The sequence below is a fragment of the Wyeomyia smithii genome, chromosome 1, assembly GCF_029784165.1.
Source record: "Wyeomyia smithii strain HCP4-BCI-WySm-NY-G18 chromosome 1, ASM2978416v1, whole genome shotgun sequence".
Taxonomy (NCBI): domain Eukaryota; kingdom Metazoa; phylum Arthropoda; class Insecta; order Diptera; family Culicidae; genus Wyeomyia; species Wyeomyia smithii.
Genome location: NC_073694.1, coordinates 16,383,580 through 16,511,405, shown reverse-complemented (window position 1 = coordinate 16,511,405; position 127,826 = coordinate 16,383,580). Strand labels below are relative to the sequence as shown.

Below are 127,826 nucleotides of genomic sequence, written 5' to 3'. Positions count from 1 at the left end.
TTTCTGAGATTCTCAGGAAATTTTACACAAATTGTCAAATTTTCACAGAGGTATATCTATTTTGGAGATAGAATTTGGTTAATCTTCAATGTCCACCATAACCACCATGCGTCTCCATTGGAGAAAGCTCCTGCAACGTAAAATATCAAACGATGAGGCTCCTAAGGTCTTGAACATTACAAAATGGCAAAAAAGGTTCAAAAGCCTTTTTCTAAGACGGCAAACTACGGTTTGTAGCATGACATTGCAAATCAGTAGTTTTTTTCAATGGAGACGCAAGGTGGTTATGGTGGACATCTAAGAATCAAAAAATTCTATTGTGAACATAAAAAAACCTGTGATTTTCGATTTAAATCGTCTTCTTAGCACAATGAAAATTTATTCAAGTGATCCCGAACATCGAAAAACCTGGAAAGACCATCAGGAGTATCGAAAAATGTTTCAAAATCCAACTAAGCTCATCGTTTGAAAAAGAATGTTGAAAAACACCACTTAAAGGGGAACAGGCAAAACCTTTAATAATTTCTCGATGATCCTGAGCTGAATTTGAGTTTTTTTTTCTTGTTCTGACTTGTAGGAGCGGTTTTGGCGCTTTGAATCTTATGCGAAAAAGACTAAATAAAAAAGATCCTAAGTTTAGCTCAGAAACGCGGAAAATGCTTCTAAAGGCCAAAATAAAACGAAATTCGAGCTGATATTGGTACGATACTCGGTATTCGATACTGATATTGGTACAAAAAATTAATTTGGTTCTTCTATTTCGCTCAAATTTTGATTTGATTTCGCTCAATGCGTTGTGCCCAAGATATAACATAGAGGCCATTAAGCGTATATATTCAACAGACATGAAGCAGATTTAGCAGACCTAAGCATCGATACAAACATAATTATACGCTTGATAAAGGTCATCCAAAAAATTGCATTACTTAAGGGTAAATGTTTCCGATCACAACCGTAACTTTCATCACCTAATTCCAGGCGAAAACATAAAAAGTTGCTGACCAACTAACGTTAGCTAATAATATTGCAAACAAAACCACACAGCCTCAATTGATTTCACGGTGTCAAGTTGTCAATTTGCTTACCGGTTATTGTTACGAACCAAAACATAATCAATAGGATGATCAACCGGTTTTAACCGAAAGAAGATGACACCCGCCCGCTAGAGTGAAAATTAAGCTGCAGGAAAGGTGCCGAATTTCTCAAAGGCCTGGCAGTGGAGGAGATTGAGACAGAGAGCCATCAGTGAAGCATAATGATACTGTAGCCGGGGGACAGAGCTTCGTTGTGAAATACTCATCTTTTAAGTAGTTGATTTTTTGGTGTCACCACATCCACCGCCCCATTCCGAAAAAGAAACCTGCTCAAAAGTTGTGAGAGAGAGACACACAGCGACAGGTTGCATAATCCGATTACATGGGCACCCCAGCCCATGATGGTATCTTATGCTGCTGCCGGTTTTTAATTGGTGTTCGCGAAATTTTGATGAATTCATAAATGGCCAAATTACTTGCGGTGACTGAGAAATCAGAAAGAAAAAAAAAAACAAAACTTCATTTACCCACTCTGAGATGCATCCCGAAACGAGTTCCGCTCCACTGCAATGCGAAGGCTACCAAAACGGGAGATTCTGTGCTGGCTGTTGTGGGCCCAACCCGTCGAACTACTTTCTCTTTCTTAGCAATTTCCCGACGCCGCCGTTCCTCCTCCAAGTCGGTTTAGCAGTGCAACGCAAAGTTCAACTGGCTGCAGGACCTTCCGTGAGCAAAGGGGAGAATGCGAGGCACCTGGAGCGTTCATGATACGTATTATTCAATCATTCAATTCTGCTATGACTCGAACGACTGTTGGTCACATGTTGAATAAGGGCTCAGTATTCGATTCGTGAGTCCATATTGCTCTCAGGTTGAAAAAATATCTTTCGATTTCGTTCGCAGACTTTACAGTCGGCTTGATTAGATTACTTGGCTGTTTTTGTTACCGGAACATAATCTGGACGAGTAAAATGACCACAAACGGCATATCACTTAAAGGTAGAAAGCTAGCTAAGCTGTATAACCGCAGCTCCGTGAGTGATTAATTATCACTAATAAACATCACCTCGCGGGAGACCCCTCTAGGATGTTATCGATCGTCCCTCTAAAGAAGCGACATAATCCCACATCTAACATTTTACCCCCGGTATGTTATAATCAATTTATTCCACCATCCGATCTCTTGAATAACGTATCCGCATTGTTAACGAGATACACCCCTGACTGAAACTGTCCTGCAGGTTTCCTACGACCAAGACCATCATCATCCGCGGATGACCGTGGCTGGCAATGCAAATCATTCCTGCCTCTCTTTCTTTCGCACTCTCGCTCGCTCTCTCACACAATAATAATCAACTTAAATTTGAAACTTCCGAAACTGCCATCAGTCAGCTTGACCTCAAATCCGTACTTGGTTACGTAAAGGCCGTCTCCTCCGTCGTTGGCTGAACAACGTTAACCTAAGAAGGGTAGGGGGAGTGTGCACAGCTGGGAAAAGTTCGCGGCACTTGGTTGCCGTGCACGTTTCGGATTTGCATTTATTGGAAGCTAGTTTCAGCAGTGTTTGGGTGAAAACCTGGGCTAATGTTTACCCATTTAATACCGAATTCAAATTTGAATCCTCCTACGGAGATTTACATACCATGAAAAAGCTCGCTTGTATTATTTAACTGTTTTTTCGATGTTGATTTTATGTTACAAAATGTTATGTTGGTGAGAGAATATTTTAGTTTCCTATAGAAAAAAAAAAGAAAATTCGAAGCGGGTGAGGTTATAAAGTATTACACGAGTTTGAACGAATTTTCAAAATCCAGTCGTAATATATCCAATAACTTGAAAACAACTACACCTAAAACTACTATTTTGTTTTGAAATTCCGAACTTCTATTTAGAAATTGAACTGATTTTCTTATGTCAGGAATTTAAAATGAAACGGGATAGTGTTTGAGTAAATTTACATTCTATGATTTTTGATAGAAAATTCCACGATTGTTCCTTCTAGCGTACTTTTCGTAGAAGTTTCAATTTATCTGTCATTGTTTTAAAGTTACCTATACTAATCGATGACTTTTTTTTTGATATTTTTTATGGTTTATGGTTATGGTTAGATGACTTTTTTTTGATATTTTTATGGTTTTGGCAATTTGGAGCCCAATTTAGGATCATTTTTAGAAAGCCAATTCGAGCCTTCAAATTTGATGTCATCTTTCGGTCTTTGGTGGTATTTTTGACAAGTATCAGCTTAGTTTGGCTATTTCTGATTTGGAGAACCGTTTTTCGGTGATTCTACACACATTTTCATTTTTGTTCTCCTAAACGTATTATCAGTTGGTCTGGTTTAAGTTGATATAATTAATTTTTAAACCTTAAAAATGTTTTCTAACGCTTTTGAGCTTATTTGGTGACCGTGTTTTGCCTTTTTCGGCATTGTGAATCATTTTTCGATTATTCTCAGCTCAATTTGGAATCATTTGTAGCTCTGGCATTTTGAAGTATTTGTCGGTTATTCTCAGCTAAATGAGAGATCATTTTTTGTCTTTTTCTTAGAAACTGAGTTTCTTAGTGCCATTTAATTTGTGTTTTTTGGAAGCGAAGAATTCGAACTAAATTGGGAACTATTTTATTTTTAATTTCTATAGTCCTAAGAAACATTTTTTGCTGGGCTTGGGCTTAATTTAGGATAATCTTCTTTGGGGTTTTCAAAGCCTTTAATTGACAAGTCAATTCAAAGCCTTTAATTGACAAGTCTATTTCGGTATCTTTTTATTGCCTTTTCCAGCTTTTAGAAGCGGTTTCCGCAGATTCTGCGCTTAATCTGGGATCATTTTTTACCCATTTCTGGCCTTTATTAATGATTTTGAGTAATTCTAAATTTATTTTGAGATTATTTTTACCATTTTCTGGTGTTCAAAACGATTTTCCGGTTATTCTGAGCTTTTTTAAAATTCATGTTTGGGTTTTTTTTGACCTTTAGAGGGGTTCTGGGTTTTTTGTTAGCTAAATTTGGGGTCATTTTTCTAGAAGCGCTTCAATGTCAATTTGAATCATCCAAAAATCCTTGCTTAATTTGATTAAATTCTTTGGTCTTTTCTCATCCGTAGAATTGTGTTTCGATGAACCTGGGTTTGATTTAAAACTATTACTCCTGTTGACTTTTTCTAGTTTCTAGCTACGTTTTCCAGTGATTTCGAGTTGAGTATTTTCAGGCCATTAGAAGCGGTTTTCGGCTCTCATAGGCTCGCTTAGCTTAAGATCTTTGTGTTCAGTTCTCTCTTTAACTTTTAACCCTGAAAAAATAGTCTGCGACAATTTGACTCCTCGCTTTCAGAAAAATTTCGCAAATATGGTTGCGAGAATGCCTCTAAGACCTTAGCTTGTGGCATATCGAAGAACTTGGCCAGGAGTGGCCATAAGCTAATATTATCAAGTTGTATTTTATTCCGAAAGTTGAAGTGTTCGTGTAAATCTATTTAAACAAGTAATAAGTTCCAAAGAGAAAGGCTAAGTCTCGTCGCTAGGTGGATTAATTTGGGTTATGCTTTTACTATTGCCATGTGGATTATATTTTGGAGTGTCACCGATGATTTTTAGCATGATTTGTATTCTTTTGTACTTTGACCAAATATGGCTTAACAGTTTTTTCTCAGTTTTGAACTTAATTGAAAATCATTATTTGTCACTGCAGCATCTATAAAACTTGAAAGCTCAATTTGGAATAATTTTTTTCCCTATTTCTTGCTATCGAAATGGTTTTTCGGTTTAATTTTTTATCATTTTTTTATTTGTTTTTTTGTTTTGGTTCTTAGAAGCGTTTTTCAGTTATTCTCAGCCTAATTTTGTGTTTGTTCTTAGCCTAATTGAAACATTTTTCGGCCATTTCTAGCAATTGGAAACATTTTTCGACGATTTTAAGTTCAATTTGTTTTTTTTTGTCCTTCATCAGCCTTTGGAAACAAATTACTATGATTCTGAGCTAAATTTGGAAACATTTTGAGCGTTTTCCAGCCAGCTAGTCGAATCTAGCTTTGTGCCACTAATCAAATTATGTCCTGGAGTGATACGAAACCAACGGGGTTTACTTTCGTACCCAAGGCCATGAACCCCCCCCCCCCCCCCAACGCACCGGAACTAAGGCCTATCGAAAAATACTGGGCTGTTATGAAGCAGGCACTAGGAAAGCATTCCAGGGAAGTCAAATTTGAGGAGGACATGAAAAAAAGTGGTTTCCGTACAGAATAGCTATAGCAAGCGAATGCTTATGACATTGATCTTGAATGAAGTAAATATGCCAAAAGCTTACTAATGCGTTATATTTTATTGTCTGAAAGTTTCAAAAGGATCGATAATTTTTGACAGCGTTGTTTTCGCAATACAATTTGATGTGGGACATCCTTTACACTGTTCGCTTTGAAAAAGTTGAATGTTTGTTGATGGGTAAAAAGTTCAAAAAAAATCTGAGAAATATTAGAAATTATTTTCTTTGTTGACCTTTCTGGTCTTCAGAAACGTTTTCCGGTAATTTAGAACCTCATTTTAATTTTTAACCTTTTTGCAGTGTTTCATACAGATTTTAAGTTTATTTTAGGCTAAATTTTTAAGCTATATTCATTAATTTTCGAATCGTTTTTATGTTCAATTTCTGATAATGTTCTCTTTTGGTTTTTCTTGGTTCTTAGAAGCGTTTTTACAGCTATTTTCAGCTCGATTTGGATTGTTTTCTTGTATTTTTTAAACCTTATCTAGCAATTTGAAGCATTTATCACCAGTTGTAAGTTCAATTCGGATATTTTTGTCCAACTCTGACCATTAGAAAAAATTTACGGTGATTCTGAACTGAATTTGAAAACTTTTGTGGGTGCCTTCCAACTTTCAAAAACATTTTTTCTTTGATTTATGACGTTTCTATCCTGGCCATCTGGGTTCATTTTTTTATTAATTTAGAAAGCAATTTTTCGCAGTTCTGGGCCCAATCTTTTTTGTTTTTTTTTCTGGCCTTTAAAGTGTTTATGATGTTTTTAAATTTATTTAGGTATCATTTTTTGTCTTTTCTGGCATTCAGAATCGGTTTTCGGAGATTCTGCGCTTAATTTGGAATCATTTTGAGATTTTTGAAGACCTTTGTCAGAGTTTTTTTTTGACTATCCTGAGATGAATTTGGAGTCTCTATTTGGACTTTTCTTTAAAGTGTTTTCCTTTAGTTAGTTAGAAATTTCAAGCCTCGATATTTCTGCATTTAGAAGTTTCGCAATGTTGAACCTAATTTTTAACAATTGTTCGGTCCTTTTTGATTTATAGAATTGTTTTTCAACGATTTTTAGTCTGGTCCAAAGTCATTTTCTCCGTTGGCCCTTTTTGGTTTCCAAATATGCCTTCTGCTGATTCTGACTTTGGTATTTCATCTCTTATGAGCTTATTGTGAGATTATTTATTTTGGTCTTTCCTGACCTTTAGAAGCGGATACCCCTGATAGCCTTGTTTGGGATTATTTTCTTCCTTTGTCTTTCCTAACCTCTAGAAAAGTTGTTTCGGCGATTTTGAGCCCAATTAAGGATTTTTTATTGAGTCTGATCAATTTTCCGGCTTCCTCTGGTTAGAATATATGGTCTTGGTTTTCGGTGATTTTGTGTTAATTTCCGGGCCGAATCTGACCTTGATTAGAAGCTTTTATCTGAAGTTAATTTGGTGATTTTTTAACAATTTTTCACCAAGAATTATTTTAATTTTAGTAAAGTGGGCGATATATGTAATTTTACAAGGATGCGGAAAATGAAAATGGACAGAAGGTGGCTTCGAATTTTTTCTTTCATCCAGACGAAAAAATTGTTTTACTAAGTGCTGTCCTTGTTCATTTTCGTATCCTCGTAAAATTACATGCATTGCCCACTTTACTAAACTCAAAATGTTGTCATGAGATAAATAATGTAATTAGTTCGTAGTTTTTTTGTTTATTCTGAGAATTCTGAGAATTTTGGGCGGTTTTTAGCTCTTGAAACCATTTTTTTGAATCCTGAGTTATTTAGGGTTTTTTTCAGAAACGTTTTCCGAAGACTCTACGTCTAATTTGTGATTATTTTCTGCAGGTGCTGTCGCTCTGATGGCGGATTTTTAGTTTAGGCACCGTGTTTCAAAATGTGAATATCACGAAACTTCATTATCTCAGAAACTACACAATCGATTTGAACAAAAATGGTGTCAAATGAACGAAAATGAAAATCCTAAACTAATGATTAAACATGTGGCTCAAAAGTTTTTAAAAGAAACTTGTTCCGGAGGTTTTGAAACTCACTCACTTTTCATAGATTAAGCTTAATTTTTTTTTTTTTCAAAATTAGTGTCGTATTGAAGGTCTAGTTACCCCATAAGACCCTATTGAATTTTGATGTAATTGGACTATAACTTTGTCCGTTATGCATGAAAGAAGTAAATCACCTTTTGAAAAAAAAAGCATATTCCAAAAACTGCTTAAGCTCACTAAATTTTACAATATCAGGATGTTTTCCAGAAACCGGAAGCTGCAAAATTGGGTTTCAAAGTGAAGTATAGAGTTTGGCTTCAAGCATTATCTCGGTTCCTGAAAAACATTGGGTAGTGTTTGTCCTTTTTAGGTTGTTTTCCATAAATCGGAACTACTATCTAGAAATTTCAAGTGGCGTCCGAAGTTGATTTCTGGCCTCTGGGTATAACGCTTCCGCACTACTCATAATGGATGATATTTGGTCACTTCAAGCTGTTTTCCAGAAACTGAAAGTCGGCATCTTCACTATTGAAATACTCATATTAGGCAGAATTTGGCCATTTTATGATGTATTCCGGTAACCAGGAGTAGTTATCTGGATTTTTCGCGTGATGGATTTGAAATATATTTATTCCATGGTATTTCCATGTGTATGTGTTAATGGGAGCTGGCATCGCTGGCGACGTGTGTAGACGCTTTATTTATTGTGTCCGTGGTAATCGCGTTTTATTGTGGTATATAGCACGATAAATTGTGAATTTCGTGTGGTAATTGTGGGTAAAAGTGTTTCGAGTGTTATAACAGTGTTTCAAAAGTGATTTGGAAGTAAAACGATCTGGAAATTTAAAGTTTTATTGCCGTTTCTTTCACAATTTGTCGCCTAGCAAATGGCTGCTTTTAAAGCGCAGTGTTGTGGTGCTTTGAAGGCGGACATAAGTCCTGGACCTGCAAGGGGCCCGATAGGAGCCAGCTGTGCAGGCGATGTGGAGGTGCAGGCCATAAAGCAAAGGACTGTGTGGAGTCTCCCAAGTGCATGGTATGTTCCGGGAAACGGGACGCCAAACACTTTATGGGAGGCCCCAGGTGCCCAGCCGGTAAGCCGGCTGCGAAACCACGGGCGTAAGGGTGACGCAACTGAACCTGAACCATTGCTTCGCGGCTCAGCAGCTGCTACACCAAGCAGCCACTGAGTCGTTGTCGGACATCGCCGTCATATCGGATCCCTACCGCATCCCTCCCGGAAACGGTAACTGGGTTGCGGATAAGTCCAGTTTGGCGGCCATATGTACGACGAGCAAGTTCCCGGTTCAGGAGGTTGTCTCAACCTCAGAAGAAGGGTACGTAGTTGCTAAGGTAAACGGAGTGTTCTACTGCAGTTGCTATGCTCCGCCACGTTGGTCTACCGAAAGGTTCACCCAGATGGTCGACCTCCTATCCATGGAGCTAACGGGCCTAACGCCGTTGGTGGTGGCGGGCGACTTCAACGCTTGGGCTGTTGAGTGGGGAAGTCGCTTCACGAACCAGAGGGGCCAGATCCTGTTGGGGGCTTTTGCAAAGCTCAACCTAGATCTGGCCAACGTTGGGAACAAAAGTACATTTAGCAGAAATGGTGCGGAGTCGATCATCGACGTGACGTTCTCCAGCCCAGGACTGATCAAGAACTGGAGGGTAGACGATGGCTACACTAATAGCGACCACCAGGCGGTCTGTTATAGTGTAGACAACAACGAGAGGCGGCAAGCGACGGGTAGAGCCAACACTCCGACCGTTCGCGGGTGGAAGACATCGCACTTTGATGCCGAGGTATTCGAAGAGGCAATGAGAAGGGAGCGCGAGGGGGGCAGTTGGCTCCGCCCGACTGCTGACCAACTAGTTGCTATGCTATCGCGGGCGTGCGACGCCACCATGCCTAGGACTCGCCAACCTAGGAATGGAAAGCCACCGGTTTACTGGTGGACGGACGCGATAGCCGACCTTCGCAGTGCGTGCCTCCGTGCAAGACGGAGGATGCAGCGTGCGCGAAACGAAGAAGAGAGGGCAGAGCGCCGCGCAGCATTCAGTTCGGCAAGATCGATGCTAAAGAGTGCGATAAAGGCCAGCAAGAGGGCCTGCTTCGATAGGCTATGTGCGAGTGCCAATACAAATCCGTGGGGTGACGCCTACAGGATCGTAATGGCCAAGACTAAAGGCGCGCTGGCGCCTGCAGAGCGATCACCAGCGATGCTGGAGCGTATCATCGAGGGACTCTTTCCACGCCACGAGCCAAGTCCTTGGCCTCCGGCAGTCGAGTCTCACGTCCGACGTTCCAGTATCTCAGACATAGACCAGAGATGGTCGGCCAACCTGCCGGTGTTGTGGAATGTCATGTATGACGGAGTGTTGAAACTCAAGTTCCCTGTAGGGGTTGTGATCGTCGGCTTTGCAGACGACATAACGCTGGAGGTTTACGGCGAGTCTATCGAGGAGGTCGAGTTGACGGCCGCGCACTGTATACGCAAGGTCGAGGACTGGATGCGCTCCAGGAAACTGGAGCTCGCGCATCATAAGACGGAGGTCACGGTTGTGAACAACCGTAAATCGGAGCAACAGGCGGTGGTCAGAGTCGGAGACTGCACCATCACCTCGAAGCGATCCCTGAAGCTCTTGGGGGTTATGGTGGACGACAAGCTCACGTTCGGGAGTCACGTCGACTATGCCTGTAAGAGGGCCTCATCGGCTATTGCAGCACTATCTCGTATGATGTCCAATAGCTCAGCGGTTTATGGCAGCAAGCGAAGACTTCTTGCCAGCGTGGTTTCGTCCATACTTAGGTATGGTGGGCCAGTGTGGTCCAGAGCGCTAGGTACTAACAGTTACCGTGGTAAACTGGAAAGTACCTACAGGCTCATGTGCCTGAGAGTTGCGAGTGCGTATCGTACGGTGTCATACGATGCAATCTGTGTCTTGTCCGGCATGATGCCCATCAGCATCGCCATCAAGGAGGACAGAGAGTGTTTCGACCAACGTGACACAAGGGGCATACGAGGTTCCAGAAGGTCATTCTCGATGCTCCGCTGGCAGCGGGAATGGTCCAACTCCACAAAGGGCAGATGGACGCACCGACTCATACCGGAGATGTCCGGCTGGGTCGGGAGACGACATGGTGAAGTGAACTTTCACCTGACACAAATCCTGTCAGGCCATGGTTGTTTCAGGCAATATCTGCACAGGTTCGGACACGCGGTGTCCCCCATGTGTCCCAAGTGCGTGGAGGAGGAGGAGACTGCTGAGCATGTCTTCTTCGTATGCCCCCGTTTCGCAAGAGCGAGGAGCAACATGATGGCTGTGAGTGGGCCTGGCACTACTCCGGACAATCTAGTCCGGAGGATGTGCGACGACCCGGACATCTGGAACGCGGTCTGTGCGGCCGCCTGTCAGATTGTTCTGGATTTGCAACGTGTGTGGCGGGTCAACCACCAACACGCCAGTGGCAGCTAATTACCAGTCTCCAGGTAGTTAGCTAGGAGGTTATAAGAGTAAAGAGGGTGCATCACGCACAAAAGCCACTCCCCGACGTAATAATCCAGTACGTCATTCCAGGAAGACCAGGGCTGGAGACTGGAGGGGTTTTAGTGGGTCGGGACAGGGATCAGTAGGTGTCTGGGCGAGTGTAACTACCCCAGCATCTCTCCCCTAGTCTCATCCCCACACCCTGAGTTCTCTTCTCAGGTGTCTGTTTGCAGATTTCCCCGCCACCTTTAAAAAAAAAAAAAAGCGCAGTGTTGTGTTGGTGACTTTCCTTTGATACGGTAGTGTGCAAGCTTATTCTCCGCCGACGGCACGATCTGCTGAGAGGCAGAAACTGAGAGAGCGGCAGTTGTAACCATAGAAACAAGTTGCCTATACTTGTTTGCGTGCGAGCGGAGGCATGTTTGGTTTGCTGAAAGCTGATTCAATGGCTAAGATAAGTGCATACATTTACAGACATGTTTGTTTATTTATAAATGACTCGAAGGTAGTAGTTTTCACCGACAAGAATCAAATTGTTTTTTTTTTTATATATATATTTCGTGTTGTAGTGTGTGCAGTACAGTAGGATTTTTTAGCGATGAATTTGTGCGTCATTTAATGGCGAATTCATCTTTCATGTGTAGCTACCACAGCGTAGCATTTTCGTACTGTTCTGTCATTCATTTATGCACCGCATGAAAAGGTGTACCAGACGATTGCTGTTTATCTATTTTGCGATATTTCATAATGTTAAAATTGTCTTGAATTTCCGAGCTGAAATATATCTGATGACTATGTTTTAATATCCATTGTCATTCCATTTCTATTTATGACTTCACTAGCTTTTGAATTATTATTTTTACGCCATAGCTAAGTTTTGTTAAAGATGCTAAATTTTTATAGGCGCAGATCCAAAACGGTGAAATGAATAATAATTGTTCTGGCATTTTGTAAAGGGTTCAGGAATACTGTAATGGTGTGTCAAGCTCGTTTCCGCAGCTGTGCTACACCGTTCTGAACTACACTTTACAGCACGAGAACGAACACGCAAGCGACGCTACACTCAGTTGTCATATTTTTCGTACGGCATTTGAGAGCATTTGTTTTTGTTATTAGTGTTTTGAGACTGCACCCTGGTTCTTTCGGGTGTAGTCCAGGATAAAGTGTGTAGTCGGATACAGAAAAAGTATAGTCCGGAAAGTCAAAAAAAAAGTACAGGACAAAACTGTAGTCCGGGTGTTAACGTGCCGCGGAGACGAGTTCGACATTACTTATGCTTTTACGCATGTCGTTTGACAAAAAGGTCCCTATTGCTCAGCTTAATAATGAGCCAACATAACGCGTAACAATACTTGAACTCGTCACCCAGAGAGTACTGGTGTGGTTTGTGGAATTCAGAGTATGGTGCATTTTTGCTAGTCGAAGTCGAAATCTTATAATTCAATTTTTTCGATTTGTCTAGTTTTTGAGCAGAGGTTTTTGTATACTATGTCCCAATAATGACTAGTTCGGCATTTTGTCAACAAACTTAAGATATATATTTTGGTCAATCTGCGTATCTGCATTTTTCAAATTATTGGGGCTTTGGATGCATGAAACTTTGCCAATTTTTCTATTTGATAGGCAACACTCGCATCGACAGCTAATAGAGAATCGGCGTGAAATATCGTGCTCCCGAGCGTCTCCGTCGGTAGTCGGGGATTGAGCGGTCGTGCATAATGCTTTGGTAAAACGCGTCTCCGGCCCGGGAGAGTTTTATGATATCTTAGTTCGAATCGTCCACTTAGTGTGGTATACCATTTTGCGTTTCACTAGGATGTACCACACTTACCTGTGCGTGACCCTACAACACTCTTTAGTTTATTACTGCTTTAAATCGGTCTCAAATCAAAAAATCGCTTTTATAGAACAGACGAACAGTATAAAAGAAACGTCGTTAGTCGACCTGTTAGGCTCAAAGCCAGATGCCCGGGTGACCGAATATCTAGAGACTTCGCGTTGATACCTTTCATGAGGTCGTATTTTCTACAGATTGGTTATAACCGTGTTATAATTTTCGATATAAATAGGGTCACTTCACGAAGAAGTGATAGGAGTCGCGAGGCGTTAACGTGGACTCAACTCTTGTAGCTTTCGTAACATTGTGTAGTCAGCTGAGATCAATCAATGGGAGATACGTTTCGGTAGTTGCATAATAACTACATAAACAGATGTTCTAATATTTGAGTCGGTCTTGATTGAGTCATAGGTCCGGTATCCTCGCGTGCGCTTTATTTTTGCGGTGTTACTTCATCTAACATATTGATCGCGTTATGACTTCCGTAGAAGGTATAATGAACTCGTACGTGCGATATTTATTATTATGAACCCGGTACTCGAACTCAGCGCATCGTTTACCAAAACGAAACCTTCTGCAAACCTTAACCTTTTCTCCAACATCCCAGTGATTTCTCGTGGAAGTGCAGAGGTGTTCTCGGCTTCCAATAAAGCGAGTATCACGTCAACATATTCCTATACACACTCCTTCTTTGACCTGCATTCGGATGCGGCCGGCGCTGGTATTGCCTAATATAAAGATTAAGGTCACCAGTTTTTACACATTGAAGATGAATGTTAGTCCCAAGCATCATCTGTTGGTTCTCTGTGTAATTACAGCTGATTTGGCAATAACGGAGTAGCAACCGCGGGCGGTCAATCATGCTCATGCTCATGCTCATGCTGGTATTTCCATGTGTATGTGTTAATGTACGTCTGTAAATGTTATGTTATAAATATTCGATAAAGTTGTGCTGTTGGCTACCAGAAATTCGTTATTTAATGTGGAGAATGAATCAAGCAGAAATTTTCAAGGTGTATTTTTTCCAAAAATTTAAATGTTCGTGTAAATCTATTTTAACAAATAATAAGTTCGAATGAGAAAGGCTGGGTCTCACCTGTTTTTTTTTAAAAGCTTTTCTCTAGCATTTCTATCTATGTTATGGGAGATTCTGCGTTTTATCTGGAATCATTTTTTTGCCTTCTCCGGCCTAAAGATGAGGTTTTCAGCTATTCTGAGACGATTTTGGCTCTTGCTGGCATTTTGAACTATTTTCAGTAATTCTGAGTATAATTTAAAATCGTTTTTACACTTCTGAATCAGCGTCGCCGAACTATTTCGATAAAATCCGTAGATTCTACGGATTTCCCCTGATTTCCCCTCTTTTCTACGGATTTCCCATATAAATGTTTTTCCGTAGAAGTGAACAAATCCGTAGATCTGGCAAGCCTGCTTCTGATGGCCTTTAAAAACGTTTTTTGGGTAATCTGAACTATAATGGTGTTTTTTTGTGGACTTTCGTTTGTGAAGTTTTCCTGTGATCAATTTGGCTATTTTTGAGACTTTTCTGGCATGAACACGGAGGGACTACCAAACCCAGCACGTGGGGGCATCCAGCGATCTCCGCAGAAGAAAACGGAGTCGGATGCAATGAAATCCGGGAGTGGCAAGGCCCGCCGCTACGCGTCTATGTCCACACCGGATATATCCCTAGACGATTCCTTGCTAGTCAAGGTTGTCGACAAGGCGATAGTGGTCACGGCGGCCAAATAGCTTGAGTTCATGCCGAACATACGAAACAACACCAGAATCATAGCTTCCTCCAGCTTCGGGACACCATACATGAGGCCAAAACAGAGCATGCGGAACTCGTAGTTCTAGCGGATGTAGCCTAGAAGGAGGCTAGAATCAGGAACAGACCGATGGGTTACCGTAGCAGGAAAAGGGCGCCAAGAAGTCAGGAAGCGCCAAGACGGGGTGGCAACTAAACGACCACCAAGGGTTAAGAAGGCGCGGAGTGGTTGGGACGCCCTCATACTCAAGTCGGATAATTTTAAGTACTCTGAAGTTTTGAAGAAAATGAGGAGCTCAAGGATCTGGGAGCGCATGTGCGCAGCATCCGTCAATCTCGCACTGACGAGATGATTCTTGAGCTTCACAGGGATGCAGAAAATAATGGCGCTACTTACAAGACAGTAACCGAGCGGGGAACATTCCAGCTTAAAAACCTGGACTAAATCACCGAGGGGTGCGACAAGTCAATACACCTTCTAGAGGGCCCAGCGGGGACCCAGGCAGCCACTTTCTGACTAGCATCGGCAGATGTGAACCTGAAGACAGCCACGAATAAAGTTGGTTGGTCAGTATGCCTCTAGGCATACTCAACCAATCGAAGGATTGCTTAGGTGCTCTGAGGAAGGGAATGAGTCCTGGCCATCAAGACGGTCATAAAAGTGGTTCGCGGGCTATTCCAGGTAGTTATGCAGAAGTGCCTGGATAACTACTTCTTCTCGGACCCATCAGCATATAGACTCATCTGTATGCTGGACACTGCCGGGAAGGTGCTTGAGAGGATTATCCTCAACAGACTGGTGAAGTACACAGAGGGTGTAAACGGTCTAGCAAGTAACCAGTTCTGCTTTCGGATGGTCCACGCCTAATGCTTTTTTCTCCGTCCAAGACGCCCGCCGTAAGGTGGCAGCCCAGTCCAAACGAAGGGACAATTGCTGTTTCGCAATCAACACGCTTGACGCGAAGAATGTGTTCAATAGCGTTAGTTGGAACTTCATAGCGCTGATGATTAGGGGCGTCCATGTGTTGTACAAGATTTTGGAAAATTACTTTCGGAATCGAATAATAGTTTACAACACGCAGGAGGGTCAGTAGTGCGTCCCAATTACCACAGGAGTACTGCAAGGTTCCATCTTGGGCATGGTGTTGTCGAATGTCATGTAACACGGTTTGTTGAAGTTAAAGTTCCCTGTTGTGTTCGTCGGCTTTGCAGACGACATAGCGCTGGAGGTCTAAGGCGAGTTGATCGGAAAGGTCGAGTTGACGGCCGCGCACTTACACGCAAGGTCGAGGACTGGATGCACTTCAGGACACTGGAATTAGCGCACCGTAAGCGTTAACTACAGTCAATTACTTTAGCAGCAGTTTTTGGATATTTGTAGCATTAATTGGACCTTAATTTGTAGCTTTCGAAAATTTTGCACTTTGTTGGAGATAATTTCATTTTGGCCTTTTCTAGACTCTAGCATCAATGTTCGGCTTTTCTCAGTATGTTTTGGGAGTATTTACGGACATTTTCTGATGTTCTGGTTTGTCGGTGACTCGGTTATTCTGAGCTAAATTTGGGATTATTTATATTGCTCTTTTCTTTAAAGTGATTATCTGACCCTGACGTCTGGAACAGATAAATTTTTGACATAGGACTACGTCTTTGTTTACTATACTGGAATGCATTCTGTGAAATTGGAAATTTAACTGGCAAATGTTGCGTCAGATTTCAAACGTTCATAACAGCATAACCACATGATGGATAACAATAACCGGCATATTGTTGGATAGATAAAATGTTGAACAATTTTATAATATCCTATCACTCTAATTTTATTGTTAAGCAGTAACATTGATAATAAGTTTCAATGACAAATTTACGTGAACAATGAACCAATTACATGGGAGCATTCCTAACACAGACGACGTGAATGTACACCAACCATTCCCTATCAAAAAACATATTGACAGAGTCTTCCCGTCCCAATAATTCAATTTTCGCTTCCATGAGCTTAGACTAATATGATGTCTCGAAGGGGAAAGTTTTCCGAACAGTTTGAAACAATCCCTATTCTTGTACAATTCCTTAGAACTTGAAAATTGATGTCTTGGAAGAAAATATTATTTGGAAAGTAATATCCACATTATAAATTGGATTTAATCAGAGATAAATAAGACAAAACCATCCATTATGGTAACGTAAGTATCATTGGATTTGGTTTTGAGGATATAGAGTTAATTTTGATTCAGACGCATTACGAAAAATGTTTGGTGCTCCTTCAACAATAACGATACGCTTGTGCCTTGACAAATAGATGTTGTTTGCACAAAAAAAATACTACAAGCATAATTTATTATTATAACAAGTTTGAGATGCTGACAAATATATAAAAGGATGGATTTATTAGTAGCTTAAGTATTTTTGATAAATATTAGTAAATAATGAGTATGTGTGTCCAAACACAAATGGTGACTTCTCAACATTGTTAGAAAAATTGTAATTTTAATTGTTAGGATTTGTTTGCTTTCGCAATTACGACTTATCAATCGTAGGAATTTAAACCTACTTGTCAAAAAAGGGGAAGTAAACTTACAACTAACTTAAATGCTAACTTATTGGCTATAAAGAGAGCTTATCGTAGCAATTGAGGATTTCAACGATTTTTGTCGAAAATTTTTAATAATTTTATTTGATATAGCTTCTAATGTTTCAACACCAGTAAGTCTATGTAATTCGTGTACCAAACCAAGGAGGACGCTTCAAAATCATTTTTAGAATTTTATTCTGAATTCTTTGGAGCGTTTTCTTCCTTGTTGAACAGCAACTTGACCAGATCGGCACAGCATAAAGCATTGCTGGTCTAAAAATTAGTTTGTAAATTAAAAGTTTGTTCTTTAAAAATAGTTTATTTGATGCACTTGGCTTGTATATTCTCAATGTGCTCTTTGAAAATAAGTTTTTTATCGTAAATTAGTCCCTAGTACTTAACCTTGTCAGACCAACTTAAAATAACCCCATTCATCTTGACAACGTGATTATTGTTTGGCTTGAGGAAAGAAGCCCTAGTCTTAAGCGGAAAAATTATCATTTGAGTTTTAGAAGCATTGGGAGAGATTTTCCACTTTTGTGAGTAGGAATACAAAATATCTAAACTTTTCTGCAATCGACTGCATATGACACGAAGACTTTTTCCTTTTACGGAAATGCTTGTGTCATCGCAGAACAATGACTTTGTGCATCCTGTAGGCAAATCAGGAAGATCTGATACAAGCATAATATTGTCAACTATAAACCATATTGTTTCGAGTGTTGTTAAATATATTTTCCTGAAAAGAAATTTTAAGGGAAGGCTGAAAATAAAAATACTTAAGTCACTGAGCAAACAATTTGATCTGTCTGCGGACTCTGTATATTTTGTAACAAAAAAAATTCTTAATAACAGGTTTTATTCATACGTCACCATTTCATACAATCCTAGGGCTGTATACCTTATAGTATTTCTAAGTCTAAATCACACCCTCAGCCAGTGTTCATTTTTCGAATTCTCGAAAAAATTTCATACATTGCCTACTTTACAACTTAAAAAGATTATCTGAAGTCAATTTGGACCTTCCTATTTTTTCGGTGTTTTCATGTTTTAGAACCGTTTTCGACGATTCTGAATTTAATGGGACATATTTTTTCTTGACGTTTTCGGGCGATTTTTGGCTTGATTTAAGATGATTCTCTCATTTGGCCTTTCCTGGCATTGAGAGCGTTTTTTTGAGATTTCGAGACTTTGTTAATATTATTTTTGAACTTTACTAGCCTTTAAAACGGATTTTTGATTTATTTTGAGCAAATTTCCTCTGTTCGAACTCTTTGGTTTTAAGATTCGTGTTCTGAGTTGTCTTATTTTAACTGTAGAAGCGGTTCTAGCGAATATGATTTTCAATTGGGTTTTTTAGTCTTTCCTAATCTCTAGAATCTGGGTTTTGACGGTTTTTAACAAAATTCGGGGTTATGTACCTTGTTCTTTCCTGGCCTTTAGAAGCATTTTATATGTTTCTAAGTATAGTTTGGGATAATTTTTTTGCCTTTCCTGGCTTGAACATGAGCTCGTTATTTCGTCATTTCAGAGCAAATTCATTGTCGTCTTCGTCTTTTTTCTGTTTTGATCATTCGAATCTAATTTTTTATTTAAAGGTTTTTGGACTTTCAGAAATGATTTATTTTTTTGCGATTTCCGGTGAATTTTGAGATTACTTTTGGCCTTCTCTTGCATTTGGAAACGTTTATCTGCAATTTTAAGCTTAATATAGAATTATTATCTGACTTTATTCATCCTTTTCAACAATTCTAAGCTCAGTTTGAGATTGTTTTTTTTTTACTCCAGATTAAATTGAGCGGCACAAAAATTTGTAACCAACGTAACCAGCTGCTGTGTTGGCATTCCAATTGATCATACTGTAGAAATTTCACAAAAATAACTAGTGATCAGGCGCATAAGTAAGCGGCAACCTGTTCGGTTATTTAATTCTCAACCCACCAAAACTTGTGGATGGATGGAGTCCGTCAAAATTCTCACATTTTTGCCGGTCAATTTTCACGCGCGCGCGTTCCGCCCTTAGCGCTCAGCTCAGCATGGCTGAGATTATGATCGTAAAGTTATAGTCTTTTTCAACGCCAACTTCATGAGCTTCGGCTGATTCGAATTCTCTCCTTAATTCGGCGAGTTCTCCTGCTCTCACTCTCAGTTGCTCGATCGGTGGTTGCAGCCGCCAGCTTAAGCTAAGACGAAAGTGAAAAACAAGAAAAATGTATCGTTGTGGCCGTTTTTTTTTTCTGTGGCATGCTCGCGCGGGGGTCTCTGAAAGAAGTTGCTCGTGTCGGTAGGTTGCTGCCGTTCGCTAGTGACCGCGGCTGTTCAGTAAATCGACGACTTTTATTGGATAAGCAGTGTTTTCCAGCGAGCTCCCGACGAAGAAGAGAAGAAAAGAAAAAAACCAAACCCGGTTGCATAGTGCACAGTGTTTGTGTGTCGGACGCCAAGTGTGTGTCAGAGTGTGGAGAAACACTTCTAGCGCGAACGGACGGACGGACGGACCCAGTTTCCGTGTGGGTGGTTTGTTAACTCGTCCCGGAACACGTAACGGGCAGTATGTAACGAAAGATAAAATCTAGTGGTCCTTTCTGGTTCAGTGTTGATCGGTGGGGTTCCTTTGTTCTGTTCCAGTTCCAGTACCCTACGGAATACTAGTGAAGGGTAGAGAAATTGTGCAAAAGTGAATGTAAAAATCCTAGAGTCTATGTTTTATTTGCTGATAACTTGCGCAGAGTGCTACAGTTTCGTAATACTGAAGTGAATGGAACAGTGACCAGTGGTGCTTGAGGAAAGGATATCGACTCCGCGTTAGTCTGAAAGTCAAGGATCGATTCGACGTGACCAGAGGACAACAAGTCGTGAGCTGCTTGCCTGCTTTGGTGGAGAGAATCGTTTGAATGAATCGATGTGAAGTAAGTCAAACAGCGTAACAGAGGTCTACCTCAAGCGGAAAATTGATAATCGTTTATTGACGTTACCACCGAATTTCCGGAAAATGAGTGCTCAAAGCGTAATCGCAAAAACGCACTGCCATTGAACGCGCGTTACACGCATGGTTACAAAATAGAAAAAAAAAACCAAAAATTAAATCAATCAACTTTGTATTTCTTGTCCAATCGGATGGATGGACACAAATTGCTCGTACGGACGACAGGAAGAGAGCCGCAAAGTCTCTAGTTTATTAATAACCCAGGCATATCTCGGTGAACATCTTGCTAAGCAAAAACAGCAAAAAAAGTGTTGCAGTTCTCTCGTTCCAAACGGGTGCCACAGCAGCGCCGGAGGTAGCAAAATAAAAGCACAAAATTGCTCTCATGAAACCGAGAGTGATCACTTAGGCCATGACTTCAATCTAGTGTTACCCCTGGTTACCAGCCAGCCAGCCCAGTCAGCCCAGTACGGCTGACGGTGGCCAGTTTGTTGGTGTGCCTTAGGCTACTCTACTAGCCAGCAGCCGGAGTACCGGCTTCGGATCTATGCAAAAGGAGGTCTCTCTAGGTATTGCGCAACTTGGCTGCTGGGCTTGGATTAAATCTTGCACTGAAACCGGCCCCAGGTCTCTGGTCTTTTTTTTTCGTGTGTGTCTCGTTGGGTGTCGTTGATGCATGTACCCTCGTATGTACTGGAAGCAAAAGGGCGCCACGGTGGCGAAGACGGCAGCGGCGGTGCTGGAAATTTGCTGCTTTGTCGATTGCACTTGTAGGCGACTATCGTTCTCAGTCAATGGAATGATAGATATTTACCTGTTTGGGTTTATTAAATGAAATGGCTTTGTTGTCTCGGAATATATTATTGATTCTAAACTAACATACATGATTTGAGTTTTGAATAATTTTCTGATTCCTCATAAGGTTCGTCGCCTACTTTTGTTGGTTAGGCATTTAAGTCTTTTGTGAATATGATTTGGAATTTCTCCAGTATTTTTTCGTTAATCCATTCAAATTTTTAAGAAGAATTGTGGCTTTGATACAGCCGTGCGACTTTTGAGAGTTTCAATTTTACCAAGCGATTTTGGTTATATTTCTGAGATTATAAAAACTACTACGCAGGTTGAAAAACAATGAGAGCTCTGTTGAAATAATGATGGTGTCATAAAATCTTTCATTGCTGGTATTGGAGAGCACTCACATCCATAAATTTGAGAAACCCAGTAGATTTTTTTCCTATATTGACTTCTTCACTGCAACCAGAATTGTTGATCTTTTGTGAGATATGCCCGGGTGTCTGCTGTATCCGGCACTTCTATTATTAGCAATACCGGTATCGAGAAGTGGCATGTATGTTATTATATTTTTATCAGTGCTTGGGTATAATGTGCTACCCTTCCTTTTACACGCTTACTGTTTTTCTATACCGAGCCTCGTTCCTCCTGCCAAATATCACCAATTATGATTGCCTGGAGAAGTTTCGTCATGCGTCCTTCTGGCCAGTTTTATCGATAAGAGGGACTTATTTTTTGTTAAGAGGAAGTCACCCAAAGGTATTGTAGGTTTCAGCGTAAAGGAAGGGTAACTGGTGGGCCTGAGAATAAGCCCTGGTTAAAGTCCTTTTTGACATCGAATGCCCTGATTCTACTAAGATTCGAACCCACGACCATCCGCTTAACAAAGTGGACTCTGTAACCTTGCGACAGCTTCCCAATCCAGCAGATAAATGCTCTGCTGAATTTCCCGAATTTAGAAATGAGAAAAAAATCAGGTTTCGATGGAGACGAGAATTAAGTTTTCAGAGATAGAAAACAACAACTGTTTATGGCAAAAATTATCAACGTTACTAGAAAATATTATAAAAAAAGTCCCAGCTTTACTGCCCCTGTTTACATAGTTGACGTAACAACCAACACCATCATTTCGAGTAAAACGCGTTTCTGTTTTTTCAACCCAAAAAATTATATTGAGATACAATTTCAACAAAATAGTCTGTCAATTTTATAAAGATTGATATTTGAATAGAGGCCCCATGGATTATACGAGTCTGCCCATGGTTATTAATCCAGAAAAACCGCTACGCCTGTTTATACGAATAAACATGCATTTTTCTCGCAGATTGTTCGCATAGCTTGGCGTAAAAACTCGACTATTTCCTATTCTGCCTCGCAGTTGAATAAGTTTTATCAATCGTGTTTCGGTCAAACGTCAGTTATTGTCCATCGGCAGTTTCAATTAGACAAATACGCAAAAACACACATACAAACCCACACACATACACACACAAACACATGCACAAAAACTTACATTTACGCTAAGGTGGGTAATCGTCACATGGAAAAATGCAAACTTGACAGCACAGAGCCAGAACAAACTTTTTTTTTTGTTCAATTTAGGATCCCAGACAATGCTAAACCTGCCGAATATGGATTACTCGTGCCTCTGATTGATGCATTACATATGCATGTACATGAATTTATATGAAAATTAGTACAGGAAAACTTTTTCGCATGTTTCTCCCTAGAGAGCTATCGATCAATCCACTTTCGGTACACAAGAATTTAATCCCCCTTTCCCCTTTTCCCCTTTCCATGGAATATTTGTCGAATGAAACTACTTAACTAAGTCAAACAGACAGTTGTTAGACAGTCGAATAAAACGACCTAACATAAACAATTGCACATTGTATGGAGTGACGCCAGTTTTTGCAACCAATTGGCAGTTACGCCAAAACGTTTTTCCAATATTTCTCAAAAGTTTTAGAACAAAATAGTTTTCTTTTCATTTGTAGTGTATGTATCTTAGGGAAAGGAAGCTGAATCAACGAAAAAGTGCAGTTTGGTCATTTTGGCTCTTACGTCAACTATGTAAACAGGGGCAGTTTGGGGGCAGCAAAGATAGTGTTTAACGGTGGTGAATTTATAAAGAAATGACAAAACGTATAAAAAAAGTTCATAAAAAAATGACAAATAGTAACGTGAGGGTGTTGAAACCAATAAGGCTGTTACAAATTTTATTTTCATTTTATGTCACCCCTCCCCCCCTTCAAACATCTTGAATATTGGAAGGGGAAGAAAAAAGAAGCTCAAACCGTTTTGTTCATTCTATTGGTTTTCCAACAGCATAAATGCTTTATTTAGCAACTAACAAGTCCAGTGACAGCAAGAGTGTCGTCAAAAGGCAAGCAAAATAAATAATAATAATAATAAAGTGTTATTTTTCAACATTTATTTGAGTGCAAGTTACAAACGTCATAACTTGCACACAAACTTTGATCAAAGATATTTCTTTTTTTTCGTCTCGGTGTTATTTATTTTTTGCCACCCCCTTTGCTAACTTTGATAACCTTGGACATAAAAAGAATTCGAAATTTGTATCAGCCTAACTTGAGCTCGAACTAATCGAGGCACTGTATAATAATTCAGAAACTAGTTTCGAGAATATATTGAAAATCTTACAACAAATCAGTGTTGGGGTTAAATTTCTAGAATACATTGAATGGTTGATAATCAACAATTTAAAACAGGGCGTCCTAACTATAAATATTTTTTTGAAAACAGCTACAAATATCGAACCGTAATGAGCAATAAGAATGCTTTGAAATTCAATTATTGGAGCCCCAAAAGTCGAGCAATGTTTATTCTTTTGTCCTCCAAAAACTGTGATTTTTTTCACTTTTGTCACTTTAAAACAAAGGTTATAAAACCGGTTTTATTTTTCAATAACTCTATATGTTTTAAAAAATTCAAATCGGTGACATTCATCAGGATAGCGCTAGAAAAAAATCATATCTTCTTGGAGTCCCACAGTGCTAACAGCAACAGATATACGAGAAAATTATGGATGTTAAAAAAGCTATAAGTTTGATCAGCAAGATGCAATGCAAATCAATCAAGTTTGCAAATGCAAATCAATCAAGTTTGCAATCAAGTGTTTAAAATCGATTCAGAAATTTACAAAAGCGCATTGGCATCAGTGGATTCATATATGTTATAAATTGTTAATGCCCTGATGAATTTGATTAAAATGGTTTAGGCAGGCTGTTTCTTGTCAACAAATAGACGTTTTTAAATGGTTTTATCATTAGCACCTTAAAGAGTTTTACTAGTTTTTCACACTAAACGTGTTAAGAGAACAATTTTAAACATAGTTTATGCTTACCATGTCCGCTCATAATTTTTAGTACATACAAAAGGTTGATTCTAGAAGTTTTAACATTCATAATGTTTTCTTAGCACCATGATTTTGTTCTGGATTTGGACTATTAGCAGCCTGGTTTTGTAAGTGAAGGATTCAAACTTGCTAAGGCATCTTTTCTTTTCCCTTAAAATTTCTTGTAAGCTTTTTTTCAAGAAAAAATTCAAATTTAAGAACATGTTCAGTTTAAAAAAAATTGTTTTAGTTAACACATTTTCAGAGCAAAAAAAATAGAACATGTTAACCAATTCGAAGTTAATAGTAGTGAAAACTAAGTAAACAAACTCTGGCGTACATATTCATTCTTCAGGGTTTGATCCGCTGCTTACTCAGCGTTCATCTATTAGAATCTTAGCGAGATTTTTTTCAATTTTTGAATCTTCCTTAGATAGGTATTTCCGAATCTTTTTCTCTCCTTTCGTAAGAGCTTTGAATATACTCTCTCTCCTCCTAAACTCGTACATAATTTATAGATGACCCCCAAGCCATGAAAGCAATACGATTCAAAAATTTGAGTTGATGTCTTGCCAGTAAAGTGGATGACGGAAATCAATGTAAACCGCGTGCAAATTCACTTACAAAAACTTCTACTTTCAAAAAAGTTTGAAGAAAAAGCGTCAATTTCAAGATTAAAATCGTGAAAAAAAATTAAGTGAAATAGAAGAGGAATAATGTCGAAATCATACTTCGTAATGGCAAGGTGCTGGAAACAGATGGAATATCTCTTACCTAGAAAAATGTGTTAAAGAAATTTCATGAGGAATATTAAAAATTCCCATTTGAGCACCAAAAATAGTTGAAGAGGTTGTTTATAAGGCGGCACCGTAAGGTTACCGTAGAACTAGGACAGTCTGTCTTATGTCAATATATTTTTTTGCAATAGGGTTAGAAAAACTCTCGCCTGGGATTAACCAATTCAATGATGTGAGGCGGTAAATTTCAGTGATAATTATTTTTCAACTCTCTTTTCTATTTATTGATTGGTAACCTTAAAGAGAAGCATTGGTTTTAGATTGCCATTTATCGATGATACGGGATGATTCTAATTCTCCCGTTATTCTCCGCCTCCGCTTTGCAAGCAAGCAAACAGAAATTAACGATAAAAACACACGCTACCGGCGGACTCACAGCTATTAGCTATTAGTGAGGCGACAAATCCGGACTAAGTAATTTTGTGTGTTTTTTTAGTGTGTTCAGACATGCTCAGCAATGCTAAGCAGTGCTGCGGTGCGCTGGTTAGTCCGTGTGAAACGTTGCGATTGAATGAGTAGCCTGCTCAGTGAGCTGCGCGAAAATCAGCAACTACTCTGCCGGTTCTATAGTATAATAGTTGGCATGACAAAATCGCAATTTTTCGCATTTTGCTGTAAGAATGAAGAAAATCCGCTGGAAACAAGCTGAGTTTTAATGCGAAAGGGGACAATTCGAAACGTTCGTAAAGCTATTGCCATATTTTAAATGTATAACGTTTACAAAAATAAAAGCCGTAGTTCAAAGTGTCTATATTAATACGGATTTTTTTCATCTCAAAAAACCTTTACAGAAATTTTCTGGTTTTCTATGATGTTTTGTTTTGAATCGTCTAGCAGATATTTTCTGCATGTTGGGAGAAATAGGTACAATTTTCAAAAATGGTTTCCATATTCGCGTTTGTATTCGTAAACTCGTTTTAATAAATTTATAAAAACCTATTACATTACAAATTTTCTTTCGTAAATCAATAAGGTGAATGTTACCCCCTAAATTAATGAAAAATTGAGTCGAAAATCAATCGTTTTTGGTTTAGTACCGCAGCATTCAACCAATCACCAACTTTTCTCAAGGTATGTCATTTCAAATTTGGAAAAAATTACCTCCCCCTTGTCACAAACTGTCACAACTTCTTTGACCCCACCCCCCTCAATTACATCACGTTTTATACTCCCCTCCCTCTCCTTTGGTTATGATGCACGAAAAATTAAGAAATTAAACAAAAAAGGGCACTTAAAAAATCGAAAAAAAAAAAATTTATTATCTTTAAGACATCTTGAGAACATTTTTACAAATTTTCATAAAGATCTGAGCAATCGTAAACACCGCAAACCTCTGCAAAAAAGTGATTCGAGGAAACGGCCATTTCTCCATAAATAATTGGTATTTCTTATGAACGTATTTTGTTGTTGTTGAATAACTGAAAATAACTGAAAATTACTTCTCTTATGAACAGGGATGTCATGTAGAAAACCGCATGTAGTTTTCGACGAGTTTTCTACGTAGAATACTTCTGGTAGAATACCTAACCAAAAACGAGTATTCTACGAAAACCTGCAAAGAGATTTTTGTGGTGAATTACATGAAGAACGAACGAAATTTAGGATAAAAAATATCATTTATTTTTAATTGTGATGATTACTGAAAACTGAGTAATACCATATCTGCTCAACTGAAAAACCAAAAATGAAACAAAATCTCTTTATTTTAAGTATCGTCATGTAGCGGCGGAGAGGGCGGAATTTTAATACGCTTACATTCAATTCATTCAACAATAGGACTATATGAGCTCTCGCCGCTTTTTCGCCGAGAGAATCCTTTGTTCTCCCCGGTAGTGGTATAGCGAGGGTGCCTTTTCATGATAATCGTACAGTATCACCCGCATACGTGTAACGGTTTTTATGTAGATATATTTTTGATGAATTTCATTGTTGCCTAAGTTGAAAGCTGAATATCTTGACTAACGACAATCATTTTTTTACATTTACGACATTACATAATGTCGTAAGCTGTGCTGTGTATAGCGCGTCTGGTATGCATTACTTGCAATGTTAGGTATAAAAAAAAACGGTACGAGAAAAAAATATTCTCGTTGGTCGAGAAATTTAGTTTCCAAGTTCAACGAAAATATTCAAGTAAATCAACTAACAGGTTAAAATAGTTTCAACAGTCAGGAGGTGTACGATCCAAGAAATTTTGTTAAACAGTGTTTAAATGGTTGAAAGGTTTTTAGTTTAATTTGTTCTATTGAAGTTGATTGTGAATTGTTACTGATTTTCCGCTTTAAAAATCTCTTGAATGCGGTCCTGTATTAACTTGATTTTGGTAGATTCAACTATTCACTATTTTTTTGCGTAATCATTGAAGTAAAAAAATAAATAATTTTTTGGTGCATGTTCAAACTAATGGAGCGAACTGTACGAACGATGCACTGTAAAATCAATGTAGGATGGAACAGCTAAAAATGAATGCGAAAGCTTGGGCACCGATTTTTGTTCAGTGGTAATACTGTACCCAAAAAGTGAGTAACAATCACTCAGTTTTTAAACGCCTTGTTTCTCCATTATGCCTATTTACGGAGTTACTCAGTTTATGAGTTGTTCCACTTTTTACGAAAATGCGTCAAATTTTACTCATTTTAGAGTTATTTTTCCCGAGGGTGTAAAGAATTCTTCCTGCAACCGTTTAAAGTTGCATGCAATTTTTGGTGGACTTTTTTTATATATGCCAGGGGAACCATGAACCATTGAGATGTTGGGTTGGGTACACTCTAAATTTATGAGATTTGACAGATTTTGTATGTGACGTATATTATGCGATTTTGCTTGAATTAGCATTTTTGGATGACAACAAATACAGTCATGGAGAAAATAATAAATACACTTGCAGTGTTGGATATTTTTTCGTATTTGCGCACTGATTTAAATTGTTGTATGATGTTGTATTATGTTACGTCATTATGATCCGCAGACACTCTTTTTGAAAGAAGCACGGAGAAATGACTGGAGAAATTTCTTTGTCGGTAATTCCGAAAAATTTTTGCGTGAGTTAGTGTTTTTAAAGTGGCGACAAAAATAAATACACTATTGAAATATATATATACGAAACAATCCAAATTAGTTTCATTTCTCTACACATCGTTAGCAAAGTGACCTTTAACGTTACGTGGCTTGTCCTTTGTTTTGTAAAGCCATATTCAATCTTCCGGGTATGTTTACCACCAGGTTTTCACGAGTAGAAGCTGAACTAGCATTTCACGCTCCCTGTCAGACGTTCCATAACTCTGTTTTATTCTTTGGATGATGCTTTGCAACCTAGACTTTCCCAATCTTCCATAGAATTTCTAAAGGATTTAAATTAAAAGTCTGCGCTGGTCAAACTAATAATTTTATATTTTTGTTTGAAAATAATCTTCGTGTTTTCAATGCTGTATGTTCAGGATCGTTACTCTCCAACGAAGAAGCATGTTTTCTTTGGCATACGGAAGCATTGCGCTACGTAAAACATCTACACAGTCGTTAGTATTCATAGTCTATGTTATAAAATCAATGGGTTCCATACCAGCATCAGAAAACAGTATTACACCGTTTTGTGGTCACTTCCAAATTTTACTACTTTTGTGGTTAATTGTGCTTTGAAAGCAGTATTCACCGGCCTTCTCACCAGCTGCTGATCGTTTGAAACAAAAAGGTTAAATTTCGACTCATCCGACCAAAACACGATGTGCCATTTAGTTGCACCCTGGTCTAAAATTTTTTGTAGAATATTCAGTTCTTGCCAAAATGTATCGCTTTTGAAGTAGAATAAAGTTTCCTGTGTACCTAGGTGGTCGATTTTGCTTCCATATGCCGAAGAAAACATGCCACTTTACCGGATCTCTATGCAGTATAGCGATCCTTAACATACTGTATTGAAAACACGAAGATGATTGTCAAACGAAAATATAAAATTATTAGTTTGACCAGCGCAGACTTCCAATTTAAATCCTAAAGAAATTCTATGGAAGATTGAAAAAGTCTAGGTTGCAAAGCATCATCCAAAAAATAAAACAGACTTATGGAACGTCTGACAGGGAGCGTGAAATGCTAGTTCAGCTTCTACTCGTGAAAACCTGGGAGTAAACATTCCACGAAGATTGAATATGGCTTTACAAAACAAAAAACAGGCCACAAAATTTTGAAAGTGAGTTTTGTAACGTAAAAAATCACTTTGCTAACAATATGTAGAAAAATAAAGCTAATTTGGATTGTTTTGTATATATATTTCAATAGTGTATTTAATTTTGTCGCCACTTTAAAAACACAAACTCACGCAAAAAAATTTCGAAATAACCGACAAAGAAATTTATCCAGTTATTTCTCCGTGCTTCTTTCAAAAAGAGTGTCTTCAGATCTTAATGACGTAACATAACATCATACAACAATTAAAATCACTGCGCAAATACGAAAAATCATCCAACACTGCAAGTGTCATTAAGCAGGCAGTATGTGAGTAGAGGAAGAACGAAAAATAAGCGAACTGGAAATATGATACAGATTTGGAAAAATATACCGCATCCCGACGGGACTTGAACCCGCAATCTCCCTGTCTCCGGCATGGTGTTTTGACCAATTAAACTACGGGGGACGGTGGTACTGTTCCACAATCTATATCGTATCACATTCCGCTGTCGACTTATTCTATTGCTCATCCCTAACTACACACACTGCTGTGCAAGCGTTATTTATTTATAGACTGAAAGGAATGTTTCATCACACACAGAAGAGTCAGCTGATGCTGATAACTCTTATAGACCTGTGTGATCGAGACCGAAGTCAGTCTGCGTCGTGCTTGCAAGTGCGACACAACTACGGAAGGTGCTCCGTACGGCTAATTTTTTCAAACTGAATTTCTGAAGTGTATTAATTTTTCCTTCCATGACTGTATGTTTTTGATCCGTGAATTACGATTGAAATTATTGAGTGAAAATTTTGTTTGCTTTTTTGAGTTTCTTTATCATTGCTTGTTTCGCCACAATCACAAAATAGTCCGAAAAAACACTTTCTTGCTTCTTCGTGTTTTTTTTTAATATATTAATACTCCCGTTACTTAAATACACCTAATCAACGCAGCGAATGACATTTTGTGACTCATACTGCGAATTTTCGACTGTTGGAGAGTTTTCTACTTGCAAGAAGTTTTTTACCGTAGAAAACGTAGAATACAGTTTTTTACGTAGATTACTTACGAGTACCAAAAAATCGCGTAGAATACCATCCCTGCTTATGAAATAAAAAGAGTGCTACATGCTTGGAAAAATGTCAAACTTTACTCTTTTTTAGCTCGAGTATAATGGTATATACCCCCTTAAGGAACTATTTGTGTTTTGAAGGACCCATTAACTTTGTGAGTCAAATAATTGGATGCGATGCTAAACTAAACCATGAAAAACATTCAAAAACAACCCCACAACAATAAAATTATATGGAGGAATGTGGGTATCGAACAAAATTGAAAAAAAGTGCAAAAGAGTGGTTTTGTAGTTTGAAAAAGTCATTTTTTCATTTATCACGTTTGGGCAACCTGAAAACTATTTTTTGGAAAGTCGAAATGTTTTACAAAAACGCTATAAATAACATTACCTTTCAATTTAGGGCTGAGTACGGAATTTTTAACATCGATTTATTTTGGGACAGCCTAATGAATACCCATTTCTTGGCTTAACGCTAAGCAGTAGGATGAACTGGAAAGCCCATCTCGAGTCTCTCAAGCGAAAGCTAGCGTTTCTCTGTGGCGTACTAAAAGAATTTTTATCATTTTTGCCTCTGGTGACTATGAAAATACTATGTTTCTCTTGCAATGTGGGGGCTCGCTTGCAAATCTTCTTTACGAGAGCTACACTGCCGTGATATAACATTATGACGTACATCCATTTGATCAGTTTTTCAATACGGCCCAAAAACGAACGGGTTACTTGTCACTTTAGTATTGAAATGGTGCATACGTCATTTTGTTTTCTTGATTTTATGCAACGTACGAATAAGTAACAACTAAAAGAAGGATATCAAAAGATAGGTCTTTGAATAACGAACAAATTGGCATAAGAACCCCATATTTAAATAAAATGGCGCTTACGTTAGTCTGCGAGATTACGGCAGTACAGGTGATACAAAACAGAAGCTCAAAAGCCGTGTTCCGGAACCCTCATATGTATGCCACTCATATACTATACGAAAATCCCAGGGACTCAATTCTACTAATCCGTACACTCTACGAGTATCAAATGTTGATCCACTTACGAAACAATATCACTTCATTCGTCCTTGTCACAAGAAAAATGCACGAGACCCGCTCAACAGACAAACAGGTCACTTATATCAGCCACGCTTCAACACGAAGTACGCGGTTGCGTGTTGCATATTGCAGTTGTGCGGCTGGCGGACAACAAAATTCTGTTCGTGTTGAGTGTGGCAGATATGAAAATTGACTTCGAAATGCTGTTGTCGAAATGCATCGAATTATTCTTCTTTGTTAAAGCTGTGCAACATTTTGAATGATGTGTAGAGTTGATAGACAAAATGCACTCCAAGGTAGAACGTCAATATCTTCTGATAAGCACGAAGAAAAAATATATTATGAATTTGAGTAGCTTATTCAGTTGGTAATGCACTGCCATTATTTTGTTTTGTAATAGCGGTTACACAAAAACACTAAAGATTGAAAATAAATCCAAATCGCAGGCTTCGTAATCTACCGGGGCAAAATGCTCCAATGAACAAAGACAATATGTCGATGGCTAATATGCCTCTAGTAGAACTCAGCACACGAAGTGAAAAAGCACTTGAAGTCTCGGGTGTAAAATCAAAAGCAATGGGGCATATCATCCAGAGGAGGTGGGGCATAATGCACGGTGTTGTAGTGTAGTCAAAAACACTAAATATTCAAGCAAACTGAGCAATTTCTAGCTACTCTTCGGTAGATACAGTTGCTTATTGGTACACCTAAGGGCAAGTCAAGTTAGCTGATGAAAATATCGCAATCGTTCGGTGGGGAATCCTGTTTTGTGCTCAATGTCCTACTGCGCTGTTTCGCCGCATTAATCCTTGGTCAGTTCTTATGTTTAGGCTCTTTTCGAACGAAGGTTGGAAGGACTGATCAGAGTAACACCTGATTTATAATTTGTGCCGATTGGGTGGATTTGCTCTGCTCATAAGTGTGTAGTGTCATTTTTTGCACTGCCAGCTTCTGTGCTAACCATGAGGCAAAGTAATCTGTTTTTTTTTTAATTTTCGCGTTGAAGGCGTTGGTAATACATGTTTGTTCAATTTTTGCAGGCGAACAAGAAATAGGGAAATATTTTTGCTTCTATCATTACGCACAATTTGATGATTACATATGAAAATTCGCAAAGATGCGAACAGCCTTTAAAGATCTCTCATAATACCGTCAACGTGAAACGCTATATCAATGTTTACTAGTAGCCAAACTATGTCAGCTGCATTATTTAGGTATAGCAAAAGAAATCCTACAACAACCTAGAGCAATTTAATTGTACAAAGGATTCGTTTGGAACCACAATTAGATTTTGAATTTTTATGTCGAGAACTGAGCACCTGATATCAGTGCTCACTCAATCGGTGATGTGCAAGTTGATGTTTTTTCTTCGCACCATGAATTACAGTGTTCTTTCTTGCATTGGGTTCATAAAAGTTCGTGGTTGTGAAAATGGCTATCATTGATGTTTTTTCTTGAAAGCTAAATCAAATCAAGCAAAACTATGAGTTGAGTTCATATGCTGCACGTGTTTGCTGCCTACTGGTATCTAGAGCAATATTTAACATCCACATATCTCTACGAAGAAGAGTATTCCGAAGCCTGCCTAAGGCTCTTACGCCTTAGGCGCAAGTACCGATTATTAAATTTCATAAATTAGTTACAAACGAATTCAGCATTTTTAGCAGACCAAAACATAATGGTCGAAGTGGTCTAATCGTAAAAACAAATTTTAGTGGATTTTGATCACAGTTGATAACAATACTTCTGATATAATATTGATTAATTTAGTTTGCTTGATTTGGCAAAAGTGTTGAATTTAGACTCACTGGCCTCAACAGCTTTTTTTGTGTGTGACTCTATTTTTTTTAAGTTTTGTCTTCTCTTCAGTTTCGTAAGACGTAAAGAGATTTTATTCCGTATGTATTACGAATGTAGGGGAAATGAATATCATTTCATGTTGGCAACCAGCGGAAAAAGTTCGGGAGAGTTCTTCCACACGAAACAATATAACCCGTATTGTGTTGCGGCTTGGAACAACAAGCGATTTGTTCTTTCCAGCACTGTAATTTACCTCAGTGCAGATAGAGCCACACAAGCTTGCACACAATACATCGGCCAACAAGCAGTGTCTGCTGTTCTCGATATTGTTTTTGGGTATTCTTCTCCCTGTTCGCTCTGTCGTATTTTACTCGCGTCGAAAATATACCCACCACTGAGTACACTTTGTGCATTTTCCACTCATTGTGTCTTTCGTTATGCGTTGGTTCGGGCAATGGTTATCGGATGTTATTTGACAAACGCGTGCAATAATCTAGGAAATTTTTATGAACACTAACGTTATTTTATGTTGTTCTTTTTCTGCAATTCCTTCACGTGTCCTTTTTATGTAGGATTTTGGGATTAATGCGGTGTGATTGTTTCTAAAAACTGATTGACCACATTTGATCATCATCGCACATAATAAACGTTACTTTTCTCAACACTATCTTTCGAAGTCCACTTAATTTGGTTGCAAAAAAAAATCGACTTTATATTGACGCATTTCTGTCCCAACTCTATCTTGAGTGTAAAATTGTGACGTGAGTTTCGGCATGTTTACAAGGCAATTTTGACTGTCTGTTGTGTCAATTTTATCCTAATTTTAGCAAAATCCTGATTATCTATTAGCTTTTGAAATATTTTTTTGAATAATTTGATTCTAAAATGAATTTAACGCAAGTCTATGTACTAACTTGGTACATTCTTTGTTCTCGTTCACATTTTTCACATTTTTGTTCATTATTATTTAGAATAATCGTAAAATTTAAAACAGCCTCGTTATTACCACCATTGTCGCTCATCTTATTCTTTTCTTTTCACAACACCAACCAAAAATTACATGAGCACCGGTGAGGTTTGTGGGTTTCTGGCTTCTAGTCTATTAAAATAATGACGATTTTACTTCTCCTCATTTCGCGATCAAACATGCGAACAGAATTGCCAACGTAACGTTTTACGTGCGCGAACAAAACCCCCATTAGGCCTGGCTGCTTCCTTCCGCCACCGAAAACGCATTCACCTTCCGTAAAACCGGCGCGCGGCGAAATGAGAAGATGTGTTCCGCATGCAAAAGCCCACGGAATGTGCATCCGATGTGCAAATAAATACCAATCACCGAGCCAAAGCAGCATCGTGCCATCCGGGTGGATTTGCGAGCAGATGTGCACAAAACGCAACCCCACAATCAGGGCCGTAAAAGTTTTTAATCATCCCTCAGATTATGTAGCGACTCTAGCTTTTGTTGCAAGTCTGGTGATGTACTTTCTCGTTTGGAAAATTATCTGCAGACCCTTGCCGGCTGTGGCATATTCGTGCGATGGCGCATCCCCCGCCAGCGAAAGTCCTCCTGTCCGATTTTCCACACACCAAAGATGTGAGGTTTGTATTATTTTCAAATTTTACACTCACTTTTCTTTCCCGCTAATTGTTTGCCGGCTCTTTGGTATTGATGGGTGGTAATAAAAGTGATTAGAGGAGGGAAAGTTGTCTGGACGGAAAACTTTTTCATGTTCCATGAAGGAAGAGCAACCAAGACTTAAACAGTTGAAAAAATTAAATCGCAGCTGGGTTCTTAGGTAAAAACCTGATTGCCATCTGTGGCATGTCGTACCTCATGAGTTACAATGCTTACAGCTGTGCCTTTGTCAATGTTCGCCGGAACCCCAGCTGGCCAAATGTCTCCAAATTGGTTGATGTTTTTGTTGTCGTTGTTATTTTTTGCTCTCTGTCAAACGCTGGTCATCATAAGCGAAACCCACTCACGTCGTGTCGCAGCCAGTCAGCGGTCTTCGGTCGGTTCGCCGTGGTACGAGTCGATGAGTCAAAGCGTTCGCTTCTTGGGTAGTTTTTTCGATTTTGTGCAAATTTCCGCTTTCCTGCCTGGGCGCGGAATCGAACGAAACAAAGACTCCGACACACGCAAGCAGACTCGTCGTACGACCGAGGAATGCAAATTTCCATCCTCTGCAGTACTGGTCATCATCAACGGCGGTCAAAAAAAGCTGGAGGAGGGGGGAGGTAAAGTGTGCTTTAGTGACCCCACGAATGGAGGTCTTTTTGATTCGACACTGCACAGCTGGCGTTTGCAGCTGCAAATTCTTCCGAAACAATTTGATGATTAACGACCAAATGTACCAATTCGAGCTGAAGTTGTGTCCGGTATGAAAAATGATCTTGCTCTTGGATCTTGATCATCGTTTTAATTGGATTTTTTTGATATAAGAAATTGAAAAAAAAAATTTGGAAACCGTTAAAAAGGTTGTAGCTATTGTTAAAATATAAATATTGAAATTTTTAAACCCTAAAATCATAAAACACTGAAATTCCACATTTTTTAAATGTTGAATTCATAAAATCTTATCCTGTTGAAATCCCAAAATCAAAAATAACTTCCTAAACTCTTTTCTAGTAGGTAGAAATTTCGCATTCCTGGCCAACAATGACTGAATGGAAAATCACACTACTTTGAGAGCATCAGCTTCCAGATTTTGCGTAGTGTGGCACAAGAAAAGCTTCGAAACCGAATAGATACACGTATTTCTGGTTGGTCGCCTAATTTATCGACCACCAACGACAAATTTCGCAAACATAACTCATTATTCGGTGGTGCGATTGTGCATTGTTGAGAAAGTTAAAATCGCTAGATACTGGATGCCGCTCGGTTAACGCACATTCGAAAGCAGATTTTATTTTTTTGCGACAAAAAAGTACGTGCTCGAATTGGAAGACAAAAGTCGATGAGCGATAATCAACATTTTTGTCACGACCATCGGCCGTTACTGTTCGATAGTGTCTGCGTGCCATCAGATTGATTAGCCTTGAATGGAAATCGAAAGTTTCGATTTGGCTGCGTACAGTGTCAAAACAATAGTAGAAAAACGCGACCGATTACTCGACCGTGCCTTGCAAGACCTTGCCCGGTCATAACCTCTCCCTTGTCAAGGTTCTGAACCTTTGAACCGCGCTGGCAGTGAAGTCCCATTCGCACGCACTTCGTATCCAGAACATAAAAACACCGATAAAATCAAAAGACTTCATCGTCCGCTGATGGCCACAAGCGGCGAACCTGAAATTAGTATTTTAGCAAACCACGTCGTAAGCGTACATAACGAGAACAACTCGTAATTCTTGTACCACCAAAGCCCCTGATACGGACGAATGCAGTTGACCTTGTGGTGGGAACGTCGGTGTTGGTGATCCTTAATTGGTCTCACTTAGCATGTGCCAAACAATTACTGCTGCCCAGCACCAGGCAAACAGCGCATTTAAAAGAAAAGGTGACACAAGCCGAACCGGATCGGATGCCGCCTTCGTGCTCCGCTTCGCCTCCCGCTATCCCACCAGCCTAGAGATCCATTTCACAATAGCCAGCGCAAAGATATCGCCTGTTATCCGACTCCTGCGACTCCTGATGTCTCTTGCTGCGGCCTCCGCCGGTGCAGGTTTTCAGGCCTTTGTCTGCGGACGTATGAAAGCAAACACGTCGGTGTACGCGATGCCGACAGGTTGCGATATTTTTATTCCGTACCTACCACGTAGCAGTAAATTGTTCAACAACTTTCAATCGATCGCCTTCGCCGCTTACTCCACCACCACCACCTACAAACCAGATCCTATTGCTGCTGCAGTGCAGCTGCATCTCTTCCTGAAAGTTGATCACCAACGGTGGCAACACCGGCAACGGCAGCAGCAGCATCAGCCCCTCTCTCACCCTTCTGACGGCGTAATTCGAACGAACGCTTTAATGAAAAAGGCGCTTGTTACATATATGTATGTATGGATAAATGTGGCCAATGATGGCAACTCGCCACCAACCGACAGATGGACCAAATCACCTTCGCTTGATTACGGTCGTTGATCGTGCGCTGCGCTCGCTGCTGCTGCGCTTTCCGCCAGGACCGAACAATGTTTGAAGAAATTTCTTCTACGATTATGCTGCTAGCTGACTACGAGTAGGTATTATTATATGGAGCTCTTGGCTCGTGAAATGGCTCGTGCCGTAAGAAAGCTACACCAAACACAGCAGCAGCACAGAATGGGAGAAAGATCGGCCGTTTGGTAATCACACTAGATTTCACTATGCCGCGAAGTACGAGCATAACCTGTTGCGCTATTCAGAAACATGATCCAACAAACAAGCTGCCGGTCCCCGGGTGTTGAGAGTTGAGTTTTTTTTTCCATGCGATGAACGAGAAATAAAAATTTGCCTGAAACATGCTCGCTCTGAAAAGTTAGTCTGTAGCAACAACTTTAGTTTTCTGTTACATTATTACGTATGCAATTTTTTAAAGGTATTTTCTTAATTCCATCATTTTACGGCTCTGACTTGAAATAACATAAAACTCATAAAATGTGATAAGGGGCCATCCACATACCACGTGGACAGATTTTTGACGATTTTTACCCAGCTTTAGGGGGGGGGGGGGGTGTTGGGTAATGTCCACGGTCCATACGATTTTTTTTAAATTTGACAGTTGGGGCAGTTGTCCACGGTGGGGGAGGGGGGGGGGGTCAAAATCGTTAAAAATCTGTCCACGTGGTATGTGGATGGCCACCAACGTTTTTCTTCTTTTGTTTGAATTATGAATTTTCTTTGGAACTTTGATTTATGAATCTCTATATTTGTTCTTTCAGTTATTTCTCTTTTCTTTTCAGTTGTCTGGTATCTAACTTGTGAATTGTCGAATATATTATTGACTTTCTATCGATTTATTGTTCAGAATTCGTTTTTCAATTATTCCATTTTTTTCAGTTTTAAAATAAGCAGAACATAATATATGAGTTCTAGACTTTCAAATTTATTATTGTTCTCGTTTTCCCGTTTTTAACATTTTCATACATAGTTGTTATCTTTTAATTTACAATTTTTTGACATACAATACGTCTTACTTTAATAGGATGCTATTACGAAATATCGAAAATATTTAGAGTGAAACTGAAAAATGATAGATTTTATGAAACGTTTACAACTTTGTCACCACTGAACGGATTTTAGTCAATGATATCTCGTTTGATAGAGAAGAAATTGCTCTTGTTTATGAAATCAATTTTTGAAACATTTTTTAATAGTAAAGTGGTTTTAATTTATAGCTAATTTGATTGGAGTTCAACCAATTGTGTGTCCGCAATGATGCAATCCAAGCAATTCCCCAGCACAGTCGACACTAAAGTATACAAACGGTTTGACTTTCTAAACGATTTGTTATTGTTGTTGTTGCTTTGTTCGCTCGAGTACACAACGATACGCCCACGGAAGTATAAATAACAGTCATTAGCCACTTCTAAAACCTTCTAAAACCTTCATCCGATCACTGTCGTAGAAGACGATTTACTGAAAAGCGGATCGACCAGTAGCAAGCAGACTTGTGGCAGTGTAGCAAGCGACGATTTTATGTTTGTATGGTTTTTGGTGCAACACACGCTCATTTGATTGCAGTGTTCCGTAGCGGACGGCGCCTTGTTTTTTAGTGCATTAAAATTATTCAATTGAAGTAGTTATTTTTTTCTGCCACTCGTCAGAACGTTACTAACAGCGATACAAAATTTGAAATCTCGCTTTTCTTCTTAGTGTTCATACTGTGTTTATATTGTTTTCTTATTGTGGCACACCAATGGCATTCTTTCAACTTATTTATCAAACGATTTTTCCAAGTTGTTAGTTGCATTAATCTAACGGTTTAATTTGGATTACACAAACTAAACGACTCAATAGCAACAAGAAACAAATTTCTAACATTATTCAAATTCATAATTGAGAATCTGTCACATATAGTGAAAACCTCTTTTAGCGTCGCTTTTTAATCGCTTGAAATAAATGTAGAACTGCATATTCCATAATTTGCAAGGTAAGAAAATTCAGCATTGCTTCACGAATGTGTTTGTGGCCTTGAGAAAGGCCAATTGGAATTTGTATTTGGCAGGAGGGATGAAACAATTTACTTTGAGCAAGTGTATTTCGCAATAGCTTTAGCTCCGGACCCTTCGAACTTATTTAACACATCTGGTAGCAGCAAAAGTACAGGATTCTGAACTTATCCGTAGCCCGTTTATGTCCTTAGTGCCAACTTAATGGAATGGTATGTCTGTTTTTTTTACATGTGAATATTTTTCACATTCTTCCAAAATACCACATTCGCGGCCCCGCCAACTTGTAGCGCTAGTACATTTCCGTAGATATTCGAGACAATCGCACTTGTTTATTTCATCACATTATCAGTAGAAAAAGACTCACAGCCGGTTTGAAGGCTGTTAAAGTCCGGCCCGATCAGTGCACACTGTTTCCAAAGCTGCAAAAACGTGATCGAAATTATTTTGACCTAAAAATATTGATTTTAGAGCCGTAACGTCTTCAGCAAAGTTGTTCCATTAATTATTTTCCATGTTATAGAAGTTACAATTCCATGATTAATCCACTCAACAGTGAGAAACGAGTTTTACTTTTCTCATTTTGGAATATGAAAATCCACTTTGTTCAGCAAAGTTGTAGGAAATTTTAAAAGAAGCAACTTTGTTGAAGACATCATACTTCTATCTATTTATTTAAATAGATTTTTGTGTAGTTTTTCTATGGATTGCTATCAGAAATCTTTTTTGCTATTTAACTTTTTATAGTGATTTTTTACAATTTTCGAATGCTGTACAAAATTGTTTGCTACAACAAAACTAACAATATCTCTGAAGAAAGTTTATTTTTATCTCACATATATTTTTGGTTGTTGACGATTTTTACTAGAATAATGCACTAATTTATACTAATTACTCTTAACTCAAAAAATAATGTTTTTGGAGTAGTAGTGTCTTCAATAAAGTTGTTCTATCGATTATTTTCCATTTTGTAGAAGTTATACTTTTGTGATTAATATACCTAAAAGTGAGAAATGAGTTTTATTTTTCTCATTTTTGCATATAAAAATCCCCGTTTCTGAGTAAAGTTTTAGCACATTTTGTAAGAAAAAACTTTGTCGAAGACACTATACTTGTATCTGGTCATTTAAATGAACTATTGTGAAGTTTTCTCTAGAATGCCCCTTAAAATCATTTTTTTTCAATATAACTTTTTATAGTGATTTTCTAAAATTTTTCAATGTTCTACAATGTTGTCAACTACAATAAAATACACAAGTTTACCGAAAAAAGTTTGTTTTTATCTCTCAAGTTTATTCAGTTATTAAAGGTTAATTATAAAATAATGCACTTATTTATTTACAAATATCTGCCCAGAAGACAGCGAGAGACAAAAGCCTTTATCTGGACTAAATGACGTTTTACTTATACTTAAATATAGAAAAGGGTTAGTCTGCAGATATTTGCAGCTTTTAAAGATATCTGTTAGTGAGTTAGTGCATTTTTTCAATAAAAATCGTCAATAATCGATGAAATATGAGAGATAAAAATAAACTTTCTTGGGTGAAATTGTGTGTTTTGTGATAGTAAACAACAATGTAAAACATTGTAAAATTGTAGAAAATTACCACTAAAAGTTATTTTTAAAAAAATGATTTTTAGTGGCCATCTTCAGAAACCTTCACAAAAGTTCATTGGAAAAGGCAGATAGACGTATGGTACCTTTGAGAAAGTTGTTTCTTATGAAATGTGCAACAACTTTGCCGAACAAATTGAATTTTTATATGCAAAAATGAAAAAAAGTAAAATTCGCTTCTCACTATTAAGTGGATTAATCACATAATTACAACTTCTATGAAATGGAGAATAATTAATGTATCAACCTTCCTGGAGGCACCATGGCTCTAAAATCTAGTTTTTTGGGTCAAAATAATTTTGATCACGTTTTTGCAGCTTTGGAAACAGTGTGCAGTGCCCCTAATTTATGCGAGTTGGTATAGAAGTACCTATCGATCTGGTGGCTGCAATGTACCATGCTGCAGAAGTTTTGAAATTGGCGGGGAACGCTGCTAGAGATAATAGAACGAGAATCATCCTGCAAGTAACAGTTCGCAATGACAAGAAACTGAACGAGCTTCTATTCTGCGTCACTGATTGCCTAGGCAAATATTCTTTCGAATATACAAGCTGTTCTGCTCATGTGGGCTATTCAATATACAAGCTAATTAGTAGCTTTACAAGCTATAAATCAACAAAATAGTTTGTCAGGAAGTGTGCATACTCTATGTCGGTTATGTGGTCGTGTCTTGGATACAACCTCCTATTATTTAATTTCTTTTTTAACTGCTCATTGCCTTCTAGATTACCTAGTATTTTTCATATTTTTACATTATTTCTATACATATTTTTCTTCGTATCTTGTTTTATCCTTCTTTATTGCCTTTAAATCTTTTTTTCCCACCATTCTTCATATGTTCGAATATGTCTCTTCCCTCCCCTTTTTACGTTTTGAATTCTAATTTTTAAATTTGTTGTTTTATGATTGGGCAAACAATATACACTCTAAAAAAGTTATTTATTTTTTGACAAAAAAGTTAAACGAAAAATTAAAAATTAATTATCTAAAAAAGCTCATTTCTTTAAAATCTATTTTTTTTATACAAACTACAAAAGATTACCTAAACAATGCAACCGTTTCGATCATGGAGAAAACAGGAAAAAAAAGTTATGATTTTTTTGAGGATTTTCACGAAGCAAAAAAATTTTCGATAACTTCATATGAGCAGAACTGCTAATCAGCCAGACCATGAGGCATCAATATCTGGCAAATATGGCGGGTGAGGTAGAACTTCATATTTGAACGTCTCTATGTAAGAACGACTTTGGCAGTATAAGGCCGAGCGTTGTCATGCAGCAGAATCACTTTTTTGTGCTTCTGTTCGTATTATGGTCGTTTTTCGCGCAGTGATTCGCCTAATGTCATTAAACAAAGTTGATACCGTTCTCCGGTGATAATATCGATCGCTTTCAACAGCTTTTAATGTCAAACACCGACCAAAGAAAGAAAAAACTAAATTCCGTATCGGAACTTGACCTTCTGTTTCTTTTACACAGACTTCGCAGCCAACTGTTTAATGTACAAAACAAATGCGGGGCTAGCGCTACGATCCTACTGACACCAACAGTTTCTCCCGAGCCGGGACTCGAACCTACGATGGATGGCTTATTAGGCCAGCATCGTACCTCAAGACCAGTTGGCCGACCAGGTCGCACCAAACATCAAAACCAAAATTTTTAAATTTTTATTTGACAGATTTTATTCCCTTGTTTTAATTGTTTTGTTTTTGACTTAGTAACTCGTCACTTTGGTTATGAATAAATTTTAATTAGGATTCCCACAGAATTTCATAACTATAAACTATGTTTTTCGTATTTTTCATTGAGTTAGAGGATTTTTTCGGAAAAGCTGGTAGCCGCAGGGTTATAGGAAATACTTGGGCATGGGTTTTTACAACTTGCCTTGCCTGCTGTAAGGGGACAAACACATGACCAATATTGGAAGCTTGTTTCTGGAACCTTGGTTTGCAAGTTGAAGATGTTTGAGGCAGTGAGCGTCTTGGAGTTTTCTGCGAAACCTTCCTTTCGATCGCAGGTTTGCGAATGGGGAGTGGTTGAAGCGTCGAGCTATTGCTAGCCGCCTGCTGAACCTTATCTTCCATTGCAGAGTTGCGTTGAGCAGAAACCTGAACTGACCGTTCTGCATGTACCTTCCTACTCTTCGCAACAGAAGTTCCCTTCCGAGCGTTAGTTGTCGGCCTGCCCACCCGGCGTGAAACACTTAGTCAAAAAAAAAAAAAAAAACCCTCGGCCCTCCAAAAGATCCGAAATGGCCGTCAAAGAGGACCGCGTTTTTTACGCGGATTTTTCAATTGATGCGAATTTTTGAATTAAAGCGGGTTTTTAAATTAACGTGGTTTTTTAACGCTTTTTCACGAGCTATGTTTCCCCCGCGTGAAAAAATCTGACTGTATACTTATCGCTCATAACATCGCATCACTCATAAGGGAGAATCCTGATCCAACGTTACCCTTGTAAGCATTGCTAGCTTAAGCAATGAAGGTGGTAGGGATTGCTGAGAGTTATGAACCGCTGGCATTGGAAATGCAATGCAAGATCTACAGGAAGGGTTTGTCGTGAGTTGCTGTCACACCCCCACGCACCGATAGGCCAGAGTTAGTCCACCGCACCCTAAAGCACGCAGCCCACCACCCATCGGTTTTCCAGACACCAGCACCCAATATAGAGCAGGCGAAAATATAAATGACAGATGGGGAAAAAGCGCGGCTGCGATTATTGGCGCGAAAATTTAGACGAGGCCAACGTCTTAGGGCAAGGAGGAATGACCTGCTGTAGCCACTACACTTACTCAGTAACCAGATTCCGAATTGAACGGTCACGACCTGCGGAAAATTAACTAGAAACCAAGAAGACAAGCGACTCTAAGGAGACAGTAAAAAGTGTGTGGCTATAGTGAACAGCAGGTAAGGCACTCTCCTTGTCCCGTAACAATTGCCTCGTCACCAGTCAGCCAATCAGGCTAAAAAAGCAACGCTTATTTCCCAGAACCCCGCTGTTTTGGATTAAACACGAAGACGCCGAGAATCCCTTTGGACCCTACGCCGGTGACTGAGGACGCCGATTAGGAGCCATTTTGGCGGCAAAGGCCGCAAGACGACGCCGGACAGAACGTGGGTGTGCAGGAACCAGGTGCAACGAGAAGGTGGACTGTGCGCTGACGGTGAAACGGGGCCCCGGAGTAGAACGAAAGTGAATAAGGTTAGCTAGAAATAAGAAAGTGGGTGACGAATGCTAGTAATAAAAATTGTGTACATAGAGACTCAGACAAGCATTTTCCTGGAACCGCGAAATTTCCTTAGTAAGCCGACCCTGAGGCTGTTGTTCAGGGAGTCCCTACAGCGCTCGCTGCTGAAGCTGGGACAATACTTACACCCTTCCCTACTAAAAGACCGATCTCCATCCTATGATCTTTGTGGAGATGCAAAGGTTAACATAGTCTCCAACAGAGTTGCCATATTTTCATCTCTACTGGAAGGGTAATCTGTTCATCTGTTTCATCTTTTTTAGTACTTTACAGGACTTTATGTATAAAATTTATTGTTTTGACAATCATAGAGAAAGTTTTAGACGAAAAACTGATTTAAAGGAGGGGTGTTCCACAAAAAAACTCTATTTTGTCGTGTCCAACGTACAGACAGGACATCGCAGTATTCAAAAATTGTTTTTCTTTTAAAATTTTCCACAACTTTGCTGAAGGAAGCAATCTGGTATATTGAAAATTAGAAAAAATATTTTTTGCCTTTCTCCTAGAAAGGTATAGCAATCACTGGAAAAACCAAAGGTATAAAAGTGGTCCCAATGGCCGAATGTCACATACCACACGACCCCTTTCGACGAACTGAGCATTTTCTGTATGTATGTATGTATGTGTGTTTGCTATTGAATTTCATTGTAATCGGATTTTTAGTTTAGAGGTTATGTACCAAAATATAAAAATCACGAAACATCAATATCTCAGAAATCACACAACCGATTTCAATAAAACTGGTTTCAAATGATCGGGCTGTCTCCAGAACCCTTAACTTTCAAATTTCGTTATGGTTGAACATATGGTTCAAAAGTTATGTAAAGAAAAGTTATCCTAAGGTTGTTTAAACTCACTAATTTTTCTCGGAGATGGCTGAACCGATTTTGACAAAATAAGTGTCAAATGAAGGGTCTAGTTGCCCCATAGGTTGCTATTGAATTTCATTGCAATCAGATAGTAACTTTGTCCGTTGTTCATAAAAATGTGAAAGGTCTAGTTGCCCTATAAGACCCTATTGAATTTTATTGTAATCAGATTTCTAGTTTAGAGATTATGTATCAAAATGTAAAAATCACGAAACATCATTATCTCAAAAACTACACAACCGATTTGAACAAAATCGGTTTCAAATGAACGGGCTACCTGAAAAACTTTAAACTTTCGAATTTTATAAAGATTGAACTTGTGGTTCAAAAGTTATGAAAAGAAACGTGTTCTGGAGACTGTTTAATCTCACTCATGTTTCTCAGAGATGGCTGGACCGATTTTCATAAAATCAGTGTCAAATGGAAGGTCTAGTTGCCCCATAAGACCTTATTGATTTGTTTTGCAATCGGACTATTACTTTGCCTGTTATGTTCAAAAATGTGAAATCCAGCTATTAAAGGAACATATTCCGACGACTACTTAAACTCACTCACTTTTCTCAGAGATGGCTGACCTGATTTCAACAAAATTAGTGTCAATTAAAAAGTCTAGCTGCCTCATAACACCCTATTGAATTTTACTGTAATCGAACTGTAACTTCGTCTGTAATGTACCGAAATGTGAAAATCACGAAACTTCATTATCTCAGAAACTACACAACCGATTTGAACAATACTATTATCAGATGAACGGGCTAGTTAAGGGTTAACTGATGAATTATGATTGAACAAGTAGTTTCAAAGTTTGGGTGCCCTATACGTTCCCTATACGATTTGATTATATTCGAACTTAAGCAACCGGTATGCATTAAACTGTTAATAAAACAACGAAACTCTATTATCTCAAAGATTACAAGACTTATTTGAACATAACTAGTGTCATACAAACGAGTCATCTCTCGAACTTACAAATAACAAACTTCATAACAATTTGATATGTGGCTCAAAAGTTATGGAAAGGAAAGTAATTCAAAGACTATTTAAAACTATACTTCAACATAATTTAAATGTGGTATCGTACTATTTGAACGTTCCAAGTCATTGATTCCTTGCGATGTGTTCAAAGTCTGCAAATGCACGACGAATCGGCCATAGGATATGATCAAAGTCAAATAACAAATCGTTTGAAATGATTGGTTTTATCGAAATGACAACATCCTCGACTTTTGGCTTCTGTACATCGCCTCAATTCTGAATACATTCATATTGGGTGGTATTCGGTCATTTTCAGCAGACTTTCTGGCATCAATCTGACACCGGAAACACCCATATTGGGAAGTATTTAGTTATTTTGGTTGTGTTCCACAAACTAAAAGTGGTCGTCTTTAAATTCAAAATGGTGTCCAGGTTCAATGTTTGGTTTCTATTCATCATCTCGATTACGGAAATATCCATTTAGAGTATTATTTGGTCATTTTCGACTGTTTCCTAGAAGTTGCCATTTAGCCATTCAAAATGGTGCCTGAGGTCAATTGTTAGCTCATTGCATCATTCTGGTTCCAGAGATACTCATATTGGATGGTATTTGGTTATTTTAGGCTGTTTTTCACAAACCGGGAGTCGTTATCTTGAATTTCAAAATGGTATTTAAGATAATTTCTGGCCTCTGAGCGTCATTCTGGTTGAATGTTTTTAGAGGTAACAAATATGTCCATAATGGTTCGACGCCCCTCCCTCTTCTGGAAGCATATGTTCCTGGGAAACAGCCGAAAATGATCGAATAACACCTAATACCGGAAGATTCCATCTTAGAATTCTAAGAAATGGTATCTGTGGTCGATTTTGGTTCCTGTGTATCATTCTAGGTCCATATATTGTTATATTAAGTGAAAATCGGCCATTTTTGGCTGTTTTCAAGAAACCGGAAGTTGCCATCTTACAATCCAAAATGTTGACTGAGGTCGATTATGGAACATATTTGTTACCTCTAAAAACATTCACCTGCCAAATTTGGTTCCATTTAGTTGGTTAGTTCTCGAGATGTGCAGAAATTTGTGTTTCATTTGTTTGGCACCCTCCTCTTAAAAAAAAAGGGGAGGTCAAACTATCATAGGAACTTTTATCGGCATCAAAAACTCCTACATACAAATTTTCACGTCGATCGGTTCGATAGTCTTTGAGCCTGGATCAGACAGACAGACAGACAGACTGGTCTGCATTTTTATATGTATAGATCACAACATCAATATTTTAGAAACTAAAGAGTGAATATACATTTATTGGATTGAAGCGTTCATGTAAATTTTTTTTCACAAATAAAAGTTTGAATGAGAAAGGCTGGGTCTGACCGCTAGGTGGATTAATTTAGGTTTTTTTTTTTAATTTTGTGGCTTTCAAGTTGCTTCTTTGATCTTATTTTTTGCATTACTGAATTTGATCGAGCCCTCGATGATCGTGTGTACTAAGGCGCATCTTTCTTACCTTCAGAAATGACATCACTAGTATCATTTTGCTTTGGAGTATGCGGAACTGATGGCGCCGGGATTTCACTTATACATACTTTGAACGGCCGTGAAATGGAGTACGGTTACTTGCAACCCATAGCAAATAAAAAAAAAAAAAAAAAAAAAAAAACAAACAAATAAAAATAGACGGAACGAGAAAAGTTTCGCAGGCTTATTTTCAATCTTTGCAACAGACGAAGAGAACCAAACGCTAGTAGGTTTAAAAAAAAGTAACTGTCAAAGTAAATTTTAATTTTCTCAATGGAATTAATAAGATAGGGAGCAGGAAAATATGATTAAAATTGATATAAGAAATTCAACCACTTTTTTATGGAGTATGGCAGTTTAAAACATGATAACCGATAAAGCCGGCTGAGAATGAGTAAAGTATCTTATTAGGTTCACAATTCTCAATTTTACATTTTTTGGTGTTTGTATGATTCTGTTTTTTTTTTTGCCGTTTGTTGATTTAAATTTTCTGTTCCTCTTTTATCCTATATTCAAGGGCTTTCTTGAAAAAGAAATTGTCGTGAAATCTCGAATTAATTTTTAGCATAAAATCGGAATAGCAAATTAGTACGAAATTTCACACGAAATACAAAAAAAATGTTCAACGGCACCAGCTAAATCTAGTGCCTTAATTTTTGAGGTATCTAAAAAACTAAAAGAATTTTTTTTATCCTCGCTGCCGACTACGAGCTAAATTTAATTCTAGAATTAAAACTAGCATGTTTTTTTTTTTTTAAATCGGCAGTTCGTTGTTCGTTGTGTTCGTTGATGGTCTCGGGGTACGATGCTGGCCTAACAAGCCAGTCGTTGAGGGTTCGAGTCTCGGCTCGGGAGAGGCTGTTAGTGTCAGTTGGATCGTAGCGCTAGCCTCGAAATTGTCCTGTACACTAAACAGTCGGCTGCGAAGTCTGTGTATAAAAAAACAGCAGGTCAAGTTCCGAATCGGAATGTAACACCAAGGTTTTGCTTCACGGTTCGTTGTTTACAAATATGGTAATTCAGCATAAAATATCGTTAATTAACTTTTTTAAGTTAATTAAAAAAATATACCCAAATTCCAAAAGTGAACTTATCGCTTGACTAACTCATAGTCGAGTTTGATCAACTATGACAAACGACAACCAATAATGAATGATTCATTTGGGTGTTAGACCTGAACGGCAAAGGCCAACAACTCTATTTTCATTTCACGCTCAAATCTGACGCACCGCGTCATATTTATCACTAATCGCGAGTGGACTTCCTTGAGGCCTGTGCAATACAGACAGCCTTTATGTTTTATGTGGCACGTTTTCCCGTAACATTTAACATAGAATAACCGTAAGCTGAACATTAATCACGCTTCTCTTTTGTTTCCAGACAGACCGGTAAAGCGCAGCACTCCTGGTTAAAATTCAACCAAGCAACCGGAAAAGCAGAAAAAAAACATCACACTGCAGCGACTGAGCCCTGGTGACCAATGAAAACGTCGTTCGAAGTAGGCTAGCCAAAACAGTGCAACCACCATTCACAGAGGGCAGACGAGGAAAATCCCGTTCGCAGAACTTTACGCAGCCAAACAAAGCCGAAGTACACTGAGTGGGTTCGAAATAAAAAGTGTGTTTATCCAATAGAAGAAAAAAAAGAAGAAATTAGTGGCAGAAATAACAATCGAGAAAAAAAAAAACAACAATACAGAAGCCTGCAGGTGCAAGTGCTGTCAAACGGCAGAGAGTCAACAAACGCAGCGATAACTAGAAAGACGCAACAATGTTTCCGGTAAGTGTTTTTTTTCTCTGACCCATCATCAGCGATGCACATTTGAGTGTTTTGTTTTGCGTGTACGCGGTTCGAGAGCCACAGTGGAGAGGCCACTTGCGCGAGAGGTTACTCGAGGCCCCAAAAAGCCTGTCGATACACACGGCTTATGCAACGTGATACAATTTTCGCATATGTAGGTTAATTGGGACTTTTGTGATGATTTTTTGTTGGTATTTTTACTCTTCGATGGGGTTCGACTGAGGTTTAAATTATGACATTAGCAAATCATCATTTTAACTGATATCTTTTGCTACCGAGTTTTCGTCGTCGTGAGGTCAATAAACCGTAAACAGCATTGTTACCGCGATGCTCGTGAAAGAAGTTTCGAAACTTCTCCGGCCTGCTTTGAAGTTCCCCCGTGTCTTGTTGTGGCGGATCGTTTGAGGGGCCTTGGTATTGCACCAATTTGCTTCGCCCGCCTTCGATGCACACGACTTTTCGGCTATCGGCTAAACAAATCGGCGTGTACTCATTTTTACTATTATGTCCGCACAGTCATAATTTACCCCGCCATTATTCGTTATTACAGCAGCGAATAATTTTTTTCCCTGCGCGCGTCTTACTTCGACATTCCGAAAATGTTTGACTGGGTGCCCAAAAAAATAAAAATAGACTAACCATGATTGGGGACCCCCCGCACCCCTCACAAATCGCATTGTTTCGAAGAGCTGTCAATCAACAAGCGCAGTACGCTGGCTGCCGCGTCTGCTTAGATCGATGGTTACTGTGATTGGAGTCAAAAATGGTTTTTAAAATTCAGAAATTTGAGGCTTGATATTGATTCAGGTTTCTCTCTCCCCCTTGTACACGTATTTGAGGTGGTCAACGCGCAATTGTTGCGAAACGGAGCTGGAAAATAACTCAAACAACAATGTTGCCAACATTCCGGCTGTCAAAAGTTCACGTTAAAGTTTCAATAAATCTGCCGATCGAATTTCGAGTCAGCGGGTTACGGATCGACCGTCATAAATTTGCAACTATTCCCACACCGATCGATCAGACAGGAGAGCGTGGCTTTTCATTTCTCACTGTCGACGGTGAATCAATTTTAATAATTCGTATAATTTGCCTTTTAATCCGAATGGTACGAAAGCAATCCGATATTGGAGCACAGTCCTCCTCGTCCTCCTTCTGCTGCTACTCTAAAGGGGTGCCGATTATCAGATCGCATTCGGTGTTGCATTCGCGTCCTGCCCACTGCAATACGGTTGTGAAAGGCAGATAGCCAGGCCAGGCCAGGCCAGAATAGCGCCGCCGTATCCGAGATCGTGCACCGTTGAAAGCACATATTAAATATCAACCAGTTTGCTCGAACCGTTTCACGGAACGTCAGTCGCGACATTTCGGTAGCGATCCGGCTGGATGCTCGCAAAACTTGTGAAGGTCACTTTGCAACGTCTGCTGCACTTTTGTGGAGCTCTCAGATGGTTTACCAATGTTACATTAGTATTGCTCCACTAAATGAACTAAAACCCACTTGTCTTGCTCATAGTTACAGTAAATTAGGTAACCATGCAGGCTGTGATTGATGATCGAGCAAAGCAAAAACTCATCCACCTTGGCTGTGGAACAAAAGAGAAGTAAAGAAAAAAAAAGACCCCGTAGCATACCTTGCGGGACATAACGTGAATGTCATGACAGTTGGGAATCACTGTACGGCTACTGTCTGCTGTTGTCCAAGGTTAGGCAGTACATCAGGACAAATTAGGGGTACCTGCACTTGCGGATTTGACCGATTCGACGAATAACTAAGTGTAATAGAAAAAAAAAAAAACGCGAGAAACCGGATCGATTAAGAGATCACAGCGTCATCGGACAGATTGTTGCCAGCCCCCGACAAAAGAAAAGTAGGCTAGTATGGGCGGAATATAATCCGAAGCAGGTCGATGATGACATTGTGAATATTTGAACTCGATTTGAAATCAGACCTGACCTGTTTGCCAAGTTGTAAGTTGTGGTTATGCGGTTGATATTTGCTGTCAAAGGCTCTTTCTGTTGAACTATCTGAACAATAAAAAAGACCTGAGAGAAGAGTGAACAGTAGGCTTCTCTCTTCTCGTCTTTGCTCTGAAATCAATCACTGAAGAAAAACTGTTTTCGATTTTTGAAAGCAATATTATTAGAACCTACATAGGCTTCTAACAAGAGCATATTAATAATGATTGTTTTGAAATTATTTAAAAATGTTGATCAATTGATGAAATGCGAAGACCTATTTTGTATCCTAAGCTGGCCAGCGTTGGAACATGAGCAGACCGGTTTACTTTCAAAACATAACCGCTTCGTTTGATTTGTTCGGAATGCAGGTATTTATTCTGTTGGTTATGGGAGATTTTGACGGGCAATTTATTAGGTGATGTAGAATTATGATCGTTCCAAGATGGCGTTGTGTTTGGAATCAAAGATAAAAATATACACATTCTAAAACATTAATGTAAACCCCAAGCATTAAACAAATTAAATAAAACACTTTATAATTTCCTCATTCTCACTGCTAACTGATATGGACAGTAGATACATTATTAGAGCACAGACTGGCAGACAATGCTTTGATAACATTTTCAATAGAATCATCAGAAGAAAGAATTATAAGTTTCCGTTAGACTCTACTAGAATTTTGAGAAATAAATATTGAATTTAGTCCGTACAAATACGTATTTCGACTGTGACATACAGTCATCATCAGTGCTTATGTGGACTGGTAAAGAGCAAAGCGTAAATTCTACACTTGCTTTTGTGACTTCTGTGAAATGTTTTTTGAAACGTATCCCTAGATTACGTTTAGTTTGTCCAATGTAAACCATATCACAGTGACTGCATGCAATTTTATAAACTCCAGCTTTGTTCAGGGTTTCAATAGGGTTTTTGGTAGATCCCAATTTTGTTTTGAGCTGGGTATTTCTACTAGTATAGACAATATCCATCCCAAGTTTCCTGAATTTTGAACGAGTTGGGCGTGTCAAGTTAAGGTCATATTCAACGGCTTCCTTTTTCAGATTTTCTGTTATTGAGGTGAGTGTTGTAAAAGATTTCCGAAATTGAGCACGCTTCTTTTTATCAACAATGGCTTGAATGATTCTTTCATTATAGCCATTAAGTTTGGCAATTTCGAAAATATATTCCATTTCCTTTTGCTTGGCTACTTTACTTAGAGGTAAAGTTTCCATGCGGTGATCATATGATGGAAAGATGCCATTTTATGCAGGTAGGGATGGTTTGAAGTGTTAGGTATTACTCGTTTTGTACTCGTGGGTTTTCGATAAATTTAAAATCCAGGTCCGTAGACTTTCTGACTACAACGACGTCCAAGAAAGGGAGTCTGTTGTTAAGCTCTTATTCAATTGTGAAGTTTATATTTTTATGGGTATTATCAAAGGATATTAAAAAAGTTTTTAGATCCGCCCCTTTCAAAATACGAATAAAAAATCGTCCACATACCTCCACCATCGAATCGGTAATAGGTTTCCTTTCTCAAATGTACTTCTATATTTGCCATGAGGAACTCACATAGAAAAGGAGAAAGAGGATTACCCATTGGTGCCCCTTTAGTTGTAAAATTAACCACGAAATGTGAAGTAGTTTTCTTTCATGCAAAGGCGTGAAAGCTTCAAAAAACTGTCAACTTTCTTTTTCCAAGAATTATCAGAGTATTGGGAAAGAAGCCAGTCTTCTTAAAGGTTAAAGGCTTCATTCACTGGAACGCTAGGGAATAAGGCCGTTACGTCAAATGAAACCATTATTTCATCAGATTGGATGTTACCCGAGGATCTTAAATTTTCAAAGAAATCTCCGATGCTCTTAACTGATCGACTTGGAAATTTCTTGGGCACAGCTTGAAATTCTTTTACCAGCCATTTAGCCCATTTTTCTGTGGAAGCTCCTACCGCTGAGATAATTTCTCTCATGTCATTTCCAGGTTTGTGAATTTTGGGAAGACCCTTTATTCTTGGAAGAACTGGATTTGAAACACGAAGATTTTGTAAAGCATTACCCAAAACGGGTTTGCATTCTTTAATTGTATTTTCGACACGTTTCACCATATAAGCAAGAGGATTAAGTCGCAGTTGCCAATATGGACCTTTAACAATTTTTTGGGTCATTTGTTCATCATAGTCAGACTTGTCCATGATGACGGTTTTGCTCCCCTTATCTGATTTTAAACAGAAAACAGGTTTTTTACGTAATTCCTCAACTATCTTTATATCAGGCGAATTTTCATGACGTGGCAGCGTCTTAGTAATTTTTGAAAAAAAATTGGCGTACTTCACCAGTTTGTTCTAAGGATAGTTTACAACTGTCCATCAACCCAGCTTCTACATCGATGATCGATTGTTCGATATTGGGTCGTGAAGGAATTCAATATATATTTCACAAATTTCAAGTAGAGTCTAACGGAAAATTATAATTCTTTCTTCTGATTTCTTAAATCACTCTACTAAGACTCTCAATATAGATTTTTCAAATAGAACCATCGTTCGGTTGATAACAGTGGTTCACGTAAGTAACACTAGCACAATCTGCAGCCAGAGTTGCCAATAAAATTTTTCTTTAAACTGGAAGGATTCTAAAAAAAAGCTGGAAAAAACTGGATTCGGAAGAAATTTAAAAAATAGCAAACAAATTAATTGTGAGAGTTTTTCTGTGATGGTTACTGAAACCAGCATCAGTTTTAAATACAGCAACTAAAGAGATATCTTTTCGTTAAAAAATCCACATTTTAATTTAAACTGTTTTATTTTGAGCTCACAATTTGTTAAAATTATGGACTGAAAAATTCCTTTTACAGCAGCAAAATTACGCAATCAATCTATCTCAAATTTATGAAAATAGAGTTGTTTCTTTCACTTTATCTTTTAACAAAAGTACTGCTGCAACATTTTCTTACGTAACATCAGTAAAGTTTAAATTTCAATTATTTATAGCAATCTCTTGAAAATACATTTTTAAACTGCTACCCAACAGAAAACAAACTGAAGCTTTTTTTCAAGATTTGGTAAGACCCATTTGTTTGGTTTTCTTCCAACCATGCTATGCAGTTTTTATTTTGGCCGTGTTTCGTGTGAGAAGATAAAATAACTAAAATGCTTTGGGGAATAAAACAACATTTGAAAATAATATATCAATCTAAAATATCTTGTAAAATATTTTAAAATATCAATCGGAGCTTGAGTGAATAGAAAATCTGGATAAAACTGGAACATATATAAAAAAAACTGGAAAATTTTGGGATTGAACCGTTTGACTGGATCACTTGGGAAAAACTGGAAGAATCCAGTTTAAACTGGAACATTGGCAACTCTGTCTGCAGCCATGTTCGCTATGCGTTCTGTATTTCGACAACAGCGCTACCATACGTGCATATGTCAAATTGGGAACCACAAAACTGTGTGAGATTATCGGGCGGCGCCTGTTATTTGACTGGAAATTTAAGAAGTATCGTTTGTTATGACAGGGGAGGGAGGAAATACAAAAAGTGATATAAAAACGACGAAATACTTATTGTAAAGCTGACACTCCCGCGTTTTTAGAATATAGTAACTCTAATTTTATCAAGACCAAAAACGGCACCGGCCATGGAAAATCGTTATTTAAACAGGCCATTATAACCGCAAAATATGAAAGCAATAAACTATTTTTGAACGCGGGCCCTTAAAAATGTATATTATGGCCTAGTGACCTGCGCATTTTGATTCTTACGCTTCCCATAAATTGTTCCTTTGTTAACCCTAGAAAGATAGTCTGCGTCAATTGGACTCCTCACTTTTAGTGACATTGCTTTCTTTTTTATAGATAGTGCGAATCCGTTCTCGTTTTTTCTTTAAATTATTTTCTGGTATTCGACATCGATGTGTTAATTTAACTACGCTTTTCGATATTCTGCCTATCGTGGTTGTTGAATGAGCACCAAAAGTTTTACCAAATGCAATCAAAACAAAATTATTTGTATCTTCCCAAAAATCAAGAGCTTAATTTCTTGAAAAATTACCCCTTAGGAAAAAACTAGTTTATGAATGTTACTCTGAAGAGGATTGCGAAGCTTACTACACAGAAACATTCGAGAATATGTCAAACCAATTTATCGGTAAATACCGGCAAACAATCGTAGCAATGTTTTCAACTTAATAAAGGAGTTTTTGTTAATTTTTGTAGAGTTTCGTTCACTTATTTACAAAAGAAATTTGACGTAGAGCTCTAGTTACAACGTGTAAATATGCAAATGGAGATCAGAATACAAGAAAACGGCACATAGCCAGGAAAGGCAAACTAACAATAAACACAGTGCAACAAAAATTGACTTTTTTTATCTGTTTCGGTTTCTAAATATATTTTTTTTGTGTATTTTATTGCCAAACCAAATTTCCTCGAGTTTGAACATATTCCAACTTAAGGGGCAACAATGACGCCATTTCGAATTTCTGAGAAATCGAAAATTTTCGATGTTTTTTCGACGCCATTTTGTTTTAGGACTAAATATCAAAATTATAGAGTTTGTCCACATATTAGCATCTTCTTACCCACCTTTGAAAAACAGATCTTAAATCGGACAAAAACCGAGCTCAAAACGGTGATTCTACGAAAACGGCTTTGGCATGGTTTTAGTATATTTTACGAAGCAGAATAATTTCGAGTATGTTTTAGCATTAATGGTAATGCGCTAATATCTAAAAGTGGAAGTCAAAACATATCTTATATTGAATAAAAAAGTCTCAGAAAACGATTGGTAGGTGTCTGATCTACGTAAAATGTCAGCAACATATCAATCATGCCCCAATTCCCCTATAATATAAGTTACTCTTATAATAAAACTGATCAGATGCCCACGCGTTGAGGATAAAATCAAGATTCGTAGTACACTAAAGTCTCTTTTTACGCGGGAGATACGTGCCGCGTAAAAAGAAACCGCGTAAACTCCGGAATCCGCGTAAAAAACCCGCGTAAATTCCGTATTCCGAGTGAAGAAATTCCGAAATCCGCGTAAGAATAAAATGCCGCGTAAAAAACCCACGTGAAAAAAACCGCATAAAAAGCGACCTTAGTGTATACCTTTACAGATTTATGATAAGGTTTACTAAAAAAAATTAGAAGGTAGAGTTTATTATACTGCCATACATAATAACACTGAAAAATCGGAATAAATATTCGTAATCGATGCAATGCTCTCTGTGCACCTTCACGTTTTGTACGAACCGGATTCGACACGAACCCCATTTTTGCGGGATTGTTGTCCGGCATTCTTACAACATGTCCAGCCCATTGTGCCCTTCCAGCTCTAACGACTTTCTGGATACTGGGCTTGCCGTAGAGTTGTACCAATTCGTGGTTCATTGTTCTCCTCCACACGCCATGTGCACATACTCCGCCGAAGATGGTCCTAAGCACACGTCGTTTGAAAACGGCCAGTCCTCCTCGAGCATTGGCCGTATTTCGTGCCCGTAAAGGACCATCGGTCTTACAAGCGTTTTGTTCATGGTGCACTTGGTACGGGGGCGAAGTTTACCACATGCCTCAAGGTCTTGTGGAGTCCTCATTAGGTCTTCCAGCTACGATACATCGTTTTCTACGTATTCACTAGCAATCCAACCTTTTCTGCTTTACGTTTCAGCATCATATGCTGTTCAGCAACTGCCTGGAACGTCCCTCCAGCAAGGTCCTTGTCGTCAGCGATGCAGATGAATTTGTTGGATTTATTGGACGCTCTTATAACATGAACAGGAAGCAGGAAAGACCATCACCCTGTTGAAGTCCCCTGCGTGTTTCAAGTGAACTTGATAACGCAATCAAAATCTTCACGCAGCACTCTACACTTTTCCATGGCTACGATGATTGCTCGGTAGTTCTCACATTCAAACTAGTCGCCTTTCTTGTTATATTGGGCATATTACCCCCTCGTCTCGAGGTACGATGCTGGCCTAACAAGCCAGTCGTCGTAGGTTCGAGTTTCGACTCGGGAGAGACTGTTAGTGTCAGTAGGACCGTAGCACCGGATGGGAATGTAGCACCAAGGCTTTGCTTTGCTTTACCTCCTTCTTCCACTCCTTCGGCACTGATCTGTATCACAGATCATGACTATCCCATGGAAAGTAATTATGTTAGCTTCTACGCACTTGCGTGCGGCCGTTAACCGGAACATTCGCCATGGCTGACAACAACATGCGTGTAGACTTACTTACTTACTTACTTACTTACTTAGATGGCCGTACGTCCTAAGACATGGCCTGCATAACGTGGTTCCGCCAATTCATGGCTGCCTGTCTCCAGTTCCGCGGGCACCCGGTACCATGCAGATCGTGCTCTATCTGGTCCACCCATCTCGCTCGTTGCGCCCCTCGCCTTCTCATTCTCATCATGCGTGTAGACATGTTTTTTAATTCTTTCTTCGTTTCATTTATCAATTCCTCCTCAGTTTGGACTAAATCTTACGCTTCAGGCAAGCCCAAAAAACCTCGATGGGACGCAACTTGGGGACGTTGGGCGGGTTCGCTATCTTGGGTACCACATAGATATTCAGCCGCTCCACCTCCAAAGATCGCTTCGAGTAGTGGGCCGACGCCAGATCCGGCCAAAATACCGCGTCTTCGGCCTTATGGCATCTTTTGATGAACGACGCAACTTTCGGCATTTCCCCGTTCACGAGCAGTCCGGAACGAAAAAAGAGCAGCTTTGACATCCCCAATCAGCGAGATGCCAGCCACAGCAACACCTTCCCGGGGAACTTGGTTTGTGAAATAAACTTCACCTCGGTGGTCACTTCCTTCGTGGGTGAATTGAAATACGAAGTGCCTTGCCAGTCGTTGCCATCCAGAGTGATACAAGTCTCGTCGTCCATAATCACGACATGGCGTGATTTGCCGGAAAACCAACTTGGCCATCTTATTCAGGCGCTGCTGTTGCATCATTGCCTGCAGCTCCGAGACCAGTGGACGGGACTGCTGCTTCCTGACAAGTATGTTCATGTTCGCCAGGCACTTTTTCACTGTTTGGCCGGTTTGACTGACCTCCCAGCCAAGCGCACGCAGCGATGTAGGCACTTTTCCCTCGGTCTTCCTCTTCAGCATCCTTTGGAGCTTCCTGTCGCTCAGGGTCGTTGGTCGTCCGGAACCGGGCTTTCTTTCAATGCTCTGATTGTTATTCAATAGTGACAAGATGTTGTAGATACCGGAACGGGCGTATCCGGTCCACGAACTTCCGCACGATGTACTTTTTCGGTGCGACGGGGTACCGTTCTTTGAATGCGCACACTTTTGAACGGAGTAGCTTCACTGTTTTCGTCATCACGATTGGAGTTCGACTGGTGGGAATTTTTTCTGCTGCCTCATTGGTGAATATGCCACAAAAGATCAAAAAACTGCTGGTGGCAGTGGGGTCCATACAAAAAAATGGGTGAATATGATTGATCCTGTCAGGCCCGGGCCTAGCTTGAAAATTTGTTACCAGTTTATTTTATGTTCTTGAGCTGCCTAAAAGCATGCTTACTTTCAACTATCGAAGTCGTTCCTCCTGCCGTCTTGGTCCTCTATCTCTGCGCCAGTGAGGTGTTCATTGTATAGAACTGCTTCCACCTCGATCACCTCACGTTCATCAGCTGCGATTGCTCCATCCTTTTCTCGACACATTTCGGTTGGAAGCACGAAACCTGCTGCTTCCTTTTCTGACACTCGAGTTCTTCCAGGTAGCGCTTTTTGGCCCGGTTTCAATGAGCTTTCGCTCATCCGGCAACGCTGCCTCAAGGCTTTGCACGTACTCGGTGACGACTTCGGGGAGTTTAAGTCGAACTAGATTATTACGGAGGTGAAGTCAAAATAACCGGTCTAAACTCTTTCCCTTGGCCGATCGGAGCGTTGAGAACTTCAATGACGATTTTGACGTCATGTTCTGGGCAGCTATCGTATGAACGCTCCAGCTGCGTGTAAAAGGCGTCCTTATTGTCATCTTTTCTTCGTAGGAGAGGCTGTCACGTTAATGATGACAACGTTAACAAAACAACCCCTAATACTCTACTTGAAAGATTCTGTTGTCTATTGGCCATCAACCAATGACGCGCTTCTGCATTTTGCCCATCACAATTATAACTCAGCTCGTGTGTGCTTCCGCAGCTTTTACTCGCTAGAGGACCATTGTGATAGCACGTTTAAAGTTCCACACCAACAGCAGAAGGTTGATCAGCTGCCCTTAACGGGGAGAACAGACGCTGTTCTGAGTCGCACCATTTTGGTTAACAGACGCTCTGGCTGAGGAAACATTTTTTCTACCGCCGAAATATGGTTATGGCGTCAATGACACACCGACCAGCTGTGTCCAGCTGGCAGTCTATTGTAATCATATGATCGTGGAGCTTGTGAGGACCGGAGCTAAGTTTAATGCTCTTTCCAGGTTGTCAACTGAAAATTTGAAGCTCACTTCATATGGTTTAAGTCGGATTGAAATTTCGGTGAACAAAGTGCTATTAAATCAACATTCCTGCGTTAATTGCAGAATAACTCTTAGCTTAGCTTAGGCGACATTCATAAATTACGTAACCAAAAAACTCAATTTTTGGACCCCCATCCCCCATATGTAACGAAGCGTAACGCCAACACCTACCCCCCATGAAAATTACGTAACGCTGTAGAAGAGTTTGCTTGATAAAAATGCTCGTTTTTGGAGAGTCTCTCCAGAGTTATTGTGTTACGTAATGCTGATCTTACCTCACCTCTCTCCTATGTAACAAATCGTAACACTCAAGGATGCCCCCTTTCCCCCCTATGAGCGTTACGTAATTTATGGATGCCGCGTTATTCCTACGCGAATTGTAAAGTTATTTTACGAATTGTCTCCGAACTTGAATGATCGATTGTCAGTAGAAAGCAACACAACAATTCCAATTCCCGATAAGTCGAATTCACCGTTTGTGGCGCAAAGAAAATTGCGATCAGCGCGTTTGTGCTGGAGTACCAGTCTTCTTGACGGTTATCATGGAATATTCAGCAGCTGCAAAATTACTGAAAATGGCAGAAAGTGCTGCCGAGATAACAAGAAAGCGAGAACCCCACGTCCTATGCAAATGGCAATTCGCAATGTTGAAAAAATAAACAAACCATTGGCGCTTCTTGGCGCCCCGAAATCACACGCCCCGACATGTGTTGATGTATTCTGGAGTTCTGTTCTCGATCGCGTCCAGTACGACTATCGAAGATTTTGTAGTTTTCGAAGCTCCGCCTTCACTGAAACTTTTTATGAAAACATGGTATCATCCCAATTTTGAAAATACCCATATTGGATGTTATTTGGTTATACATTTTTTCGTAGTACAATAAGTCATAGTACATTGTGGTGGACGCTTCATTAATTTTTCAATCGATTACTGAAAGAACGAATGATATTGATTAAATACCAACTGAGGTAAAATCAGTTGGAATCGGACGTGTTTCGTGACGCTCTTAATGTTTGCTCGGTATTCCAATTTGCACCCCTATTCTAGATTGTTGCCGTAAGACGTAGTTCTACGTCAAATAATGTTACCCACAAAAAACCGATTTTTTGTGTCAGAGGAAGAGATTCATATCTTTGATTTATTGCCTCTTTATATAACATGCATGTATTAGCATGATCGCAGTGTGCAAAGCAGTTGAGTCTTTTGATTTTAGCATGAACGATAAAATCAAAATTTTCAAAATAACATATCGATTCTTACATGCATAATTATTTTTTTAAGCATTAAGCAAGTTGAAGAATTTAGAATAACCTTCATTTGGCCAAAACGCGTCAGCAGTTAACTAATTTTTCCTTATTTGACGCATCTTTTTCTTCATCTTGACAGCCATGACGGCTCTAAAACGATTAGTGCAATTTCGACCTACGGTTGCGGAAATTTTAGATTAATTTGTGTTCCGCAGATTGTTTACTTACAGTTTATCCAAAAAAGAACTGCTTGAATTGATCGTACATTGTTTTGCATACTTACTGACAGTATCCATCAATCCTCAAGCCGACACATCATCTGGTAGAAGGCGTCAGGCGCTTCTCTTTTCGGAATGAAACCACGCGTTGGTTTTGTTTTTGTTTCAACTAAATCTGCATCACAACGAAAGACAGTTCAATTCAAGGTTAGCGGAAAAGCGCACTTTAAATCTAACCCATTGTGGGCCGAGCGCCCGCCTGCCCGGCTTGAGCCGGGTAGCGTCTCCACATGCGGAACAGAAAAAAAAACACAACAAAACAATCAAGAGTGGGTCGTCTCCGAGTGCCGGGTTTCGGGGTGTCGGTCGGCGGAAGGCAACGCAAATTCGATTCAGATTTTATAATCTCGATGATGAAATGTGTCATCGCCTTTGGCAGGCCGGTTTTGAGCACAGTCGTGGAGTGCCGGGGGACTGCGATGGGGTAAACAAAATGATTATGTTTGAGATGCAAATCTTGAACTGAAATCTAGGGTTGGAGCTTGAGAGTTTATTATTTGTCTTTTATTCTAATTATAACTTGACTCTAATTATAACTTGCGCTTGAGAACAAGATTTTGGTTGTGGTTTCCGGTGTCGTTTTTTCCCAGAAAGCGTAATATACACTGTATATTTTTATGAAGAATCTAATACGCAGTAGAATGATACTCGATTTGGTAAAAAGGTGGATTTTTTATTTGATACAAAATTGATTGTAGCGCAGTGGAAAGACTCTTTCAAAACCATGCCAGCTGATTTGTTGAAATTGCAACCGAGGGGCACTTGAATGAGTGTATTGCTTTCATGTTACCACCTCGTGAGACAAACAGTACTTTCTAAGCCTCGCTTCGAGTCATAATTTAAAATTGACGACAGAAACTTTTTCACGAGCACAATATTGTACTCTAGCTGCTCTAGTTTGACTTGGAATTTGAAAGGGCTCTGACACAAATAAAAAGTAGTAAATCCCATTGTTCTTGTCTCGGAAGGAAAACTATGCGTCTAAAAACTTTATTTTGAAAACTATCCCAACATTCAAATTGTTTGTTTTTATTCGCACGATAAAAATTTTACAGCTGTCATTCACGTCTCGGTGGTCAAGAGAAGCTTTGCCCAACCGAGAGTTGCAACAGCAGGACAAATTCATCACCTGAGCACGGTGTACATATTTATTTAGCCCTCTAAGTTGGTCATCTGTGCGAAACGACGACATAAATGCAGTGCATTTTTTTTTGCTTCTCTTGAATTTATTTTGTTTCTCGTCTATCAACGTTGGGGTAATTTTTTCGTTGCCTCCACTTTCTGCGAGTGGTTGGCTGACCTACAAAGCGCACCATATACGCGCTACCAGAGCTGCACAGCCTATGGAGTCTTGTTTGCGGTGGCCGATGATGCGATTAGGATGCTGAAGCGAGATAGACTTGGCGCAACCAGCAAGTAAGTGGTCAAGCAAGTGCGCGCGCAACTCCTAAACAAGCTTTCCGCGTAAACTGGTTGGTATTCGCGGACCCCCCGGGCACTCTCGGCCTTCCCGAGGCCCGGTGAAGTTTTGGAAGCGCGCCCTAAGGGGGCGGTTAATTACAAGCTGATATTGCACAGCAACTATGTCTCGCAATAGGCGAATTCTTCGCTATACGCAGCATCCATCCATTCATCCGTCAGAGTGTGTGTGCGCGCGCGCTCACAGAAATACTTCTAGAAGTTGAGCAATTTCATGACAACCAACTTCGCAGTCACCCGAGCTTCAGTTGAAGTGAAAGTTGGCGACATTCGATCCGATTTAAATCGCTGCTGCGGCAACGTTTGCACTCGGCAACGCTGGTATGCGTGATTTGATCCGCGTGCACCCCGCTTCTCCCATTGCCGGACCGGATCGATCACGGCGATTGTACCGAAATGGTAGAGTTGTTACGCAATCCCGATGCGAACTCTCGATGCAATGCGTAATCGATGCCGTCAGCATACGCTTGTGCATATGGGGACACAAATCGAGGTGGCAAGCAGCAATAAGCAGTGCAGCGATTGGATATTTATTTTAACACAGGTTGGTTATTTCTTTTCATAACTCGTATGCTTGCGGTGACAGCCAAAGGCGGTCGAGTGGCACCGAAGCGGGGAAGGATATTGGGCGACCTTGCGGAGTTATTTCTGAAATACCTCTTGCTCAGCACAGCGGACAGGTGACGAGTGATTAAATAGCCTGTGGGGTCGTGGTTGTCTAATTGGTGACTTTTCAAGACCGTTGCGAAATATCACCAACCAACCAACCAACAGCAAACAAAGTGATGGTCATGCGGGCCTGCCAGTTTGGATGATTACCATCCACAAACTCTTCCGCAATCCAGTCACGTCGGTCAAGATTTTCTCCGGCGAGGAAAACACGTATGCGCGCCGTTGCGATATTAGTTATTCACGGGGGCACCATCCGGTTCGGTGACCCTCTGAACCGTCCTCTGTCCTGTGGTGTCCCTATGGATGGAGACCGAACCGGTCACACAATCAGCGGACCGCACTTTATGGTTAAGTGTCGGAAAAGGTTACTGACACCGCCATCCACCGTCGAGGGTCATCAACTTTTTCTTGCATCAATGCATGAACTTCTGCATTCGAAGTGATTCGATGACGGCATGGGGCGGGCGACTCCAGCGGTATTCTGACCACGTACCGTAATGTTACGAGCCTCATCTGTGGAATGTGTCGGATAGGATGCGATCCGATGAGCCCGATGAGTGTTAGATAATTAATGTCCACACTCTGGTTGTATGTAAATCATATCGTCAACAACCGGACGTGACAAACATTTCAAGGTTTGGTGCGGAGTTTTTGACCATGGATGAAAGTCGATGGCGGCCGCCGGGACGTGATCTAGAGTACAAATTTTTCGAAACGATTGTTGTATGCAGTCGAGAAGGCTCTGCGAGATTGTTTGGTTTTAGTTTTATTTAGCTTGTGGAACATATTACATTATTCACAAAAGATCTACCGATTTTAGACAGGTAACATTTGAGTAACCAATCTCAGAGAAAATGTTTAAAAAGAGGCTATGAAATGCTCAAAAATTAAAGTTTCTTCAGAGAAGATGCTCATCGTAGAAAATATGATAAAAAAATATAAAATTATTTATGAGTTCACGTGCAGGTGGCGAATCAATATTAAAGCTGATGAATTCAAGCAGTTGAGAGCTGTCATGTTTTTTCCTTCTCAGTGATTTAGCCTGGAAGCGAGGAACAAAGTGAAATCCAAGAAGGGATTTCCTCATAATTTAATCGATGAGTACACAAAGGACAATACATTGCAACAATACCTTGGAAATTGGGTAGAATTTTAATTAATATTAGTACGTGCACGCGCACGGGAGTATAGCTCTAGTAAGCTCACGAAGCAGTTGTGAAACGCAGAAGACAGGCAGAATGATTGTTATTCCTACCCAGATTCTTCAAATCTTTTCACAACGCTTGTTCTTGTCTGAAGAAGTCGATGTTGTTTTTATGAAAAATCGTGCAAAGCTGCTAAAATTAATAAAACGAGAACGAGAGTAACTCGTTAATGAAATTTGGGATATTATTACATATCTTATAGTGGAACAGCCTACAAGTATCAAATGTCTCGTCATTGCAACTTTTCAACATTAACTTGAGAGAACTGCAGGGAACTTCACGTGGCCTCATAAATGTCACATAGTATGGGAAGTGTTAGTAGGTAAGGAATACTTTGGGATACTTCGGATTGATGTTGCGAGAAGCGAGAACATAGTTAATTATAGTGAAGCTTCACGGTACGTTACTTTTCTGGAGAATAACTGATTCGACTCTTCGACTTCCAAATTGTTTGTGTTGCTAGTTTAACGATTTTTTGAGATCATGATTAAGTGGGTATTAAGGTGGGACGATAAATCAAATGCACTTTTTGTGTTTCTTATAGGTCCTATAACACTTTTGTGTTTCATATAGGTCCTATATCAGAAGAGTTTTTTCCCAGAAAAATTGACTACAAATATCATGTATCGATATATTTTTAGGAGCCAACAGGACATCTCTAGCGAATAAGTTTTTAAAAAGTGGATTTTTCCATATAAAATCGTACGGAAACTTTAGAAATCGGGCGCAAAAATATAGTTTCAGCGATCGATCTGAAAATTTACACAGTTGTTGGAGGACCCATAAGAAACACGAAAAGTGCATGGAAGCGAAAAAATAACACCATCGCTTTTTCCCATATAACCGTGTCCCAGTATAATGCTCATATAGATGGGCATTGTGCTTGTTCAAAACAGTCTCCAAAGTAAACAATTTTTTATCTGAAAAAAATATGTTGTGAAAAGCGTGTGTCTTCAGTAGCAAACAAAATCTGGCAACTTTGTTGGCAATTTTTTGTGACACAATTCGTGAATCTTCTCTTACTTGATGATTTTATGTATAGTGTTATGATTCATGTTCATTTCACTAGTCATTGTCCATTAATCCATTGTCCACACTGTGACATCTACTCTTACACTGTCAGTGCGGTGGTAAGATTGGGGTTAGAATATTTATTTGCTGGGTATGTGCTCGAAAATCAACACATCACTATTTGGAAACAATAACTCGTACTTATCTTATTAAATCTATTGAATTTGATACATATAACTATACAGAATACACAGCGCTCGCGGTATCAATTCACACGAAACACCTAGTGTGTTTTAGCAGAGAAACCTGGTGAAATAACACTTGACCTGAAAACTTTTACTAAGAAATAAAATGGACACGCGCACAACGTTAGCCGTGTTGCCAGAACCAGTTTGTCAAAAACGTTTCAAGAGTTCATCGGCACACAAGTATTAAACATATTAGAAAATGCTATTAAATTTGAAGAATAAAAATATTTTTCACGGCTCAAGTGGCGTTTTCAAAGCTTTATAAGAATTTTAGACAATTTTGACCATTTGAATGTTATCAAAAAGTTTGCAGCAATTAATTGGAAGCTGGTAAAACCTTTCAAGGTCATCGTAAACTCGTTGAAAATGATAAAAAGACTTTTGAAAATAACTTTTATTTGAGAATCATTGAATTCAGTAGTTTGTGAATAATTTAAGGACAATTTTGGGACACTTTTGGGACGCTTTTGACGTAGAATTACGTTTAACGGAATCCATATAGGGGTGCAAACTGAAAATCTCATAGCATGGAGACCGTCACTAAAATTGTCCACTTTCAAATTCTTAAAACTCAGTCAGTTTTCAACGGATATTTTGCATTTTTACTGCAATCGATATTGTGATGCTAGTTATTTTACTATTGGAGATATCAAGTACCCGAAAATCGATCCTACACGCCATCTAGAATTTCAAGATGGTTACTTGCGGTTCCGGAAAAACTAGCTAAAATGGTCGAATAGCACCCTAATATGCATATTTACAGAAGAAAGATGATGCTCAGCGACCGAAAATCAACAGAATAAAATGATTAGGTACCACATAATACGGGTATTTCCAGAATCAAGATAATGCCCAGGGTCCCAAATTAACATTAAACGCTATTTTGAAATTTATGGTTGCAATTTCCGGGTTTCGGAAATCTTAATAAAATAACGAAATAACACCCAGTATGAATATGCTTGGTATCAGAGTGGTGTCCAGAGTCCGCAAATCGACTTCAGATGTTTTTGAATCAAAGATTGTGTTTTCTAGTTCACGTAAATCAGCCTGAAGTGGCCAAATACCACCTAATTTGAGTATTTTCGAAATTCACTTACCAATCATTAAAAAACAGAGTTGAAAGAAGACCAAAATTTCCCACTTTATATCATTAAATTGAATTATCACAATCTAGTCCCTGACTTACCGCCAGAAATACATTGACATGAAACCAGTGTAGCTAGCAAAATTTCGACACTGCGAATGAAAGTGACAAAAACCGCATTTTCACTGTCCCAAGTTGTAACGACCTTCAGTGTCAGTGGTGTCAATTTTCAATAAAAGTCCGGTCATTGGAAGAAATGACATGTCTGATTTAATATCGAATTTATTTAGTTTGAGCCGATTCATTGCATGCAGTCGGTGAACCATATAGGCATCTTCATTCTCAACCGCTAAAACATCGCTCAAGCAATACAGCGTGTGCGAAATTACAGAAATGCCGCTATCACTGTCAACTGATTGGAGCTGAAAGTCTCTTTCATTCTCAGCTCGTTCGTTGAAAGTTGAAATTCAAAGACTTTAATTTCAACTGAAAATCCTTTCATGACAGTGACAGGTTTACAGCGCTGGTTATTAGTCTCGCTCGTGAGCAGTATGCAACACCTCATGTGAGGTTCTCGTTGCTACCGTTATTACACACTGGAGAATTCTCCATTCAAGCTATTTCTCATTCTTTTGCGCTTTCTTTCTTGCTCGCATTCGCTCGTGAGATCATATGACCTCACTCTCGTCTACTCTCGTCGTATGTACTTGTTACTCGTGTGTACCAACTCCCCTTCTCGCGAGAACGACCAGCCGAAGACAATTGTTTCAAGATGCTTTGCGATTGTTGTAGAGGGACAAAAAAATAATAGGGTATTGGACTACTTCGGCAGCGATTTGCTTCGGCAGGTTTTGCATTAGACTGCTGTGATAACTTACCAAAGCAGTTCGATACGCTACATGTTGCGATACTTTACATATTCCTCGCCCCACTATCGGCTGTCGGTGGATGAAGCAAAACCGGGTAGATGAAGAAAGCATTTTTATTTCCGAGCACAGTTTTTCAAACACTCCTCCTAGTCGAGCAATTCTAGTAGAGTACTCCTACTCGCTAGCAGGAACTCGTGTGCTCTTCTACAGTCGCTGAGTAGCAATACAAAGGTGTTTTTGCGTGTCGGTGCGCGCTTGATGCTGCTCAGGGGAATGCACGAAGAATTAAGAGTATCTCGGAAGCGTGTGTGCAAAAGACTTGAGAGGCGTGGCATATGTCTCGCTCTCAAGCAGGAGAAGGAGGTTGCAGCTGCAAACAGGGCCTTCTACGGACTACGTAACCAGCTAAGGTCCCGTGGTTTGCAAACTTGCACAAAACTAGCGCTGTATAGGACGCTGATATTCCCGGTGGCCCTTTACGGACATGAAGCATGGACGCTAAAGGAAGCCGATCGACGAGTGCTCGGAATTTATGAGCGTAAACTTCTGCGGTCGATACTTGGCGGTAAACTGGAAGATGGAGTGTGGCGCAGACGCATGAATCACGAGTTGTACCAGGTATACAAACATGCTGATATAGTGAAGGTAATACAGCGGGGTAGGCTTCAGTGGGCATGTAGCCAGAATGCCTGACGAGAGAGCCGCCAAAACTATCTTCAGTAGAGAACCAGGAAGAGAATTGTAGTCTTCAACAAAGTTATTCTAAAGATCTAACGCTTGTGATCGGCGGACAGTGAACTTTGAAATGGTAGCTGCAACGCGACGCAAGTGTGCGTATAGTTTTTAATATTTTAAACGTATTTACAACCACTTGAAAAGTTGTAGATTTCACTAAACTTGAGAACAAAGGTTTTAAGCTGTTATGCAGTTTGGTATGAAACTCAATTTCTACGTGGCGGTGTTTTGGACTGAATTTATCTCGTGAATCCAACCGCTCAGAAAGTTGCCCTCTTCAGAAAAGTTGTTTAAAAGCTCCAATGGTTTTGATTGGATAATAGCTCAGTCCGGAATTTTACCACGACATGGTGTGCTAGAGTACATGAAGTCTTCAGTTTACTCTACTTGTTTTATTTCACGAATTTAACCGCTCAAAAAGTTGCGGTCTTCAACAAAGTTGTTCGGAAGGTTAGGGATTCGGTTCATGAACAGTTTGGTTGAAAATAAGACCACTATTAGCGCTACATTATGCATTTAGTTTCGAATGTTATGAACTAAATTTATCTAGAGAATCAAATTACTTGGGGGGCTGCAGGACTCAGCAATTCAGCGAAGGAAATTTCATAATCAGAACCTTTCGAACAACTTTGCTTAAACCCGTAGCTTTCTTGAGAGACGAAATCGTGAGATAACTCAAGATGAAACTGCGAGGTATAACGTGCACCCTAGTGCTATGTATCGGTCAAAATAATGCATTAAATTGTCCTCTAGTCAGAAGTCTTTGACTTTCTGAAGAACTTTGGCGAAGATAGCAACTTTCTAGAAAGTTGGGAACGCAAGAAAACTTGAAATTAAATGAACATTCCTCTAGCTCCTGAACAAGTTTGCTGAAGGCCGCAACTTTCTAAGAAGTCGAAATCGCGAGACAAATTAAGGTGAAAATATGAAGAATAGCGTGATCACTAGGGCCACGTATCGATTGAAACCTCACAAAACTGCACTAAACGTGCACACTAGTGACACGTATCAATTAAAATTATTCACTAAATTGTCCTCTAATGTAATGAAGTCTTTGACATTCTAACCAACTTTGATAAGGGTAGCAACTTTCTATGAAGTCGATATCGTGACAAAAGATGAGGTTAAAAATACTACGAATTTAGTGGTTACTAACGCCACATAGCGGTAGAATTCTGCACCAAACTGTCCACCATCCAGAAGCCCTTGATCTCTGAACAAGTCTGCTGGGGAACATAACTTTCTAGGTCGTCGGAAACATGATCTGCCTTCTCCAGGTGATGCTAAACTTTTTGAGGGGTGCAGCAATATTCAAACTGGGTTTTGAAATACACAGTGAAGCGATTCCAAACTTATGACAGGTAGGGTACGAACAAAAAGTCCATAGAAATCTTCGAGGCAGCACCAAAAAAGTAACCCAAAAGTTATCAGGATTGAAAAAACAAAAAATCTTCTCAAACGAGTTGTGGGTTTGGTTTGCAGAAAAATCTAAAATTGGAAACAGAAAGCAATCTTCATATCACTATTTTGCATTTTATTTTCGCTTGGCAACAAAGCCGTTCGTCTTCTCGCTAACCTTGACATTCTTTTCTCCCATACTCAAATCCAGCCAACTCTCGAGAGAATAAATTGCGAAGATTCTCCGCCAGTAGCGTTTTGCAAACAGTCGCATTAATTTAAATAATTTCAAGCAGATCCGCGTCTGACTTAATTTCGGGGACAAACACAATCTACATCATACAATGAACTGGAAAAACCAAAAAAGGCAAAGTAAACATTCCGCACGGAGAACCGGTCGGTGACTTACGGATAAAATTAGCTGTCATGTTTCGCTGCGTATACACTCTGGGAGCTCGGCTCCCAGGCTGTCTCTGACTGTCGGAGCTGTTGGACTGACACAACAGACGTCAACGTTTCTGCTGCTGCTGCGCAAGTTCGAAAATTCGAAGAATCTCAATTAGCCCCCCCCCCTTTAAGAGGTGGGAAAGTTGCAACACTCTCGGCCTGCCCCGGGTGCGTCAGTCGCAAGAGATCAACGCAATGGAAAGTGAAACTAGCCAAGCCAACGCGGGTCTCCAGTACCAATGCTGGATACTAAATAGGGGGAATTCTTGGCAGAAAAATGAAGCGGTTTACCACATTTGGATCAGTCGCTGAGTATTCCTAAGCTTAGCCGTCGTCGTCAACATATGAGGCAACGTCGATCGCTGCAAAACCGTACGAGATTAGCATACCAGAAAGGTTGAATCCAGTTTCATGATAGCTGCGCTGTGGCTGCTGCATACCGGCCTGGCACAGGGCTGCTTGTTGCAAACTGTTGTGTGGCGAGAATTTTCGCATTTAATGCCATGTACTTTTTGGGGTAGAAGGAAAGGGAAGGGTAGGGAAAGAGGCTGTCAGACGCATACAAATGGTGATTGTTTTTCGCTGTGTCGTTCGCTTATGAATGTCGACTTGAAGAGATTGTGTCTGTCATGGTTGCTAGGGCTTATTGTATTCTGATGACTTTCGAAATCGCGGCACTTTCAATAGCAAAGGGGGCTGTGCGAGAGTGCGGGTTAAAATATTTTATTGACAGAGGAGGGCGCTTTCGTGCATTTTGGGTAGAACGAGTTTGGACGAAGGTTCTGGAGGATTGCCTCTATTCTAAACGTAACTGAAATAACTTTGGGAGCGTACTTTCATACAGTCTTACTTGAAAAATTAAAATATTTGTAAATTCTTAACAACATTAGATTTTCACGCGGTCACCATATAAACTTTGGGGTTAATTTCTACAAAATGCGATCGACAACCGACAATTTTTAAATTATTGTGTGACTTTGTGTTCATTTTCAAAAAGTGATGTTTGGTCTGGTGACTTTTGAACAACTGTTTTAAAGACTCTTCAACAGCATCTAGAGGACACAATGATGACTTTGAAGCAAATCCTGAATATTTTTTAATGATTTTCGATAACTATAACTTATGGTTCATTAAGTTGACAATGTGTGCAGTAGACTGGGACACGGTTATATGGGAAAAAAGCGATGGTGTTATTTTTTCGCTTCCATGCACTTTTCGTGTTTCTTATGGATCCTATAACAACTGTGTAACTTTTCAGATCGATCGGTGAAACGCCCGATTTGCGCCCGATTTTTAAAGTTTTAAAGAAACAGCTATTCACCTGATTGAATGTCTGAAGGACGGCTCACCATTGAATTTTACTAGCAATACTGCTGCAGCATGCTGCTGTTGCAAATTCAACCATGTGATGAGAAATGATATCGCTTAAATTTATCTTGGAGGCTTCCCCGAAGATACTATGAGCAAAAATCACACTTTGAAAATTAATTCCACGCGAAATTATTTCTCATACTTAAGCAAGTCTGCAATAGCAGCAGTGTTGCTGGAAAATTTCAATTGTGAGCCGTCCGTCAGACATTCAATTAGTTTGGGGTTAATAGCTGTTTCTACAAGCATCGTAGTGCCTTACGGTCTTCAGAAAAGTTTTTCCCAGGAAAATTTCCTACAAATATCATGTATCGATATATTTGTAGGACTCAACTGGGAATTTCTAGAGAATAAGTTTTGAAAAAGTGAATTCCCAAATTAAATCGTATGGAAACTTTAAAAATCGGGCGCAAAACGGGCGTTTCACCGATCGATCTGAAAAGTTACACAGTTGTTATGGGACCCATAAGGAACACGAAAAGTGCATGGGAGCTAACATTTATTTTTTGTCCCACCCTAGTGTGCAGCAGTGAAAGCGAACTGTAAATATGATACAGATTTGGAAAAATATACCGCATCCCGACGGGACTTGAACCCGCAATCTCCCTGTCTTCGGCATGGTGTTTTAACCAATTAAACTACGGGATACGGTGGTACTGTTCCACAATTTATATGCGTATCACATTCCACTGCCGACTTATTCTATTGCTCATCCCTAACTATACACACTGCTGTGCAAGCGTTATTTATACGACTGGATTTGTACATTTTTTTATGGATTATGGCGATTTTATGAAGACCAAATGTGACCGTCCAAAAGCGGCTAATTCTTGGTTACTTTTTGTAATTTCTTACTCTTTTTCGAAGTTATTGAAATATTTTGAAATATTTTTAATTTCAGTTTTGCCTCAAATATTCAAGAATATTTAAAGACAAGTTGAAGTGATTAAAATGAATCTCGTTGATTAAGGATATTTGAGACTAAGTTTTCCGGTAGTGATCCAGAACAACACTACACTTGTGGTGTCAGCGGCGGGATCGAAGCTCTCTGTCAGAATAGGAAGTAATTTTTACTAATCACTATCAACTTAATGTTACCAGAGCAAATATTTCTATAATATATTTCTATTAATAGACATACATAAGACAAACTTCCGAATAAAACTGACAAAAGAAAGTCGTTAACAATGTTTCCAGTGAATGTAAACGTGAAACAAAAAGATATGATGCTGCTTTGGAGTTTACCGAAGTACGTTTTTTCCCAAAACCCTTTTTGAAGAAATCAAATGACTGTTTTTACACGAATTCTGCATTCTCAACAGAATGCATGTAATTTCAATCAAATTTGGAATTGATTTTTTTTTAATAAATTTTTTTAGAGCATAACAAATATCACTGAAGACATGATATATAATTTACGTATTCCTACTTTAGTAATTCTGTCGTGTCTTAGGTTTTGTTACTTTTTTTTGAAAAATCAATTCCTGGTCGTTTTGTGACATTGTTGTCTCAATTATCCCATCAAATCATAACTTTTTGACGGCCATTTGTTTATGACGCTTTTCTGTGACCTTTTTTACTTGATTTTCTGATGATTTTTTGACGTAATTTTCTATCAACTTTCTTGAGATGTTGATAAAATTTTTCAGATTTTTTTACGAAAATTTTTTGTGATTAGCAATTCACAAGCTCACATAATAATTCGAACTATAATCATTCCACAATCGTGGGCAAAATACAGAAGCGGAGTGGCAGCTTAAGTTTTTAGCACAGTCGCCATATTGGTATCTGTAGCAAATGCAGCTGATTTTGGCAAAAAGGAATAACTTTTGAGCAGTTTTTTTTAATAAATTTTTGAAAAGGTATTGATAACGTTTCGACGCTATTTGACGATTTTTTTCATGACAACACAGTTTTGCATCAAAATCTTGAGGACAACCTTTAAGCAACTTTCTGATGATTTTTATAGCTTTTAGGTTACTTTATTTAATGATTGTTGACAGTTTTATGACATTTTTGTTACAATATTTAGAAGACATTTATCGATTACTTCCGATAACTACTCAAGCATGTTAACGATTTTTAATGTTTTGCAGATCATTTTTTGATAGTTTTTCGGGTCTTCCACGATATTTCTACATTTTACTGTTTGAAGTCTTAGTTTAATAACTTGCTGTCGAGTTTTGTAATAAACTCTTCTAATAAACTGTCACTTTGTAATAAAAATACGTGAAAAAACGATCTCTTATTTCATGCTGGAAGCCTATATGCGCAGATATGTAGAGTTGCTATTATTTTTTCCTAACCATTAATATATTCCTTTAATATTTTTTCCTTCTTTTTGATATTTTTTTTTCTAACAATTTCATCCATATCGCCCAGACTTGCCTTCTAGAAACACGTAAGATAAACCATGAATAAGAGCAATTTTATTGATAGACTAAATTGTCTGGTAGTGATCTAGAAAAACACTACATTTGTGGTGTTAGAAGCGGGATCGTAGTATAAAAAGTGTTGAAGTTTACTAAATTTATAATGAGCTCGAACAGTGGCATTCGTGAGATGCAGACAATCGGAGCGAAAGCTTAAAGCAGCCTCATGATCTCATGATCATATTGATGTAATTTCATGTATCAGTAATTAAAAGAACATCGGCAAACTAAATTTCGATACTTGCTTGATTACGGTAGATCGTTATATTTGCTGAGTGTTCGTCGAAATATATTGCTGACATTTGCAAACAAAATCGCCGAGTTCGATCAGCAGTTCTGAGATGAATCCTTCTGGATGAATGATTCTAGAATTACTGAAATAAAACTCAATTACGAGAAAATCAGAAAATCATTTGAAATCTAAGTTAAATTGAGAAAAAATAATGATGGGTTTTAACCGAAATTGAGTAACAACTTCGTGAAAAATGAGAAGTCAAAGTGAATGTCTTTAGCAAACATAGACCAAACCACTCAAGGTGAAGCAAAATTTTCTCCTTTCCGCTTCTGGCCAACGATGATCTAAGTCTGCTCACGCCATCCTGCAATTACAATTACAACATTCGTTTCTTCAATTAAAACAATAATCGTCATCATCGGCGCTAGCGCCGTTCAAAAACGATAGTAGAAAGGTGAGGAAAGCCGCGTAATCGTTTCTGTTCGTTCGTTTTTTTCTGGTGTGTTGCTTTTTCTTTCAGAAGCAAACACGCTTTTCACACTTTTCCTGTTCATGATGATGCAGTTCGCGTGCTGCGCAAGCTCCGCCACATTCTTTCCGGCTTGCTGGAGTCACTACTAGAAATCACAACGCTTAGGACCGACATTGGGTGGTGCTACCCTTCGCGAAAGAAAAGTTGTTTTGTTTAACTCTTACTTAATGTGAAACCAAACGGTCTTCTTCGTGCTGAGCAAACTGCACAAAGATGCACTCGGCTGGTGGTGGAAGTGGGACGGGGAAAAACTCGAAGAGAAACACAAATAATAGTGCAATGAAAAACGAATATTTAGTTCAGTAGGCCCGAGAGCTGAAAGTAACAACAGTGAATTAAATTAATACTACTAGCGGAGAAAAGCGCCAATTAGCGGCGATTTTCTTCGACGTTTGAGACAATGAAAATTGCAGGCGTTGTTGTTTGCTTTCCGTGGATAGTTTTCGCTAAACATGGTCAAAGCCAGTCGCAGAATTCACGGTCAAGGTGTGAACTAAAGTAGAATAACTTTCACGCTTCACTAAGATTTTCACACATTTGAATCCATGGCAAGTTTTAGGACAGTTTGGATAATGCCTTTGAATGACACTCTCTTGAAATTCTTGGCATTTCTCACACCAAAGTTGGCCTCCTTCAGCGGCACTTTGGTGCATATTCGGAAGTCCTCGATTTCGGCGGCGGCACTCGAGTATCATCAATCTTGAAGTTCCATCCTCATTTGTTTCCAACCGAGAAGCGATCCTCGCTCATGGTCAACAACCTGCCGCCTTTGCCTAGGAGGGCGTCATCCAGCGTAAAATTTCTTCTCCAACCAAGAGGCCCCGGCATCTTCTGATAAGTGGTTCTGAGCAATGTACGTGCGACCCACAAGTTTACGGTCGTCGCAGCCGCCGCCGCCGCCGCTGGCGATGATGATTTATGATCTGTTCTTCCGTACAAAACAATACACACAACAGATGCGATCTTCATCTTCGTTCATCGGAGATAGCACGCATCGATGGTGACGGTCAATTACGAAACATGGACCGGGGTTTCGCCGATTAAGATCGCCGAATTCACATAGTCTTATAACGAGAAGAGCGGGTCTCTGTGAGAAGCCAATTTATGACAAGGTCAAATTGGCTGCAGCGGTGAACACCACGTATAATACTAAATAGTACCTCGGGCTTAGTTGTCCGGTTAAATGCTAATGATACAGCGGCGGCAAGATAGATTTGATTGAATCAGTCGACAATGTTGATGGTGCATATTTGCGATGCCATACAGACTTGGTTGAGAGTTTCGAGATACCTACTTGCGTTCGATGGCTGTTACGAACCGTGTGGTCATGTGAACCAGATTCAAGAACGATCGTGCGGGTCCCCGTGTAACCGATTAGGCTATGGAATGAGAACGTGTTTTTGTGTGCATTGAGCATGTAATTAGGCGACATTTATTAGCCACAGAAACCGGCCAGAGGTTGGTTCGTAGTCGGTTGTTCACTCTTGTTAATCTACAATTTAACGCTCGTAATTAGATAGTTTTTTGCAGCTTGATTCATAATCAAGCATTAGAGTTGGGTCTGATTTTAGGTAAACTTAAAGGCACTAATTGGTACATATACAAATTGGCAAAATAAAATTAAGAAAGATCTATAGGAGTGTGAAATGAGAATTTAAAAAAAGATACAGGGGACGAAATCCAATTTCGAATGCTTATCACTTGGTTAATTTTCAACGGATGACCTTAATTTTTGTCGCAATCAATTGGAACACAGTTACGCGTACACCACAATGCTGAAAATTCTAATTACATGATGCTAACTATTCTACTATCGGAAAATGTAGATGCATTGGAAAATTAGAGCTGAAAATAAAGCCAAATGCCATCCATTTCTGGCATTTCTGGAACCAAAATGTTGCCAAGAGGTCGAAAATCGACTCCAGACGCCATTTTGTGATCCACGATGCCGATTTCTGGGGTCCGAAAAACAGCCTTAAATGACTCAATATGGGTATTTCCAAAACAAGGATGATGCACAGAAGCCTAACATAGACCACATATGCCATTTTCAGACTTTAATAGAAAGTCTAGAAAATATATCAAATATGTAAACACCTGAAAGTAGTGGATGGAGTACGGTGTTCGACGAGAAAGATAGGAGTTAGCTTCGCGCGCGACATTGTTCGATTCCGGCGACGGCGACACAAACCTTCCGTTCCGTCGCAGTCGTGGAGATTCAGAGGTAAACTCGGTCTTCGAGAACAACGATTGTTACACCTCTTTTTATACAATCTTTTCCCTGTTCTTAAGGACCGTAAGGCCGTAGCCGGTGCCGTTTCAGAAGCGGAAGCTACTGAATTGTTGTACATAAAATGGTAAACGAATCATAAGATGTCATATACGTGGTTCTCTGTGCAACTTCGCTAGCTCAGATCCATCACGCAGCAGCAACGGTGAAATGTTTCACGACCCCACATTCCATAGCTCAAGTTCAAAATACATATAATCTATAAAATCTGTAAAATTTATAAAATCTGTAAAATCTATAAAATCAATAACATATCTATTTATATCTATGAAATCTATAAAATCTATAAAATCTATAAAATCTATAAAATCTATAAAATCTATAAAATCTATAAAATCTATAAAATCTATAAAATCTATAAAATCTATAAAATCTATAAAATCTATAAAATCTATAAAATCTATAAAATCTATAAAATCTATAAAATCTATAAAATCTATAAAATCCATAAAATCTATAAAATCTATAAAATCTATAAAATCTATAAAATCTATAAAATCTATAAAATCTATAAAATCTATAAAATCTATAAAATCTATAAAATCTATAAAATCTATAAAATCTATAAAATCTATAAAATCTATAAAATCTATAAAATCTATAAAATCTATAAAATCTATAAAATCTATAAAATCTATAAAATCTATAAAATCTATAAAATCTATAAAATCTATAAAATCTATAAAATCTATAAAATCTATAAAATCTATAAAATCTATAAAATCTATAAAATCTATAAAATCTATAAAATCTATAAAATCTATAAAATCTATAAAATCTATAAAATCTATAAAATCCATAAAATCTTTAATACCTATAAAATCTATAAAATTTAAAAAATCTATAAAATCTATAAAAAATATAAAATCTATAAAATCTATAAAATCTATAAAATCTATAAAATCTTTGATATCTATAAAATCAATAAAATCAATAAAATCAATAAAATCTATAAAATCTATAACATCGCATCAGAAGTGTCTGATCGTAAGCCAAGGCATTAATCAACTACTGCAAATAATCACACATGTCAATTTTTGATTGGCCCATTTTATTTTTCTGTTCCGTTCTACTAACGACAAATGATGCATTTGAGCCAAGCGTTAGAGGAAAACAGCCAAATTAAAGTAAGAGAGGCGACATAGTGATTTTTTTGCACGACAACGCTCGGCCACATATTACTGACGTCGTCAAAACGTTTATGGGAACACTGAAATGGGACGTCCACTCTCTCTCAGCTCTAGCGTGTAAGGGAAAGAAATTGGCATCGCAACGTCACTTTCGCGGCTTGATTCCGAACTAATTCAAACATCCAAAATTAACTATACCAAGAAACTTTGTAGAAGATCGGAAACCAATTGGTCAAACCCTGAGAGCGCTAAAAATTTCGTTCCGCTAGATTCCATTCCTGGACCAGTGTGCAATGTAACTATGAAAGTAATAGGAGTGGTTTTCAATTTGTACACCTGGTCAGGGTTGATATTCGTTGACACTCTTGAGTGAAAGTGAAAAAAAGCATCCATAAACGTTATATTTTTACAATCCTTTCAGAGTTCTCCCTTCCCGCTTTTTGCATGGAAGTGAACTGTCAAAACACCTCATTATATTTCATGCGATGAAAGCAAGACAACAAAATCAGTTTATCAGTTAACGAAGATTGTCAAGGCATCGGTCAGTGCCAGTGAAAAAATGTTTCGGTGAGGTTCATTTTGGTTGAGTGGTCTGTTTGTTTTTCTTTTTCGCTTTGAAGTGAACATCATTTGGTTGGATTTGCCGTCAAATTTTATTCCGTAACCGTGAACGATTCGCGCGATCTATTTCATCTGAGTATAACAGCACGTTACTAGGACGAAAATCTAGTGTATATGAAAGAGTGCTGCGATCATTGGAAGTGAAAATTGAAAATGATTGGCTATAATTTTCGAAGAATTTTACTGGGGAAAATGACCTTCATCAGCACTGCACCTGATATAGCAAAGCCTTGGTGCTGCATCCCGATTCGGAACTTGACCTTCTGTTTACTATACACAGACTTCGCAGCCAACCGTTGGTGTACCGGACAATTGCGGGGCTAGCGCTACGATCCTACTGACACTAACAGTCTCTCCCGAGTCGAGACTCGAACCTACGACGACTGGCTTGTTAGGCCAGCATCGTACCTCGAGACCAGATGCGGAGGCACCTGACCACCTGGCACCTGCACCTGATATAAAATATATAAAATCTGCTAAATCTGTATAATTTATAAGCACTATAGAATTTATTAACGCACTCTGCTCCACATAAGCACTGATGATGTTTGTATGTAGCAATACGTATCTGCGGACGGTATAAGAGGGTATTTGATCTTTGGTAGTAGAATTAGATGGAAACATAACCTATTCTCAATATTCAATTCCATTCTACTAAGACGCTAAAGAAGAAATTTATTTGGCATGAAAGAAGAAAACATCATGATATAACTGTCACCATGTAAAACTCCATTGACAATAAATTTTCTTAATGGATGATGTTTCGTTAAATTCTCATATTAATTGTTCTTTGGAGGAAAACTGGAGAAACAGAAAATGTTGTTTGACGGAGAGCCTCTTTGCTGAATTACTAATGTGTACCAGGCTTCGGAAAAGTACTGCTGTGCGACACTATACTGACGACTGGACTCTCATTTTACTGCAAGCGCCTCATGAATGAGCTATTCATGAGAGCTCACATAAAGCTGAAGCATACACAGGCTTTCTTTTTTTTAAGGGATTTTAACCAGCCTGCTGATCGGCTGCGACAGTCATCGATGATATTGGATTCACACTCCTTCGTTTCTCCTTTTTCTAGGGCCGATGCCATAATGAATACAAAGCAAACCGTTTCATAATTTTTTCCGTTATTGATATTATTCCCCCCATTTTGTTTCGCACCGTCTCGCTTTCATTATAGCATCGAACTTAATCTCGTGAATCACAGTCACCTGACAGTCCGCTGGATTTGTGCCTGTAAAGGCTATAAAGCTGTCATTAGCGACAGCTTGGGAGAACCAACAGACATAAGGAGATGCAAAATAATAGCCCGTTTGCATGTCGTTAGTGGCTGTCGGGTTGTGTACCAAAAGTATGCGGAGCAGGGAGAGCTGTGCGATACAATGAGAGCGGAAGTAGTTTGAAATTTGCTGGTACGGAGAGACGGTACTTTTAAGAAGGCTGGTGTGCACCATCGCTGCAATAACCTGATCGGAATTATTTTGACCATGAATTATCATTTTAGAGCCACAGTGTGTTCAGCAAAGAAGTTTTTATTTGCTCAACAATAGTTTCACATTGTGATCAATTCACATGAAAATGAAGAGCTATAAAAAAACATAACCGTAAGAAACCACTTTGTTTGGCAAAGTTGTGGCACATTTTATGAGAAACAACTTTGCCGAAGACACCATACTTCTATCTGCCTATTTAAATGGACTTTCATGAAATTTTTTTACAAAGTGCCTCTTTGAATTTTTTTTGACGTGGGACTACGTCTTTCTTCACTATACTAAGGTAATTCTGTGAAAACTGGATTGAACATGTAACGTTTTTAGTTGGTGGGATGGAAGATTTTAGATGCTGATAGCGCTCAAACAACTGTTCCGATTTCAATAGTTAATATACCGTTGGAAAGCTAAAATATACAAGATTTGTAAAACATGCTAATTTTAGTTACCATTTTCATATTACTCCATGAAAATTGCGGAAAAGTTTGAAGGTCGAATATCCACATAAATTTTTCATACGATTGGTATATTTCCCTAACGCAGACTTCAAAAACATAGACGAATTGATTTCACGCATTCAGTCATTGGCTAGCAATTCCAGCCGCCAATAGGCCAACGTAAACGACGAAAAAAGAAAGCAGCGATGCTTCCACGTGATTGGTTCTTCCCCCAATCACCCAAGTTCCCCACACTGAATGACGCTATAAAAGGACATTCCGTGTTGAGGACACTCCGTGTTGAGAGAAGATCATTTCCTTGTCGACCGTCAAGGCGAACAGTTCGGCTTCCCTTCGATCTAATTGGACCCCACCAGGGGTAATCTAATTCAGATATCGTTGTTGGAATACAGCCCGAAATTGGACGTGAACGGCAGTGGGGACCATTGGAAGCCGTTGGAAGGGACCATTGGAAGACTTGGAAGCCGTTTGGGTGCTGCCGATAATGTAGGTATAGTGTGTCGTATATCAAGCGTGTGTGTCTGAGTAGCGTGTGGGTGTGTGAATAGCGTGTGCGTGTATGTGTGTGTATGTGTGTGTGTCTGTGTTTGTGTGTGTGTCTATGCGTATGTATGTGTGTGTATGTATGTGTATGTTTGCATGTGTGTGTCACTGTGTGTTCGTCACTGTGTGTGTGTGTGTAAGTAGCGAGGGTATGTCTGAGTAGCGTGTGCGTGTGAGTAGTGTGTGTGTATGTGAGAGTAGTGTGTACAAGTTAGTACTTCAATAGTGACCATAATTTAATGGTAGTTATTGTTGAGCTTGTTTTGCGAATATTTGTAACATGGGACTGACCAAAATTCACATTTTTCTAATCAATTAAGCAACAAAAAACCTTTTTCTTGCGATTTTTTGAGAGCACCGGGTATGTGAAGAAGTTTTTGAGGTTTAAACAAATAGTGATGAGAAATTACATGGTACTGTTATGCATTTATGGGCAGTTAATGTGGGTATTGGTATCTGTATGCTGTGGTTTATGACAGGTTATGTGGTTTTTTTCTGGTTATGTGTTTTTTTCAGGTATGTGTTTTTTTCTGAAGTGTTCATGGATTATTGTGTATGGTATTTGTACGTTTGGTGTGTGTTATATACTATGGCTATGGCAGAATTAAATCTTTACACCCACCATAGTCCCACGGCAAGCCTACGTTTGTGCACTCAAGCACATATCCTTTAACTTTTTCAATATAATTTCTATAGAAAGTTTTCAATGTTTTACGATATTGTTTACAATATTGTCACAAGACACACAGTTTTACCAAAGAAAGTTTATTTTTATCTCATATTTTCTAGTTTTGGGAGTTTTTTTGAATTATTTAATGCGGTTTTGTTCGCGGATTTCGGGATTCACGCGTTCGCTACGCGGATTTCCCAAAAAGATCGTTTTTAATAGTTTTAAATTTAATTAGTTTATTTGGGGGATCCGATTAGATTACTTCATCCAATTACTGATTATTCATTGATTTGGCTAAGCTTTTCATATTTTAGGCTGTTTTAACTGTAGAAGGTGCATTGAAAACTTGTTTCTAATTCTTGTATCCTTAATGCTGTAGCAGTTTTGCTAGAAAATTCAATAGTGAGCCGTTCGTCAGACATTCAATTAGTGTGGGGTGAATAACTTTTCCTACAAGCATGGTAGCGCCTTACGGTCTTCAGAAGAGTTCTTCCCAGAAAAATTCCTACAAATATCATGTATTGATATATTTTTAGGAGCCAACAGGACATCTCTAGAGCATAAGTTTTGAAAAAGTGAATTTTCCCGTATAAAAGCGTATGGAAACCTTAAAAGTTGGTCGCAAGAATATAGTTCCACCGATCGATCTGAAAAGTTACACGGTTGTTGTAGGACCCGTAAGGAACACGAAAAGTGCATGGGAGCGAAAAAATAACACCATCGCTTTTTTCTGTGTCCCAGTCTAAATACACATATTGTTTCAGACAAGAGTAATTTAAAAATTGTACCAACTTGTACGACTTGACTGTTCGTTTTTTGTTAAATCTTATCTCACTAAAATTTCTGTAACTCATGAAATTCTTCATAAATTATATTAAATTAACTTATCAGTAGAAGACAATAAGAAATGTATTTTTTTTTTCAATAAACTTCTTTAACATGGCTCAATGAACGATGATTTTCACGGAGCCAGTTTTCTTCTGGAATCGTTTTGGGTTATCAACGCTGGGGTGGCCTGCAGAATCTCAATAGTTTTAATCTCGCCAGCTCCTAATAATTCATTCTCATAAGAGAGTTTATCATCATTTTAATAGAATACAATCGAGGGAATTATAGTACAGAATAATGAGCAAAAAGTTGACAGTGCAAAAATCTTCCAAGCGTCATCAGTTCAGTCACAGTGAACCACAAGCCAGGGATTACGGAGATTATTGTGGGCTTCTTATGGTGTTGTATAACAAACAACTGACTTTAAACTTCGAACGAGAAAAACACACGACAAAAACCTTTAACAAATGGTCCCAAATTAAAGCGTGAAAATCCATTAAAGCTGTAAACAACCGCTGTTGATGTCCGTTATTACGCTGATATAACAACTGACGTTTCTTGAAGAGACCACCACGCAATGTGGAAGAAGTCAGGCACCCCCGTATGAGAGGCAGCTTGAGCCAGCGTGGGTGTTGAGCAGATTTATTTACATACTTGAATGGCAACTGGTAATGAAGCAAACCATGACTCAGAGCTGCGTATCAAAAACCTCCGGTTGAATTCCGAACTCTTCTACTCTGTTACTGAAAACAATATCAAAATTACTAAGATGGTAGTTTAAAAGTGTCAGTGAAAGGACGACCATTAAGAAAAGGTCAGCGATTGTGGTGCTTCCGTCCCAACATCGAATAAACATCAAGAAAAGATCCAATGTGAGTGTGTATACATATCCTCCTACTCTTTCCATGCTCAAACTGACAACCAAGCTTTACACAAAAACGCCGGCTATGACATAAAAGGTTACGCGAGGCATGGGTGTGTCATACTTGCAACGGTGCTGCAGCTTGCCAGCATGAAAACAAATAATGTGAATTCCCAAAGCTAATTGTTGGTACTGGCATGCCGTTAAGTGCAAGCTAAACAACGAGGCTCGAGATTTGTGTCTGTGTGATGCTCAGGCCGTATGCACCACCATCATCCCCGGTGATAGTAGAAGAACACAGCAAAAATCGACTGTAGATAATTTCAATAGTTTGAAATTCCAGCGCCACGGTCGCCATTTAAAACTCAACGGTTGACAATAAACTTTCTTCATGGATCATGCGGCGTCGATCGGTGCCGCGTGAAAGAAGACACGACAGGCCGAACTAATGGCGTGTAATTTTGCGGTGCAAAACGTGCGAAAATGAAATAAAAAAAGAAACAAAACGGTGAAGGTAAATGTCAGAAGCGGCTCGCTTCAGTCGAAAGCGTTGAAAGGGTCAGCTGATACAGATTACTACAGATTAGTTCGTTTTTTTTTGTGTGTCTTGTATCTTTACTTTCTATACACAGTTAGTGTATGAATTTCGCACGAGAAGTTGCAAAACTTGAACAAGCTAAGCAATTTAGATGCTGGCTTTTGAGTGCTGTGTAATGAGAAAACATTATAAGTAACAAGTTATGCAATACTTTGACAGTGGTAAGTTTCTCCCGACAAAACTTAATGCACTGCATGACAAAGTCCTCATAAACTGTAACGTAAACTTTGAGAGCTTAAAATTAGAAAAGGGGAAAAAACTATACGTAAAAACATGTTGCTCTCATTGGTATTCAATTTTTGTGAAGAATATGCGTGAAATCATTCAATTGCATCGTTGAGCTTCTTCAGTTAAAATTGATGTCTTTTGTACATAACCTAAACAATTAATTGATAGGTTACAATCGAGTACTATTCGAGATTCAGTCCAGGGCGAGGTCATAGCGTAGCTGCGCCACTACCCTTGAGGTGAAGTAACTCTGACTCTAATCCATGATAAGTGTCCAAATAAAATTATAATTTGAAAGCCCTTTGGCACGGTTATTCAAATGTGCACCCTTGACCAACAAAACAAACCCTTTGTTTGACGTCGTTTTATTCAGTCTATGAATTTGTGATTTGAATAACATAAAAAGAAACCATTGAATTGCGGGTTGGTTAGGTCATTTATTGTAATTAGTCAGTAGGTGTTGAGAAAGGTGTTGCGTGCGATGATCTAGGAAAATAAACAACTAAATGTCAAACGTTCTCTTGGAAGCGTCACTTCATACGGGTAGTGAGTGTGCTGTCAAATGCAGATGATTTATTAGACAAGCAATAAGTAAAAGTGAAATGTCACTCGTAGCAGGCTGTGACAACATGTGAGTAATCCCGGACACGACAACTTAAATCTAATTGATATTTATTAAAATTAACTTAAAAGCTATTTGCTGTATGCGTAATCAGCGACAGCCGGCTGTCGGAAACTTTGGAAACAATAAAGTTGATTTTTGCGTCGCTGATTGGCACAACAACAGTTTGGCTGACGTAAAGCTGAGCAAGAATGAAACAAGAAACCTGATTTTCCACGCTGTCTTTTCTGTATCGCCGAAGAATTGCGCCCACGTTTACGTGCTGCCACTCGCTAGCGCAGGGACCCCCTAGCAAAAGAGATGCAACTTGTCAGTATGCTAATAATCTTACGTGCACATAAACTAACCATTTCCTACCAATTGAATGCAAAACCGAACCCAATTATGACCTGGCTGGCGAATTCCAGCTACACACCAATTGCGCAATGGCAAACTGACTGACTGCACACACACGATCATTAACCAATCCGCGGCGGGAATGCGCAAAGTTACGGTGAAGATGCGATACTATCTGTTAACCCGCACCCGAACGCCCCCGACGACGGTGAACAATGAACCGATACGTAATTGTGTGCACCGTTACAATCGGTTCGCGTTACGCTAATGTCTGATCTGCAAACGCTAACGTATCCCACAGCACGCTGATGTCAAATCGCAAAAATAGCCAAGCGCTTCTACATAATTAATCTTATCAATGCGATCGTTTGCAACCGTAAAAAAAAAACGACGGAAAACAGTAGAAAATTGCATTATGCGCAGCCAAACAATCGCGTGTTCTCATGTTCACAAATTTCGTATCTGTCGTCAGTCACAGACTATAAAAAAACAAGTTACTGCTAAACGGAACATTAATCAAATTGACAGCAAATTTCTGCCCCCGAACGAACGAAGCAATTAATTAAAACCGAAGTCGGTTCCACGAGCTCGAGCCGAATCAAAAGTGTCCCATAAATTTGCTGGCTCCGAAGCAACCGTCTTGATTAATGCGCACGCTCCTTCGGTCCGGGATTTTGACAGAACCGTGTTGAACCGGGTTGCACTGTGGCTGTGGGAACTTTTCCGACCAGAAGCTGTCGTTAGCATCGTCGTTGCCGTCGTCGTCGTTGTTTAACAAAAAGCCACAAAGCCTCCGGAGACCGACCGACCAACCAGAGTCGCTGCTGGTTGTCTAGATCTAGATTTAGACCGAAACTCCGCTGTAAAGAATTTCGCGGGAGGTTTTATTCCGTGTGTACACGAGCGGATGACGGACCTCCGGCACCTGTGGGGCTGTGAGAAAATCGCGCGCTGCTGTGACGAAATGGTTTGTTCTCACACCAGTCCAGCAGAGCAGCATCAATCCCTGCGAAGGGGCTGCGGGCGGTGGGTGGCGAGGAATAAATTGTGTACATTTTGTTCTTAATGGTCCATAGTAGCGCCCGAGGGGGAGGCGTGCTGATATATGTGGTTTGCATTAGCTGAGAATGCGTTACACTTCGAAACCGGTAGAATGGGTCGGAAAGCTGGCGACCGACTCACGAATTCGTATGTGATGCTGTGGGGCAATCGGTTTGGAAATGTGGTGCGATTCTTGCATGTGACCACTCTGACAGGGGACCGTTTGTGGAGAATGATGCAACTTTGGCACTGCTATCTTGAAATGTATTCTTTTTTTTTGCTATTGCAGGACATTTTTATAGTGAATATGGCTTGAGGGTACTTCGTACTGCTCAAGGCGTTTGCGAAATAAAAAGAAAATTCCGTAATAAAAATTGCAATAAATTCCATGATTGGTTTAGTTCTTTTTTGCAATGATTTCGCACCGTAGAATTCCAAATCAACGGATACATATGCGAAATAGTGTTTGAATAGTAGATCTATCTGAGCGGTCAACGATGGTCTGTAATGAAAAGTACAATAACTGTGAATGTTTTAAAAATGTATTTTAGAAACCATTTCCATCGAAAATAAAATCCGATTATGATGCCCAAAACACTTGCCTGCTTGTCGGGTTATACACAACGTACAGGATAGTCCATCCCCTTGTTTCAACTCTCTGTGCGCTTCGAAGGGATTCGAGAGTGTCCCCGATATGCGCACGTAACACATCACTCGATCCAAGGTAGCTCTGATAAGTCTTGTCAGTTTATCCACAAAATCGTAGTAGTGATCGACTGTATCAATCGCTGTCTTGAAGTCCACGAAGCTGTCAAATGTGGACACGTTGTACTCCCGGCATTTCTCAAAGATCTGCCGAAGAGTGAAGATTTGATCCGTAGTAGCACGTGCTTGTGTGGAGCCCGCTTGGTACTACGCTACGAAGCCTTTCGCAAGAGGAGAGAGATGGCGAGAACTTTGTAGGCAGCGTTGTTCAATGTTATGCCACGGTAGTTGCTGCGTTGTAGCCAATCGCCCTTTTCATAGATGGGGCATACAACTCAGTAGTCTCTCTTCCTTTCAATTCCATATTGGAGTGCCGTTGCTAGTGCCTTTTTGCAGTGTCTAAACAGATGTACCGGTGATCTGTCCTTACCTGCGGCTCTATTGTTTTAAAGTGACCCATTTTCCCGTTTGATCTCCAGGGTATCGGGAGCTGTTAGCGTTTTTGGTTAGCGAGGCACTCCAAGGTGCTAATCGAAAAACTACTTTCACTAACTCGCGCTTCCTTGTGATCTGGTTTCGCCCCTCGTCTCTACACATATTTGGACTCGGTTTGTAGCCGTTCTGGGAGGTAAACTTCTCGTAAAACTTGCGCGTGTAATTAACCCGAAACAGCTGCTCCAGCTCTTCACAATCTCTCGATATTTGGCCGCGTGCTCTCTTGTGACGATGGTTAAATACCTAGTGCCGCTATAGCAGGCCTCATCTATCGTCTAGAGTCGAAGCACATAGATCCTCCCTGGATGGTAAGCGCGCGTAAAACTCAGTAGCTAGAAGGTTATGCAACTGCCGGATGTTTGGCTGAGGAATACGGTTTTGACATGTGTGAAGTACGTAGATAGTTTTGAGCGCACGTTTTCTGCTACTAGGTGATGGTCCGCATCCCGGAGAAAGCGTATGTTTGTAATGTTCGAGAAAAACCTGTCATCGATGAGAGCGTGTTCAATTTGATTGTTGTTCGGTGGTCAGGTGATCTCCAGGTGGCTTTGTGGATATCTTTGCGTGATGCTTCTAATCACCAGGCATGCGGAAAACTGCGAAGTTGATCCATTGTTTGCCGTAGTCGTTCGTGTCGGTGTGTAGACTGTGAGGTCCTTTCACCTAAACCTATGCATAACTTCCCCACCAACCTGGGTGTTCATATCCCCGGTAATGATCTCCCGTCGTACGTTGTCTCCAGCTCTCGTCGACAAGTCTACCTTCGTTTGGACAGTGCACGTTGATGACGCTGTAGTGGAATAAACGACCTTAAATCCTTAACAAACACATCCTCTCGTTGATTGCCTTCTCTGTCAGCATATGACCGAGGTCCCACTAGGGGTGGATTACCATGGTCTTCCATAATCGTGTCCCGGCTGGTATCACGAGGAGGTAGGGATAGGAGTTGCTGGGCAGGATGCTACGGTCCAGAAGGGCAAAAAATGGAACTTAATTTCTTAGCGTCTTTCACCTTCATCCTAGCTTAATAGTGTCTTCGAAACAATTGTTTGTATGAATGACCCGGATAATCGCAAGTTGTCAAAAATTATACAAAGTTTACTATACTAAAAATAAAAGAACTAACTTTTTTTGTGTTAAGAGATAGAGGGATGGTTTATTCAAAAAAGTTGTAGAAGATTCAAAAATATGAAAATTTGTTGAAAAAATGAAAACGCTATCTTCATTCGGTACAAAGCTATAAAGTATATTATATGAAACTTGCTTAAAATTTAGTTTTTTGTACTTAACTTTTGTTAGTTGCATTTAACACGAAAGTGTTGTTGGGAGGACAACATTTTGTAGAACTGGAGACTCGGAGTGGCATCGTATGAAAATTGTTGCATTCGACGGATTGTCGAAGTATACTCCCACGTTGAAAAAGATCGAATGTTTATCGCCGATCACCAGCATTGATATTGGACATTTTTGCCACCAGCGCGAACGTCTCTAAAACCACGACTTTGGTACTTCTTTGACGAAATATTTGGTACAACATGCTGTCTCGTAGTCAATCAGCCCTCTTCCGCGCGTCTCAACATCTAAGGGAATATCTTCCTCTCTTGAATCGGAAGGTATTGGCTTTTTTCATCTTCAGGATAATCTTTGACTTACTCTGCGAGTTCCGTTGGGACAAGGTCGATAGTATCTGAGTTCTACAGATCATCAGCTGGATTTATTTCAGCATATGAATGATACATTGCTTCTAACTAACCATCACTGATCTTTCATCAGGTTCTACGTCTCGTGAGATCTCAACCAATTTGGTCTCGGAGTGCCAGTGCCCATTATTCGCATACCCTTCAAAGCGTAATAACTGACTTTTTATGTTTGTTTGTATAACGAATGAAACGGTTAATTTAACGGGTTCATCGGCTTAATCAGTCCGTGAATACTAGCAAAAACGATTTGTTTTTTCTTATTCCGACAGTTTTGGTGACTTTATTTCACCTTTTTCAAGGAGTAGAAAAGATTATCGCTCGTGACTTTTTATGGATCTAACTACTCTTGTTTTTTTTTTCGGAGTTTGGGCTGCTTGGCCACCAAAATTCAGTAACTTTCTAACTTTTGGTGTCATTTCAAACCATACTTTGGAATCCGGAACGGCATAACGGCTCATCAAACGGGGCACGTTACAGCTGCAAACGTGTCAAATGATACGAAAGAAACGCCACTTTATTGCTGTGAATTTGACCTCGTTTATACCGAGTACACCAACCATGACACTTCGTAGTTGAATCAGTATCATTTTTGAAGAGCTATGCTGCCATCTCGAGCTAACTCACTGCTGTACTGTCGTACTGTCACCAGTAATCTATTCTTTGGTCGTTAGAAATAGCATATCTAATCAATTGCTGCATCCGCCTGTGATATTCTGCTTTTCTGGCGTTGTTCTGGGCCCATTACCTATTGAAATGAGGCAATGGAATTTCCTCGAAGACAGCTACCTTCGTTTTATTAATCGATTTGAACTGAAGGCGGCTACCTCAATTTCACTTTTGGGTACCCTACACAACCAGGAGTATTCTTACATACTTTCTACCAAAGTTGCTGATTATCACAATCATTCATGATTCATCATCGTCGCTGCTTACTAGTGACTTGGTACTAGTTAGAGCCGCAGTCTATCGCATCATCAAGTGCGAATAACAGTGCTTAATGAACTGTTTGGGTGTATTCTATCCTTCACTTCTTCTCCTGCTATTGTATCTCACTGAGTTACCACATTCGGCCACCCGAAAAAAAGTTACTCACCATCAATTCGACTTACAGCTGAAGCGAACGGAGCGTCGGGAAAGAACAATGACGTTTACGAAGCAAAAAAAAAACACCGTTGGTTTTGGTAAGAATAGATTCGTACAAGACCCAAACAAACGTCGCCGCCTACGGTGGGCAAGCGAATTCTCTGTTTATCGAATAGGGTGTTCGATACATCTGAGAAGGGATGTATTCTTGACGGAATAAATTTTGCGGAATATAGTTTAAGGAATTAGTTTAGATGTTCGCACGTATTGTTCGAGATGTTTGAAAAGGAAAAAATGACATTCTTTCAATGTATGTTTTTGTTTTTATGTTTCTTGAAGTCAACGGATTATAGGTTTCTGAAATTTAAAATGAATTTAACAAAACTGAAAGCATCGATAAGGCACCTATATTTTATTGCCCCTGTGGCAGCAGCCTTTTCCTCCACAACATCCTTCATCTTTGTTTTTAACGCGCGGCAGTTCATCACTGCTAGACTCTTTTTATTTTTAAAACTACAACTACGCAGCACTGTTGGCTGAAGAAAGCTAATCGCTTCGGTTCACCCAAAAAAAAAGACCCGAAGAATATGACTGATGCAAATCGTACGAACGGTGCGAACGATGCAAATGAAGTGAATGATGCGCATCATCTGAATATTCTGAGTGATGAGATTACCACGGAAAAAAAACCTCTGTCTTCCCTATTGATCTGATCGGGTCCGAAGCGAAGATGGTGCGAAGAGAAAAAAAAACTTCTCATACGTGAGCCACTCACCATGGCACGGGACAATCAACGTGTTCGTTTCATTTATGAGTGCATGCTTTGTTGCCACTGAACTGAGTACTTCTGGTTGCAGTCAACGTATTTGAGTGTAATGAAGTGATAATCAGCAACACTGCTTTCTACAATGACATACAAAATTATGCACACAAATATAGGAAATATACTACAAACAAATTCCTAGTTTAATCTTTGGAAGTAAACAAAACGAGTGAGAGTTATATCCCTTGTACTTCACAAGCACAGTCATACGACCTTATCACGAAGTACTCCAGCACTGTCGTTGGCTGATCGTTCTCGCGAGTAGGGGAGTGGGTACACACGAGTACGCACAAGGATAGTAGACGGGTGTGTATGCATATGATCTCGGGAGCGAATGCGAGCCAGAAAGAAAGCGAAAAAGAACGAGAAAAAGCTTGAATGGAGAATTCTCCAGTGTGTGATAGCGGTAGCAACGGGAACCTCACATGAGATGTTGCTTACTGCTTACGAGCGGGACTAACAACACTGAATTAAATATAGTAACATTTAAAAATATTATTTATTTGGCATTCCGTCATAATGAAATGGCCTGATTCACAAAGTTTCAAAGTTCTGCTCAAAACATAACATTGCAACCAACGATATTCATAATATTCGACATTGACTAGTGCTTTTCATAAAATAATGCAAACCTTGCCTTTTTAGAGTGACTTTATATTAGTTTTCTCTAAAATAAAAACAGTCCCAAAAAACCACTATTTCACAACGTGCATTTGAAACGGACCGGCTGTGCTGGTAAGACGGCCCTATACTATAGCAAATTTCTTTTCTATACGGGACGATGCGTTGCGCAAAAAAGCACGTGTTTAAAGCTTACCGTCCGCTGCGCAGATGGAATCATTCACATCATTTACATGTAGCATATTTACAGGTTTTAACAACGTCTAATGATGATTTTTATTTCAAATGACAGTTAATGACTTTAAGTCTCATCTTCCGTGATAAGAATGCTGAAAGAAACAATATTAAATGGTGCTATCGTCGTTTTCTCAGACTGTCCATTTTGCGAACACAACGACTGACCGTCTTGCCCAAGAGGCAAACAATTTTTTGGATCGATGTGATTTCCAAAAAAAATATATTTTCACTAAACTATCTTCACCCACATGTTTCAAATATGCTTAATTATTCCAATGTCATTGAAAACTATATTTTCCTGAAGTTTTACCGCACCAGAAGCTTAAACTCGGCACGGCAGAAACTACATCACATTGCTTTGCTGTTGAGGGTGAACTTATTTTTATAATTTCTCAAATAACTAACTATTGTTTCAATCTACATAATATCTCGAAACTCCCAGAATGCTGTTGGTATGTAACTGGCATAAATGATTTGTGTTAATTTCAATGGTTTATATAGAAATGAGCAACGGACCATCTTACCCGCCCTGTCCGTGTTGCCCGTTGTTCCCCTACTACTCGCCAGATTTTTAAATTCGGTGAATAGGTGATGCACGAGGGTTTTGTATTCACGGCATTCCTGGAGGATCTGTCGTAAGGTAAAATTTAGTCTGATGTAGACCATCCACCCCAAAGCCGGCCTTAACTTTCCACAAATGTGTTGGTTAGCGGTGAGAGTCGGCGGAAAATGATTTGAGAAAACACGTTGTAGGCGGCATGCAAAATCGTTAAAAATCTGTCCACGTGGTATGTGGATGGCCCCTTACTGTATTTTTCTACGAGCTACTCATCGAAATACACAAGAAACGCGCAACTCTAAGATCCCAGCTCGACAATCGCAATGATCAAATAATCAGAAACAAATATTTATTTGTCAACAAATGATCGACAGAGCGCTTTTCAAGCAGGGCTTAAAGCTTTGACAACCATCTCTCTTTAAATGAAAAGGCTTCACAAAATTCACGGAATAATTGAATAAGAGTAACAAAAGGGGATGGAATTAGACTGCTAATGAGCAGTGGCAACAAAATTGTCATATTTATTTTATGATATTTACGCAAGTAGGGCCGTACTGACCGATTAAGCTCAGCGCTAGGTTAGACACACTGTGTTAAAGGTAGTAAAGAGGTCGGCCGGTTCGCGACTGGCAGTAGTGTTGTCTTCGAATTCTCTTGGGCAATGACTACTTTGTTAAAATCCAAAAGGGGGCCGCCGCCGCGCGATGATAAGAGGCGGTGGTTGTTTAACATTGAATGTTGGCGTGGTGCTTCGCACGGCTCATTTCACCGCAAACAATGTTGGGGGAGGCGGGCTAATTTGTCATGTTGTTTTGTTTTGCTCTTTTTTTGGGGTTGCTGCAATTTTGTTTTGCATTACGCCGCACCGAAGGGCCGGTCGGCCGTTGCCGTTTTTCGGACATCACCTAAACAGTGATAGGTTGTTTCGTTTCGTTTTCTAGGTTATGATTTGTACCGGGTATATATGGCGATCTTTTATGGTCAGCGTAATATGTACGAGACGTGTTCGGTGCGTGTTTGCGGTTGCAGCCTAACTATCGATTAACGTTGGCTCAACCGAAGCCGCTTGGTGCGTTCGAAGGGGTTATATTGCATCAGCCGACCAATCACATAGGGAAAACCTCACACGAAGAGGTGCGTGCCCGATGTGGTTGGATTGCTTTGAAGTAACAGGAGCTGTTTTTTTTTTCGATTTTGCAACTATTAGTCTAACACGTGGTTTGTACACATCGCGATAAATGGAAGCATTTTGTTGGTTGAACAATGAAATAATGTTCTGTGGAAAGCTGAGCGTGTTATCGAATAAGTAATACATGATCAGGAAATTATAGAAACCGGAATAGATTGTTGGAGTACCAAACGCCAAATAAACAAATCGAATTGATCAATCTCCAAGCAGTCGACTGCCAACCGAAAGACAAAGCAACCGAACTTACACACGATTGATTACACCACTTCTTCTCGTGTGTTTGTATGTTTCGAAACTGGCAACCGTGGGAGAAATCGGCGCTACACGCCAACGAAAATTCATAAACTTCACTCGGTAATCACATTATTGCACGCTAGCAATGCTATTTGTGAGTAATATCCGCAATTTCAAATGGCTAATGTGCATTTCTCATGTTTCCTTCAGCTTCACCGGGGAGCGGCAACATGGCTTCTTCTACTGTTGACCACGCTGGCGCTGTGTTCCTCCGGGAACCACGGCGGAGCGGCATCGGCATCGGAGAACAACCAACGGGTGGTTTGCTACTACACTAACTGGTCGGTGTACCGCCCGGGGACGGCCAAGTTCAACCCGCAGAACATCAACCCGTACCTGTGTACCCATTTGATCTACTCGTTCGGAGGTTTCACCAAGGAGAATGCCCTCAAACCCTACGATAAGTATCAGGATATTGAGCAAGGTAAGAGTCTGCTCTTTCCCTCTGATATAGTTAGTAAAATTCCAAACCCATTTCAGGCGGCTTCGCCAAGTTCACCGGCCTGAAGACCTACAACAAGAATCTGAAAACCATGCTCGCCATCGGCGGCTGGAACGAGGGTTCGGCACGCTTCTCCCCACTGGTGGCCGATTCAGAGCGGCGCTCGCAGTTCGTGAAAAACTCGATTAAATTCCTGCGCCAAAATCACTTCGACGGGCTGGACCTGGACTGGGAGTATCCGGCATTCCGCGACGGATCGAAGCCGAAGGATCGTGAAAACTACGCCCAGCTGGTGCAGGAATTGCGCGAGGAGTTCGAGCGGGAGTCGTCGAAAACTGGACGTCCAAGGTGAGACGGTTACAGTTTGTGACTTCATTTTTCTCTTCTAATCGTAATGTCTTTTTAGGTTGTTACTCACGATGGCCGTACCGGCTGGTGTGGAATACATTGACAAAGGCTACGACGTTGCTAAGTTGAACAGGTACCTGGATTGGTTCAATCTGCTGACCTACGATTACCACAGTGCTTACGAACCGGCGGTCAATCACCACTCGCCTCTCTACTCGCTAGAAGAACCTTCGGAGTACAATTTTGACTCGGAACTCAACATTGTAAGTCGTGCTTCAACTCTAAATACTCTTTCAAGGTTAATTTTCGTTATTATTTCAACAGGACTACAGCGTCAAATTCTACCTAAACGCGGGTGCAGATCGTGACAAGCTAGTGCTGGGTATCCCAACCTACGGTAGATCGTACACTCTGTACAACCCGGACGCGACCGATATCGGTTCGCCGGCGGACGGTCCTGGCGAACAGGGTGACGCTACCAGAGAGAAAGGCTACCTGGCGTACTACGAAATCTGTACCGCCGTCAAGGAGGATCCCGAGTGGACCGTGGTTCAACCGAATGCCAACGCGATGGGCCCGTACGCGTTCAAGGGTAATCAATGGGTTGGTTATGATGACGAAGCGATCGCCCGGAAGAAGGCAAAGTACGTAGCGGAAAACGGTTTGGGTGGTATTATGTTCTGGTCGATCGATAACGACGATTTCCGCGGCACCTGCCACGGACGCCCGTATCCGATCATCGAGGCTGCCAAGGAGACTCTGCTGGCTAGCACAGAGTAAGTTTTACCTGAATATATTTAAATCCACAGATGATAAAATGAGCTCTATTTTTAGCATCGGTGCCAATGACATCGCCGCTCCAAGCCGCCCTAGGAAACCGTCGCGATCGCGTAGTCGTACAGGAACGAGTGGCTCGCGAAACCGTGTGACCACCGACAGCAACAACAACGAAATCAAGCCTTCGCTCAAGGGTTCACAGTCTAGGAAGCACACTAGAACGCAAACGCCGTCTACCAGCACATCCACCACCACTACCGGAAGTTCGCTGTATATTGGAGGACGCACCACGACACCACAGCCGCCGACGACTCCGGATCCGGGAGCAGGTTGGTACTTTGAATTTTAGAAAAAATAGATCTAGCGATCAACATGTACATTAAGAAATCTTGAAGCCGCCTTTAAAATTCAAACAACAAATTTAATGGCTTTTGACCCATCTGTTCCAGTTTACACTACCCGGTGATGTCGCCATAACAGACATCTTTGGTTGAACAGTGTAAATGGAAAGTAGTTTTGAAATGATTTTTAAGCGATACCATTTAAAATAAGTGAATGTCTAGTTGCTTGAAATTGTTGAAATATTGGCCGCCTTTGAAATATTGATATTAACCCATAATAGTTTATTATTTGTTCAAATAGCTCTAGAAACATTAGCAAATTTAGGTCACACGGCTGATGATGCTCATAGCTTTTTTGCCGTTGGGAAAAATACTATTAATAAATCTTAAATTTGTACTTGTTACGTTCCAATATACTGAAGCAAAGGCTTGTAAACTTTTAAATATTGAAATTTTTGGATTAAAGCATTCTTCCAATTTCTGGTATTGTGATTATGGTATATTTTATTTGAAGCAAGCTTAGGTTGAAGAGTTTCAGTAGTGCCAAGAAAGCTTTTTAGGAGTTTGATATTTGGGATTAAGCGATTTAAAAATTTCACTAAATCCTAAATATGGTGGAAAATTAAATCGATTGGAAAAAGTCTCAACATGATTTCATTGATTTATTTTTTCTGCGATTTTCCATGAATGAATGGTTGAAATTTCCAATTCTATTGGACTCTTTTCGATTTATTCATTCAATCTGGATAAAGTTCAGTTAGGAATTGCAGATAATTATATATTTACTTGTACGTCATTTGGATCGAATTGTTTTAAAGCTATCTTGAAATCAAAAGAGATCGTAAAAAATCATTAGGCCCAAACCAATTCTGAGTCAACATTGATAGTTTGCCCTATCATTATTCACCCACTTTCGGCCTAAGCCAATTTTGATCTAGTTTAAAACAAACCTGGAAATACTGATGCACTTCAGGATCGAGTTTTCAACCAACTTTGAGCAAAATTTCAAATTGCTTGGACTGTGAAATTTTAGGATTTTTTAATGTTAGTAGAAAACCTCTCCTGGAATTTCAGATTTTAAGAGTTTAAGAACTATGGACGTATCCTACATTATTTCGGGACTTCGACGTATTCTGGATACTGGATGTCGGGGATTTAATAGTTTTGATATCATAAAAGTTAATAGTCTGCCGGACTCAGGAGACATACAATTTTTGTCTTCGAAAACCGGATCATTTTGGGATTCAAAGCTCTTCAATTTGTAATGCCATTTGGGATAGATGCGTATTAATTTTATTTTAAATTTTGCGATCGTAGAGTTTTAAAACATCTAAAAAATTTCAAAGTTCTTGATAATTATTAAACAGGATTCACAAGTCATGAAATTTCAGGATTTCGTGTTTCAGAAATTGTACGAATTTTGAGGATCTGGGAATACAGGAAATTGTGCACGAAAAAAAAAATTACTTTAAAACGGTTGAATCACGAACTGAATTACTCAAAAGTTGATTTTTCTATTTTTTTATGCTTATAATAATTAATCTAAAATTCTGAAACTTCAAAATCACTTTTTGATAATCTCCTGAAAACAGCTTTAATTCCTGTATTGGACTAAAATTATTTAATCTCAAGATACAACAGAACAATAATTCCAAAATTCACCTCAGGGTTAGTTTTAAACTTTATAATTTTTTAAAACTTGACTTTCAAAGGCGTCAGTATTTTAAAGTTTGCCAAATGGACGGAAATTGGTTTGAAATTGGATACAAACAGCTAAAATCGGAGGGAAATTGCACGCAAGTTTGTTTAAAGTAGACTCATGATGGAATGGAAATAGTCAACATTGTCTCAGTTGACTGAAACTAGATCTGAATTACTTTCATTTTGGTCAAACATTACATCAATTTGGTCTACAAAGTTTTATTCAAGCTTTTTTCGATCGAAATTATAATGGAATATTAGAACAGTTGTGATAATTTTGATTCAACTTAACGCTTTTGTTAGCAGTTTTGAACCGATTGTAGACCAGTTTGGGCTATAATCATAACTTTAACAAAAATTTGAAACAATTTCAAATCAAAGACTCTAGATTAGGAATCCATTTTCAATCATGTTAAACAAATTGCATCACGGGAAGAAATTCGTTTACGTGGAATTCCACTGCTTCGGTCAGGCGGCCAGATGTGGTCAGAAAGTTGAATCTAATTTGTCTATGACTTTTGTTCAGAGAGCCAATTACTGGGGAGGACTGCGCACGTACCAAAGGCAGAAGGCTCCGGATCATGTTAAACGGCAAAATACGGTGAAAAAGTTACGGGCTCGGAAATTTTACACCCAGATGCTGACGAAGCCTGATTGTCTCATTATGTAACTACCGGGACTGTAAACGGGGAGATCTACCTCAATAAGTGTCTACAGAAGAGGCTGCTTCCTCTGTTCAACTCTGTTGACTTTAGCTTCGTGCCACTATTTACATTATGTCCTGGAGTGGTACGAATCCATCAGACCCAAGTACACAACCCCCTCCAAAGCACCAGAACTAAGTGTGAGCTATTATGAGGCAGGCACTTCGAAAGCATCACAAAGAGGTAAAATCTTAGAAGGACATGAAGAAAAAAGGTTTTCGTACAGAAAAAGCTGCAGCCAAATGTTGTTGGGAAAATGCTGCTTGGCAGCTCTTGTCATATTTTTTCTCTACTCCGTATGCGAACTAATACACGCACACCGGCTGAATTGGAGATTGAAGAAACTTGTAACATGTGCAACATATGCGACGGTGTGTGATTTTTTTTTGCTTGTTTTCGACAGAAAAAATCTTGCATGTGGTTGAAACGACCATTATTAGATAGTCGTACTCCCGTAACACGTGCTAAATATATGGCAGTATGTGTTGTTACTTGACTGGGGAAGAATTTTATTGCCTTTAAAGTAATAGGTTTGTTACCCAAAGGGCAATTTTGCGCTATTGCTTCTAAAGCAATAAAGAAAAGTTTTGCGTGTAATATACCCTTAAATGACTTGATTTAGTATGATTTAGGTTGACTTGATTTAGTATGAGTTAGTTGCTTGAATGAGCTAAAAAATTTTGTTTATTCTAGATCCTTTTCTTTCACCAATTTTTTGCTCTTTCATGAGACGAAATGGGTTTAAGAAAATTTTATGGGCACATTTTCAAGATAGATTCATCTTAAAGTACCATAAAACTATCGTGAAACTCTAATGAAGTTTTATGGAAAATTCTCATAGGTATTTTGAAAGGGATATTGAGTGCGTTTCAAAACCGCTCCCCAGGCTTATTACACTTATTGATGAAGGAGTTTTATGGAAGACTCTTCAAATGTTCTTTAACTACTCTTGGGAACTGTTGATAATTAAAACCCACAAGTACTTAAATAATTTTGTGATAAAACTCGATAGATTCAGTAATGTTTTGATAGAACTTCTATAAAATATAAATAAAACTAAATCGTCTTTGGATTGTTACTTGGGTTCCGAGCTTTCTAAGGGCATCAAAATTCACAGTAACGGGTAAAAATCTATAATACTGGTCAACATAGGTCTAGCCCTGAAGCTCAAACTAGGAAAAAAGGGGTTAATAGGTTTTTAGCCATCTGTATGGATTTTGGTGCCCCCAGCCATCGACATTTTTCCAGAGACTTGAGTGATATTTTTTTTTTCAATAACTATGCAATACTTTCACGTAAATTGACGCATTTTGGTAATGGCTAGGTCCCTGAAATCCCTGAAGCTCATACTGTGAACTTTGACGCTCCTAGTCAAGTCTGAAGTGCGTAAAGTATTCATAGACTTTCCCGTAAGCAAACATAGAAGCGACGCGAAATTACTTTGCGGCCTTTTGACGCACTTCCGAGTTCCGAACTCGCTAGGGGTACCGAAATTCTAAATAGGTAAAAAAATTTAATCTTTCATATTTTTCCAGTTGGAGCTCGGGGGCATTTTTTTCCTTCTTGTCAATCAGTGTTATCTAATTTAGAATTTATGAAAAGCAACAAAAAATCTAATCTTACTAATTTTAATCTACACTTTTACTTCCGATAGAATTCAGTAAAATTTTACAGTTTCGTATTCAGAAAGGTCGAAATTAGGAATAGGCATTGGAGTTCAAGACTCTGGGAGCTTATTATTTTTAGATTTTTTTGAGCCGTGATATTTCAAGGTTCTTGAAATGTTTGAAATGTCTGGATTTAGACATTTGATATTCAAGAATTCGATATTCAGACAGATTTTTGAGTAGAATATTAAGGTGTAACTCATACTCATAAAACGTGTGCAAAACCAAAAGTCAATATTTTATCATTTTGAAATCTTTGCTGAGTTACTCGGGGTTTTTGTATCAATAATTCTGAAGTTAAAATTCAAAAAGCTCATGCAGACTGAAAATTTGACTCAGTTTACATTCAATTTAGATAATATTGCTAACTTTCAATATTGTTAACTGTTCAACTGAAGTTTCGGATCACTTTTAGTTAGAGATTATGATATATAACATCAACCAATGTTATTTAATACTGAATTTTATTTTACACGATTTTTTTACGCGATTTTCTCGAAATTACGCGATATGTCACATGGAAAACATTGTTTATGAGCCAAGATGTAACACACACACAAACACACACACATACACACACATACATATACATACACATACATACACATACATACACACACTTACCACATAGCGAAAGATTTTGTAACGACGCAATCTTTTTTACGCGATTTGCTTCAAATTACGCGATTTTTTTTACGCGATTCTTTTTTTTGCGTGCACGCATCAATCGCGTAAAATAAGGATCCAGTGTATTATTCGAACAGTTGAGAAAAAAGATCTATTAATAGCTCAAACAATAGTCATACGGTTTGGTGCTCTAAGTTCGTCGAATTAAAAATCTAGCGGTTCTGCAATTTCACATAAACAAGCATTAGACTCTCCATACTATGCTAAAGAATGGGCAGTACAAATCATACTGATATTGCATGTATAATTGCCTTGAGAAAGTTCGCGAAAATGGAGATAAATATTATGAACTAATTTTTGGTTGTTTATTCGTTTGTATCTTGAACTTATATTTCATTGAACCATGAAAGTGCATCAGTTTACTCAAAGTATCATAAATTTCAATCGAATCCAACACAAAAAAACCATTTTTTTTCATTTTCACCATTTCGACAAATTCACGGGGAAATTTTAGTTGACCGTGATAAAATCGAAAAAGCACAGTACATATTTTTAAAAAAACATTGAAAATCTGTTGCAAAACAACGACCGTTTCTGCACCTAAAAGATTTGGAGAATTCAGATTTTGAGAACCGCTTTTTTTCAAAGATTGAACCAATTCAGAATGATAGAAAAAAACAAGAACAACTTTACTGCCCATAACCGCATAATTGTAACATTTGCAAAATTGGTTGTTCGAGCAAATGACACTTTTATATTTTGACCTTAAATGCATTGTTCCCAATATATTTTTGCAAATAGACAGTTCAACTAAACTTAGTATCACGAAGAAAGCACTACTTTACACTATGTAAACGTTGAACACTACTTTTGAAGTCAAATTGGTTGAAATTTTTGCAATGATACTTTTATGCCGTTACTTTCAAGCTACTTTTGGAATAAATTACAGTGGAAATGAAGTTTTTCTTGTATTCAACAAGCATGAGCTGAACATCAGAAACGGATCACCGGTAGTTGGCTACCGGACCAGAATAACTTCCGAGTTTCAAAGGATGCAGAAGTGGATTTGGATGGAAGCTTTTATGACAAAAAAGTTGAAAAGGTTAAGTAGTGTTACAATTATGCGGTTATTTACGCTATGTGACAAAACAACTTGGTATTTTTTACGACTTTTTTCAAACAAACATTAGCATATTTTTTCAAATGTAAAAAGTACATACTATTTTAAGCATGTCCCAATAAAAAAACGCAAAATCCATAAAATGTCGAATGTTACAGTTATGCGATCACAGGCAGTTTAGATCTATAGCAATTGGGTAACAATTTCGAAAAAAAAATCAGCTTTAGTCTCTTGGAATGAAAAAAATTGGGAATGCTGAAAGTTGAAATTTGTTGTTTGCATAGGCAATCTGAATAACAAAAAGTATTAATATTAACGAAAAAAATTCAGCGGATCCTTAGGCGACGCAAAAAAGTGTTGATGGATTCGTTGAATTTAAACAGTTCTTCATGAACGTGATAATTGAGCCGTTGAGAGAAAAAGTGGTACATGTGCCATTAAGTAAATTTTTCAGGAGACGCAGTAAACGAAAATACTCGAATAGTAAATTATTTACAACAATTTTTTTCAACACAACTGCACTAAACCATTGCAGGAAAGGTTTCAAAAGACGGTACATAAAAGCATAACGAGTTCTGGTTGAGAAACTTACACAAACTTCAATTTGTTCTATGGGAAAAATAATGACAACCAGAAAACGTTGAGAGCAAAAGTGGTACATGTCCAGTGTGAGCATGAAGGATGCATTATAGCTCTCTAATCTTAGGACATAGAACATTCATGTCTTCAGCAGAGTTATCCAAGTGATTGAGTGCTATAGGATGATGATCTGTTTGTTGAGGAATTCTGTCTCTTCGTGGCGTTGGTGTATATGTATTTGGTAACAGCATACGAGTTGATACTGAAATAGGTAAAATGCTTCCTGTTACAAAATAGTCACGGGTACACTAGCACCACGTTGTGAGAAAATTCCAAAGCAGACAGATCTTCATTTGAAAGTACTCAATCACTTGACCAACTTTGCTGAAGACATGATAGTTTTATATCCTAAGATCCTCGACTTACAATTCATCTAACATGCACAGACTGGACATGTACCACTTTCGCTCTCAACGAAATGATGATTATCCCTTAAATGCGCACGATGTTAAAAAACCATTGAAAACCATAAAATCTTTGTTTAACAGGTTTACGGCTCTAAAACTAACCAATACACATAAAAAAATTAAATGTGCAGATTTTACCATGCTGTTTTTAAACAACACTGTGACTTTATCGTAGAACAAAGTTTAAACAATTACTTTTGTTAACAGTAACTTTAAAATTGACCTTTTGTTATTATAATTACTGATAATTCAGACATTTTCACTAACCACTAACCTTATTTAAAAATTTATTTTCAAAGACAGTCAGCACCTGTCGGGAATCTCGCCATGTTTTTTTTTCGTTTTCGAGACTTTGACAGCAAAAATAAAAAACAAAACATTCAAATACAGTACTTCCAGCTGTTAAGTTTTCTTCGTTAGAGTCTAGAGAGTTGTTCTAATGAATTATATTTCTAAAAAATACTGAAATACGTATATTTTAAAACGTTTTTAGTAGTGTTGTTTTAAAAAAACATTGCGCATTTAAGGGTTATGTTAATTACCAAAAATTGTGTTGGCTATAATTTTGGTTTGGGTTCTCAGATCTCGGTTTTTATTGGATATTCTAGTACATTATTGCGTTCTGCATCAATTTATGCAAAAAACCCAAAAAGTGTAAAAGTGTACCACTTTTGCTCTCAACGGCTCAATTGTGCTTATCACAGGGGTCACTTCACGGTGGAATCAGAGTGAATACAGCCCTATACGGGGACGAACCTGGGCCCAATACAATGATTTCATACAGAGTGATTCACGAATTTCAATATCACGTCAAGATCTTTTTTTTTTTAAGGGGGGGATTTGTTAGTAGCTTAAGTATTTATGATAAATATTAGTAAATAAAGAGTATGTGTGTCCAATCACAAATGGTGACTTCTCAACACTGTTAGAAATTTGTAATTTTAATTGTTAGGATTTGTTTGCTTTCGCAATTAGGACTTATCATTCGTAGGGATTTAAACCTACTTGTCAGAAAAGGGGAAGTTAACTTACAACTAACTTAATTGCTAACTTATTGGCTATAAAGAGAGCTTATCGTAGCAATTGAGGATTGCAACGGTTTTTGTCGAAAATTGTTAATAATTTTATTTGACATAGCTTCTAATGGTTCAACACCAGTAAGTCTATGTAATTCGAGTGCACTAAACCAAGGAGGACGCTTCAAAATCATTTTCAGGATTTTATTCTGAATCCTTTGGAGCGTTTTCTTCCTTGTTGAACAGCAACTTGACCAGATCGGTACAGCATAAAGCATTGCTGGTCTAAAAGTTTGTTTGTAAATCAAAAGTTTGTTCTTTAAACAAAGTTTAGAATTCCTGTTGATGATAGGATATAAACATCTCGTATATTTGATGCACTTGGCTTGTATACTCTCAATGTGCTCTTTGAAAATAAGTTTTTTATCATAAATTAGTCCCAAGTACTTAACCTTGTCAGACCAACTTAAAATAACCCCATTCATCTTGACAACGTGATTATTGTTTGGCTTGAGGAAAAAAGCCCTAGGCTTGTTATCATTTGAGTTTTAGAAGCATTGGGAGAGATTTTCCACTTTTGCAAGTAGGAAGAAAAAATATCTAAACTTTTCTGCAATCGACTGCATATGACACGAAGACTTTTTCCTTTTGCGGAAATGCTTGTGTCATCGCAGAACAATGACTTTGTGCATCCTGGAGGCAAATCAGAAAGATCTGAAGTGAATATGTTGTACAGGACTGGACCTAAGACTGAACCTTGAGGTGCACCTGCTCTGACAGGAAATCTATCAGATTTTGAATTCTGATAGACAACCTGCAGAGTTCGATCAGTAAGATATTTTTTTATTCTAGTACATTATTGCGTTCTGCATCAATTTATGCAAAAAACCCAAAAAGTGTAAAAGTGTACCACTTTTGCTCTCAACGGCTCAATTGTGCTTATCACAGGGGTCACTTCACGGTGGAATCAGAGTGAATACAGCCCTATACGGGGACGAACCTGGGCCCAATACAATGATTTCATACAGAGTGATTCACGAATTTCAATATCACGTCAAGATCTTTTTTTTTTAAGGGGGGGATTTGTTAGTAGCTTAAGTATTTATGATAAATATTAGTAAATAAAGAGTATGTGTGTCCAATCACAAATGGTGACTTCTCAACACTGTTAGAAATTTGTAATTTTAATTGTTAGGATTTGTTTGCTTTCGCAATTAGGACTTATCATTCGTAGGGATTTAAACCTACTTGTCAGAAAAGGGGAAGTTAACTTACAACTAACTTAATTGCTAACTTATTGGCTATAAAGAGAGCTTATCGTAGCAATTGAGGATTGCAACGGTTTTTGTCGAAAATTGTTAATAATTTTATTTGACATAGCTTCTAATGGTTCAACACCAGTAAGTCTATGTAATTCGAGTGCACTAAACCAAGGAGGACGCTTCAAAATCATTTTCAGGATTTTATTCTGAATCCTTTGGAGCGTTTTCTTCCTTGTTGAACAGCAACTTGACCAGATCGGTACAGCATAAAGCATTGCTGGTCTAAAAATTTGTTTGTAAATCAAAAGTTTGTTCTTTAAACAAAGTTTAGAATTCCTGTTGATGATAGGATATAAACATCTCGTATATTTGATGCACTTGGCTTGTATACTCTCAATGTGCTCTTTGAAAATAAGTTTTTTATCATAAATTAGTCCCAAGTACTTAACCTTGTCAGACCAACTTAAAATAACCCCATTCATCTTGACAACGTGATTATTGTTTGGCTTGAGGAAAAAAGCCCTAGGCTTGTTATCATTTGAGTTTTAGAAGCATTGGGAGAGATTTTCCACTTTTGCAAGTAGGAAGAAAAAATATCTAAACTTTTCTGCAATCGACTGCATATGACACGAAGACTTTTTCCTTTTGCGGAAATGCTTGTGTCATCGCAGAACAATGACTTTGTGCATCCTGGAGGCAAATCAGAAAGATCTGAAGTGAATATGTTGTACAGGACTGGACCTAAGACTGAACCTTGAGGTGCACCTGCTCTGACAGGAAATCTATCAGATTTTGAATTCTGATAGACAACCTGCAGAGTTCGATCAGTAAGATATTTTTTTAAAATTTTGATTAGGAAAATTGGAAAATTAAAAGTTTGCAATTTCGCAATCAAACCTTTATGCCAAACACCTTCGAATGCTTTTTCTATGTCTAAAAGAGCAGCTCCAGTGGAATAACCTTCAGATTTGTTAGCTCGTATCATATTAGTAACTCTGAGCAATTGATGAGTTGTGGAATGCCCATGGCAAAATCCAAACTGTTCATTTGCAAAAATTGAATTTTCGTTGATGTGTGACATCATTCTGTTAAGAATAATTCTCTCAAACAGTTTACTTATTGAAGAAAGCAAACTGATTGGTCGATAACTTGAAACTTCAGCTGGGTTCTTATCCGGTTTTAAAATTGGAGTATTTTTTGCATTTTTCCATAATTTGGGAAAATATGCAATTTTGAAGCAGCAATTGCAAATTTTCACTAAAAATTCCATTGTGCTCTCAGGGAGATGTTTGATTAATATATTGAAGATTCTATCGTCACCAGGTGCTTTCATATTTTTGAAATTTTTAATAATTGATTTAATCTCATTCAAGTTAGTTTCAATTATTTCTGCAGGTAAAAATTCTGGGAAGAAATTAAATCAAATTGACGTGTGACTTCATTTTTAATTGGACTGACAAAATTCAAATTTGAGTTATGAACACTCTCAAACTGCTGAGCAAGTCTTTGAGCCTTTTGTTCATTGGATACAAGAAAACGTACACCATCTTTTAAAACTGGAATAGGCTTTGAAGGTTTCTTAAGAATCTTCGACAGCTTCCAAAAAGGTTTTGAATATGGTTTCAATTTTTCAACTTTAGTTTCGAAATTTTGATTTCTCAGAAGAGTAAATCTATGCTTAATCTCTTTCTGTAAATCTTTATAAATAGTTTTGAAAACAGGGTCACGAGAACGTTGATATTGACGTCTGCGGACATTTTTCAAACGAATTAGAAGTTGAAGATTTTCGTCAATTATTGGTGAATCAAATTTCAATTGAGCCTTTGGAACAGAGTAATTCCTGGCATCAACAATTGCACATTTTAATGCTTCCAAAGCGGAATCAATATTCACTTCGTTTTGCAAATCAAGCTCATATATTGAATTTTCGCTCAATATGAGTTTTGTATCTTCCCCAATTAGCCTTGTTATAATTAAAAACAGAGCTCATAGGGTTTAAAACTGATTCATGTGACAAAGAAAAAGTTATTGGAAGATGGTCAGAATCAAAGTCAGCATGTGTGATCAAATCACTACATACACGACTTTGATCTGTTAGCACCAAATCAATTATTGAAGGGTTTCTTACAGAAGAAAAGCATGTAGGACTATTCGGAGACAAAATAGAACAGTATCCTGAAGAACAATCATTGAATAAAATTTTGCCATTGGAATTACTTTGAGAATTATTCCATGAACGATGTTTAGCGTTGAAATCGCCGATTATAAAAAATTTCGAACGATTTCTGGTGAGTTTTCGTAAATCACCTTTAAAATAATTTTTTGTGCTCGCATTTGCATTGAAATGGTAAATATGCTGCGGCAATAAATAAAATCCCAAGTTCAGTTTGAACTTCAATTCCCAAAGTTTCAATAACTTTCGTCTCAAGATGGGGAAGAGCACGATGTTTGATTCGGCGATGAATAACAATTGCAACTCCACCGCCGGAACCCTGAATCCTATCATATCTATGAACCACGTAATTGGGATCATATTTTAATTTTATGTTAGGTTTCAAAAATGTTTCAGTAATAATTGCAATATGCACATTATTTACTGTTAAAAAATTAAAAAGCTCATTCTCATTGGCCTTCAATGAGCGAGCATTCCAATTTAATATTTTAATTGTTTTGTTTAAAATCATTGCTAAATTTTAAATTAGAAACAATTTTAATAGTAAAATTTGTGCCTATTTGAATGGCTTCAAACATTGATTTTGCCTGCAACATGGCGTTCATAAGATCGAACATTGCCTGTTGCAAAAAAAGAAAGTTTACCTGCCGTAATAGGCCCCAGGCAGTTGACATTAGAAAAAATATTCTCAGCAGCATAATTTGCTGGAGTAATAGGTGTACAATTATTTTCTAGCGTGTTTTGCTTTAATTAACGGTCATTTTCCAACACTAGGCGGTATAATGTTCGAACTACCTGTAACCTGTGCATAAGTTAAACGGGTATGCAAAGGAGTAGGTAAATTATGCGTCACTGGTACGCTTGGAGAATTTTGTTTTGAAGTTGGTTTTAATTGAGAAATTGAATTTTGTTTACCTTTCCTTGCCTTAACAATTGCTAAACGGACTGGGCATTGATAAAAATTTGACATATGGTTGCCGTTACAATTCGCACAGCGAAAATTTTTACTCTCTTTCAAAGGACATGTGTCCTTTTTGTGAGAAGAGTCTCCACAATTTAGACATTTTTGTTCCATGTTACAGAATTTGGAACCATGGCCATAACGTTGGCAAGTACGGCATTGGGTGATATGCTTTTTACCTCCGCCATACTTTCTATAAATTTCCCACTTTACACGCACATGATACAAAGCATGTGCTTTTTCAAAAAATTTTAAGTTGTTAACCTCATTGCGGTTAAAATGAATTAAATAATTAACAAGGGAAATTCCAGTTCTCTGACTGTTATCGCCTCGTGATTTTTGTTTCATTAGAATTACTTGGGTAGGGGCTATGCCAAGTAATTCTGTTAAAGTAAGTTTGATCTCATCAACGTTTTGATCGTTGGTGAGACCTTCCAATACGACCTTGAACGGCTTGGCGCTCTTCGTGTCATATGTAAAAAATTTATACATCTTGTCAGTTAAATACTGAATAAGACGATTACGACCCTTTATAGAGTCGACTAATAAGTGGCATCCGCCTCTACGACCAATTTGATAGGTAACTTTAACGTCAGAAACAAACGTTGAAAGAATTGACATTTTGTATAGTTTCATTACTCATAACTCCCATTTCACCAGCTTCTTGCTCAGGCAAAATATCAAAAGGATTGTCACTACAGACACTCGAAGTGTCAGAAAGAGATGCCTCTCTTTTCCTCCCCGCAGCGATGCGAGGTTTCTTTTTCCGTCCAGCAATTTCAGGTGATACGGAAAAAGTTAAAACCAATGTTATATTCAAAAGTAGGTAGTCTTCAGAAAGACTGATGGGAAATAACTTTCAGGTAGTCTTTAAAAGATACACTGACAAAACACAAACTTTGAAGCTATAGGCAGTCAAAGACCAGTCCACAAGCAACCGAAGAAACGTCTGATCTGTTGGACAGTTCAAGACGCACTGGCGTCAAGATCTTTAATTTGGCTTACGCACTGGGGGTAATTGCGTACAGGAAAAGGAAATTTATGTTCCTCCATTCATTGACTGAAGGCGTCAAGCAACATTCATAGTTCAAGGTTATCTATGATCATGAAGATTTTCACATCGTCTGCAAGACGAAGCTGTGTATCTCGCGGCATTATAGCAATATCGTCTTTAATAAAGATAGACAACAAGTGGGCCCAAATTGGTCTCTTGCGGATGTCCAGGATAAATAGGCTCTGCAGGTCAGGTATGATCTAAACCATCTCACAAACACGTCAGAGAGTCCTAGTTTATCCAGCTTTATTTATTTAACGGGTGTTAAAAAAAATGAGAATTTTTTCAATCACATATAAAAAAAAAATCTTTCGGCACGAACGGTATCTTTTTCTCCTCAAGATACGCCAGCGTCTTCTTGGCGTAATGGGAAGACGCCTTGTCTGGCCAGAAGACGTACTTCCCATCCGCGTGATGCTCGTTCAGGAACGGCAGCAGGATTTTATCGAGGCACTCTTCTTGATAGATTTGTTGGTTGATTGCCAGACCGCTCGGCTTAAACCAAGGCTTTGAAATGCCCCGGTCGGAAATGGCGATGTACAACATAAACTTTTTTTCAAACTTGTGCTTGAACTTGTATTTCACTTCAGGCGGTGTGGATGACTTGTCGCTGGAGTAGTAATTATCATTTCCTGGAATATGCGTTTTGGACAGCGGAAAATAGCTTTTGTCGTCCAGAACGAAAGACGTCCCGCGGTATTTTTTGGTCATCCACCGACACTGTGTTTTAACCGTTTCAATCTGCTCCTCCGTGTACGACCTCGTCTTCTTTTTGCAGACGATTCCTTCCATCTTGAGGGTCCGATGAATCAATACGTGGGAGCACCCATATTTCCGACCGGCGTCACGCAGGCTGGTTGCGTCCTTGTTGTCAAACAGCTTCTTTAACGATGTCTTCCTTTGCTTCGTCATTATCGTCACCGGACGACCACTCCCGACCTTCCACTCTACGTTCAGGGAACCCAGGATACGATATACCGTACTGACAGGTACATTTTCTTCCTTAAATGTGTCACCGTGAACTTTTTTCCTTGCTGGAAATGCGTTTCGTAGAACCGTACAATGCGTTCGCGGAGCACGTGCTGTTTCGACGCCATCTTTGCTTTGACTAAATTCAAACTAGCAAAACCAAACACGCCTACTGTTTCTAGGGAGCCCAAAGAGCAACTTTCTTGGAGAAAAAAAAATTTCACGCTCTGTATTTGAGTTACTGAAAGGTATTGAAAAAATTCTCATTTTTTATTTAACACCCGTTAACATCACCGTCTTCGACAAAAATATCGCACAGACTGTAAACTTATTCTATAATATTCAACCAACTACTAGTACGGTTTTTAAAAACATTTCTAGCCATTCATAGAAGGAGCTTTAGTAGAAGTAGTCCGTGAACACAGCATCCACTTACAATCCCGCATCCATTGAGCGAGTACACAACGAAGAGAACTGCGTCATATTAGTTGCGATTGATCTCTAAGGCTAAAATGTAATTCTTAAACGATCTTGAAAAAAATTGGAACAAGCAAAGAGAAATCGAACAGCAAATTTTTCAACATTGCTTGCTGAATCCCATCGGTCCTGGGCAAGTGGAATGTCTCAGCTTTCGAATTGCACTCGACACGGGCTCTTCTGTGATTCGGAGTACTCCACAATCGAAGCTGTCCTGCGGAGTATCGCTCAATTCAGCATTGATCTGACCTGGCGCAATAATTCCAGACTGTTCGTGTCTCTGCGTTGAACATGTCGACAATATCTATCGGATTTCATTACGAGATCATAAGCTCCACAATATTCTGATGAAATGAACAGGATGATGTAGGTCAATTTTCACCATAGGTTTGTCGGTCTCCATTACAGTTTGGAAGTACCTGCTCGTTTGCAAGTACAATATCAAGTTTCAATCCATATGCGTCAAACCATGGAAAATAGAATACACAGCACGTAGCTCATTCAGTGGCGGTCAAACGTGATCTGCTGGTATCAACGGCAAGTTCATTGTCTTCCGATGGTGTCCAGTTTAGTTCTCGATGGTTGTAATCTTCAAACAGAAGTAATCACGATTTGCTGGTTTCAAAATTTTGACAATCTGGGTGTAATAAGCATGCTAATTTTGGTCTATTTTCTAAATGATGATTTTGGAAAATTCTAATTCATTTCATAAATTTAATTTCATAATTTTTTATCTATAATAATGTCTGTTAGTTTAAAGCGGTAAAAATTAAAAAAAAACCAAATGTGCATTTCTAATCAGCCGACTGAACGGAGAATAAATCGGTAATAGTTCAATAGTGACTAGTATAAAGTAGATGTATGATCATGGTGAACCCTGTTCCAATTTACCCTTCCCAACTAACAAAACCGCCTTCCCGTGGTCTTTGTGGAGATGCAGAGGGTAACACGGTCTCCAAACAGCAACCTTCACAATAGGATTTCTGCTCTTTTCCCATTTGATTGCAAAGACGTGCCCGGCGTCGTTATGGATCCTTCAAAGTATTGAGTCACTAAAACTTGTACAATGAGAATGGTCGGACACTCCCAGCCCCATTCAGTTGATTCACTGTGCAATTTAACTGATTCGGATCAATCACGGAGTAGCAACCATTGATATGTGCAGTCAGTCAAGCTAAGCTAAGCTAAGTTGAACAAAACTTATCGTTTTCCATTAAATCTATTTGGTAAACTCTGACATTTTCATTTTCAACTCTCATCCCGGTTTATTTTATTTGCAATTAATTTTGAGCTTGTTTTGATAATATCATTACTATATATAATTCAATTTGGAGAATTGTTACCAATTGTGAGCCAGCTTTGAATTTGTTTCAAATTTTGCTCAGAATTACCTTTATCAAATTTTGAACCAATGGCCCAATGCACTGGGAAAACAGAACCTGAATTCCCACTAATTATCGCCGCTTGGCTGGCAACCTGAAAAAAAAATTGGTGAACAAATCGGAGTTAGTTTCATCCGGTGGTCTTTAAACTTAAAAACACGCAAACATAGGGTGAAAGAGACAAAATAGACTCTTTCCCGTGCCCTGCACAGCATGAAAATATCACCAACCAAATTATTGACCAATTTCATATTAAAAATGCTACATTCTGGGTTGCCAGTCCAGTGGCGATTAATTAGTGGTAATTTGGGTTCCATTTTTCCCAGTGTGCAATGGCAAATTTTACCCATGTTCACAAACAATTATGGTATTATGTATAGTTTTTTTTTTTTGAATTAAGATGTTGGCTCAACTTAATTTGATTCTATTGTCTTACTTCTTGGAAAACTTTAATGCAGTTTCAGTCAACTTTGACTCGATTAATTTCAACTAATAATTTTTTTTTGGGATTACCAGTTTTTGTTCCTTAAGCAGACAATGCAGATTATGCTTTAAATGTGTGTCCTCCCAGCTGGTCTTGAGGTACGATGCTGGCCTTGCAAGTCAGTTGTCGTAAGTTCGAGTCTCGGCTTGGGAGAGACTGTTAGTGTCAGTAGGATCGTAGCGCTAGCCTCGCAAATATTCTGTACACTTAACAGTTGGCTGCGAAGTCCGTGTATAATAAATAGATGGTCAAGTTCCCTATCGGAACCAAGGTTTCGCTTTTCATTTATGTGTTGCCAGCATTAAAATATTAAACAATACTTTTTTTCACTTTCTAGACTTCAAATGCACGGACGAAGGCTTCTTCCAGCATCCTCGGGATTGCAAGAAATACTTCTGGTGTCTGGACGCTCCGGCGCTCGGTTTGGTTGCGCATCAGTTCACCTGTCCCTCGGGGCTGGTCTTCAACAAGCTGGCCGACTCGTGCGACTACGCCCGCAACGTGATCTGCAACATTAAATCTTCGACGACGACTAGCACCAGCACCACAACGACCACCACTACGACGAGTACGACGACGCCTGCTCCGCGGGCTCGTGTTACGGCCGCCACCAGCAGAAACAGCTTCTATAATCGAGCCTATACAACTACGACTACCACGGAACCTCCGATCGAGATTGACTACTCGGAGGAAGTGGATGGCGGAAGCGAACCGGAGGAGGATCCGAAGGTTATTAAGGAGTTGATTGCGTTTATCAAGAAGGTTGGAGGTATTGAGGAGCTGGAACGTCAATTGCAAGCCCAAGAAGATGGTTCAGTTGTACTGAAGGGTTCTCAAACGGACCAAGTGTCGACAACTCCGTCCACAATCAGCAAGAGCCTGTACGAGCGTGTACTGAGTCGAGCCGGAAATGGACTGCAGAAGTTCCGTCCTGCGTTGACGTTTACTCAAACCGATAAGAGCGGGTCGACGGAGAACAAGTATTCGTCGGTGGTTCGTAATGGTAACACCAACAGTCGGGTTGGCCCTCAGAATGAAGGTATCGAGCGGTTGCCCGAGTTCGAGGGTGTCTTCAAGGAGCGTCCAAAGTATGTTACGTTGACCAGGCAAAGACCCACGAAAACCAGCATCGAGGATGATGTGGATGACGACGATAACGATGACGATAATGACGAAGAGGAGAATCAACCGTCGACGTACTCGACCAGGAGGCCCACTTCGGGTCCAAAATACGTGAGCATTCGTAGACAGCGACCGACAACGACGGTGGCGGAGAGTGTCGAAGATGACGATAACGATGGGGCAAACGTGCAGCAGTACAGCACTGTCAACAGGAATCGCTTCCGCCAGACCACAACGGAGGAAACCGTTGAGGAAATTGAACGGGTACCGAGCCGGTGAGTTAGTTCAGGTTTTGGTTGTTTTTTGTTTGTGCTTTAATGGTTTGCTCTTTGTTTTAGGTACAATTCCATCGAACGTCGCCGAGCGACCGTGCAGTTCAATCGCTTGCAGGAAGGCGACAAAGATGATGTAGGCACTGATTCGTCTCTATTGGTACCCTCCACCGATTTCCAAACAATTTACACAACATCGTCTAGTACCGATGCACCAGAACAGTTCATCACGTACAGTACACGACAGTACGCTAGCGTAGAACGTAGCAGCACTACCGAGGCGCCCCTAGTGGACCCGGTTGCTACGGTTCTGCCACAGACAGCCACTACTCCATCTACAGGCAACATTGTACAATACCTCAACACTGACATTCAGACGACGGAAGCCCCCGAGCGGAGCGCTCCGGCAGACACTGTTTCAGAGCTAGAATTAAGTAAGACCTCCGTGTCGGCGGACTTCGACGGCCCATCGACGGATGACACGGTGACCGTAGATAGTAGCAAGAACGAACAGACCAACGAGGTAACCACAATACTAAACCTAGGTGAAAGTGTTACTGGTAGTAGTGTTAGTGAATTGGACCTGAGTGTGCATAGTAGTAGTGTGGGTTCTAGCGGTGATATTGTAAATCCTAGAGTACAGGAGACTGATGAAGATCGGCTCCTGCTGACAACTTCTCAGGCCGGTGGTACCGAACTGCCGATCACCACAACCTTGACCCCCTCGACGAGCAGCGAAAGATTGTCCAGCACTAACGAAGAACAGTCTAACTCGATTTTCAAATTTTCGCCAAGAACTAGGAAAACTACCACCACAGCAAGTCCCTTAGAAGTTGTCACTAATAAGCAGAAATCCGATAGTCAATTAACCCCAACCCAAGCCGCTCCCCGTCCGTTCGGTGGAGCGGTTCGACGCACACGGCCAACACGTCGTCCTGTGAGCAGCGCAACGACGACTACTTTGGCTCCCGAAGAATCTACCACTCTTCGCTCGGTAAAGGTGAGTTATGCCAATGATCAAAGGTTTGATCTTTCAGCTAGACGCAGGATCGGTGTGGCCAGCACGTCTGCCGCGTCGGATCCAGCTAGCAGCAACGAGGTAGGTAGCACTAGCGATTCCACGGGCAGCGAGCCGAGTCCACGGCCAACACGGCCACGGGGATTCCGTGGTCGCGTTAGGTACGGAGCATCCGCTAAAGCGACGCCGAGATCTTCTCCCTCTCCTACTTCTTCATCTTCCACAGAGTCGACCGCTGCGGCAGGTGTGTCAACCCAAGCACGCCGCCAGCAGTCGGACTCTTTTGCACGTAACCGTTTCTCTCTGAACCGTGCTTCCAGCCGTGAGCCGGAAGTATCGATCGGAAGTACTACCGAACGAATCACCACCCCGGAGCAGCCAGTTGAGCAATCAACTGCTAGGGCTTCATTGAGGCGGGTGAATTTTAATCTGTACAGCGGTAGATCGAGCACCAGTCCTAGGACTACCACAACCACTGAGGAACCGGAAATCGAAACGGACTCCCCAGTGATTAATTTAACGCTTAAATCTCACACCGGAATCGGTGAGGATCTCTTCAAAACTCAGGAGCGGATTCTGCTCACACTGGGAACGGCACTGCAGTATGGTTTTAGCAATCGGAATGAATTGAATGCTCGTCGGATTCAGGAAAAAGAATCGCAAATCACCAAGGGAACCGTACACGATTCACCAATAACGAACGTCATTCAGCAGCAGCAACGCTCAACCACGAAAAGACCAGCGCAAGATACGATCGACAATCGTTTGGCGGAGGATGTCAACGAAATGGCGACAGAAAGCGAAACTAGTTCCACTGGAACGGAACGAAACCCTTCATCAGTGTTTGAAAGCACCGTCGCCGATCTGGAGCTGTCAAATGACTTCACAACGGTTTATAGTGTAAGCCCTGGGGAGGTAGAAACCACCACCCCAGGTCAACGCAAGTATTTCACAACGCTGCGAAACCGTACAGAAGCGACCACCGAATCGAGCGACACAACCCTGAAGGTTGTGTTGTCTGAAGTTAACACCAATAAAACCTTTATTCCCGGTCGCTCGCGACCGACGCGACCCGGTCGGTTCCGAACCTCAACAACATCAGCTGTCTCATTGGAAACGGCGAACGAAGCCTCAACATTACGATCTAAATTCACCCCACGAAAGCTGACTCCCGTCACCCAAAGCTCCAACGCAATTACGAGCGAAGCCGCCTCCGATAAACCATCACGAAGACCATCTCCTTTCAACCGACGATCGAGACCAACTCTGTCCACACGATCGTCGGTTGCCCCTGCTGTCGAGCCAGAAAGCGATACCGATGATTTCACCGAAAAAACACCGGGAATTTCTACAACCGTAACGCGACGACGACTTGGTCGCCGACGACCGACAGCCTTATCAACTACCGAAAAGCCTCCGGAAGAAACTCCTCGCCAAAACTTGGAGCGGCCGTCCGCCCTGACGCGACGACAACGGCTGCGTTCCACCACAACGCAACGTACAGCTACGGAGTCCCTGTTGGTAGCAACCCGTTCGCCAACCACTGTCGAAGCCTTCACCGTTGAACCCACCTTCGCAGATAGCGCCGTTGGCAACTCAGACCACACGACCGTATTTTCTGATGTTTCTAACGAAATCGAGTCGGTCTTTTTAACGAATGACGTACTCAGCAGTGATAACTTGTTGCGGCGGCAGCTCCCAGAATCAGGCGAGAGAAACGATTCTGAGGAAACGACCGACCATCTGTCTACGGTTGTTACGAACGAACCTTCAACGGAAGCTCCTAGCAAAGCTCCATCGCGTAGGTTCCCTCCCAATGCTCGGCGACCCGCCGGTCAACTGCAACGCTTCAACGACAATCAGCAAATCGAATCCGAAGTGGTTCCAAGTCGAAGTCCTGCTCGCAACTTTTCTGCAAATCGGAAGAAGTTCGGTGCATCCACCACCAGCACCACAACCGAAAACCCTGAAGTTTCCACGGTAAAGAAGTTCATTCCGTCACGAAAGAGTCGACCTTCGTTCTCCGTGGCAAGGGCGCGTGCCTCCAGCACTACAGAGGAGCCTGCCGGTGAGGGTGGTCAAGACCAACCAACAAGTTCTACCATTCGATCATTCCTGGCGTCCCGTAGACGACCTGGCTTAGGGCAGCAGTCGCGTTCAACGACGACGACGGCGGCCAGCGTGAGCGCAGATGATGTGGAGAAGTCATCTAGTCGTCCACTGGGACCGACCCGCAGACGGCCGGCATTTGCCGCAAGTCGGACCCCAAGGCCACAATCATTTGAGGATTCTTTCGACAAGGGAACGAGTGCGGCCGTGAAGCCAAGTACGGAGCGCAAGGTCAATCGTACCTCGGCATTACTGCCGAAGAGGCAGAATTTGTTCGTTCGAACAACCACAACGACGACGGAAGCTTACACTGAATTTGAAACGGATGCGAAGACTACACTCGAGGAGGAGAGCAGTGGCGAGCGTTTGAGCACGCGTGGTTATACGGAAATCCGACGACCTTCGTCGTCGGAGGAGAGAGATGGTGGAGTGACGGGACGATATAGTGGTGAGGTGGAGGATGATGAAAATGAGATTCAACGGCATGGAAAGCGATTGTTTGGACCGGTAGGAAGCGGGAATAACAATGTGGATGATGAGGAACCGGTTGGTGGTGGAGGACGCTCGCCGCTACCCAGGAGACCAGGGCCAAGGATTATTGGATCGGGAGGTTCACGGGGTGCGGGACCGGGGAGTAATACGAGGTTTATTTTCAAGAATAATCTACCGCCGGAGGGATCGACGACAACGGCTAGGGCTATCACCACTCGGGGTAGGAGACCGTTTGGTAATGTCGGAGGATATAAGCCCGGAAATGGAACGGCAGCTGGTGCGCCAAGCGCGGGAGGCACTTCAACCGCTAAACCACGATTTACAGTGACCACCAGAGGACGGCCCGTTTTCGGAAGACAGCGATCTACCACTGCATCCAGCACATCCGCTGGCTTAACGAACGATGTCGAGGAGAAAGTATCGGCACAGCAGGCGGGCCAGTCTCAGCAAGGTGCGGGACCTACACGACGCTATCAGCCTAGGAAACCAACGAGAAAATCGAACCTAACGACGATTTCACTCCCGGTAGGTGGCAGTAGAACACGTACAAATCTATCGTCACTATTTAACCGTAACCCGGCGGCGGTACTAACAACAACCGAGCTAACGCAACAACCAGAGACGACGCTTCCTAGTGTAGTAGAACAACAGACGCCGGTCATACTTTCGGTGGTGCCGATTGTGCAGAGGTCACGATCACAGCCAACCACTAGCACACCTATCACACTTCTAACCGAGAACGAGGTGGAGAACACTACTTCATACGAAGATACAATCAACACAGTCAGAACTACCACCGAATACTACACAGCATCCGATGAAACTCTGTACACCACACTCAATACGGCCGACACAATTTACACGATTAATGATAATATCGATATTGATGATGTCAATATATTGCAGGAACGTAGTAGAACATCCACCACGACGGTCCGACCAACGACGCTCTACCATGTGTTCTCGATCGACAAGGAGAACGAATCGATGCCTTCGTCGACCGAGATTTACCGCACGGAAGAGCAAGAGATCGAACTGCCAGTGGCGAACAAGACGGACAAACTGGTCGAGATCCATCGCGTGGTGGAGATCTACACGAAGAACACCAGCAATCCGGACGAAATTCCGGTTATGCAGAAGCTTGGTGAAATCAATCGCAAGATCATCATTCGTCTCGTTGAACCGAGGAACAAGACTGAGGTCGAAGAGAAGGACAAGAAGAGTCGCACGCTTGTGTTTGCTGACAGTATCTTCAATGTAGAAACTTCCACCATTCCACTGGAAGGATTGTTCGATGCGGAGAAGGAGGGCAAAACAGGAAAGCCCGACATTCAAACTACGCTACTGAACTTGGAGGAGCAGGAGGAGGAAGCTACGGTTGCTCCTAGGGTTGAGATCGAGCGAATCTCGAGTGCCGATTTTGGAGCAACAGAGCGAAGCCGACAGGAGGAATTGGTGACTATTACTCCGCTGATCGCGGAAACGGAACGCTACACTCAGGTAACTACATCATCTGTTAAGCCCGATACGGAACGAACAGTAGATTTTGAAGACAGCACCGTGCACGAGGAGGACGACGATTACTACACGGAAGAGTTGCCAACAACAGTTTCGGTTCAGTCTTCGTCCCCGACGTCGACATCGACATCGACGTCAACAACGTCGACGACGACGACAACAACTACGGAAGCCCCCACTACCACAACACCCGCGACTGAGACTACAGCTTCATCCACAACACAGATCGTTCACAAGTACACGCTTCCGGCAGAATTCTTCTTCCAGGAACCTTCGGAAGAACCAACCACAACAACGACGACAGCAGCGCCAGCGACAACGACAACAACCAGCACGACCACGACCACGACCACCACTCCGAAACCAACAACGACCTCAACTTCGACAACCACCACAACTACTACAACCCCGACAACGACAACATCGGAAGCGACAGCTCCCCAGGAGCGCATTCAATCCCTAGTGATTCCCAGCGTGGAAACGAAACGAAGGTACACTAAACGACCAAAAACCACTGTCTACCGACCACAGCTGGACTTCACGTACACGAACGAAAACTCTAGCGAAGATGAACCGGCCGTTGTCACTGAATCACAGGTAACTGAATCGCTTCCAAGCACTTCCACCCAAAAAGTTCAAAGCACCAGTAGAAAGTACGTTCCCTCGGTAGCACTGCGGTCTAACTTTGGTGAAGGTGCGTCCCACAGAAAGTCCAAAGACATTCAGGTAGTGCCACTGCCGAAACCAACCGCCAAGAAGGCGTCTGAGCCTACAGCTACCACAACATCTACCACGACGACCACGAGCACCACCACAACCACGGAAGCTCCCATAACGAAGGTGGACTTCAACATTAGGTACGTGGTACCGGTCATTACACCGGACTTCAACGCCCAAGAGCTCAAAATCGAAAGCAAAAACGATAAGTACAGCATTCCGCGTGGAACGCTCTACAGCCCGGACTTCATCACTCGAGAAATTTCGGGCGAGCAGCGCCAGGAAAGGCAATATTCGCCCGTCTACCGGCCCGAGCTGGATAACGATGAGCTTACCCGTGCGCTGACCAGCGATCCGGACCCGGTAGCCCTGGAAGCGGCCAGCTTGGATCGGGAGATCCTCGGAGATCGGAGCAGTATCGATAGCGAGAGCGAAGAACGGAACTACGAACCGCGCAACATACCGGCGTACTTCTTCCGGCGTGCCGGAGAGGTCAGTTAAAAGTCTCACACACTCCCACTCTCTCTTTGTTTGTCAAACAAGCCTTTATTAGAGATCCCAACCAGGACACGCCTCCCGTTGGCCATCTGAGCAGCGAACTTTTATGTGTGTGTTTTTTAATTTCTATTTTTTTGTATTAATCCCCGAAGCAACGAGATGCCATAGAGTTTAACTAATTTATTGTTGTTTCTTCTAACCACCCCTGAAGGAAATTGAGGGAAAAAAAACATGACCATATTTCACTATCCGCTTATTTTTGAACTATCTTAAATCTTTGTTTTGTTTCTCCTGCTCTGAACTTTCCCTTCCATACTATATGTGTGTCTGTGTGCGTGTGGTTTTTCCCTCTTGCTGTCTCTTTCTCTTCCTGTTTTTTCTGTGTGTAAGTGGTGTTTATTTTAACCTCGGTTCTCGTGATTTCATGAGAAAAGCCTGGTATACTGTTTTTCCCCTTCTGTGTGTGTATAATAACTCACTGTATCTAGCAAGAACTGGAGGGTGATCAACGTCTTCCAAGAAAATATGACAGGACTGGCCTGCTGTGTTGACGCTGCTGTCGTTGTCGATTGTATTACACACACTCACACACTCGTATACACACGTCCTGCTTTATCGTTTTTTTTTTCGGAGTTTTATTATAGCCCAACACTTACACACTCTATAGTGCACGCGTTGAACATAACCTCACAATTGCACAATTCACCTCTCACTAAGCTGTTTTTTTATGAAGAAAGAAAATGTAGAAATACCAAAATCTTTACTTTTATTTCTATAACTGTGTAGTAGAACTTTTACGCAACAACAGCGAAAAAATCGTATAGGATTGAACTGCGTAACGCTAGTCTATAAGTAGTGGCTTAGCGGCAACACACTGGAGAGAACGACAAAAACACACACCAGAGATTTGAGCGTAAACAAAAGTAAAAAAAAAACAAACAAACAAATATTTATTGTTAAAGTGATGCTATTCAAACTGAGCAAATACTCCAGACTCAACCGCTGATCGGCCAGATTCATCAAGGAAAAATATGACAGCGGTGACAGTGTAGCTAAAATAGTGAAGCTAGTTTTTTTTAATATATAGTTAGGTTAGGTATTAGGCATTCGATAGTATTATTATTACTGTTTCTCAAAACATCTAATCGTAAACGATTCGTGAAGTTACAGTGCCGAATCAGAACAGCACCACAGTTTAGCTTTTAACATTTGCTCTGCCACCCTATCAGTGAATCGTTTGTGTAAATAACATTTATTGCCGAATTCTATAACGTTACCCTATTCTATCTGAAAAAAAAAACAACGCACACTGTTTTGAAACAAACAAGTAAACCCCTTAAACACAGTTTTAGTGGATTGTATATAGTTTCTAGTTGATAGAGAGTTTTACAGTAGTGGCAAACGCGCTACAAACGAGCAGTCCCTCGAAGCAGGGCGGAAGAACGACGACGGAAGAAAGCTGTTAGCATTGTTTTTGTACAGATAAAGAAAACACTGGAACAAGCGTTCGTGAAAATTTAAAAACACACCACTTTTCTTGACTCCTTCCGGTTTTTACTCCACGAAAGACCTTGATTTCCAAGCGATCGATCACCATCACACGCCTCATTGCGCCAATCATAAACATGCTCACATTTTTGTATACATGTATACAAACATATTGATATAGTTAGAAGTGCTCTATTATAGTTGTACTGTAAGTGTGCCTACGCTATCCGAAAAGTGTGTGCTAACTGTCAAACTTGACTCATCGGTGAGGGCAGGAAGGACCCAGGCCCATTGCAAGTAAGCAACAACCATCTCCGAACTGTAAGTAGGCTATGCTTTGATGAATGGCGACGCCAAAAATGTTGATACCTCATACTTATTAGCGGTCTCATGGCAACATATGCCCACTTCACCTTCATTATTTTTGTTTTTATCTATTACAATGGGTCACGCCAAAAAAAAACTTGAAACGTGATTAGTTTACCAACAATGACGATGTTAATCCGATTATCGTGGGTGGCCTAATTTTTGTGTTCACGGTTCATTGTTATATGTTACATAATTCCCCATTCGATGGGTAAAAATTACTCAACTATCCAATCATGTTCGATTAGGGAAAAAAACTCATGCAAGCGACGACGTCGCTTGGAAATCGAAAGGTCATCCAGAGCAGTGTGGTTTTTAATCTCGTTAAGCGATCGCCAAGGCGATTGCTTAACTTTATTCACGGTTTGGTTTCCTGCAAAACAGCTTCAACATGTTGGCAATTAATAGTCGATCTTCATCATCACCATCAGATGCAACTTGCTTGCCTTGAGAAGTTCATTTCAGCCTAGGAAATTGATCGTTCGGTACTCGCGGGTGCGCTCACACTCGAGATTGATGATCGGTTGACAGTAGTTTATACCAAAATGACACGTAGTAGGATGAAATATTATGCACGATCTTCGGATCGGGCGGGTATCGCTTTCAGGTGCTTGGAAACGATTTCCTGTCTGAGCCGGTTCGAGCTTGTTAATCATTTTTCTTTCTCTTCAGTTTTTTGTTTCCATTAACAAGTGACTCCTAGTACAGCTTTGTACAGTCCAGTCGTGATTATGGCTGTAATTGCTACGTTCACTGGCGGTACTTTCTCCCAAGATCTTTGCCACGGCCCATGGGTGCTGAATGTCATGTTATTAGATTTATGGGAAATGTTGGGAAAGGACGGCGTCTCTCTTCTATTGGGGTAAGGTTTCTAGAAAGCACTGGGCATAAGATAGTGTTATATAATGTACTTATCTATGACTATTAACTCATAGCCAAACAGATTATGCTTCGTATACAATTTATCAAAATATGATCTCTTCAAAAGTACTAGCGTTTCAGGTATTATAGCGCAAAACTATAAAACCACTTTAATTGAGAGTCATTTTCCCCAGAAAAGGAATTCACCTTTTGGCAACACTGGTAAATGGTCAATCTCGTTGTTACCGATGAAGACTAATAATTATATTATAATATGGAGCTGCAAATTGTATATATTTTGCAAAACTAAGAATACTTTACTGAGACTTGTTCGTCGTCGTCGTCGTTTTTCCGGAATTTTCCTATTAGTTACATTGCTGTACCAATATATATTTTTAAAGCAATCTGGAATGAGTTCAGTATATATGAGATTTTGAACTTTCGAACTATGAAAAGTGCAATGCTAGTCTCGTTTCACTCCCTTTATGTCAGAACCTTATCGAATCTACTGATATTTTGCAAAGAGTTCAACTGTGAACTCTTATTGTAAAGAGCTTAGTTTTTGTTATCTACGCCATGGTATTTTTTGTTTGACAATTCTTTTGAGCATATTTTCTCAGTACTGCAACCAACTTGGTTAAGCTGACTATCAATTTTTCAGTCATTTCATGATGATTTTGTATTTTTTCCTTTTATCTTTCATTTTTCCCTGTTGCTGTTGCTTTTTTCGTGATGATTTCATTGATTCAAAGTTATTATTTTATCGACTTTATTTTACTTTCATGGTAACATTTTTACTACTCGTCCAATCCCGAACGAATAATAGATACTCAGGTTTGTCGGTCTTGGGCAACCGTTCTTCAATCTCCTCGAAAGCCAGCAGCTCGTGTGTCTTTCTCTACAGCGCACAACTACCGGAAGCGGGGCCTACCCCGGAGTCTACGGCTTTCTCCTGGTTCTCTGCTCAGTATAGTTTTGGCAGCTCTTACGGCAGGCATTCTGGCGGCATGCCCAGCCCACTGCAAATTTCCGCGTTTAATCACCTTTACTATGTCAGCATATTTGTATACTTGGTACACTCAATTTTCTAACTTGCCACCAAGTATTTAACGCATCTTACGCTAAAAAAACCGAGCACGTGCCAATCGCTTCCCTTAGTGTGACTCATGACCATAAAGGTGAACCGGGACGGTCGGCGTTCTATAAAGCGCCAGTTTTGTGCGAGTCTCTAGACGGGACTTCAGTTACGTAGTCCGTAGAAATTCCTTTTAGCACGCTGTATGAATTCCTCAACAATTCAAAAAAAATCCCCATTTAGCTCCACTTTACCTTGAACACCAGTAGCACTCCCACGTTCTCTGCATGCTACGATGTACTTTTTTTTGGCTTAAGTTGATGATGAGCCCCAACCTCGCCGGTTTTCTCCTACAGGGTCTGAAGGCCTCTTCCACAGCTCTACGGGTTATCCCGATTATATCGATGTCATGCGCAAAGCCAAGAGGCATGTGCGATTCTATAATGATGGTTCACGTTTGCTTCTCGTATTGTACCTGTCAAGGTAATGTTCAACAGAAGGTTGCTTCAGTCCATTCAACCTCACGAAAGTGACTACTATCTCGTCCGCTACTCGTAGGCATGATGTTTATCCTTCCAGCGTCATTCGAATACGTTTCAACGGTTTCGTCGAAAAAAAACGTTTCCTTTTCTTCAGTTTTCGTTTTCTGCCACAGCTCATTTCGCTTGACTGAGTCGTACGCCGCCTTTAAATCCACAATGAAATGGTGAGTTCTCAAGTAGTATTCCCGGCTTCCGTCTGTCGCAGCCTGGTATTTACCGACAAAAGGTTCCACCAACGGTCTCAATCTCAAGAATAGTTTACGAGAGAACATTATGTAGAAGGAAGAGCTGTTTCCCACGCATCGTAGTTACCACTTCCCCGCAGTCGTTTCAATGGTACCATGTATGTTTTTTCCACAGTCCATTTATGTTTTCTACCCTCTGCCCCTGTTGTCCTGCGATCCTTTGATCCAGTTCTCTGGCGTATTCAGCTAACACTTACATACGAAAGGAGCTAATTTTACATACGAAAGGACAAAAGTATTGAACATCAATCAAAACATGTGAGATCTGGGAGTAGGCGTGTCCATTTGGGTTCCTCCAGGTGTGCTCGCGAATATTTCAACGTGAAAAGCAACTGGTATAGATGGCCGTTCTCCTCTTTCCACGGCAAAGTTTACCAGGCTCAGGCCGTTATCATAGGTCGGTGGATGGAGACTGGGTTTACCAAAGAATGGTAGGAAGAAATCCTCTTTTCCGACTTGTGCGTTGCGTAAGTGTTGATTAGGCTGCAGTTGAAGAATTTGCTCCTAATTCTAAACACATTTAAACGGTCATCTACGGGTCTCAATCGGGTGACTCTATTCTTTCGCTTATCCAAAGCTTTGTAACCGAAGTTTCGGTCTGCTGCTTTGCCGCCACTGTACTGTAGTAGATGGAATGTCGCGATTTCCTCTCCCAGTCGCTTTAACTCCCGAGTACCCAGGGTAGTCCATTCAGGTTCGCAGAGTGTTCGAACGTTCCAAGTACTTAGTTACCAATCGTTTATCCTTGGTCTTTGCCGATTGATCCTTCCTGTATATCATCTTATTCGTTATTCGTGGTGTTACGGGGTTCAGTAAACTGCCTCACCAGGGCTGCATCTCGTAATGGGACTGCCACCTACGATGACAAGATGCAGCGTTGTGGTAATTTATCCGCTACATTATAGCAGTAAATATTGAGGACATACTGCATTCCCTAACTGAATTAAATATCTTTGAGTCTATTTTACTAGAATCAGCTTTCAAGTATTTTTTCGTGTTTCTTACGTGACTTTCCCAGAAAACTCTGTTTTTGAAGATTCCTTTTCGAATAGTTACTTAAAAGTCAAGTTAATTCTTAAAATCAGATTCCCCAACTATATTAATTCTTGAACAAACAAACACAAAAGTACGAGGTTTTTATGCAGTTTTTAGTAATTACTCATTTTTTGCTTGGATTTCTTAGAAAAGTCGGGTTTATGTGAGATATTTTTGATGATTTTGCCTTTTCATGCGTTAACTCAGAGTGTTAAGTAAATAACCAGAATCAAACTGAACTCCTTTTTCTGTTTGTACACTAAAATGCGTTTCGTTTGTGGAATTCCCAGAAAAGTCGGTTCCTATACCTTTTTCCTGTTCATATAGTTGGTTCTGAACGTCGAGTAAATTATCAAAATTTTCACAGATTTTTTCTAACCTATTCTGTTTTTCAGCTCTGACGAAGACGTCAAATGCATTTAGCAGACGTCATGAATTGATATACTTTGCTTTAGATTCTTTCTGATTGTTTTTATAAACCCGTACAAATAGCTTCTTACACAGGACGATTTGTTATTCATTCCAATCACTGTCTGGTCTTCGCTCTGTTCTCTTTTTTGTCTTTCTTAACTGGATGCTTTTGTTTCCTGCTTTCCTGATCTACCACACTGTCTGTAGCTACTGTGAGTAGCTCACACCCTACAGGGTACAATGGAAAAAATGTGAAAATTTATGGTGTTTTTTTAAACACTTATATCAACATTTTCGAATTTGGTTAACTGTATAAGGTCCTACCCAACTAATTTACTCGATGTGTCTTCCATTTTTATCAGACGATGCCTGTAGACTTTAGGGTGTTCCCACTAGGGTGAAATGTTTTGCAAGTTTTTGCTTCAACATGCGCCCAAATCGAATAATCCAACGGGTTAAGGTCCGGGCTGCAGAGGGCCACAAATCTTTCGGCCACAGCTTCAAATTTTCTAGCAATTTCGAGTAAATTCCCAAAATTTTCACAGATTTGCTCTAAGTTTTCCATTTTTTTCCTACTCTTTAGTCTTTGTCAAAAACATTTAGCAGACGTCATGAATTTTAATACTGGAGGAATCACCGACAATTCATCATATATACCGTCTTTTTGCCTGTCTTTCCAATCACTGTCTCCTCCCTTACAGGGTGCTTCTGTTCTCCGCATTCTTATCTACCACACTGTCGATGCGATTTACTAAAAACTCGGGTAGCTCATATCCTACAACGAACAAATAGCTTTTTCGCATGTTTTTTTGTGGATCTCGGAATCTACGCGATTTTTGACGTAGATTTCCCAGAAAGGACGGTTTTTACGCGATATATTCCCAATAATTCTTTGTTTTAAATCCTTACTTCAAAGAATCGAGTAACACCCTCAAAACTAAATTCCCTAATTGTTTTGTTTATAACACTAAAGCACGCGGATTTTTAAATTGTCGCTATTTTCAGCGCGGATTGGCTTTGTGGCAAAGCTACAGGACTTGTTTTGAAGATTTTTTCTCTCGAGACGTTAGAGTGTCGAGTAAGTTGCAATTTTCCCTAACCGTTTTATTTTTCTTTAGCTTTGGACTGTTTCCAAAGCGTTAAGCAGACATCATAAAAACATTTTTAAATATGTGGCAAATTTTTCAAGACTTTTCTAAAACTGTAATACTTTCCACCTAAAATTTAGATTATATAGAAAAAAATACTATAGACGATAAATTTGTTGGCTTGAAAAAAAAAAACCTGATGTCCAGTAAATATCAATGATATGAATTTTAATGCAAACGAAATTTTTATCCTGGTTCGTCCCATGTTGATCGCGGTTTGCATCATATATTACCTTAGTTAATCCCAATAAAAAATAGAGGTGGAGCATTAA

At 39.7% G+C, this 127,826-nt stretch overlaps 1 protein-coding gene across 2 annotated transcripts; it reads left to right on the top strand.

Annotated features, from left to right (window-relative positions):
* The first annotated feature begins 19,224 nt into the window (after window positions 1-19,224).
* Window positions 19,225-121,907, top strand: LOC129717291 (mucin-5AC). 2 transcript variants are annotated; one of them, XM_055667166.1, is made up of 9 exons: window positions 19,225-19,850; window positions 48,576-48,970; window positions 94,237-94,510; window positions 94,567-94,876; window positions 94,935-95,139; window positions 95,201-95,652; window positions 95,711-95,982; window positions 112,975-114,034; window positions 114,098-121,907. In XM_055667166.1, exons 2-9 carry the CDS (start codon window positions 48,962-48,964, stop codon window positions 120,384-120,386), a joined length of 8,871 nt encoding a protein of 2,956 aa, XP_055523141.1. In that variant the 5' UTR covers window positions 19,225-19,850; window positions 48,576-48,961; the 3' UTR covers window positions 120,387-121,907. The 2 variants fall into 2 exon arrangements, with proteins under 2 accessions (XP_055523141.1, XP_055523134.1); XM_055667159.1 differs by having other exon boundaries at window positions 48,572-48,970.
* Window positions 121,908-127,826: the final 5,919 nt, after the last annotated feature.

Excerpts from the sequence above, each read along its gene's own strand:
- LOC129717291 (XM_055667166.1), top strand. Across the intron at positions 94,877-94,934 it reads TCGAAAACTGGACGTCCAAG|GTTGTTACTCACGATGGCCG; the intron begins GTGAGACGGTTA and ends ATGTCTTTTTAG. Across the intron at positions 114,035-114,097 it reads ATTGAACGGGTACCGAGCCG|GTACAATTCCATCGAACGTC; the intron begins GTGAGTTAGTTC and ends TCTTTGTTTTAG.